General features: G+C 40.4%; 1 protein-coding gene, 1 non-coding gene and 1 pseudogene across 8 annotated transcripts; 1 reads left to right on the plus strand and 2 right to left on the minus strand.

Annotated features, from left to right (window-relative positions):
* Positions 1-3,213: 3,213 nt before the first annotated feature.
* Positions 3,214-70,525, minus strand: Cnot6 (CCR4-NOT transcription complex subunit 6). 7 transcript variants are annotated; one of them, XM_063230437.1, is made up of 13 exons: positions 70,392-70,525; positions 50,530-50,623; positions 49,672-49,785; positions 33,574-33,760; positions 31,677-31,762; positions 17,353-17,442; positions 17,186-17,254; positions 15,612-15,769; positions 14,637-14,791; positions 13,876-14,030; positions 12,792-13,022; positions 10,615-10,817; positions 3,214-7,994 (listed from the first exon to the last, which is right to left on the minus strand). In XM_063230437.1, exons 3-13 carry the CDS (start codon positions 49,781-49,783, stop codon positions 7,782-7,784), a joined length of 1,659 nt encoding a protein of 552 aa, XP_063086507.1. In that variant the 5' UTR covers positions 49,784-49,785; positions 50,530-50,623; positions 70,392-70,525; the 3' UTR covers positions 3,214-7,781. The 7 variants fall into 7 exon arrangements, with proteins under 7 accessions (XP_063086507.1, XP_063086505.1, XP_063086506.1 ...); XM_063230435.1 differs by having other exon boundaries at positions 17,338-17,442; XM_063230436.1 differs by lacking the exon at positions 50,530-50,623 and having other exon boundaries at positions 17,338-17,442; positions 70,392-70,517.
* On the plus strand, positions 40,656-41,302 carry LOC100714709 (large ribosomal subunit protein eL18-like; annotated as a pseudogene).
* A 47,592-nt stretch (positions 70,526-118,117) lies between the features above and the next one.
* LOC111755604 (small nucleolar RNA SNORA70) lies at positions 118,118-118,250 on the minus strand. Its single transcript, XR_002790164.1, has one exon. It is a non-coding gene; the product is annotated as a small nucleolar RNA SNORA70 (small nucleolar RNA).
* Positions 118,251-133,389: the final 15,139 nt, after the last annotated feature.

The following is a 133,389-nucleotide window of genomic DNA, read 5'->3' on the forward strand; positions in this document are numbered from 1 at the left end:
AGGGAAGAAATTGAAAATGCATCTGCCCAAGCAGCAGTCTGCTGTACTAATGAGTATCTGGAAGCCAATGGCCGCCACTGTGAGCACCTCTGAGAACTGTAGAGGCCAAAGGCGATGGGTATTAACCCCATCATATCTCAATAAATTCAGTATTGAAATATTGAAGCAAGTTTTTCTTTTCCTGAAGCATATTTTTTTGGTGGGCTCTGCATTTGTTAGAATTGACCGGTGAAACGATCTGAGCCTAGGCTTTTCCTTTGTGTTTTTCATTAGTTATTCAATCTTTTTACTTGCTATATATATACATCTACGCATATTTTATTGACTTAGTTTTGGTAGTTTCTCTTTCCAAGACATAATTTACATCATCTAATTCAATGGCATCCAGCTGTCCACAGTATTGTACATTTATAGAATTTATTCTATAAATTTGGTAGCAATATCCCTCTTTGTTCCTGACTTTAGGAATTGCCCTCCTTGGCCCCTTCAGCCTACTGAAGACTCACCTAACGTTGCTCATTTTTCCAAAAACCAATTTTTGGTTTTGATTTTCTATCTATTCCAGGATCTTCTGTTCTCAGTCTTATTTCCTATCCTTTACTTTGGGATTTGCTTTCCAGTATATGATGAAATGCTAGGTTAGTGAATTATTTTTTTCTTTTAGTAGTCTTTATTTTTCCTTTACTGTTTTCTAGACCCCATGTTGATATTTTTACTTCAAAGAATTTTCTAATTTCCTTTCTTTCTGTTTCACTATTTAGAAGTGTTAACTTCCATTATTTCTATGTTTTAAGAAATTTACCTCTTTGACTGGGGAGTATTTTAACTTCAGTTCTTTCAAACTTGTGGGAGTGGCACATTACCTAAACTGGAAAATAATGTCACTAGATTTTACTGGTCAAATCTATTCTGTTTAGGTGTCTTCCCCATTAACAGTAAGGTACTGCAGTGTCCAGTTTTTACGGACTTATTTCTCCCTTCCATTCTGCAGGGTTTGCTTCATGTGGTTTGGTGCTGGTGGTGGTGGTGTTGATAGCACACTTCCTATAAAATATGCCTCTAGATATCTAGTAGTTTTATTTTCCTTGGTCTACTTTGTCTATTAGCACAGCCACTTCAACTTAACTGTTCTGTCTTTTGATACAAGGTCTTGCTATGTAGTCCAAGCTGGCCCTGAACATCCTACATAGCCTAGGCTGCCTCCTGAATGCTAGGATTAACAGTACACCACCACCTCAGCTTCCAACTTCCTTACAATTTATTTCCACGACAGTTTTTTCCATCCTTTTGTTTCAAACTAATTGTGCCTTTGTACCTGACACACACCTCTGTAGACAACATATAGATAGCATTTTTTATGGTGTCTTTTGATAGGACTACTTAACTCATTTGTCATTAATACATACTATATGTGAGTATTTTGTTGCACTTATCAGACACTTTACCTTTTGTTTTCTTTGCACTTTGTGATGAGTGAGTTCTGGATTGCAGTTTGGGTTTGTCATCACAGGCCCTAGACATAGAAATGATGAAATCAAGTTTCCCCTAGTAAGAACAGTGACCAGACCAAACTCACTCGTCTTCTCTCACACTCTATACAGGAAATGAGGTTCTTGCTAATTCTACTCCCGAAACATCTCAAACTCCCTCTCCTCTCTACTCTTACTCTACCCATGTCCTTCTCAACTTATTTGTCAAACAAATCACACCCGAAGCCAGCTAACTAGTCTGATACCAATTGAGTTTTATTCTCCTCATCCACCCTCCATAGTGCTGATCTTTCTACTAAAAATCTGGTAATGTTACTTCCATTTAATAGTGTGTGTGGCTCTTTACACCACCTACAGGATGAAGTCCCAGCTTTAGCAAGCAGTTCAGCCTCTACCCACCATGTTCTACCACTCCACACCTCTAGAGCTACATGTTCTCCATCTGTCAGTTCACAGTTCTATTATTCATCTTGGAGACAAGTTCTTAACTCTTCAAAAAACAGCTCAAAGAGCATGTCTGAATTTCAGAAGACAGCTGTTCCCTACACACTCGTGTACCTCTAACACGGCACTGGACTGCAATGATCAACAAGGCACAGGGAACGTATCTATAAATCTCTAATTCCAATCTACAGGTAACATCTACAATTCTAAACATCTCAATTCTAAGTAAGTATTGATTGGTATATATCAAGAAAAGTGGTGTAATAACCACCTTTATTCACCAAAATGAACCTATTTCCAAGTCCTTTCCATCAATTTAGCCTGGCAGCTTAGACTCACTTTGATTACACTAAAAAGCATAGGCAAAGAAAGAGTCCTCAAAGGTCACATCAATTGAAGTAAAGCTGCTTACGAAAGAGCCAAAGTAATCTAATGGCTTTTGAGTATATTAGAATGATGTGAAGTTTGCAGTTTAAAGAAAATTAGAAAATGTGTACCTCCTTATCCTTTTGACTAGAAATACTTTATATACTAAATAAAGTATACAAATTGTTTGCATGCTACCCTGTAATCCAATTTTCCCAATTTCTATCTTTTCTCCAGTTGGTTAGACTCATCTGAAGAACTGACTTAAGAATATTATTCAAGGTAAATATACTTAAAGAAATATTTCACAAACCTTCCTAAAATTCTAGTAAAAGCTTCTCTTTACACAAGATTCTTCCACAATATGAACTTATTATCTTTGTAACATTTATGAAAGCTTATTTTAAAACCAGTTTACACCTGAATGCCTAGTTACAAAAAGGAATCCCTAGTATACATGACTTTGTTAACTAAAATCTGAAAACATTACACTAAATATATTTCAACTCTTGTTTCTTTAGGTGAGTATTTATTTCTCTAAAGAAAATTAATGAGAATTTACAAATTAACATAGTAAACATATTTGATGATCTTTTTATACTTCTTTTGGACAATTAAATGGAGGACCAAAACTCATGTTATATATAGGCAAAATCAGACACTAAGGATTATGTGACATGTCTAGCAAACTTTCTCTAATTTTTTTTCTGAATGATTTTTTCAGCACTTATATAAGTTATATTTATCTGTCACAGAAATAGCTTTTAAAAAGCAAGTCAGTCCCCCCTCCCTTTACCTATAAGCCCACATTTGAAGATTTGGGAAGTCATGTATTTTTAAAGCTTATATACATAACAGAACATACACATAACACATGAAACATTTAATAAATTAGTATAACCCCAACACAATGTTTGCTACTGTATTAAAAGTATTTATTTAAAATATGTCCACCTCCTTCCAAAAGATGGAAGACACAGGAGCCCATCTCTTATATTATGAGGTATATGGTAACAACAACAATAATCCTAAATGCAAAAGGACCATCAGGTGCTTAAATATAAAACTGAACTTTGGCAAAGATACGAGTGTTATACAAAATAACACAGCCAATAAGATAATACATATGTTTTTACACCATTTCCCCATATCATGGCCCTGTCCCCTTTCACCCTTCCCTTTGAAAGGGAGAGTTATAACCCTGTCCAGATGACTCAGAATTTGAAGTGTGGTCTGACATTTATTTTTCTCAAACTTCAGTATTACTGCTGTACAAACTACACTTTAAAATATTTGAAACAGATACTGAATTTATTGGTTGGCTATGAGTAGGAAAATACATTGGTAAAGAAAAGAGACCCTGTATATAAATATAATACTAGCAAGTTACAATTTGACTAAGAAAGTTCCACTGAAAAGAAAGAGTAAAAGCCCTTGTTACCACCAGTCCATATGGTGTGAATTCAGTTTTCCATTACCCTTATCAAAGAGCTGCCTAGACAAATGTGACATTCTTTGAGCATAGTGCAGATAATGTGCTGGGTTTTCTTATTACACGAATGGTAAACAAGAGTTAGTCCAGTGCACTACACAACATAATGTACTGTGAATAAAGACTAGATACTCTAAAATAAACACATCAACATACCAGTTTTTAAATTTTACATAACCAAAAGGAAGAAATGAACACCTTAAATACTGTATGTGTGTGTGGGACACAGCCTTACTTAAAGTGTTCTTCCAATTACCTGCAACAGCTATGCTGGATATTCCGATTTTGGCAGGACTGGGAATTAAACCCAAGTTCTTTCATGGTGAGCTTCACTTCCAACTCTTTTTATAAAATTTATTTTGAGACAGGGTTGCTAAGTATTAAATTGCCCAGGCAGCGCTCAAACCTGCGATCCTCCTGCCTCAGCCTCTAGAACAGTGGGATTATAAGCATGTACCACCACATTGGGCTCTGATTCATTAAAAGACCAAAGGGCTATAACTGTTTTGCCTAGGTTGGTTTTTGCAGGACATGACCCCAAGTTTAAAAGTCACAATGGAAACTAATTCTGTTGTTGTTTTTTTATCTGCTACCGGGGATCTAACTCATGCCCTCGCACTTGCCAGGTAGGCGTTTATGCCGCTGAGCTAAATCCCCGGCAATGGAAACTAATTCTATAAATTTGAGTAACAAAAAAAGTGTAACTTTAAAATTTGAATGTTATTATCAAAAACTTCAACCTTACGCTTTGAAACAAATTGGGGGGGGGGGACACCAAGGATCAATCTCACAACCTCGCACTTGCCAGGCAGGTGCTTGTGCCACTGAGCTATATTCCTAGCCCAGTTCTGAAACTATTAATTTCAACATTAAGAAGTGCATGCCATTCAATTTAATGATATCCTTAGGTTTCAAAGTGCTAACCCAAAATAAGTTCTCCTGATTGCCCCCAATCAAAAACACAAATGAAAACTCACTTCTTAGAGATGTTCTTGGCCTATCTTCTGGGACTATTAAAGTTGCAATCAAGAATTTACTTCTACAACTTTAGTTTAAATTATGCCATAAATTAATTTTGAACATTATTTAAATTCTCAAAGCATAAATAATTACCATTAATATGGTAAAAAGTATTCAAGAGATTTACAAAGAGGAATTGAGTGCCTTGAAATTTCTCATCTTTAAAACAGAAAACATAACCCAAATTTTCTGTATAACATTCCTAAGATGATTTTTCCAGCAAGAACACTGAAATTACATTATGGCAAACATGAAATACATCTGATACAGAACTTTTGTAAAATAATCTATACTGTGAAAACATACTAGTTTTTATTGCGTTTTAGGGAGTATGGATTATTGGAAATTATTCAGGACATCGAAAATATCTAAAACTTAAACCCCAGCTTAATGAAAGTATCATAGTCTGTCAAAATACTTCTTTGTATTTTGAGGATTCCAGCTATAAATCTGCACTCTAGTTCAGTGTCCACTCTCTACAGTGGGAAGCCATTTGAGCTGCTCAGCAATGCCATGTGCCTGGAACAGGCTAAAGGAGTCTTCCCCAGATACAACAGGCTGTTACAGCTCAGTGTGTGGGCCCCATACCTCAGACATACGCAGACAGTAACAAATACAGATGAAAACATTCTGTGTAAAGCTCCAACCTTTAGCATCTAACAAGTGCACTCTAGTTCCAGCATCTACAAAAAGAACGTATCTTCTATTAACAGATACAAAATAAGTAAGTGTTCCTCCCCTGCCCATCCACCAAAGCTCTCTGGACCTGACTCCCCTTGGAAAGTCGCTTCCTCCGTCAGTCCTCCCAGCTCCAGTCAGCCTTACTGGAGATTGTCATGATGCACATTACAACACAGTGTTTAGAAAAAATGAGTAAACACATTTTTATTCTCACTTTACAAAAAAACCTACAAAAATACCATAAAGTCATGAACTGGTTCTACACCAGTAATACCAGCTTTCCAATGTACTGATCATAAACTAAATGTGTTTGATGTCGGCACAGTTTTAAAAAGTGCCAAAAGGAAAAAACAAACCAAAACCAAAACAAACAAACCCCCCAAAACAAAAAAGCCAGAATACAATTCTTTGTTTAAAAAATAAAACCAAACTAAAACAAACCAAAAAAATAAAAACTCTTAAAGGAAAAATCAGGTCCAAGACAAAGATTCGAGATGAAAACCTTTTGGGAGAATTTCTTTAAAAGGAAACAAAGGAAGAAAGGGAAAAAAACATTTATTTAAAGAGTATTGTAACTTTATTTTCTCTTAAAAGAAGAATAAGCACATTTAGTGCTTAACATTTTTCATAAAATTTTAAGTCATCCAAAATGACTCATTCTCTATAAAAATTGTTAATAACAATCAACAATTTTTTTTCTTAATGCTCACATGGTGTCCTTTTGCTCCCCTGCCTGCAGTTGAAACAAAAGCAGACCAAACACCCTCTGAATTCATTTGATTTTTCAGAAGAATGAATGAAAACAAAATATATACAAATTAACTCTGCAAAGTTAAAGCTGGCTCTAATCTCTAATCTACCAATGCCACTATGGGCAAACACAGGGTACAATGCAACTTTTATCTTGGTTGACATCTGACAATGACTTGGTCACTTTAAAAATGATCTAAAGAAATGTCTTAGGGACCCGTTTTGAAAATGCATCTAATTTATACTGCTTCATAAACAGAAAATTATTTTTCTTTGAAAAGGAATGATTTTAAAAGAAAATCTAAGAGAACAGAGAATACATGAAAAAAAAAAAGAAAAAAGAATTCACATGATAGTATTTTGGGTGACAAACAGCACTGTGCAATGATACCACAAAGCAGTGCGTGGGTCAGGTGAGCAAAGACCCAAACTATAAACATTTTCCAAAACGTGATACTTTATGCTTCACAATGGGAAAAAAAGCCACAGCCCATACAAAAGCATTTTCATAAAATTCTCACAAATGTTAAATAATATTTAAAAAATATAAAAGAGGATGCACAGATTTTTCTCTGCGTGCACAGGCAGTGCTTGGTGAGAACAAATTCAGGCAGGCACAGTGGAGAGGACAGGATGTCTCAAACAGGAGTCAAGAAACTGCATTTAAGCAGCTGTAATTTTTTAACTTAAAAAAGTTAAAGATTTAAAAATATCAGAACATACATACACTAACCATCACATTCAGTTCATAAATGCCTATTAAACATTTACTGTTCAGCTTATCTGTCGTAGTAGATAGTTTCCATAAAAATTGAAGAATTCATGAATAAGTTGCCTCTGGTCCAAAAAAATGTCCTACAGTTTAAGCAGACTTAAAGAGCAATGTTCTCAATTTAAAAATAAAGTAGTACAAAAGGGCTAACAAAACCCTAACAGTGCAAATCACTGCAGAGAAAGTCTGTTGCAACTCTTTTACAAGCTGGCCTTCAGAACACAAGAAACAAGGTAAAAAATTTAGCCTTAGTTTACAATACAACTGTTTTCAAATTTGATTACTCTTAAGTATAAAATTTCATAAGTCAGACCATACAGAGTCATAAAGGCTAAATTGAAATTCTGTATTTTACAAATAAGTCTGAAAAAGGGTGTAAAGTCTGGAAGAATGGTCTCTGGATGTTACTACTGGCCTCAAAAAAAGTAGTGCTACAGATTCCTGTGCAAAGAGAATATGCTGTTTCAACATTTTCCTATTTCAAGGCATGAAAATAGTATACTGGCGAGAAGAAACAGGAAATTACTTGTAACGACTCAAAGGTAGGTGCAAACACACCACTCCCTGTCTAGCAGTATACAAAGCATATTGGGCTCAGAATGTGTCTGTTGCTAGCACCTGGCTTTCACACTATGTCCTTTTATTAAACCATCAAATTGAAAATTCAAATCACCATTAAGAAAACCTTCTAGCCATACCTCACCCTTATATTCAGATTTTCATGAGTTTACAAGTAAAACTGAGGTTCTCCTCTGAAGGTACTTGACTACCTCCTGCCAGAAAGGTGAATGCCATTGACTTGGGGCAGGAAAGGCAGTAAGAGCTCCAGTTGTGCAAAAAGTGAGAAGTGGTCAGAGGGGATGAGAGGGTGTGGGCAGCCGCTGATATTGTTCTCAACTAGCCAATGGTGGTCCAGAGGTCCCAGGATGCCTAAAGTGTTCAGCTGAGGTTTGGAATAGAAGATGTAGTCAATTATACCCTGAAAAACAAGAGTAAGAGAAAAACACAAGGCCCCACATTAAGATAACACCAAAATACAGAGTGGTTTTAAGATGTATGCTTACAGTTACATTTGGTAAACAAAAGAAATTACTAGCTTATAGGAAGCAGTACAATAGAAACCAAATGGTCTCACAAATGTCAAATTTACCCAAATTAGGCTCTTTTTCCTGCAAGCACCATTAACAAATCTTCAACTAGAATTAGAAGACCCCTCTTGGCCATCTTTGCTGTTCTTTACTAACATAATGTGCCATTTTCTCAAACGACTCACCACCCTGCCACTGTACAGCCTTTTGGGAGGTGGGGTGAGAAGAGCATCTATTTGCTAAATTCCTTCTAGCCCCAGGACCAGAACACAGGCTCTCCCTTCTACTGGCAATATTTTCTTAATATTTGCCATCTGGTTAGTTCAAAGTCAGATTCAATCACTTTCTTGTTCCCACTTATATAATATGTCCAACCACTGATTCGCTTCCCTTGCTAATGCTCTTCCCAAGGTATGATTACACACTCATTTGTGTGGGTGAGACCTGTTGTGACTTTGATGTGGAATGTCCTCAAAGACCCACGTGTTAAATGTGGCTTCATCTCTAGGCTGGCTCTGCTATGGATTTTTGGGAGGTACAGCACAGCACCTTATGTCACTAGGGGTAGAACGTGAAGGAGACTATGGAACCCTGGCCCCCTCTTTTCTTTTCTCTGGTTCTGTCTCTCAGTCAATGAGGTAATAAGTTTGCTCTGCTACTTGCTCCTACCCATTAGGCTCTGCCTTGCCAGAGGGACCAAGAGAAATCATATAATGGGACCTCCAAAACCACAAGCCAAAATAAAACCTTCTCCTTGTAAGTTAATTATCTTGTTACAGGAATCTGGCCAATATATAAAGCCTGTCACTCCCAGCAGACTGCAACTGACTGAGGCAGGGGAGGCTATTTCCACCTGCCCTTGCACATCCTTCCAGCAGCTCCTGAGAGTTGTAGCCAGCATGCAGTTAAGATCTGGTGGCTTTGCCTCTGTCTGTGATTCAGCCCCTCTTCCATATGCTCTTAGCCAGACACTGGAATGTATTCCAGTTAAGAGGAAAAACTCTATCCTCTCTCCAACCTTTGGTTACTATGTTCACCTCCTCATTAATCAGTCTGCCTAAAAAGCTGGGAGGAAACAGTACTTAAAGAGAAACACAGGTCATCATTTTTACGCTTTTTAAGTGGCAAGAGCTCCCAAGATAGCACCTAAGCTCTTACTTATACTCTAATAGACAATCTAACAGAACACTTATTTTTCTAGCAGGTTAGAAACAGGAACTGTAATTTAGTAGAACAGAAATACAAAAAGTTACTAAAAAAAAGACATTTGATCAAAATAAAGTGACACAGCCAAGTAATCACTGATATAAAAAAAAGTGAGTCATTGAGAAAAGGTTCCACATTGTAAGATATTAACTGTGTAAGGCAGCACATAAATATATTTTAGAAACATTCAAAAAAGGATAATATAAATCATATTTTAGCACTCAAAGGAATACACTTTCAGCTAAACTGAAGTACACATGAAAGAAGTTTCATTCTCACCTGACTACCAAATTAGGTATTACAGTACTGCATATCCAACTGAAAGCATATAAGAAATGGCCCCTAGAAGGTGAAAGCTAATTTAAGGATTAATTTACATTCGTTATTTCATCTGATTTCTCAGTGTGGAAAATATTCTAATAGATTAGTAAGTAAGGATGTGACATTAATCACAACTACAGAAGATCAATAAAAGCATACAGAATTTAAGGTTGTTTAATTACAGTCTGAGAAGAAAAAGAGACACTAAAGTACCCAGGGCCAATCCTGGAGTGTCATAATGTGAGACCCAGCAATAGTATTATTCTTTGTTCAGAGTGATATTAGCCGGCTTGGGTTTGTTCAATCCCAACATAATTGAAGATATGGATAACTGCATGTATGTTTAAGTGTAGAGGATTGATAACCATATTTCTAAGTTTTTGTTGGATAGTACAGAACTGGTTGCAGTCTCACTGTTTGAATCCCCACTTTATATGCTCCACTTTAGTATCCTGAATAACTATTTGTAAGAGGACAATCTGTAATCATCAACTAGTGATTTCTTATGTTTATTTTTTTTTTGAAAGTATGTATTATTTCTATCCATTTACTGTTTTGTTTAGTCTTTCTTTAAATAAAATTTTTTTAAAAAAGACACTGCAGTACCCAGTGCTGATCCTGGAGTGTCATGATGTGAAATCCAGCAATACTATTATTCTTTGTTCAGAATGACTTTAGCCTGCTTTAGTTTGTTTAATCTCAACATAAATGGAGATATGGATAACTGCATTATGTTTAAGTGTATAGGACTGACAACCATATTACTAAATTTTTGTTGGACAGTTGAACAGAACTGTTTGCAGCCTCGCTGTTTGAATTCCCACTTTACATGTTCCACTTGTGTATCTTGAACAACTATTTGTAAAAGGACAGTATGTGAACATTAACTAGTGATTTCCTACTGTTTATTTTTTTCTCTGAACATATGTTTTATAGTCTGAACACACACCACATTTAAAGCCAGGAGTCCATCATAAGACACACCTTGAAATCAAATGTGTAATTCGTGTAAGGCATCAGGCCACTCTCATAGGCACTCTTTAACTTGAAACCGTGGGTGATTCTTCCATTGGTCATTCCATTCTTTCCATTACAGCTGAAGTTCATAAGACTTTCATTGTATCTCAGTTCCTTAAAGTCTTTGTGATTTGTTTCTACCCCACCTGTGCTCAAATATTCTACAACACCTAAAACAAAGAGACATGTACTTTTACCATGTCAAGTGTATTATGTAGTAAACAAAGTATACTTCAAAAAGGTCATACAACAGTAATTAATTTTAAAAATATTCCCACTTTCTATCTAAAATGTTTTTAGAAAAATTTTTGCTAGAACTTGTCCAAATCTATTTCACAGTTGTAATCTTTCTGCATTAAAAAAATGCATCTCAAATAGATGTGCCTTAATTATCTTTATTTATGACTGCATAAAACAACTGAACCAAAGTGTATTTGTCAATAAACTAGTATCTTGTTTTTAAAAATTCAGGTTTCTATTTTTTAAAAAGAATTAAAGATAAATACCACATCAGCATCTTAAGTACACACATTTCAGCTTACTCTAAATTATTTACAAGACAATTATGATCTTTGGATTTTACATGTCACTTTGTAACACCGCAAACTATGGAAGAGAATCTCACTAGCTAGCTACAAAGCAGTTTCATCATCCCTGGACACTATTTTCTCAATTTCTTAAGTATAAAATAAGCTCTGCAAATATATCTTTAGTCAGCATGAATAAATATTATCCCATGTATTTTCTACTAACACACTGTACATTTTTTTCCTTGCTCCCTGTAGCTAAACAGAAAATGTAAAGTATGCAGAAAAATTGCCAGAAATTAATAAATTCCTACACTATTAGCAATGCCCATATAGCTGACGAGATGGATGGAAGAATAACAGGTCTTAGCAATATTTTTATTTCCCCCCAAACAACTCTTAAGATAAGACAGTTTTTCCTTACTGGCTTTTATTTTGTGATGGCAATAATGCCCCGCTAAACTATCTACTACAGAGGCAGGTGTGAGTGAGAATGCATGTGTCCGAGTCCAAGGGAAAGCATTCTTATGCACAGAAGAGTGTAGACAAAGAGCTGGAACACAAACAAGAACCATCTAGTTCACTATTACAAGGGCTACAGTTTATCTGCTATACCGTCTATGGAAAAGTATATGCTCAAGATCAGGTTTTCTGTATCTCTGACTTTGTGATTTAAAAAAAAAAAAAAACCAAAATTCTTCTTTTTATTAAAATGACTTGAACAATCTATGTAAACAAATGATCTCAATTCCTATCTGAGGTGCACTTTTTTGAACAAGTCACTTAAAAGAAACATTTTAAGAGTGTGGCCAGGTCTGGTGGTACACACTTGTACTCCCTGCTTTTGGGAGGCTGAAAAAGGAGGATCACTTAAGAGTATAAGACTAGCCTGGGTCACTGAGTGAGTTCAAGGCCAGTCTGAACTACATATACAGGGACATTGTCTCAGTCAAGCAATCCAACAAATAAACGTCATATAGTACAAGATCAGTCAAATTCTGAGTTTGTACTATCACATGCCAGAATTCTCAAGAAGTGGACTTAGTAACCTTTTGGGAATCTGGATAAGTTAGGATAATAGATGTTCGTTCACAAGTTATTTCAAGTTAATACACTGAATGTTCTTTTATTTATGATGCCTAGGTCCAGAAGTGTTGTGGATCTCAGGTTCTGAAGTATCTGCATATACCTAATGATCTTGCAGTTGGGATCCAATTTAAACAAGAAATTCAACTTATATCTCATATACCACTTACACACAGTAGGATAAAGGGAATTCTACACAGAGTTTTAAGTATGAAATGCAAGTTTCATGATGTGGAAACAGCCACTTGTGATATGATGTCAGTGCTTTAAGTTTGCTATTTCAGGTTTTGGATTAAGGAAGCTCAACCTGTACCACTTACATGTTTATCAAAGATGATTAATGACCATTCTCCTTAAGTTTCCATAATATCAGTTCTTTTTCAAAATGATGCCCCTACCTCACACATAAAAAATTTTAAAGTTTGCTCCTGACTGGCAACACAAACTGAATTTTCATTGGAATTATCAGAAACAACTGCAAAAACACTTTTAAGTCAAAAATATTTGCACTGTATAATACTTTTTTCTTACCAGAGTCTGGCAATGAATTAAGATCTGCACATAAAACAAGAGGAATAGATCCAAATTCATCCAATATACTGGATTTGAGGCTTCGAGAGGCTTTATCAATAATATTCTTCACTTCTGAGAGGAACATCATAGTTTGTACCAACTTCACATCAGAGTATTCAGGGTCCCAATGCATATGAGCATTAGCCACAAGAATAAGTTGTTTTTCTGTTCCAAGATGTGGCTTTCCAGCTACATTAGATAAGAAGAAAACAAACAAAACCCCACCCATCAGCCTAAAGATTCTTAGTCTGAAAGCAAGTTAAATGTATCAGTCTCAAAATAGAAAAGAACCTCAAATTTTCTAACAGTTCTCCCTCTCTTCCCTGACTACAACAAGCAACGCAGACACCTAAATGTTTGGGTGATACCTTCTACTACAGATTTCATCATTGTACTTTCTCCTTACATCCCATTCTATTTAGGGTAGTTTGATTTTTAAGTAGTTCTGCTCCCTTTAAACTTTCAGTCTCATATGTCCTAAAGACTGAAAGTTTAATCTAAACCCTCTTTCTTAGATATTAACCATTAAGTTCCACTGTCTACCTTTAACATCTTTAACATCCTCCCCATTCCGACTATTCAGAAGTTTTAGTTCTCAGCATGATGGCCACTTTATGCCTTGAAGATGGTCACTTTATGCTTTGAATTTGAAGTAAATGGACTATTTTCCAAAACTCAAGATTTCTAAATAATTATTACAAGCAGATCAGGAAAATGAGCTAGCTTACAGAATATTTTATCCACTGGTAGTTATTTTAATTTTTACTTTTTTTCTATGTGAAAAATTCCTCAAAGCAAAATATGTAAGTTTTTTTTAGTTATGTGTCTTTTTGACATTTGTAATATTTTTCTAAGCAATGTTTTATTATCTTAAGCTTTGTGGAAAAGATATTTTAGAAAAACAAATTCTCACTGAGTTTCTTCAGGTGTTTGACAAGATCATCAATATATGAGATGTCTGTTTTTTATTCTTTTTGTAAATGGTAATCAGAATTATTAAATTTTGGAGATCAATTTTACAAAAAGTGAAAAGGCCACTCACATGACATTTCAATCAATTCCTTTCGAAGTTCTAGCAGTACTGCAACTCCAATGTTATCTTTTGTCATGACTCTGTTCAGCATAGCTTCAGACCCTTCTGAATTTGCCATTGCTAGCTGATTAAATTCAACAGTGTGTTTCTGAACCAAAGTAAATCTAAAACAGAAACAAAAACACACACATAAACAAAGAATTGGAAATATCAAGATATGAGTATTGTGGGAAATACAGTTTTCCCAAACTTCCTTAACAGATATGGTGGCACTTAAGTCATATTATGGAAAATCTCTCACATTCAGCATCAACTTTCCCACATCCATTCAAAGTTGTTTTCAATCTGTTATTGATACAAATAACATCTTGAAATACCTTTACAAATTAATGTAATGCAGTAATCTTCCATTTAGATTTCATGCTGGAACAGTCCATCTTATAATTTATAAATAATTCTTTTTCAAAATACAGGTTTAAGAATCCCTCTATCATCCTAGAGGAAATGTTAAGGATGTAGTATTTCAAATAACAATTGGAGTTAAAGTCCTAGTAAACACCTGAAGAAACAGCAGCACTTTTAAGTATATCTACAAAACAAAGTTATTTCTGATGATTAAAAACAAACAAAAACACCTAAGTCAATAGTATTGTTTTCTTGATTAGTATTAATGCCTCATTCTCTTATATACCCAAGTAATTTCCATACCCTTGGCCCCCACCCTGCAAACACCAAGAATACTTCTCTTTTAAAAAAATGAAAGGACTTACTTTTCTGTCTTGAAGAATATTGCACAGCCATCAACATGTTTTCTTTCTTGTTCTGACATTGTCCTAGCTCGAGACTTAGGACTAAAGAATCCATTATAGCCACGTTCTTTCAGTTCTACCAGAAAAAAACTGTAATACTGTTCTGTTTCAACCTCCTGAAAAAATTGTAAATGGCAAAGTTACTTCAGAAAATTAGCCCTATACATTAACTCCGTGTGTATAGTCTTTTAAAGCTTGAAGTCATAAAAGACTGAGCTGCTGATTAAAGAATGTAATACTGTTCAATCTATCTGAAACCAATCACAACATATATTTGTTCTTTTACAGATACCAGTTACTGCCAAGGTCAATTCTTTTGTTGTTCAGGAGTAACAAATGGGAAGATGCACATTCATGAATGCGTGTCTTTATGTCTTAGGATTGATGAAATAAATCATAAAAGTAGAAAGAACTTCATAGATCATAATTTCAGACCCATGAGAAGACACTGACTTGCCCAAGGTTTTGTAAGTTATTATGACAGCTGCAATGAAAGCCAAAGTTACTGTGCATAAACTGTAATTCTTTTCCTATCATGCCCTAATTAACTCTTTTAACACTAATGGTAAAGTAAAATTATCTAGGTAATGCTACAATTTCCGTTACTTTGCCACCCAACTCAAAAATAGTGTGCAGAGACACCACAGGAGGCAGGAAAGTGAATACTTATCTGCTACTGTAAACGCTTAAAATGAGCTCAACACATTTGCTTATGTGGTAGTATAGTGTGGCAAAGCAAAGCCGATAAAGCTCTTAGGATTCACACACACACACACACACACACACAAAGAACAGCAAAGAAAAAAGCCAGTATTTTAAGAAATGCTGAAGCTACATTTTCAAATGCACCAGTGTAATGTATTCTACTGTATTCATCCCTAGCTTTACCAATGTTTTAAGATTCTTGCACTTTAAACACTCTTCTGTGTCACTTACCTGAAGACTTATTATATCAGCATTGCAGCTCAAGATTTCTTGAATAATGGCCTTTTTCCTGTAGTCCCAATTTAGTGCCCATGATGGACAGTAGCCATATAACTGCCGGGTCGCATATTTATCACAAAGAACATTATAGCACATGACAGAAAACAAGGCTGTAGAAAAGATAACTTTACTTATTCACACATAGGTGGGATAAAAGGTAATTTCAGTAACAGTTTTCATTTAAATGTTAAGTTTGTTTTTATTCAATATATATTACTAAAAAGCTACTATCTACCACAGAGAACATAAAGATAGCTCATGAAAAGACATACACGAACAAATTAGAATACCAGTGTTATCTGCTATAAAGGTAAGCACAGAAAGTAAGTCTGAAGTTAAAAGCGTAAGCTCTTGAGCCCTTTCAACATCTAAAACCAAGGCTCCTCATTTCTCTACTTCTTACACTAAGTCACTGATTTTTTTTTTTTTCTTTTGTACTGGGGATCAAACTCTCAACCTTGCACTTGTCAGGCAGGTGCTTATGCCAATGAGCTAAATCCCTGGCCCAATGATTCTTAATGTAGGGGGGGGAATACAGAAAAAAACTACAGGTATATCTAAGAGATAGCATGAGTTCAGTTCCACCCAATGCAATAAAGGTGAATACTTCAATGAAGCAAGTCACATGAATTTTGTAGCTTCCCTGTGCACATAAATGTTAACATTTATACTAAATTACTATCAGCATGTAAGAGCATGTCTAAAATAGGATATGTAAGATATACTTTATAGTTTAAAAATGTCAGGCATTATCCAAGCTTAGAAAAACGACGGCAGACTTGATCAACATAGCACTCTAGCAAATTTTCAATTTATAAAACAAAAAACATAGTTATCTGTGAAGCACAATAAAGCAAAAGTACAAAGAAACAAGGTCACACCCATAGTGTTAATTCATGCAGAAGGAAAGGAATATCACAGACCAAATAATGTTACATGCCATAGGCGCTTCCAAACTATTTTCATATAATTTAGGTTAAATACACTTGGAACATTTTAAGATTTGGCAACTTTCACTATAGAAAGATCTTACTTATTTAAAAATCACTTTGACTGATGCCTTATAGCAGGGCTTCTCAACAATGGTACTACTAACATTCTGGGTAGGTAAACTATGGGGACTGCTTAGCAGAATTGTTGGTCTCTATCTACTAGATGCCTGTAGCACTCCTCTTAGTTCTGATAATCAAAACTGCCTTTAGACAGTGCTAAATGTTCCCTGAGCATAATACTGCACCTATTTGAGAAGTTGACATTATAGGAGAACACGCACAGAGGACAGATAAGCTAGAGTGAAGTCTCTATTGTGCCCTCTTATAATCCAATCAGCCATAAGTATTCAGCCTTACTGTTTGTTGCCCATTACCTAAACAGTGACAATGAATCATTTAGAGCTTTCTATGAGAACAAATCGCATGATGCTGCACACATGCCATAAGTTTACCACTGCTGATCTTTAGCACGTGAAGAATACTATACGTCTTATTGAGATCAAGTAAAAGTAAATTACAAGTTAGGTGACTAACCAGTTGGCCTTGTTCTGTCTGGTTCTTGTAACATAATCCAAGACCTTGGAGGTGGCTGTTCTGTAGAAACTAGTTAAATATAGAAAACATAAAATTAAACAATATTCTTGTATATCTTCCTAATAAGAAGGTTTAAACAAATGACCACTTACTTCTTTTTGCAGTACCTGACAAATTATCAAGCAAATAGTTCAGTAGCCTTCTTGTTCCATCTGGTTCCAGAGAGAGGTTCAATATATCCTGGGTAAGTGGATTTCCTAAATTTTTAAAATACGTAAATGAAACCAAAATAAATACTAAAATATTTCAAACTTTAAAAAATACAATAAAACATCCAATTTTCTGTAACAATTAGCAGTTACTAATAACTTACCAAACTAGAGAAAATACTATTTTTCAGTTTTTTATTTGCAATCTAAAAAATTTATACCATGTTCAACTAAGATACTCAAAAGATTAATGAACTGATGTCAATACAGAAGTGCTCTAGCAGTGCTCTGACCCCTACACCTCACCAACACATGGTTGTGACGATTAAAAGAGAATATAACTAGATGGGGGTGGGGGTAGGAAACTGGAAAGAGGGACTGCAGAAAGGATGACAAATATAATGACTCAAAGAGAAGTAAAACTTTGAGAATGCCATAAAGCTAACAAGAAAACACCATAGTGATAAATATAAGTCTTGTGTTTAGATTTTTAAAACCTACCTTATTACATTCATTACATAACAAAACAAGGCAGGCTTGGTAAGAGTTAATTTACTAAGAAAACAAAACAAAACAAAAAAATCCTGGAGCCACAAGCCATTTATAAATTTAACAACAGTTTCCAGCCAAGAACTAAAGCAAATACAATAACTTACAAGTACCTTCAAGGTCTCAAATGCTCTCAGAAAGACTTCTGTTATATATAAACAAAGAATAACAGCACAGTGCAATATTTCAAGCAGCCAAGTTCCTGCCCATGCTACACAAGTAGCCAAAGCTCCACTTAAGAAAGACTATAGATAAACAGATTGAAAAAGGTAGACAAAATTGCGAAGGATCTTAGCCATAAAAAGTAAAGAAAACTGAAAGGATAAGGTGTTTAATAATGATCACAGTCTTGAAGAAAAAGTAACTGTTCCCTGCTCCTGAACTCGAGTCAAAAACTACAGTCAAAAGCAGAATCAGAACCAGAACAGAAAAGGCCAATTCAGAATAGAAGAGGTTGGTACACAGAAGTAGTATAGAAGGTAAACTGTCTCACCATGTAAAGTAGTAGAGCTTTGTAATCAAAGAAACTAGATTACATGGATGAGAGAAACAGCTAAGTTAATCTTTAAGATCTCTTTCAGTTTACGGTTCTAAGAATTACAAATAAAAAATGTGCTACAGTCTGCAAGAAGACAAGAAATCATCTTCTCATATATGTACAGTTCCTACAGTCTGCAAGAAGACAAGAAATCATCTTCTCATATATGTACAGTTCCTACAGTCTGCAAGAAGACAAGAAATCATCTTCTCATATATGTACAGTTCCTACAGTCTGCAAGACAAGAAATCATCTTCTCATATATGTACAGTTCCTACAGTCTGCAAGAAGACAAGAAATCATCTTCTCATATATGTACAGTTCTTTATTCTTGCATCAGTCCTTTTATATTTTCATTTAGTCACATTCTTGGGACATATGCAGTCATTATGTATAAATTACCAGGATTTTTGTTAAGTTTTGGGGTTTTTCTTCAGGGGGGCCTTTTGAGATGTGGCCTCACTATGCAGTTCAAGCTGGCCTTGAGCTCACTTTGTAACCCAGGCTGGTCTCAAACTGTCAATGATATTCTTGCCTCAGCCTCTCAAGTGCTGGGAATACATACATGCACCTAGCAAGCATATTTTAAGAACACTGTTTCAACCAGGACATCTCCATACCAGATAAGCAGTCCATTTTAACCAGACCTACATTGATGCTCTTTTTTACTACTTTGTAGTGAAAAAACATGTAGAGATGACTGAAATTGTGATTCTCCCTTCTGAGTTCTTTGTGAATTAAAAACTACTCCTAAACATAAAAAATTCAAAAATTACGACTCTCTCAACAGTGCAAATGAGGTCCAGTGGTATATTTTCGTCAATGTCTATTTGCTTTTTAGAAATTTCTTCAATTTACAATTACTCTTCACTGCCTGGAAGAACAAAATGTTTATAGGATGAAGGAAACAGTCACAACAAAAAGCTTTAGAATTAAAGCATGATATGGTATCCTCAGAAGAAACAAAGATAAGGGACAAATTTTCAGGACCAACAGCATAAACATTTTTCCCTATTCCTCTTGCTAAATAAAACTAAAAATCCTACACACTGCAGAACAAAAACACATAAAACACATACAGAAGTGAAACACATATAAGACTCTGAAACGTGAAAAGACAAAATAGGTACCCTCCTGAGCTGAGAAACGCCATAACAGTGGTTTGTGGGTTTACTTTTTACCTCATATCCCAAAACCTTTTTACCTATATCCCAAACATGGAGCTGAAAAAAGCACTAATATGGAACTACCAAGGGATGCAGACCAAAACAACAACAAAAGCCAGACATTTAGCAAAGGGTTGACCAGAAAGGCAAAACAAAATTTACGTAAGAATCACTCAAATCCAATAAACACCGAAGAAAAAACATGGTCCCATAGCTACCTACCAGTAAAGACCAAGTGAGAAGCCCTACGGTAATGTCCACACTGAGCATTCAATCCCACACACCCTCCTCTCTATCAGGAATGAAGCTTCTTTATAATTTCCTTCTGAGGGATGTACCAGAGGGACCCAAGTAGAGACATGAATTTCACTACTCCTGGCAGTAATGAGACCACACCAAAGTAGTGTCTGTGGAGTCCATGTGGGAAACATTACCACCTCTACTCAACAGCAGTGAGCATCTCTTATCCCAGATACACCAACAAAGCTAAGTGAATGTGAATTTTTATGTTTTCTGGCAATAGATCGTGTTCTTGCTTTTCTTGCCATGGCAATGTTAGAGAAGTCAGCTAAAAGAAAAGTTTAAGATCCGCAATCTCCTAATATATTGTAAGCCCAGTTTCAACTAAAACTCACTCATCACACCAAGAACCAGAAAGATTTTAATGGAGAGAAGATAAATAAGAGATTCCAACACCAAGATAACAAGATAACAACAAAGAGAACAGAAACATTAGAATTATCTAAGATAAAGCAATCATGAAAAAATGCTTCAAGAGAAATTACAAACATGCTTGAAATAAGTGAAAAAAAAAAGTTCAGCAAAGAAAAACTGGCAAGTAAAAGGAGACAAATGAACATACTAGAACTTAAAAACAGGATAAATGTAGGAAAAAGAAAACCTCAGTGGATGGACTCACAGCATAACTGAAAGAGGAAAGAAATCAGTGAACTGAAAGACAAAACAGAAATGACTCAATCTAACACAGAAAGAAAACACCCCAAAAGATTAACAGACTCTCATTGTAGGATTATACCAAAAAGTTTACAAAGCCTTGGAAATACAAGACAAAAGATACCATGCTGAAAAATGCATTCAAAGAGATAATGGCTGAACATTCCAAATTTGGCAAGAAAAATAAACCTACAAATTCATGGGAGCTGAGCAAATCCTCAAACAGGACAAACCCTAAAGAATCCACATCATACCTCATAAACTAACTTCTGAACACTAAAGGCAAGAACATCTTGAAAATAGCCAGCAACCCAGAATTCAATTCCCAGTAAAAATGTCCTTTAGGAATGAAGGAGAAAAACAGACACTTCTCATATAATGATAAGTGAAAAGAATCAGCTATTCGTAGACTCCCTCCCCTCAGTGCAACACTAAAGGAAGTTCTCTACAAAGAAAATGACAAAAGAAATCTTGAAAATACAATTTGAAGGAAAAAATACAGTAAAAAAAATATGAACAGACTTTAGCTTTTCTTAATCATTCCTGATAGCTTAAAATATATTCATAACCTTGCTGTAGTTGTATATATAGAAAGTATTTTCAACAACAATATTATAAATTAAAATTAAAAACATTGAGTTAAAATTTCTACTTTTAAATTGAGTTAAAATTTATTTTAACTGCTAAAACAGTATCAGTAGACTGTACATCACAAGCCTTGTAGCAGCCACAGTTATACAAATATATATACTCAAAATTACTGACAAATCAAATTAGATACAGTAGTACCTCAGTTCACAAATATAATTTGTTTCATGATTTTGGAAAAGATGGCCACATTGTGTCACCCAATATAGAGTTTGCAAACAAAAACAAAACTATGCCAAATGTTTCTGCCCGAGAATGTTTGCAAAGTGCTCATGAATCAGGATACCACTGATATCTAAAAATGCTTAATACAAAAGGCAGAAGAAAGAAAAAAGAATAATAAAAACAAGAAATCAAAAAATACAAATGAAAGAAATAAAAGGAATAAAGATAGGATAGAAAAGTTAAATTACCATTATTTGCAGATGACATCATATTCTACATGAAGATTCCCAAAACTCCACCCAAATATTTTCAGATCTAATAACCAAATTCAGTCCCATAGCTGGATACAAAGTCAACACTCAAAAAATTGATAGCATTCCTGTACATGAATAACAAACTCACTCAAAGAGAAATTAGGGAAACAACACCTTTCACAATAAGATAAAAAAAAAATGAATACCTAGGAATCAATCCAATGAAAGAAGTAAAAAACCTCCACACTGAAAACTATAGTACTCTGAAAAAGGAGATTGAAGAGGATATTCAAAAATGGAAAGATATTCCTTACTCTTTAGCAGAAAGAACCGATAGTGAAAATGGCTATACTTCCAAAATTGCTATTTAATGCGATCCCAATCAAAATTCCGACATCATATCTCACAGAATTAGAGAACACAATCCTAAAATTCATTTGGAATCAGAAGAGACCTAGAATGGCAAAGGCAATACTGGGCAACAAGGCAAGGCAAGGGGCATCACAATCTGACTAGAAATTATACTACAAAGCTATTGTGATAGAAACATGTGGTACTGTAAAACCAACAGTAACAACAACAAAAACACCAGACCTAGGATTAATGGAAGAGATTAGAATAGAAGATGCAGAAACAACTCCAGACATCTTCTGAACATTCTCCAGACATTCTAAGGTCAAAGATCTTATCTTTGACAAAGGTGCCAAACACTTTCACTGGATAGACTCTTAATAAATGGCGTTGGGAAAACTGGGTGTTTACATGCTAAGACTGTAAGTATACCCATTGTTTGTCATCATGCAATAAATCAAAATCAAAGTGGATCAAAAATCTAAATATTAAAACAGCAACACTACTGGGCCTGGGATTTAGCTCAGCGGCGTAAGTACATGCTTTGCAAGCACGCAGTCTTGAGTTCGATCCCCAGTTCCAAACAAAAAATAAAAAACAGCAATACTGAATCTGTTGGAAGATGGCACAGGCAGGACTCTTAGACACATTGGTGTAGGCAAAGACTTCATGAACAATACACCAGTTACACAGAATCCACCACAAATAATCAACAACTGGGATCTCATATTAAAAAGCTTTCACACATCAAAAGAAACCACCAACAAAGTGAATAAACAACCCACAGTGTGGGAAAAATCTGTCAGCTATTCCTCAGACAAAAGACTACTGTAGAATACATAAGGTACTAAAAAAGTCCCAATCCAAAGATGGGCATCTGAAATGAATAGACATTTCTCAGATGAAAAAGTAGAAATGGCAAATAAACACAAAAACCTCTGCTCAACATCACTGGTCATTCAACATACTAAAACAATACTGATATTCCATTTCACATACTAAAACAATACTGAGATTTCCATTCAGAAAGAATGGCTATTACTAAGAAACCAATAACAAATGCTGACAGAGCTGTGGGGAAAAAGGAACCTTTTTCCACTTTTGGTAGAAGTACAGACTGTGGCGACTACTATGGAAATCAGTATGGAGATTCCTCAAAAAACTAGGACTAGAAGTTCATTTGATCAAGCTACTCCACTTGTTGATATCTTGCCCAAAGAATTAAAAACATCATACCACAGTGTTATATACACACCCATGTTTACAGCAGCACTGTACACATTAGCTAAATCTTGGAAACAGCCCAAATGTGCATCAACTGTGAAAGGATAAAGAAGATGTGGGGATTTTTATACAATCAAGTACTACTCTGCCATAAAGAAGGATAAGCCTGCGACATTTCTAGCTAAAGGGATGCACTTTGAGACCATACTCAAGTGAAATTCTGGCACATGTATAAATATCACATTTTCTTCTGGTGTGAGAAACTGATAATAATAAGGACCAAAGTGTATAATATTGTGAAATAGGAAGAAAATGTTCAAATGGGAAGGAAAACTAGGGACAGAGGAAAAAGGAAGGGAGAAGAAAGAAAACATGGAAACAAAGCTCTTGTAAATAAGGAAGGGAAGAGGGGTTAAAGGGAGGGGAAGGTATTGAGAAAAAAAATTAAATTGTATCATGTAGCTGGGCATGATGGCACATGCCTGTAATTCTAGCATTTGGGAGGCTGAGGCAGGAGGATCCCTGCAACTTCAGGCCAGCCTGAACTGCAGAGTGAAACTCTGTCTCAAAAAGGAAAAGGAAACAAACAAACAAAAAAAAAAAAAAAAAAAAAAATATATATATATATATATATATATATATACATACACACATACAGCATCATGGTTTATGTCAGTCAGTTACCCTCAAGCCTCATACAATTATGGACTCCCCCAAATCTAGCTTTTGTGATTGGTTTGTTGTTTAATGCTCGAATTGGTGGTGTGAATGCTACACCTACCTAGGGGTGGAGCCAGCATACGATGTTAACAGCAGAAGAAAGTGTGTGTGTGTCTCTCTCTTGCCAGTTTGCACCTTGCTGTTTGCAGCCGGCCATTTATGACAGCCTGCCATACCACCCTGCCTTGCAGCCAGTTGAGTACCGATTGAAACCTCCAGCCTGTAAAAAATAAACCTTTCCTTCCCTAACTTTGGGCATCAGGTATTTTGTCTCAACCAGTAAAAAGGAACTAAGCCAACAAGTACAAATTCCCTATAATGAAAGTAATCATTATGCATAACTACAATAAACTTAATTTTTAAAGTTAGGAAATCAAGCTCTAATTTATCAGTAATATTAAACATAAATATACTAACTAAAATACAAACCGACAAGAGTGGACTAAAATACATGATCTAGCTATATGCTCATCCAAATATAAATAAGCAGGCCAAACTGAAATAGATGGAAAAGATAAAACTGAACATAGTTGAATTTTTTTTTTCCTTGGAGACAGGGTCTTGCTGTATAGTTTAGGCTATCCCTCTGTTCACTGTGTAGACGAGGTAGCCTTAAACTCCCAGTGATCCTCCTGCCTCAGCCAAGTGCTGGGATCTAGGCATGTTCTACCATGCCTGGAGACATAGCAATTCGCAAAGTTTCTACTGAACAAGAAAATTTCAGGTCGGTGCTGTGCCACTGAACTGTTATTTCCAGGCCCTAAACAAGACAATTTCAAAACATTTTTTTTATTTTTGGGTACTGGGAATTGAACTTAGGCCTCCCTACTGCCTATAACTTATCTCTTTCTGAGACAGGATCTCACTAAATTCCCTAAGCAAGTCTCAAAATTTCATCCTCTGACATCAGTCTAAGAAGCTGGAATTACAGCTATGTACCACCACACCTGGGTCAATAACAATTTATACAACTGAAAGAAAAGTGGATAAACCTACACATTACAGTTGGAGAAACCCTTCTCTCAACAATTGGTAAAACAAGACAAAAAAACTCCACGCCATTAATTTAACTGTATGTTACATTAATATATAGAATATAACCGACTTGTATAGAATATTCTACTTAGTAACAGTCAAATATACATTCCTTTTCTGCACCAAAAAAAGAGACTATATCATTGGCCATACAACAAAGTTTAACAAATTTAAAAAGACTAAAGTCATACAGAATGTATATGGCCAAAATGATAGCATATTAAAAATCAGTAACTGAAAGACAATGAGAAAATCTCAAATACTTGAAAATTCTAAGTAACCCATGTGTCAAAGTAGGAAGTCTAAAGGGAAATGTTAAAATTCAATGAGCCACTAAAAACAAAAATGTAACATACCAGGGGCTGGGGATTAAGCTCAGCGGCATAAGCACCTGCCCTGCAAGCAGGCAGTCGTGAGTTCGATCCCCGGTACCGATAAAAAAAGAAAAAGACAAATATATATATATATATATATATATATATATATATATATATATAACATACCAAATTTGTGGGTTGACACAAATGAAGCAGGGCTAAAAGAGGTATGTGTAACATTGCATACACACATTAGAAAAGAGGAAAAATATCAATTCAATAATATAATCACCCTCCTCAAGAACCTACAGAAAAAAACCAAAACAAACCCAAAGCAAGAAACAAGAAGGAAATATTAAGATCAAAAATCCAAGAGAATGAGGCTGCTGTGCTCTCTTTCATGTTAGTCTGTGCTCATACTTCAAGAGTGTACTTTTTAACCACTTTAACGTGGTCCAATCTTGCTCTGCACCACGTTTCTTTCCTTACCTCCAATAAACGCAAAATTTCACTTTAGGAAAAAAAAAAAAACAATGAAAATGAAAACAACTATTTTTTCTTGAGAAACTAAGGATCCAAATTCACCCATTAAGATGATCTGAACAGTCCTACAATTATTAAGAAAATAATTTTCTATTTAAGACCCACTAAAAACTGCGCAGGTGGTGCACACCTACAATCCCAGCACTTGGGAGGCTGAGACTGGAGGACCACTCTAAGTTTGATACCAGCATAGGCTACAAAGTGAGCGCAAGGTCAGCCTTAACTGCATGAGACCCTGACTCAAAAAGACAATAAAATAAGATAAAATAAAATAAAACCTACCAAAAAGACAATCTTCAGGCACAGATATTTTCACCAGAAAATTCTATCAAATTTAAAGAATTAACTTCAACTGTACAGAATCTCTTCCAGAAAAGAGAATGAGGAAACACTGTGAAATTCATTACATAAAGCTAACACTATCTTGACATTTAGAAGCAGCAAAGAGCATACAGAACAAACCAAAATAAAAAGAAACTACAACTATGCCTTATAAATACAGATATAAAAATCTTTAAGAAAATATTAGCAAACTAAATAAGCCAATAAGAAAAAAATTATACACCATGACCAAATTAGTGTTCATTCTAGGAACCAAAGGCTGGTTCAATATTCAAACAATGCAATTCACCACATTAACAGGTCAAAAATTCCTATGAACTGATGTGGAATAACCATCTGACAAAATTACACACCTATTCATGATAAAATTTTTTAAAAAGTTTTCTCAGAAAAAAAACAGAAGGGACTTTCTAAAATGATAATCAACATCTACTGCAAATATATAATAGTGAAAAACTATGTAGCTGGGTGTGGTGGTGCACATGTATAAGCCCAGCACTCAAGAATTGAGGCCAGACAATTGCTGAAGTTTGAGGCCAACCTGGGCTACACAGTGAGCTCAAAGCCAGCCCGAACTACATAGCAAGACTCTGTCAAAGAAAAGGCTACGTAATTTTTTAAAGGTCAGTAACAGGACGTCTGCTCTCTTACATCTTAACACAGTGCTCAAGTTCTAACAAATGTAGTAAGGTAAGAGAAGTAAAACCATCTTTATTTGCAGATGACATGTAATAATACAGTTAAGAAATCCAAGCAAAACAACCCCTCAAAACACCAACAAACCAAAAAGCCTCACCAAACAAAACAACAAACCAACAACTTAACTACAACTCTTAAGAAGTGAGTTTCACAAGACAATAGAAGCTAAACATAAATATTCTATCATAATACTTGAAATACACTCATAGCAAAATTTAAACAACAATATAATTTGCAGTTATGCAAAGCAAAAAGATGTACATGACCTGTATCCTCAAAATAATACAACACTGATGAAAAAAGTCAAAGGCAATGTAAATAAATAGAAACAGAGAATGTTCTTGACTGGACAGGAAGACAACCCAGTAAAGATGTTAAATTTGTCTGCCAGTTTAAAATAAAGTTAACACAACTGCAATAAAAATCTCACTACTATTCTTGTAACTAGGACAACACTATTCTAACATTTGTACAGAGAGGCAAAAAAACTAGAAGAGCTAAAAATTTTTTTTGAAAGACTGAAATAGAAGAATCAGCATAGGTTATTTCAAAGACTTGTCAAGCTACTGGAAACTCTGTGCTGTTGGCAGACAGACACACAGATCAGTGGAACAGAATAGAGAATTTAAGAACAGACCCACACAAACATGTCAAAATGATTTTTTGACAGGGTGTTAAAGCAATTAAATAGAGGTAAGGTGGTCTTTCAATACATTGTGCTGGAGCAATTGGAGATCCATGGGAGGTAGCAGTTGAACCAATCCTCACATCAATTTTTTAATTTTTTTTTTTAATCGGTACTGGGGATTGAACTCATGACCACCTGCTTGCAAGGCAGGTGCTTATGTCACTGAGCTAAATCCCCAGCCCCACATCAATTTTAAATCAAAAGAAATCACAGACTTCATTATAAAATATAAAACCTCAAAAAAAATTTTTTTTTAAATTTTTTTTTAATCTCAAAATTTTTAAGACAACTTTCAGAATCTAAAACTACTAAGGGTCCTTAGACTTGACATCATAAATAGAACCTGTGAAAAGAAACTGATAAGTTGGCCTTTCTCAAAATTAAACACTTTTTGGTTTGAAGAGACAGATCACTAGAAAATATGTACAAACTGCAATTTCAATAAAGGACTAGCATCTAGAATATTTAAAGCATCTCCAAAACTTAACAGTAAAAACAATCAAATTAGGAAATAAGCAAACACAGGAAGAGATATTTCACAAAGGACAAAATACAGATGAAAACAATTCAGCAAAAAAAGTTCCCCAGAACTAGGGATTGAATCCAGCAGCCCTTTTGTCATTGCGTTACATCCAATTTCCTTAAAAAACTAACCTATAATCCAAGGGCCCAATGCTTACAGTCCTGGGCATTTAGCATAGAAAATAAAGATTCATGTTCACCAGATAACCCATAGTAAGGAGGACATTCAACAGCTTAAATTATAACAGTTTCAAAATGTAAACTCAGATGTCTTTCAACCAGTATGGTTAAATCAACCATCTAACAAATTAACTTGAGTAAAAGAAGCCAATCTCACAAAGTTACTTACAGCAGGATTGCTTTTATGTAACACTCTTGACCCCTGTGGTTGTTACAAATTAAGGAGTAAATTGGAGTGGAAATAAAGTAGGCATGGGTATAAAACAGCAACATGGAAGAACTTCTGAGGATGTCTAGGTTCTGCATTTTTAAAAACGGATAAATGCATGTAGTTATGGGGCACAATGTCACATTTGAATTTAGGTATAGATTGCAGAATCATCAAATCAGACCAAATTACATATCTACCCCCTCAAATACTTATTTCTTTGTAGCCACAACATTTAAAATGCATTCTCTTAGCTATTTTGATATATTATTAACTCTAGTCACCTTCAGTGCCATAAATCAGCAGAACCTGCTTCTCCTATCACCACTCTGCCTTCTGAGTTCAGCTTTTTTTGTAGATTCATACACAAGACCACTGGTATGTGTCTCCACATGCCTGGATTAATTCACAAAATGTCCTGTACACCATTCTGTTTGTTACTGTACTACAGTTCTGAAAGTTGTTACCACTGGTAGAAACTTTGTAAATGGTACAAACACTATTTTGTATTACTTTTTACAAGTGTATGTCAATCTGCGTTTTAAAATACTGTATAAGATCTTAAAACGCAGGGGGAAGAGGTAAATACCTAAAGCCAAAGTCCTGGAGCCCTATGCCATCAATTTTACAGAAAACAGTAAGAACTGACTCATGAGGCAAAAGTACTTTTGGTCTGTAGGACTATATGTTGCAGCAAATGACAAGGCTACGTTATGGTGATATGTTTTATCTCTTCCAACTAACTAAAGCTGTGAGAAAGCAACGATATTTTCACAAAGAGCAAAGATAACAATTGTTTTAAGGAAGAGCTGCCACAATACTAGAATGTAAGATGCAAAAACTTTTAAAAAAAAATGTAACACGATTTAAAAAAAAAAAACCTGTAAAAAAATACTGCTACTACATACAAAAGTGTAACAAAAGGCTGAGATTTAAAAGTCAAAGTCTTTGTAAGATATTGTAATTACAAGCAATAAACATAAAAGCAGAATTAAGAGAGGAAAGTCCATCAAACATGATGGACAGCCATAGACTGCTATGCCCATCTCAAGAGTATTATCCTTTTCAGAGGATTTATGCACACTAAAGCATTCTGAAAATGTGTTTCTGATGACCAAAACTTCAAGTAAACTTTGCAACTTCTTAATGAATATGGATTACAGTTTGTAAACTATATACTGTGAGCTTTAAAAACTCTGAGGTGGAAATACACAGGATGGTAGTTTTCTTACTGTGTAATGACTTCTTTTGCATTAAAAGAATGAATGTGATAAAATACTTCATTCTGATGGTCAATACACGGATACATTAAGCCAGCACCTCCCCTCCCTGGTAAGCAGCGACAGTGTGGCCCACTGCAGCCCTTCCAAGGGGAGAACCAGCAGTGTCTCCTGAGATCCACGCCATGTTGGAGCTTAGGACTCTGGGAAGCCAAGCAAGCACCTCCCCTCCCTGGTAAATGGAGGCAGGGTGGCAGACTGCAGCCCTTCCAAGGGCAGAACCAGCAGTGTCTCCTGAGATCCATGCCATGTTGGAACTGAGGACGCTGTGAAAACAAATGACCATGCTGCCTCCCTGCTTAGCAATAGTGAACCTACTGCTACATGGCCTAGAGTCAAATATCCCACTTCCCCTATCCTCCTTCTCCTCCCCCCCCCGCCCCGCCCATTAGCAAATGGGAACCAGAAACCTGAGCATCTCCTGGGAGGCTGACCATAGCAAATAAGGGGGATTTCCTTCTACCATTTCTTTGAAGGCAAATATTTTTATTACTGTTTTGCTCTTTTCTGATTAATGGTACTGCTCTATTCAATATTCTGTTTTGATAAGTTCTATAGTGTTCTATATTTCATCTCATTTTGATATACATGATTGAAAGAACAACCATTATAAAGATAACAAAATATATTGTGATACCTATTACTGTTATCCCGTTAACTTGCTGTGAAGTTCTGTACCAATTTCACTGTATGATCTTAGCTGGCTTTATTCTGACTTGTTCTGTTGTATACTTTCAAAATAAAAATTAAAAAAAAATACACAGATATATTTTCTTGCACTTAGAAGTTTCCTGTTCTTCAAATTTAGAAGCAGAACATAACAGGCAATTTAAACAGAAAAAATCACCTTCAATTTACATCACAGGCCTTTAAAAAGTCTGTTTTAAGAATGCTTTAAACACATAAAAACTCCCTGAGGAAAACATTTACATAGCTGTTGAATATGATTTCATATACATTATAAATGTATGCTACTTTTCATTTATTTTTCTAAACTTTTTATAATATATAAAGTGGACTTAAAAGAATAAAACCTCGTCTTACTAACTACATTGTTAAGAAACAGGAGTACAATGTTTGAAGGAGTGGCAATTTATTTATTTGTTTATTTTTTGTGGTGCTGGGGATCAAAGCCAGAGCCTTATGTATGTAAGGCAAGAACTCTACCACTAAGCCCCATTCCCAGCTCCAGTAATTATTTTACAAAGTAGTTGTGTAATAATCTAGCCAACACCAGTGAAGAATTAACCTGATTTTTAAAAAATGACAAGCCTTTATGTATTGTTGAAATATGACTTTCAATCTTGCTGATGAGAAACAAGTATTCAAGCAAGGCCAGTGGCATACCGTTGTAGTAATCACAGCATTCGGGAGGCGAAAGCAGAACTGCAATTTCTAGGCCAGCATGGCCTACACAGTCTCAAAAAACCAAAAACAAACACATAAACTTGTTTTCATAGTAGTTCTTACTGAACCAAAGTTATGGCCCTGGTTTCCAACACATTAGTCAAGGGCTCATACATCAGGTTAAAAATACAGTCAGGCATTTTGGTGTGCACCTATACCTCAGCTACTACGGAGATTGAGGCAGGAAAACAGCAAATTCAAGGCCAGCATGGGTAATTCTGCTATACTCTTTTTGAAATGTAATAAACATATAAAAAAGCCAGGGATATAGCTCACTGTGAGGCCCTGAGTTCAATATGCAATATACCAAATTAAAAAATAAGACAATCTATAGCTACTAAATACCCAAGTGAGGAAGTCCCTGGGATATATCTAAGGAATTATGAAGTTTAGCAAAAAGTGAGTCCACAAAAATCTGGTAATTCTCTCATGGCTTCTTTAGCTTCAAAGATATACATAAAACTATAAGAAGCACAAATATGGAAACCGTACCTCTTAGGCATAAAGTCTGCAACTGAAATAGTTTTCCCAGCTCAAAAGGTAGAACTCGTAACAGGTTGTCATTTAAACGGAGCTCCCTGTTGATACAAAAATGCCAGGAAGTAAGAAGACATATTAACTGTCAACTAATAGATAAAAGCAACAATATAATTTTTAGGAATGTAAATACTTAGGAATGACAAAACTTTGCATTATATTTCAACGTCTACTGTTGGGTTTCTTAAAAAGTAACTGCTACAGATCAATCTTTCTGTAAAATACATGGAAACAAATGAATTTTCAGAAAAACACAAAAACACAATCTCCAAATTTTAAATCAGTCAATAGAAATGTAAAAATTACTCTCAATTGCAGTATTTCTCTCACTGTACACTGGAAATGTACAGCTTGAAAACTGGGACTATTTCAGAGCAGAGTAAGTAGGACTGGGTATCACAGATGCAGTCTATCATACATGTGTAAGTCAGGGCAAATAATTACACTTAGCGCATGAATCAAAAATTGATCAAGCAATGCCAACTCAAAAGGACTAATGATAGTTGCACAATTAAATTTATGGCTACTATTTCCCTAAATTTACTGAGATTTCAATTTTAAAATAATAGCAGCTGTATTAGCTACTAATAATTATTTTAATGATTTTTCTATGCAAACAACCATAATATAAATATTATAAGAATCAAGAGGGATAAAAGCAACAAACAGACATCCAACACTGAAATAATGGCAATTTCCCATACTAAGTTTTATTTACCAAATTTTAAGTGTGAAGGAGAATTATTTCTGTAATTCTTCTTTTGTGAAATTTAAATGAAACTTGACCACCTCTAAGCAAACCAGAGCCTTCATTTGAACAAGAAAAACTAGATTTGAATAAATGGTTTCTATTTTTTTCTAAATATATCACACAGCAACATAGGCCCTGTTAGTCAATTTGTTTGGAGATAAAAAATGGCCATAGTATATAGTCAATAACTGAGCCTAGAAAAATGTTAAAAAGCCAGACTGGAAGCAAGAGAGACCAAGAAACTCCCACAAAACCCTACTCCTTCCCATAAGGCAGTAAACAAGGAGTAAAACCATGGATAAAACATATGTCAATCCCTATTTACTGAAACATTCTAAGCCTGTCCAAAGTCCCACATTAAGTTTGGCTCACAGCAGTAAACTGGGATTGACATAATAGCTAGAATTTGGCTTTATATTTAACTTGACTAGATCTTATCTACCTTAATTAAAAAATAATTTTTAAAAAGAAGTATCATTTTTTAAAATACAGTATGTACAATGCAGGACACTAGCAGCTTTTAAGTTACTATCTCAGTATCCCTATCATCAGATTGAGAAATCTAAGATCACATAAAATGCAAATAGCGAAGTCCAGATTCTAACCCAAACTATGTGTGCACTCAAATCATATATACTGAACTACAATATACCAAATTTAATAAACACTGTAATCCTAGCTTCTTTCATGTCTAAGTTTCAATACTAACACACACAGAAGCCCCATGGGATAGCAAAAAAGTCTTCAGCAACTGACAATGGTTTCATGCACGAGTGTTATGGGTGCACAGTACATTCCTCTATCCATCACACAGGGGATAATACAAACACCTTATAGGTATTTATCTTTACTTTGGCTAGAACTTTTGGTCCACAAAGAAAAATATGTTGTGCAAAGCATAACAATAAAAATTTCAATCATACTATTTATTACCTATTAGTTGACATTTGATCTTTCAAAAAAAAAAAACCTTCAAGAAAAGAATATAGCTTATTTTTCTTTAAATCTGACCAAATGGATTGTCTTTTTCCCTAACAAAATAAATGCTTTCAATGTTTCATCAATTATATACTTGATATGTACTAAGTTGAATCTACATACCTGAGTGAAACCATGTTTCCGAGTTCTGCTGGTAAACTACGGATTTTATTACAGGATAGGTCCAGATATACCAGATTGTGGAGCTTGGCAATGTCTGAAGGAATGCGGGACAAAAAATTGTCACTCAGATGCAAAGCTGTCAAGTGAGTTAATGACCACAGAGATGAGCTTAAGCTTCTTACTTTGCCTGTAAGAGAGGAGAAAAAAACCAAAAAAACAGGAAGAATTATATAGTGGTCCCCACAATTTGGTCTATGGCTTGAAAATGACTTAGAAGCTTTGATCAGTTAACTTAAATCATTGTCCAAAACTGGAAAGGGTTAGCAGGAAATCTTACCTATTCTAAAACAATTCACTGCTAATCATTAAGTTACAAACTTTCTTCTTTGTAGATTAAAACAAAAACTAAAGCAATATATCAATACTTTGACCATACCTTTAAGAGCATAATGAAAAAGAAGTTATCCTTTAAAATGAACTCAGATACCATGAATAAAAAATATACCATGGGGGTGCTGTGCTCAACCATGGACTAATTCAATGATGTATTCTTAAGTGAGTGTGCTACTAGGAGGTGGGTCTGGTCAGAAGAGGCAGGGCAGTAGTGGTGGGACTTGAGGGATCTATCTCCTTCCCAGGCTCCTCTCTTACCTCTTTGCTACCTGGCTGCCAAGATGTAAGCAGCTTTCTTCTGCAGCAGGCTCTTCCATTATGCTGTTTTTCCATTTCAGCCTGCCAATAATGAACTGAAATTTTTATAATGGTGAGCCAAAATAAACTGCTCTTCCTTCGTGGGTGTTGGGTATTTTGTCCCCTGAAAAATGACTAAGTCAGATGCTGATAACAGGAGGAGTAGGGTCACTGCTGTGACAACCTGACCATATGGTTTAGAACCTTTCAGAACTGGTTGGTGGGGTAAGCTTGGAAAGGTTTGAAGATGCTGGCTAGAAAAGGCCTAGAATGCTAAGAGCCAAACTTAATGCAGGACTCTGGACAGGCTTAGGATATTTCAGTTAAGCATAAGGACTCCAATGGCAGCTAGACCAGACAACATGTGCTGTATGTCTTGGCAGAAAACCTGTTGACATTTTGCTTCTGTCCTGAGACCTTGTGGGAGACTGCAATTAAAGGTGGTGGATTGAATTACAGGTGGGTTTATCTGGCAGAGGAAATTTCAAAGTAGTCCAATGTTCAGACTGTGGCATGAGTACTACTGGTGGCTTTTAACCATGTTTATACTGAAAATCAGGAGCAAAAAGCACATTCAAGTGTTCACATAGAGTAACATCCTCAGTTACTTGGTGTGTCTTTTCTCTATCTCTCTCTCTCATCAATACATTAAAAGGATAAGTACAAATTGTGTTGGAAATTAAAGGTTTGCTGACTATTCCAAAATCAATGTAAACTCATTGTTAACAAACAAAAAAAGAAAATTATTATAACCATTCAACAGTAATTTGACAAAATGCTACATCCATGCCTGTTTTTTTTTTAAACTTCTCAGTTATCAAACTTCTTTACTTGACAAGGGCCAACCATAAAAAGCTTAGGGATAAAGAATTGAAGGTTTCTTCCAAAGAGGATAAAAACGGCAAGAATGCCCACTTTCACCACTCCCATTCAGTGTTATACTGGAGGTCAAGCTAGTGCAGTAAAGAAAGAAAACGAAATGACTTGGGAGGTATAAGTAAAACTGTATCTGTTAATAGCATAACAATCCATATAAAAATTCTACTATAGGTAAAAAATAAAAATAAAGACACCAATAAGCTAGCACAGGGTATCACAGCAATATAAAAAAAAGTACAACGTTTTCTAACTACAAGCAATGAACAACCAGAAACTAAAATTTAATGATACTATTTACACAATCAAAATTATGAAATATTTGTTAGGTAAACCTGACCAAAAAATGTACAGGACCTACCCATACACTGAAAACTATAAAGCAATGCTGAGAGAAATTCAAGTACTAAATAAGTGAAGAGATGTATAAGCCTCAGAGATCAGAAAATGCTTTAGTCCTATGAGGTTAGATCTCCAGAAATTGTGTACAAATGACAACACAATCCCAATGGAAATGCTAGCAGACTTGAAATAGAGAAGCAGCTTTGGGGCAGAATGTGAGCATAGCATGAGTGACAGTCTGAGTTGAATCTCAAATACGAGGAAGAGGCAGTAAGTCATATAGAATTCAAAATGACTTTAAAAATACCAAGACTACTTGGGAAAACAACAAAACTATAGGGGCTTATACTATCTGACTTGAGGATCTGTAAAATATGCATGTGACCTTCCGAATTCTTACACTAAAAACTTAACTTCCAAGGCAACGATGTTGAGAAGTGCCACAGTACTGGGAGGTTTCAGATCATGAGGATTAATGTTAACTTAGGAACGGATTTACGCATGGGAGTCTAGTCTCCGCTTGTCCTCTCTCAATATGATTTTTTTACCATGTGATGCCTTCTACCATGCTATGCTACAGCAAGACAATCCTTCCCAGAGGACTGTCTCTCTTGATCTTAGACTTTTTAGCCTCCAGAGTCATGACCACATGTACTTCTATTACTTATAAATTACCTACTGTGTGTTTGTCACTAACACAGAACTCTCAAAATTCTGTAAGAAAATACTACAATTTTCAAAAAGATCTGAACAACCAATTCACTAAGCAAGACATTCAGAAGGCACTCAGTATTGGCGGTATTGGCAGATATTCAGTATTGGCAGTCATCAGAAAAATGCATATTAAAATTGTAGTAATACAGCATTATATACCCACAAGAATCAATCAATTTAAAAGAATCAACATGTCAACAAGACTCGTAAGGCTGTGTGTCAAAGACATTTAGCAGGACTATAGAACAGAACCTTTGTAACACAGTTTCAACATTTTAAAAAAGTTAAACATATACTTATTGTATATGTAATTCTACTCTTAAAAGACATTTACTAAAGAGAAATAAAAGCCATGCCCACACAAAAAATACTCATAGCAGTTTTCTTTACAATAACCACATACCACAAACAACCCCCATACATCTAAAAGGTAAATGAATAAAATAAAATGCTGGCACATTCATACAGTAGAACACTACTCAGAAATAAAAGGAACTAATTACTGAAAAATCAACAACACAGACTACAACAACAAAAGGCACACAATATAAAAATGTTACTTATATACAAATTCTACAAAATGCACACGAGGCCAGGGGTTTAGCTCAGCAGCATAAGTGCCTACTTGGCAAACGCTAGGTGGTGAGTTCGACCCCCAGCACCAAAAAAAAAGCACATGAATCTGTTATACGAAGTAAAACAATGTCTTTCTAAGAATAAGAGACAGAGGGAAAAACAGGGGAGAAGTGAAGGGTCAGAAACTTTCAGATATGATAGATACATTCACTCCTGATTGTTATGACGGTGTCACCGGTGTACATAGAACAAAACATATCACATTACTCATTTATAAATTAACAGAAAATATTTAAGAATAACTCACTTTTTCCCACATTAACTACTGCATACTCTCTATCTTGGTCCAAAAAGGGACTTTTCCCCAGTTTTCTAGTATGTAATAATTAGAGTAGAAACTATACCATACATTATTTACAACAGAAATTTTACTCACTTAATTTTCAATACATAAGATTGAAAACACATGTTGATATTCAATATGAACAGAGCATTTAACATAACAACAAACTATTTGTCTATCATGTTTTGTAGAGCCCTCTACATTCCAGCAAAAAACAAACAAAAAACCCCAGCAAATACAGCTTTTGAATGGGCACAGTTTCTATCAATATATGAAACACTGTAAATTTGTACATCTAGTTTTCCTACACAAGGTAATCGTAATTCTATCTTGCCAGACAATTACATCCCCATACGAAGATAATTCCTTTCCCCGAGGTGGAAAGGAAACTAAAAAAGGGAAACCCATGTACTACACAAACTCATGTACAAATAAACCATACATGGTGAAGAGGAAGGAAGCAAGGGAGTGTTCATCCCTACCATATACCAGGAAGATGGGTGTGATACATATTTGTAAACACACACACACACACACACACACACACACACTCTCTCTCTCCAGAAAAGTTAACAGAAAATATTTAAGAATAACTTAAATCTTAACATCCAAAAATGAAAATATTTGCCAGCTTGAGTTTATTAAAATCTTAAACTAGATAGCAACATGTATGAAAGTCAGGATTGACATACATCAACTGAATCAAATTTTCAGAATCTCTTCTATGATGTGATAGGATAATAAATAACACAATGTCCTCACTCTCTTAACTTTTTACCCTATACAAAGGATAAAAGAAAATAAAGGATAAGATAATCAACAACAGGAAAATGAACAACAAATAAGAACAAGTAAGTCACTCAAGGAAAAACAAGGTGTTCGCCGGGATGCTGCAAGGGGCGGGGGATTAGCAGAGCACCTGCCTCAAATGCATGAAGGTCGCCCTGGGTCTGATCCCATGCAGCCTATGAACATCCTACCCCTAAATAATCTTATAACATTTATAATACTTAATGCAACATAAATAACTGTTACACTGTATTAGAAGAAAAGCTCAGTATGTCCAGTACAAACACAGTTTCTCCCAACATTTCACCCTCAGTTTGGTTGAATCAATGGATGCAAAAACCAAAAGGCAGTGGGCTGACTAAATTCATTTCTCCCTACACAATAGCAAAATAAAGATTACAATATAATAATAACATGGTAAGGTAGAAACACAAATTCACTATGGGAAGGGTATAATTATATTTTGAAGCCATTCTTACAACATCGTATCTAGTAAAATTTTAAATCTGAGTATCCTTTGCCTATTGCAATTCCACACTTAAGGATTTACCAATAAAAATACTTGCTAAGTATGCCAACACATATACTGCTGGTAGAGGCAGAAATTACTACAAATAATCATTAAAAGTACACAATTATCATTCATATAATATTCTGTAGTAATTCTCTTTTAGAATATAGTTATATACGATGTACACACTGATGCTGAAAGATACAATAAGTGAACTGAAAAATAAAATCATCTCTGTTTTTGTTAAAGAAAATTATAATTAAAGATCAGCAGGGACAGTGTACATGCCTATAATTCTACCAGTGAGGGGGCTGAGGCAGGAGGATGGCAAGTTCAAGGCCAGGTTGGGCTACAGAGAAAACTAAAGCCAGTCCTGGATCATTACAACAGGACCCTGTCTCAAAAGACATAGTAAAGCAAAACAAAACGATTGTTAAAAGGGGAAAGAATCAACATCAGAGAAAGAGAAATCTCTCCATGTGGAACCAAGAAATTGAGGTTCCTAGTCTCCTGGGAAAGAGCAATGAGCAAAAGTCTTTTGACAGGACATATGACATTTTGCACCGACTTCTTCCCTATGAACTGTACATACAATCACAAGTCCTGGCATGAGGGATCAGACCCAGGGCAATCCTCACACATGTGAGGCAGATGCTGCAGTATCCCCAGCCCCACCTACCCAACATCCCCAGGCTATACTTTTTTTTCTTAAGTGACTTACCTGTTCTTATCTGTTGCTCATTTTCCTGTTGCTGATTATCTTATCTTTTATTTTCTTTTATCCAAACATGGGGACACATTCTGAAAAATTCATCATTAGGTGATTTATGTCCTTGTGTGAACATCATAGAGTAGTCTTACATAAACTAAGAGGGCTACAGCATCACCAAGTATTACGTTCTTCTAGAATCACGATCTTACACACAGTCTGCCGTTGGCCAAAACACCATGGTGTGACTATCCTCCTACGTACCCAAGAACCTGCATTCACTTTTAAGCAGCTTAGTTACTTGAGAAAGACTGGAATTATTCTGGTCTAAGTTAAGAACCCTATTTTAATGCATGATTTTTCTTTCTAAATTTCTCAGAAATTTTATATTACATTATATTATATAATTTTTGCCAAATACCAGGAGATAAGAAGAAGCTAAACAGTGTTCCCTGAAATCAGAGGAATCCGTAAGGGGTATACCTACCAAGAAATCAAATTAACTGCCTATCCATTTGCATTAGAAAAATAAAAAACTGAGGCTGGGGATTTAGCTCAGCGGCATAAGTGCCTGCCTTGCAAGCAGGCAGTCGTGAGTTCGATCCCCGATACCAATAAAAAACAAAAAGACCAAAAAAAGAAAAATAAAAAACTATCTAAACACCTAAAATGTGGACATGTTGGAAGAAACACAAAATTACAATTGATCTTCATTATCTGACAATCATGTACTTGAAAATTTGACTACTCTCTCAAATTTATTTGTGGCCCCCAAATCACATCTCATGGTGAAAAATGGCAAAAAAAAAAAAATAGTTGTTCAAGCTCACATTTCTAGTGAGATCTGACAAGGTAACAGTACTTTCCTTTTCCAGCTTGCTATACTGTAAACACATATCCTTTTTGCTACATGATACTCTTTTTTTCATATGTTATACTTTTGTTGATTTTTCTACTTAAAATGGCCCCCAAATAGTGCTGAAAGTGCTAAGTCTCTTAACAAAAAGGGAAGGATGTACCTTTCTAAGAAAACACATGCTAGGTACTTGATTCAGACAAAGATTACTGTGATATTAGTCATAAATTCAATGCTAATAAATGAATCAATTTAAAGATATCAAATGGGGGACAGAAACAGACATTTGACAACCACATTACTAATCAGTTAATAAAAACAAACATATGAACTTAATACCACATTTCTCCTCACAGCGATGGTCCACATTTTGCTAATGCCATGTTTGTGGTAATCTTACAGACCATAACTACTTGACATTTACAACAACCAACTATAAGTGGAAAAGGTGGTAATTTAAATTTTTCTTAAATCACAGTTTCTGATGAAATCTGGACTAGAGTTTCAAGTTACAAGGAAGCAACTGCAACCTCAAGAAAGAAAGACTGTATCACATGATTTGCAAACTGCATCAAGATGAACAGAACAGATAAAATTATAAGCAGGGCACTAACGAAAACTTTTGGCAGACTCAACACCACAGTAATATTTAACTTAAAATCTCAAATTAGCTCTTTCCGGGTTTGACTAAGGAGGAGTCGCCATCATGGGAGTCGACATCCGCCACAACAAGGACCGAAAGGTCTGGCGCAAGGAGCCCAAGAGCCAGGACATCTACCTGAGGCTGTTGGTCAAGCTGTACAGGTTTCTGGCCCGACGGACAAACTCCACCTTCAACCAGGTGGTGCTGAAGAGGTTGTTCATGAGTCGCACCAACCAGCCACCTCTCTCCCTCTCCCGGATGATCCGGAAGATGAAGCTTCCTGGCCGGGAAAACAAGACAGCAGTGGTTGTGGGGACAGTCACAGATGATATGCGGGTTCTGGAGGTGCCCAAGCTGAAGGTTTGTGCCCTGCGTGTGACCAGCCGCGCCCGAAGCCGCATCCTTAAGGCTGGGGGGAAGATCCTCACGTTTGACCAGCTGCCCTGGACTCCCCCAAGGGCCGAGGCACAGTCCCGCTCTCTGGTCCACGCAAGGGCCGAGAGGTGTACCGGCATTTCTGGAAGGCCCCTGGACCCCACACAGCCACACCAAACCCTATGTCCGCTCCAAGGGCCGGAAGTTCAAGCGCGCCAGAGGCAGACGGGCCAGCAGAGGCTACAAGAACTAGTGCTGGACCCTACTCTGTTAATAAAAAGATTTGGATTCCGACAAAAAAAAAATCTCAAATTAGCCAGGTGTGGTAGCACACTTCTATAATCCCAGCACCCTGGAGATTGAGGCAGAAACTTCAAAAGACTAAACCTAGTCTGAGAAACTTAGTGACTTAAGTCAGATGATATCTCAAAAGAAAAAATAAAACAAGGACTCAGTATATAGTTCAGTGTGAAGACCTGGAGTTCAATCTGCAGTACTGTGGGGAAAAGGGGGAGGAAAGCTGATGAGGAAGGAAAACATTTTTCATGCACCAAAAGTTTAAATCCCTAAAGGCAATCACAGTGACAAATGTATACAACACTTAACTCAGGTGGGAAGGAATTGTCCTAAGAGTAAAGGAAGAACTAGTAAGACAAAGTTAAAATAAAGCCTAAAATTTCACAATGGAAAGAGTACAATAAATGCAATGTTTTCAATGTGTTTCCCACATTCTCTGGGTAGAAAGCTTAAATATCAAATTCATACACTGATGGTATTTGGGAATGGTGTCTACAGGAGGCAGTCAGGATTAAAATTCTCCAGGGTATGGCCCCCATGAGAGGACCGATGCCTTTATGAAAGAGACCTGAGCTGACAGTTTTGCTCTCTCCTCCCATGCCATGGCCTCTTTCAAGATCTGATGTGGTACCCAAGCAGATGCCAACAGCACCAGATGATAACTAGAAGTGGTACCATGTGCTTTTGGATTTCCCAGCCTCCAGGATAATGAGCCAAATCAGCACCAAATGATAATTAGATGTGGTGCCATGTTCTCTGGATTTCCCAGCCTCCAGAATAATAGCCAAATCAATTTCTATTTTTACTTTTTCTTTCTTTTTTGGGGGGTGGGGGTACTGGGGTTGAACTCACGACCTCATGCTTGCCAGGTAGGCGCTTATGCCACTGAGCTAAATCCTCGGCCCCTCAATTTCTATCCTTTATAAATAACCCAGCAATCAGGCACTTTGTTGAAACAACAGAAAAACAAAGACAGTATTAGTACTGGAAAAAAGATATATTTCAACATGTGTGGTTAGAAAAGGATATTTGCTAGAGCATCTCAGAAGAGAGATAACAGATCAAAAAGGTATTCGGAAACAGGAGAGAAAGTATACCCAAATAATAATCTCAAAGATGAATTCTCCAGATAAAACCAAGTATCTGGGCTGTTGAAAAAGGAAGTGGGGCCATCATGGGTCCCCAGCACCCTCTATACTCTTCACCCAATGAACACGCCCTGCTTCTTAGGAATAGGTCTAATAGCCTGAGGAAAGAAAAAAGGGCTGCAGAGGCCAAACTCCTGCGAGAGCTTCCTGTATACTCTTCCTTCCACTTGGGAAGAGGAAACTCAGCAAGGGGGTCACTGCAGTTAGGGCCCCCAAGAAGCCATGGGTGCAACTATAGAAAGGGACAGCCAGCTATACAAAAACAGGAACCCACCCCCATTCTCCCAAACACCAGGGAACAGTGTCTCTGCAGTGCCCTTCGTGCAACATCAACAAAAGAAGCCCTCCAGCTACGGAGAAAAAAGGCTGAACACGGTGAACAGTGGGGCAGCACTTCTAGAGTAGGGATCTCTGGAGACACAGAAGAAAAGGGAAAACTCAGCGGAGCTGGACCAGAGTGGGAACACTGGAAAGATCTGAGACAGTATGAAATCCTACGAACTGTCCACTCTCCCACGCAGGCAAAGGAGGTCCTCGGCCAAGCCTGGGGACTGTGCCAAGTTCTCTGGGTGGTAAGTGGAGCTCTTTGAGACGGGGACCAGAGAATAGATGAAGGTCTGAAAGTGAAGGAACAAAAACAGTTGCCTAGGTCAAAGGGCTCTGGTAATATACTGGGCAAAAGAACTTTAGAAGGAAACCACACAGAGGACCACCAGCTCTGCCTTCACAGAGGGAAACAGAAATGGGAAGTTACCGGCACAGTCAACACAGAGCTGGCCACAACATCCTCTTTTTCCCAGAGAGAGATACCCAGATCTTGGCCACACTCAGGAAGTGAGTTTAGGGAGACTGACAAGCCTCACTGCTCCCAAGAAGACATCAGATAACAGTCCACAGGAGGGAAACCAGCTTGTTTGCAGTCCAATTACAACTATAGCACGAAAGGACTGGAACTCTATGGAAGTTTAGGCTGTTACTTGAGTGGGAGGCTAAAGTGATAGACAATTCTTGAAAGATAAACCAAGGATCACATTAATGGAAAACAGAACCTAACTACAGAGATCTTTATAGAATAACAAAGTCTTTTTATTTGACCTCAACCCTTAGCAGTGCTCCCTCCATCCATATGAAAATGGCAAAAGCAAGGTAACAAAATGACTTCAGACTTCCAACTCCCCCAAAGCAGATCAAGGGGTACCAGTGGACAAGAAATCAAACATCAGGCAGCTGAACCATGCAAAGTGATCAAACAGAAAGCAAAGAAACTTGGCAAGCTCAAAGATGATATAATCAAACATGGACAGAGCATGGAGTGAAGGTTTGAAGTCCTAAAAGATAACAGTTTCCAACCCAGACTTCTATATCCTGCAAAACACTTTCAAAATTGATGGACAAATACAGACATTCTAATACTACAAAAAAATCAGCATTCCAAAAAAATCTCAAGAAAATCGTACATGAATAATAAAGTCCAAAATACCAAAAAGTCTGATCAAATGACTACATCAGCAGAGTAAATGGTTTAAAAAGGAACAGGAAAATTAACAGAAAAATAATGCAACAACAAGAATAAGTCAATCTTTCAGTAATAACTCTCAATGTAAATGGCCTCAATTCTCCAATTAAAAGATACAGACTGGCAGACTGGATTTAAAAAAAAAAAAATCCTGTGGTTTGCTGTATACAAGAGACACCAAAAAGATAATCACAGACTAAAAACATCGAACAATAGAAAACAATGTTCTGTTCACCAAGATCCTGAAAGCAGGCAATAGTCTTTTTCTTTTTTTTTTTTTTTTTTTTGTTACCAGGGATCAAACTCATGACCTTGCACTTTCCAGGCAGATGCTTATGCCTCTGAGCTAAACCCCCAGCCCTCAGCAGGCAATAGTCTTAAAGTGGACTTCCAGCTAAATGGGGGACCAGAAAAGGCAAAGGTCACTACACAGTGGTTAAGGAAACAATTCAGGAAAGATTCAACATACTCACTAGAGAAACTACATTGGAGCTACTCAGAGAAAAACAACCGTAAGCATAGGTAATAGAAGGAAAGGGAGGGACATACGTACTGATGCCAAAATCAATCTGAAATTAGAGACTTGTAGATGAAACACAGACTTTACAAAATGGCAATCCAGCCCATAGGGCTGCTGTTGGCATTGCCAGCTGCATGCACAGCAAGATTTGTCATACTGGAAGTCTCCAAGAAACAGATGGGTTGCACAAGTGCTGCTAACCCAAGCCTAACAGGACAGATTTAGGGATACAAGGCCCCTTGTCTCTTGTGCTTTCCTCTACAAAGGACCCACAGCCTGGCAGCAAATTTCACTGGCACTGCTCCCTCCCTAACAAACTGTCAATCTTTTTATTTGGAGGGGAGGAGGTCACACATCCTAAAACAACTGCAAAGGGAAAAGAAAAAAATGATAAAAGAAGGGCAAAAAGGGCTGGAGGGGCAAGGAACAGGGGGAAAAAAGGGAATCAAGGTATAGCATATATAGGTACAATTCCCCTGTGATAAATGTGATCATTATGTATGTCTAAATGGTATCAATAAAATTACTAAGAAGAAACAATTCAAAGAAACAAATAACAATTGTAAATATATATATGCACTGAATATCAATGCACCCAACTTCATAAAACAAACACTACAAAACATGAAATATCAAATAAACATCCACACCACCATAGTGAGACATCTCAGTGCCACACCTTCACAAACAGAACAAGACAAATCAACAAAGATAAATCAAAGTTGAACTATATACCATCAAACAAATGGATCTAAACATTGCTTACATAATACTAAGGAACCAAAATTACCTATATGATCAGCTCACAGTGCACTGAAACTAGAAATCAATGGCAAAACAACATAAATTTTGCAAACACATGGACATTACATAACACACTCCTTACTAGTTCATGGTATACAGAGGAAATCAAAAGAGGAATTCCTAGAATCATCTGACGCCATTACAGCACAGCAGAAACTATGCAATTCAATGAAAGAGGGACCTTTACTGCTGTGAATGCTCCCATGTTAAAAATACAGAGTGATCTCAAATAAATAACTCAATGATACACCTCAAGATCAATGTGGGAATTAGTGATTAAGACAACCTCCCCAATGAATCAATGCAACAGAGAGCTGGTTCTATGAAAGAATAAAATAGACAAAGCCTTGGCCAATCATAGCAAAAGAGGAAAAGATGCATATCAATGCAATAAAAAATAAAAAAGGTGAAATCATAACACTGCTGTAATACAAAACATTATTGGTAAATAGGACAAAAATTTGTTTCAAAAAATGGAAAAATCTAGAATAGACAGATTCTTAGACATGAAGGGCTACCAAAGCTGAATCAAGAAGTATAAAAAATCTGAACAGTACAATGATAGGCAAATGAAAGAATGGCAGTAACAAAAACTCCACTAATAAAAATCCAGGATCCAAAGGATTCAATGCAGAGTTCTTCAAGACCTTCAGCGAAGATCTAATGTCAATATTCCTTGAACTCCTCAATGAAACTGAAAGAGAAGGAGTATTGCAAAACTTACTCACGGAAGCTAATATGACCCTCATACAAAGACAGAGTAGAGAGTAGCAAAGCTGGCTGGGGAAGCAGGTAGGACCTATTGATTACAAGATCCCAACACAGGTGCAGGATAGTTCCCAGAGCCTTGCAGGTGGACTTCTCAAAAGAACTGGGGCAGTTTTTCAATAGGATGGCCTACAGCTGACATCAACCTGAGACCATGCTCTCAGGCATCCATATGTAGACGTCCTCTCAGGATTCCTCAAGATTTGGGCAAAGTAAAAATGAAGAGGCGGGCAATGTGACTCTTCACAGCATGGTAGGAACACAAAAACAGGTGTGAGGATTAATGGAACAGGGGATGCAGAAACAACTCCAGGCACATGCAGTCATCTCATCTGTTTTTGTGCTGATACTATGCTGCTGTTTTTATCATTGGTGCTTTGTAGTATAAGGTGAAGTTTGAGATTATGTAGCCGCCTGCTTTGCTCTTGTTGCCCAGCAGTGCTTTTGCTATTGTTGGTCTCTTGTGGTTCCACATAAAATTTTAGGGTACTTTTGTTCTAGTTCTGTGAAGAATTTTAATTTAGTTTTAGTTTTATCAATAATCATACTGGTAATGGTATTATTAGCACCATTATTCTGCGATTGTTCTGTGTTTACTACAGGATAAGTAATTATGGGATATTTGAATTCTATCATCCTATATCCCTGACAACCAAGACTGCATATTAAAGAGCAATTACTTCAAAGATTAACTGAAACTTGTGTTATCCTAAATTTGAATTCAAAGCATCAATACGTTTTCAGGTTTTAACTTTAAATATACAAATATATTTTAATCTCTAAAAATATTGTCATATATAAATATGTATATAATACTTACACAAATATATTTCAACTTTATTCATAAACTTAAAAAATATATATATGTACAAAGAGAGAGAGATTCTAACTTTCTAGCTTATGGTCTTGAAATAATATTTTCAACTTAGGGACAATTTAAGTATCAATTTAATTAGAATTGCATTTTACCAAATGTTTAAAACCCAAAAGTTTAAATATGTTAGGTTAGTACTGTTTAAACATCCCAGTTATCAGTTAGGGACCACACAAAAGTGAATAGAGGAATCAAATGATGGTAAGGGGCCTGCTTTGTGGTTTCACAGCAAAGCCAAACAAGGTCATAAGTGGGGAGCCTTGGTTTACACACAGACTCAGTTAAAAACATAAAAGCTACAAATACATTCTACTAACAGATATAGGTAACAGTTAGCCTACTGAAAAACTTTTCTTACCCTACTAGTGAAAGCTGACCAATAAGCTGCCTGTAACAGAGTTCAGACAGGGACCAGTCAGAATCCGTTATTTGCAAGGAGGACCTGGATGAAAACTTTTAAAGGGAACTTTTTCTGTATTACTCGTTTCCTTTTTTCTAAAAGTTACTGGCCTGACATGCTCTTAGTCATTGGTGTCTTTAGTCCTAATTAATACAAGCCTTGCTTGTGTTTATATTCCTCTGGGTTCACTCTTGTTTCTTCTGTTTCTACACCTAAGAACACAGCTCTGATATCAAAACTAACACTTAAAAAAAGAACTGGTTACCTCAAGGAACGGTAGTTTGTCTTGAAAACTGGAAATCAAAAGGAAAAACACAAACATTTTTTCCTTATCTTTCCTATAGAAATTAGGTAACAAAATAGTAAATGAGAAGGAAAGCACATATATATCTCAATTAATGAACTGGTAGAATATCACTTTTTTCCAACCTTCAAAGACTTAATGGCAACAAAAAAGAACAGAAAAGAGAGCATTTAGATACTGTACAATTACAGAAAAAAAAGCACAGTACCATGTGTAGGATATCACTTTACAATATTACTCTAAATCTTAGCAAATATTTTATATCTGGGTCTGACCAGGCCTCTGGATCCAGCTGATCATCTGTAGGAAATGTTGGACTATAGTAAGAATATGCAACCTGCCAAATACAAACTGTAGAGAAACTACATGTCAAACTACTCAGGTTCTTCACCAGATGAATTGCAAGGAAAAAAGAAAGACAAAAGGGAAAATCTGGAAAAAGAGATACATTAGATAAAAAAGGAGTGAAGTAGAGCTAAAGTGTAATGCTCAGGTAAACATAATTTGCTAGTAACACCACAAGGAAGTGATTACTACAAGCCAGGACAACAGTTACTCCTGAGAACAGAGTAACATTGACAATATATGATTGATTACAATATATGAAGCAGGTTCTGGGCTAAGCCAAAAATGCTCAACCAGGGCAGGTGTTAAAAGGCCTTGCAACAGTTCATTAGTACACTGTTGTATAGTGTTATCTATTCTGTTTAATAACAAAGGTTTTCTTTAAATAGTAAATTATTAGTAGAGAGCCACTCAACTCATCTGGTTATTTCCAAATGGCACAAGGAACTCACTACCCATTCCCACTAAAATCACAACAGCACAGCAACTAACTGTGAATTCAAGGATTTCAGATCCCTACAGGATCTAAAGAAACTGATGCTAAGTGTTCTACCTAAATAACTATCTTAACATGAAGCCTAGACCATTTCTCCACTTAGAAATATATGTTAAAAACTGAATGAAACAATAAAGTGACTATTAGTGACTTTATAATTACTAGACTTACCCAACAGTTTACCCACCATTAGGAAGAGTTGGTAAAGGTTTGACTGTTAAGAATGCTACTTTAGAGGAATCTCCCCTTTTCCTTCCTATGAGGTACACAGAATTTCTTTCCCAAAGTTCAGAGTAAGCAGAGTAGAGTGATTCAAAATTGACAAAAAATAACAAACAAACAAACAACAGAAAACCAAAATTGCCACCAAGTTCTCAACATAAAATAGAGAGGAAAGAGTAAAGGAGAACCGCCTTAGCCTCCAAGACATAATCCCTGTGCCCTCTAGGTCACTAAGTACACTGTAGATTAATCTGACGTCATAAAACAAGGGAAATTTCACCATAAGCAAAGGAACTGTAATCCAAAAACTTTCACTACAGAACTACAAATTTACCAAATGTTTAAAAACCAAATTTCGCTGAACACATTTAGACTGCATTAATGATAAAAGGTGCCTTTAACATCTGCTTCATTTAAAAATTTTGTTTCTGAATAAAACTGTCCTCAGAGATTCATACAGAAAAGCAAATATGAAAAAACAGATCTATCCCAAAAACTTACATAGAATAGCCTCTTCACCCTATTAGAAATGTATTATTTGAAAGCAATTTTTTTTTTTTGGTATTGGGGATTGAACTTGCGACCTCGCGCTTGCCAGGCAGGCGTTTCTGCCTCTGGGCTATATCCCCAGCCCAGAAATGTATTTTTTGAATATGCAAAAGCTTAATCCTACACTTTATCAGAAAAATATCTACTACAACAAACCTCTAGGCACTAGGCATTTCACAAATGTCCCATTTTCATTTCATTTTTTGGAACTAACCCTATTTTATAAAGAAAATCTGAAAACAACAGCATAACCCACAATGGTTTTGAACTTTACTCAAATCATATTCTTTTCAATGACTCTTTCTGCTTCCAAGAAAAACTGGCCATTTGTAAATTATAATCGCTTCTTCTTTTGTGTACTGGCTTTAGAAAATTGAACTTTCTATCATATCTTTATTTCCATACCATAAATTCATGCTTCCATGTCTTACCACTTATTTCAAGCTCTGCCCAATGTGACTTCTTTCCATTGGCTGCTTCCTCAGAGGACATAATTGTGTACATCCTCCGAGGGTCAGGGGGCTCGTATTTTTCTTTGGGCATGCCTATTAAATGAAGAAAAGAAACTAATCAAAATTGTGGAGAATCAAATATATAAAAGTAATAAAACTCTTTTAAAAGCAGACAACCATATTATGACCTCTAAATACCATATCCCACACTTCAAGGCACTATGGATTTCTTAGAGAAATCAGGTCCAGGCTAATGCAAATACAAACAAGCCTTGAAGCCACCAAGGGCATGGTAGTTGTGAAGAAGACAGGTGCCAGTGTGAACTAGGTAAGTGTAAGACAATCTGAGTACCACAGTAATGACTATAATTGAATCACTAGAAACTGCATGAATACTTTCTTTCTACACTACTGGGGATTAAATCCAAAACTTTATACTAAGCTCCATGTCCAGTTCTTTTTATATTTTTGAAATTTGAAATAAGGTCTCACTAGGTTGACCAGGCTGAGTTCAAACTTGTGATCTTCCTTCCAGAGCACCAGGACTATATGCATGCACCAACAGCCCTGTTTCAATTCAAACTTTTAACTACAATGAAAATCAGCTAAGTCACCTGAATATTGGAAAACAAAAACATCAAGCATTTATCATGCATTTCTGCCAGAAACTAGAGGAATGTTCTTTATAGAATTACAGCTAATAAATGAAGTTACATAATTAGGTCATTATTTTATAACCATTTATGAAATAATAAATTCAGGCAATGATCATTAATAGATGATAAGACCACTGAAGGGAGTAAAGGAAACCATGCAAAAAGGAAACAACTGCAAGACCTGAAGGCAAGGCTCAATCTCATCTGGACAAGCAGCCACTCTGTACCTCCTTGATGAGATGATAGGAAGCAGTAGGGTCCTTGCCCCTTCTTCCCTAAAACATAAACAATGAACCTGAAGCCAATAAAGTCTCTAGATCTGGGACCAGTTTACAAAAAAGGAAACAGAGGAACATATTTATTAAAATAACATGAGTACACTTAATACTACATACCAAAGAACTGCACACTTGGTTATGATGCTAATTTTAAATGTGTTTTATAAATTAAAACTTTTAAAAAATTTTTCTAGCCCACAAGAACATAGCTGGCAAGATTAGGAATACAGAGCTCTATATGGTGAAAGACCCAGTTTCTTCAAATTAACGGCATAAAAAAGAGGGATGAGAGAAATAGATGGAATAAATGTTGTAATAGGCACAGCAATCAAATGCAATATAAATCTGAACAAATCAAATGTAAAGACATTTTTAAATTCAGAGAAATTTGAGGATGAACTAAGTATCAGCTAATATTAAAAACATATTGCTCATTTTAAAATGGTATTTTAAAATATCATTCCTATTCGTGTTCCCTGAAATCCATGTTCCCTGTCCCACGTCATGTAATTCTTACAGATGAAATCTTGTGTACGAAATTCTTTACCTACTTCCTACCTACTCCTAGCTAAATATAACTAGGAAAAACTCATGACTCTGGCAAGTGCCAAAAATGCTGCCCACAAATTAGACTAGAAATTGCAAGTCTGTCCTAGTGGCTGGTCTCTTCAAACCTGTTAGGTTAATAGTAACTTATACTCCTCTAGCTTTCTTCTCAGCTGATGTCCCTACTTCTATTTTCTCACTGAAAAAGGGTAAGTCAGAAGAGTCCTTTCTGTAAACTCCCAACTATATTCTTGTTTACTGTGAACAAACTGCCTACACTCTTCGAATTGAGTCTGCCGAAGCATCCCATCATTCTGCTTCTTCAAGGTCAGTACTCGCAATGTTCACCTTTCATCACTTTATTCCTGCCTGCTGCATCTTTATCAGCAGCACACACATAGGACATTATTCCTCTCCAGCTGCTACGCTTCATTCACTGATTCTAAGGCAAGAAAAATTCTCAAGAGTTACCTCTGCCTTCTCCCAGCTAAACCCACTCAACTTAGTAAATGTTAATATTCTACCAAAAAAGTCATGAAACCCACTGACCTTACTTCCTGGACCTTTTTTTAGTTGTTTTATGATCAACTTCTGATGCAGTTGATCACTCCATTCTTAAAAAACACTTATTTCACTTGACTTCTAGGACAATGTTTCTCTTAGTTTCACACCTACTTCTGCAGTTAGTGGTTTACCAGCTAATCCTGCGGAGTTCAAATTATCTCCATTATACCAACAGAAAACTAAACCTCAAAAGGCTTGAGCAATTTTCCATACTTACAAGGGTGTAATTTGGCAAGTCAAGCTTTGAAGGTGTTTGATTATAAATTAAAGCTACTCAAGTTATGCTGCACTGCTTCCCTACTAGTGCAAAGTGGAAGTGTATTTCCAACACAGAAACAAGTTTTGACCACTTAAAGCATAGGAGCTAAGAAATCCTCATACACTGTTTGAAATAACAATACAAATGGTAAGATTATTGTGCACAAGGCTTAACAGCACATCACAAACATGGCTTGTTATATACTGATTAAAAAATATTTCTTTATATGCAAGTTTATTCAGCATATAATACAGTAATTGATATTTACTAGACTGAGAGAATTCACCCACTATTAAAAGGTGTACAGTACAGAACCATTTGGCTGGTCCTCTCTAGAGGATAATTTGCTGAAGTTAAGTGCCCTTTCTGAACAACATGAATACACTGGTAATATCCCAGGAAATACAGAATGTTATATTAGGGTACCAGAACTAAGAAAACACTCAACTGCCACAACAAATGCTTTAAAAAATGGGTGGGGCTAGGGATTTAGCTCAGCGGCATGATTGCCTGCCTTGCAAGCAGGCAGTCGTGAGTTCGATCCCAGGTACTGATAAAAAAGAAAAAAAGACAAAAAAAAAAAAAAATGGGTGCACTAAACTAAATACAATAACTACAAATAAAGAAGCACAGACAAGACATACTGAGAAAAAGGGAAAGGCTAGACCTAATAGGAGAAAAAAGTATCTAAATATTTCATTTTCTAGAACAATGTTGGGACAAAAAGCAAATAACAAAAGAATCCAGAAACATGTTCCAAGCGATATTCAAAAAGCAAATGAAGTGTATTCTCACAGTTTTATCTGAATCTTTTTTTTTTTTTTTTTGTACCCGGGATTGAACTCATGACTTTGCGCTTCGCAGGCAGGCACTTATGCCACGGAGTTAAAGCCCCAGCCTTATTTTCACATTAAAAAAAAGTGAGAGAAAGCAAAGAAATTAATAACACCCAAGAGACAATTACTCTGCTTTTCAGCATATCTACCTTTCAGGTATTAATCCTAAAGAAATGAAAATGTATGTCCCCAAAAACATGTATGTAAATGTTTTTTTATGCATGTAAATGTTAACAATTACAATTAAAGTTGCCCATAACTGAAAACTGAAATGTTCATCAACAGTGAACCAACAATCAAATTTTAATGTAACCTAACAACTACTAATTTTTTTAAAAAAGGAATTGTTAATATGACTAAATCTCAAACATTAACTGAGTCAAGGAGACCTCAAAGGGATTCCATTTATATGAATGATAAAAATGACAACCACAAGAGCCAGGCATGGTTACCTGTACATACACCTGTAATCCCAGCACTCAGAAGGCTGAGGCAGGAGGACTGTTGTGAGTTCAAGATCAGCCTGGGCTACAAAGTGAGCTCAAGGCCAGCCTGAACTGCATAGTGACACCCTGTTTCAAAAAGACAAAACAAAACAATAACCACCATGGTTCTACCTAGATATTGGACATCTTAACTGGGGTATGATTATGCATGTGTACATATTGGTAAAAACTCAAATTCTTGTTTAAAGTTTATTATTTAAAGTATAAATTATCAAAATGGAGTGATTAATGTCAAACCCTAACAAAATTGAGCTAGAAGGCCATATGCCTCTGACAGGAGCTACATAAGAAATTCCTCAAAATCACAATATCCAGTGTGTGATACTTAGCCAGTTTCAGTTATCCACCAACTATGGCTTGAAATTAACTGGAATAATAATTATAAAAAAGAAATAAACAATGAAAATATTAAATAAGGTAAAAGTAACAATTCACAAATTTGAAATTGTGCACTGTTCAGAGCACTGTGATCAAATCTTACTGAACCCTCATGAGTCATGTCTATATCCAGCATATCCATGTATATATACCATTAGTCACTCGGTGACCATCTGGATACACCAAGAAATGTTACAGGTACATCCCTTAAATGAAAAGGTAAAAGTTCTCAATAAGAAAGAAAAAAAATTCCAACTAGTTTTGCAGTTAGTTTGCTGTTAATCTTCTACTATGCCTAATTTATAAATTGTACTTCACCACAGATATGTACATACTATACAGGGGAAACTAGAATATATAGAACTTGGTAAAATCTCAAGTTTCTGGCATCCATTGGGAGTCGTGGCACATATAGTTTAAGGAGACTACCATATTCCAGGTAAGCTGCTACACACCACACAGCCATCTCCACCAATGAGCTATCACCAACTACTGCAACATAACCAAGGGTCCTCAAGACTTCTTGTCACGGAAGCTGAGTGGACTTCTCATTAAAAGCATCCCCCAAGGGGCTGGGGATTTAGCACAGCAGCATAAGCGCCTGCCTTGCAAGCAGGCAGTTGTGAGTTCGATCCCTGGTACCGATAAAAACAAAAAAGACAAAAAAAAAAAAAAAAAAAAAAGCATCCCCCAAACCTTGGATATGTCAACAATCCACCACGGCATGCAATCCCAGAATGCAACCATTTTTGATACCGAGAGGATTCTCTATTGTTAATTTTACTTTGACAGTATATTTACCAGAATGCAACCACTTTTGGTATGGAGAGGATTCTCTATTGTTAATTTTACTTTGACAATATATTTAATTTTATACGACTCTTACTTCAAAAGTATTCTATACTCAAACACCCAGTCCCATGAGTGGACAGATGTAAAGAACGTTCTTTAAAAACAATTACTAAACAAAACATACAACCCATGTACCTTTTCTAAAGCACTTATTACAACAGCATTGTGACAGACAGAAAAAAGTGAACAACCTAAATGGCTCCCAATAGGAATATATAGTTAAGTAAGTTATCATAGGCCTAGGCAGCTGTGAAAAGTAGGCTGCTAGTATTACACTGAACTATTTATTTCAAATTGTATGATTAAGCAAGTGCTTGTGTCAATGTTAGGAACCAAGAAACTGAGTAAGAGAACTTCCATTATTCAAGGAAATTAAATGAAAATATTAACATTAAAGTTATTTGAGAATATCAACATAAACTCATGGTTTTTAATTTAGTTTTGACTACTCACTGAAGAGTTTCAGAAAGCAGTGTTACCTCTGAAGAAATAGCACTTTATAATAAGACGTTCCCTTTTTATCTGTATTTATTTATACATTCCAAAAACCCCAGTGTACACTTGAAATTGTGGCTACTACCAACCCTATCATTTAAGCCCTTTTCCATCTTAACTAAGCACTATCACACATCCCGTGGCTGGAACTTGCAGTTTGAGCAACAGCATAAATTTCTTTTTCCTTCTTCACAATTCCTTTTTCACCTCCCAAGTACTGTATAGAAGATTCACTTTTAGACCTTATCAACCAATCATCTTCTTCCCTAATTGTTAATAACTTCCACCTTTCACTTAATGAAGTACTTTATAATCTCTCTTTGACACCATTCAAGTCAAAAGCATCATTACTCTCGCTTTCTAAGGACAATAAACAAATAAAGTGTTATATTTGAACACCTGCTCTGTGATACTAAGACAGCAGATGTGATACCTCAGACAGCCACTGATTAATGGGTGGGTAGTGTATTCAGAGCACACAGTGGATTCACTCCTTAGCATGGAATGCCACAAGATTTCATCACACATAACCCAGGGCAGTGTGCAACTTACAACATAGGAAGGGTTTATTTCTGCAAATTTCCTTTATTATTTTGAATCACAACTGAGCAAGGATAACAAACCTCAGGGGAGGAAAAAAAAACCATGAACAAGAGCTGGGGAGACCTACTATATCAAGACAGCAAAGTTCACTGAAGCAAAGTTCTTTGCAAAATAGCCAACTATAAGTGTGGGGCAGGAAATGTATAAAATGAGCCTGTATCTCAGCACTATAGGAGGTTGATGTGGGACAATCTCAAATTCTAGTCCAGCCTGAAGCTGGTACCTTAGTAAGATCCTGTCTCCAAAAACATAGCATTAATATATCATGAAATAAATGAGGCCTTGGGGCATAAATCAGTCTGAAAGCCTTGGGTTCAATCCCAGTTCCACAAGGACAGCTAGTATGTGTGTGTGTCTCAGTGCAAAGGCTCTGGTTCAAACCCCTTATTGCAGCAAGACACACGAAGTCAGAGACAGAGACAGAGTGAACAAGCACAAAACAAAGAGAGAGAATGGAACATGTTTCAGCGCCAAAAAGCTAAACCTAATGGGGTCATCATGACAGCATAATGTAGGGACCAGCTAGAGTCTTCCTCACTGGCCAAAGCTGTGATAATCTGAGTAAAACAATGATTATAATAAGCTGAAACATCCTTAATAAAAATCTGAGCACATTTTTCAAAAGCTAAAATAAAGGCAGGATAACATGATCCTATCTATGCTGCAAGAACTGGCAATAATTGAAAAGATGACTTAGCAGCAGAGGAAACTAGTAATAAAGGCAAAGTGAAAGTGAAGGGGTAAGGGGGAATTTACACACAACATACAAACATTTAAAACAGCAATTACACTGATAGGATTTAGAAAAGATGTAAGCAAGCTATCCCTTCAGAAGGGGACTATGTTCAAACAGCCTCACTACTGTAAGTATAAAAGATTAAAAAACAAAAGGAACATTACATGCACAAATTACAATCATTTTGTAATTCCTAGTGACCTCAGGCAAAGAATATAAACTGTATTAAAACCACTAAATGAATCACTGGCACTAAATGCTAAGATAACACACAGCCACTTTCTCATCTTAAATGTCAGTCTTTCAAAAATAAGCTAATTTCTTTACCAAAGACAACTTTAATCCTAAAGTCCTACTCAACCATCACAGGAACTCAAAAACACATATTCTATCCCTTATAAGGACTCCCAATGAAATACACAATTCGGTACTCCCTCTAGGCACACCAATGTTTACTAGAACTCACTTTTTTAGGCAGCTTGTACAATATTTCCAGTGCCTTGTGTACTACCTAGTATATTAATGAAGTGATCCACTGTTTCCTGCATGACCCACAGCCAGGTTTTCATAGATGAAAAACTCAAAAGCAATTCAAGAATCATTACTGCACCATGTATTTAGCATAAAGAGTAAGAAGTCATAAAGTTTAACCCTTGGAAAGCAAACATCTTGCAGTAAGGTAGCCATACTATAACCCTTATTTTTACTGCCACCACTCTAGTTTTCTTCTAACTGGTGCTTATACTTTTAAAGTACAACTAATCTACATACCATCCTTCTTGAAGTTGAGTTATAATTAACTGCAAACTTCAGCAAAAAGAGACATCTTCGTAGACTTCTGACTACAACAATTTCTAAGTTTATAAGGACCCAGGAGCCACACTTTTGAAATGTAATCATCAAGCAAACCACTTCTCCCTTTCCCATCTTTGAGTGGGGGGAGCTAGGAGCTGAACTCCAGTGAGTGCCGTGCTCCAAATTGTGAAACTACTTTGTCATGAGAGTAACAGAAGGTTACTTTTCTCTGCAGTAAATTCAGTGAGCAAACAAAATACAGATGAACTGCCTGCACCCAGCTCTTAAAAACTCTCCTGTTGATTTCCAGTTCTGTACAGGTTTTTTTTTTTTTTTTTTTTTTTTGTCTTTTTCGTTTTTATCGGTACCAGGGATCGAACTCACGACTACCTGCTTGCAAGCAGGCGCTTATGCCTTGAGCTAAATCCCCAGCCCCAGTTCTGTACAGTTTTAAAACAGTGATTCTAGCATCCCTCTACTCCCCTTTGAGATACCTACTGCTTAGAAAACAAACTCATGCTTCACAATTTAAATTTTAAAATGTCCTCTCTTTACAAACTTTTTTTCCAACCAATACTTCTCTCTGTAACTTACCTACCCGTCCTTCCCTCCCTGACCCAATAATGGAACTTGAACCCAGGAGCTACACACCGAGTTACACCCCCTTTCCTTTCTATACATCTTACAGTATTCTGAAACAGGGTCTTGATAAATTAAATTACTAAATTGCTCGAGCTGGGTTCAAACTTCTGAAGCTCCTGCCTTGACTCCCAGCGTGCTGGGTTCACAGCTGTGCGCCACCATGCCTGGCTCATCTCTGTAACTGTCAATGCCACCAGCAGATAAACTGCCATCCTTTAGATATGCTCTACACTTCCCTATCTCCAAACCATTAGTCGTACTATTTGCACACTGAAATTTCATCTCATACTTCACCGTTAGGCTACTTATTACCCTTCTTACCCACTGCAGCCTCCCTGTGGATCATAAGCTGCTCACACACAGTTTCCTCCACACTACAACCATGAATGCTCTCCATAAAGCAAGTTTAGACAAAAAAAAAAAGCTTTGCTGAATGTTCTCCAAAAATCATTCTGAAATCCACTTTGAGATGTAGACCAAAATACAATGTAATTCATGTTTGCATGATGTTCCAATAATTCCATGCCAAACTTACCTCAGCCCATTATTTTCATACCTTACTGTGAGAAGAGAGCTCAATAAAAATCTACACATTTTAAAAGTCAGCCACAAAAATGTAAACACACTTCAGGAAAACAAAAACTTGTATAAATATTTTAATACTAAATTTATGGAGACATGAGATTAAAACAAGTGATCCTTGGTCTCTACAATTACAAGAGGTGCTCAAAGTGTTGTCAGCTTCCACTCATTAGTACAGCAAAATGCTGCTTGGGCAACCTTGGTCACTGAGACGCTACACATGCACTTTCAATTTCTTCTCTAAGAGCCAGCAGATCAGCAGTTTTTCTGTGACATACGACATCCTCTAGAGCCCCCAATATGTAGTAACACCATTTGCAGCAAACACATCATACTATTCCTGAAAGGGGGGGGGGGGCTGTAGAGTAACAGAAATGCATCCCAAGTCATGCTTTTAGAGGAGCGAGTAGGAAAGTAGTGACATCTTAAAATAGACAAAGTGCATTAATGTAGACATCAAGAAAAAAAAGCAGAATGTTCATTTAACTTTTTATCTGTTTCTGGACACGCTGAACATACTTTTCTGTGTAAAGAGTGCAGTGTTTTTTGTTTTTTTGGGTTTTTTTTGAAATTGAACTCACATCCTCGTACTTGCCAGGCAGGAGCTGTGCTGCCCAAGTAATTTTTTACTCGTGTTATCATAAAACTTTTCTAAGTGATGAGAATTAAATGCTATATGTGAAGTGAACAGGTAAATTAATTTGCTTACAGTGATTACTTCATAAAATGTATGAAGTACCATGTTGTACATCTTAAATGATTTTATGTATTACACTCAAAAATAAAACAGAAGGAAATTAAACTACGTATATTAAAAAATTACATATACAAAAAAAAAAAGCAAAGCACTACCCTAAAGGCATACCTGTTCCCCCAAATAACTCTTTTTTAAAATACAGTTTCTTCACAGGTACAATGAAATTTTTAGATAACAATGAACACTAATTTATTATATTCTGTTTCTATCAAGACACAAGGCATCTGGAATGTGATATAAATACAATTTGATAAACTCTTGTTTTAAATGGAAACATTCTGAAATCTTATATTAAAATTATGTCTGGTAGTTAAATGATTGTGTCAAACTGAGTTAAAAATGACTAACTAAATTAGATCAACACAATTCTGGGTGTGTCTGAGAGGACTTACTGAAGATTTGCTGGCTTTACCAAACATGAGAGAGAGCAACCAATGGGCTTGCCACTTGTATGATATAAAAAGGAAACAATGAAGGCTCTTTCCATTTCTTGGGAGAAGCTCAGGCTTCCCCTTCACCTTGGACATCTCCTGGCTTCCAGCACAGACACTTCAGCTTTCCATGGCAGACCCTCTGGCCTCCTGAAGCAGACTTGCATGGGACACTGTGGTGAGCTCCAGGCCTTTGACTGGATCCTTCAAATCTCCAGCATGCAGACAGACCTCTGTACCTCTTCCACTCCTGGCTTTGTGGGCGGCCACTACAGGATCAGGTGATCTTGTGAATTCTTATGTATTTGTGTATCTTGCATTAAATCTGTTTCTGTAGTAAGCACTGACACATCTACCATACTCAGTAAATTATTCACATTCTGTTTTAACAAGATACTAACTGAATCCTACAAATTAAAAACATGACATGAGTCTAATGTTGGGCCTTTTTTAGACTGTAATCCTAACCCTTTTTTATAATCTCAATTTAGTTAAGAGTACTTCTACTCTCACTGCATCCTTTCCTCAAACTTACCACATTTGCTTTCTTCTCTTTCCACCTATGTTTCCACTACATAGCGGCCTATTAAAGGTTTAAACAAATGATAACTCTGATTCAGGAGCTGCCCTTAGTGTTAAAACATCCACATTAACATTCTGATGGAAAACAAAAACAATGAACCACAAAATAACACCCTGATCACTTCTGCAAAAAATGACTGCTCTTGCCTCAAAAACAAAGCTTAAATTCTAACTCTATTTTGGAACTATTATAAACAGCTGTTAACTGTGTAACAGGTGACGACTGTATGGGAAGTACAACGCACTACAACTGTCTCAAAACAAAGTATGTATTTAAACTACATAGAAGGAATAGAAAAAAGATGCTAGTGAAAGAAATAAAGTATCTAAGCAGTTTATTAAAAGATGAAATTAGGGTACAAGTCTTCAAACCCACCAGGTCTCTTAAAATTCTAACCCACTTTTACAAGCTAAGACAAGTATTTCAGCCTCTATTTCTAGCGCATTTTAATTCCCAATCTCACTTTCTGCCTTAATTCCTCCAGCTCTTATTTCAAATATATGTTCTTTCTTCTACTCTCCTCCACCTTAACACTGTTATTACTGATTTTCCTAAAAGTACACTTCATGATCCTAAAACTGTATCTTGTTCCTCTTAATTACTTTGAAATCTGGCACTGCATATCACAAAAAGCAATTCAAATAGAATCTCGGCCCAATATCTGCAAAGGACTGGTTCCAGGACAACTGGTTCCTAAACCCCCAGTGTATATCAAAGTTGAGGGTGTTCAAGCTCCTCCCATGAGAAGAAAAAACAAACAAAACTGGATTTGCATGGAACATATGCATATCCTCCCATATATTGTGAATCATAGATGACTCATAACACCTAATACAATGTAAACAGCTGTTTTACTATAATGCTTAGACATAAGGACAAGAAAATAGTCTGTACAAATGCAATTTATTTTCAAATATTTTCAGTCTGCAGCTAGTTGAATCTCTACATATGGAGCACTAACTGTATGCCTTAAGATAATTAAACAGAGGAAACAAGCTTATCAAATAAATAAGGTATGGTTATGTGCTATCCCGTATGCCTCACTAGCCTCATCCTCCCCAATACCTACGTACCCCTCACAAGCCTCCTGGTCCTAGCATATGCTACTGCTTCTTACTGAAATGCCCCTACTCATCCTTCCAATATCAACTCAGATACCTTTCAAAAAGATCATTACACCCTCCTTTCCTACCTGTCTCAAACTCAGGAGTTTACTGTTCCCTGCTCTGAGCTCTGCTAGCCCTTAAAAAAAAAAGTCTAGTTGTGTTCACTAACCTCCTCTTAATTTTTCTTAATATGCCTAATTCATTTTCCACAGTATAAGGCTAAGCAATTATATTTCAAATATTTTTGTATCTCCAGAGCCCAGCAAAGAGTACTCAGTGAATGTTTATATAAATTTAAGGCAATGAGCTGTGACAATAAAAAAGCAACCATTTCCTAAGGGTGCCAAAAGAAGCAACAGAAGCAGTGCTCATCTTACCAAGAATATGAAACACTAACAGTTGGGCCTCTAATACTGAAGGCAAAATTCATAGAAACCAGACATTAAAAAAAAACCTTTTAGTATACAAGGGAATGGAAAACGCTGGTTGTAGGATACCCTGAGTTAAGCAGCAGGAGGATAAACTATAAACTTCATCTTACTAACACGTTATGGCAAAATAAGAGCAAACAAACAGGGTAGTGGCAAAAACATATTAAGCACCTATCTGCATGCACTGCACTAGGTAGGCATACTTATCAAGGCTATCAAGCACTTTACACACATTACTTCACTTAATCCTCAACACTCTTACAAGTAGATATATTATTCTCCTTATATAAAGAAAGAAATACCAGACAGTAACTTACCTGAGGTCAAAGAAATAACAGTGTTACAAATATTTTAACCCAAGTCTGATTCAAGTCTTTGCTTTCAACTACTGTATAGTAACAGTTTTATGGTCTCAATTCAATTCTCATAGCAACACAGGAGGTAGAAGATAACTCCATTTAATAAAAGAGGAAACTGACGCCTAAAATTTAAACAATTTGCCCAAGGTCACACATACTAACAGCTGGAATCTGAACCGGGTACAAACTAGCTCCAAAACTGTAGCACTCTAGTCCATCACTGTCTCAAACTACTGGGTATCAAAATCCACCAACTGAGAAGATCAGTATTTCATGTTCATTCTCCAAATATTATGTTGCTGGGACCTAGTTGACGTCCCAGGTGCAATAACTTCCCCTAAAAACCTCCTCACTGTAGTCTCTACTTACAAATCTTCAACAGGGAGATCTCAAGTTCTACTATCTCTGAGCCCTTTTACATTTAAAAAGCAACCAGTACCTCAAAGAGTTTTCCTTAATGTGGATGACAGCTACCAGTAACCAATCAAATCAGAACTAGTACATTTTACAATATTTATGAATAAATAATAACAAATCTATGTTAAGAAATAACATTTTAATGAAAACTATTCTTAAAAGCCAAGTAAAATAAAGTGAAACAAGTGATAGTCTAACATTTTTGCAAATCTCTTTAATGTCCACCTTCTAACACTTAGGATACTAAGTTAAAACCGTGATTTGTGTGACAAAAATCTCACCAAAAGGCTAAGAACTACGAGACCATGCATACAAAATTGCCTTTGGCACAAGATAAGCCTGAGGCGTTTACAGGCTCAGCACTACATGATGACTGTCACTCTCTCACCTTCTGCCAGGTTTGCTAACTCTATCCAGTTACCCTTGTTTTGTAATGAATAATATTCCAGCTACCACCACCTAGTGGAAATTTTGGCTTTTACAATGCTAAACCATGTATAAAATCATCTGAGAAGTTCTTAATGTATTAATAATCAGTTTTGTTCCATTAGTCCTTTTGTTCCCCTAAAACTAAGGACAAATCTCCGTGAAACACAGACTTTACAAAGCATCAACAACACTAGAATCTTACTCCAAAGCCACTGATACTGTTTCGAAAAATGAGTAGGGTGAGGGAGGGGCGCTGTGTTCAAGGGAGTTGTTACACACTACTTTTTGACTACCATGTATGACTGCCACTTCCAAAGCAGCAAAATACTTTCAATGAATTTTTGACCAACACAAAAAAATATTCTTACATGGACTCTAGTGAGGTTTTTGTTTCGTAACCAAAAATAGTCACAAATACCAAGAAACTGCCAATAAATATATCAACATGACTGGCCACTAGTGTAACTGGTTATAAATGTGGGCCCACAAGCGAGTCCCCCCACCCCATGTTATGGTTTGTGTCTAGAGGTCCTCCCAAAGCCTCATATGGTCACAGGTGGGGCTTTCTCAGAGGGTGCTGAATCTAGGGTGTGTGATGCTGGGATTGAGGGTGTGGGATTACTGCATTAGTCCACTAACTGTTTTGGCACTAATCCTGATAGCCTAGACAGTATAAAAGAAACAGAAAAAAACTGTAAAGGTCCCTTGCTTGCTTTGGTGCCTTCTACCCACAGTTTCTCCTGTGCGACGTTTGTCTGCCATGCCACTCAGCTGGAGCCAGCTGACTAAGGACTGAAACTTCTACAAACTGAAACACATCAAGCTTTCATCACTTAATTTTAGGCACCAGGTATTTTTTCTTAGCAATGAGACAAGTAACCACAACACCACATAACCAAATCTATACCAGATCTTTATATATAAGGATCCATTCAAAGCTGCAGCATAAGGAAGTGTGAAAGAGGGAGAAATGGAACACTATCAGTAAGAATACAAACTAGATCTGCATAAAGTCCTGACCCTGCGATGATCTGTTTATCCTTCACCATAAAGGCTCAGCTTTTCCCATGTATAAATGGTGATATCTACCCTCACAACTTTGGTGTGAGGATTACATCAGAAATCATACGTCAAGCACACTACTCATCACATCCTTAGTAATCAATAAACTTTTTTCTTTCTATAAGTACCAACTGCTAATCTTTGAGTTTCTATAGTTTGCCTGAAACTAGGGACCAAGTGACAAATCTTCAGATGTCCTACATAATTTTCATTCCCAAAATAATTTAATTCTAATAAATAAAAGAAATCATCAGACATCATTTTATGATGCAAGAGAGTTTACTTACAACTATGCACAAGTTTATGGGGAAAAAAATTTTGCCTTCCAGTAGTAAGCTGACATCAAATAAACATTTTAATTTAATTTTCAAAAGGTGTATTTTCTTTTGTTCGCTCTTTCATTAGCAGAAAATCCTAATATATCAATCATGCCATACTTAAAATCTACCTAATAAAAATGTAGATTGTACTGACAGTAATGCTTCTTGGGTACCAACAGCCATTTCCCAATTTGTTAAGTCTCCTTATGATTGTAACAAACAATTTCAGGAAAAAAAATTACTATATTTAATGATTCCTTTGCTTCTATTTTACACATAAAATTCACCAAATATTCAAATGAACTTTGGGCTATTGACCACAGCATAAGTACAAAGCTAGCGAAGGGTATATGAAAAATAAAGCTTGATCTTCTAGTAACTAAAGACTGAAAGTCACAGTACTATGATTTCACAGATAAATTCTCCAATGAGAAAGAATATTCCTTTTTGAAATCAATTCCACAAGCAAAACAATTCCATGTGACCGAATAAAAAGGAATTTTAGCCAATAAGTCGGGGAAATGCTTGAAAAATATGTATGTAACTTACTTTAGAAATTTCCTAAGTTTTGAACTTAAAGAAGGAAAAAAACATAACAGGTGCCTACCTTCTTTTTATTCCAGTCATCTCCTCAAACTACTCTCTTTCCTTTTCTTCTAAATTTTTTCCAAACAGCAGTTCATAGCCCTCATCTTAACCTCTACTCTGCTCCCCAGCCCAATCTACAATCTGACTTCTACTTCCCTGCACCATAAAAATGTGTTCTGCTTATAGTCACCTCGCTGCCGAATTCCATCGACTCCCGTTCAGACCTCACTCATACCACCTAACCCTGTGGGTCACTTATCACCCCTGAAAACTCCTTTCTTGGCATCCTTACCTCTCTTAGCAGATGTAGCATATTCTACACTTCCTGCTCCCTTTTACTTTTCTAACAACCGCTCCTATTCCCATCTTATATAACAGTTCTGCATGTGCATACTTTCATTTTCTTCTACATATCTATAACTCTAAACTAACTTTCCAGTGGAGATCCAATTTTCTCCAAAAATCAAGATTTTTGTTTAAATGTGCTTCCTTAGTAACATCTAACTTCCAATGACTACACTGACTAGCAGTGAGGAGTCCTCACCATTCTCCCATCCAAATACTAGACTTACTGATCTAAATATCCAAGTCTCAAACTCTACCAGTTGCTTGCCCAAATTTGCTCTTATTCCTCTATTTTACAAGTTCAATCATACTGACAGTTAACACAGCATCATTTCACATTAACTTTCACACAACTTCTGAATCATATCCAATTCTTCGCTATTTGTATAGCTCACTACTAGTCTGTTTCTAATTGTAGTGTCTTTGAAAGTTACTGTATGGGCTGTAATGTCTTTGCATGAGATCAAGGTTCTTGATCTCACACAAAGACCTAGATGGATTCTCACACTAGGTCCCCACCTCTATCTACCTACACACTTAATGGATTCTCAGAGGCAAGTTGAAGTCCCAACATTTGTAGAGAAAACCCCAAACTGCTTCTAACCATCTGTTCTGTTCCTCTCATCCTTGCATCGTATGCTTCCAGTCTAAGCAGCATATAATTTGACTTTTGATATGCTAGGTTTTTCCCTTGACAAAGCCCTATTTCAGCTTGACAAAGCCCTATTTGTCCTTCAAAACTCAATTCACCAACAACTCTGAGAAGACTTAAATTTCCAAAACAGAATTCATTTCTCCTTTCTAAACATGCCCAACATGCTTTATACATTCCTAATTACTACATAATCTCATGAGAGCTTCATTTTTTGTCTTTTTCTCTACACCACTATCATCAACCCCACATAGGAAAAAAAGACCAGAAGTCCCACAAGATAATCACTATTTCTATACCAGTGCCTGAGGCACGGGTTGCTCAACAATATCTTGGGATCTGAGTTATGGTACTATTTTAAGAGACTGTATTCAAGCATAATCAGTTCTGCTATATAATTCTTGTTTTGAAAATGCAAACTTGTTCTAACATGATTGATATATTAGGAAATAATATAATACAAATTCCCAATTTGTTTACGCACTATTTTGTCTACCAAAAAAACATTAGATGAAAGCAGAAAACTTACACCCAGCTAACTGAGCTGTAGAGAAATACAGAAAACAGACACACTTAAAACACCTACCAGCCGGGGCTGGGGTCAGTGGCATAAGCACCTGCCTTGCAAGTGTGTGGTCGTTAGTTCGATCCCCAGTACCGATAAAAAAGAAAAAGACAAAAAAAAAAAAAAAAAAAAAAAAAAAAACACCTACCAGCCAAATCAATTTCCCTGTGTCATGAACCAGTCAATTTATTTCTAGTATTATAACTTTCCATCTGACTTCCTGTGAATGCTCTCCAGGATTTCATAGTAACTTACAACAGCAACCCTTCTGACAGCAATCTACATAAACAAAACAGGTCTTTACTGTCAATTTATATAAAACATAAACAAACTAAGTCTTTACTGTCAACTTATATAAAACCAGGTATATACTGTCAATTCACATAAAAATGTCTTATTTTAACACACATAAAAATATGCTACCATTTTTATCAGGTTTCTCACTTTAATAATGTGTCACTGACAAATTTTATGAGTGTTGCACCCCAATTCTACTTTTTGCTAAGACCTACAGTTGCTATGAAACAATTATGCATAGCACAGGGATTTCTAGGAAACTATGACCTGCTCTACAGTCAGCAAAGCTGACTGTAACGGCTTCATACAGTTTGACTATTCCAATTCTAGTAATATACTGTAGAGAAAACAATGTCTTCACCCAAAATTTCATGTTTAAAGGCCATATCCCAACAAGCCATCAAAATAGTCATAACCTTAGCTCAGTGACTAACTTTTGGTAAACATGTTTTTCCAGCTCAGTTCTTTAGGTTGCCTAAGCTTAAATGAGAAGACAAGTTCTCAAACCTGAACTTGCAAGTGTACCACTTCAGAACTTGCTTTAACTGCTTTTAACCTCTTCTAAAATATACTCACTTTTTAATTTTAAATGGCTCAGTATTATGGGACAGTTGGGTAGAGCACTCTACAAAAGAGACCACAGACCCAAGAGATACCATATCCAAGATAAAACAGTCACTAACTCATTATTATCTAAATGTACATATGCAGTCTCTAGGTATTCTCTTCTCCACTTTGATGCCAAAGTGCTCACTAAATCACTTTGCTCCCCTGCCAAGAATATTTTGGCCCCTTCCTTCACTAGCAGAATGATATGAACTTCACACTTTCGAAGTCCTTCTGCTCCAGCTGCACCGTATCACTGGCCTTCCCCCAACACTGACACCTCAGTTCAACTCTAGTTGTGGTTCCTTTTGAAACGTTCTCTCCCCAGTTTGGCAAGCTCTTCTTCAGTGTTACTTTTTATAAACTTATTCCACACCTTCCTTAAGTTTGGGCATTCTTTTTTCTGTTCTTCCATAACTAGTACGCCTGCAAGGAAACAGAAACTTGAGTAGATTCATCTTTGAATTCTCAGGGTCCATCACAGTGGTTGCATACGCCACATATAACTAACTAAATGTAAATGGATAAAAGAAAGGTGAGAGAGATGAAGCCCAGAGATGGATTAAGATAGCCTACATAAGCATCCATCTTAGATGGATAACCCTAACCCTCTTACTTGTTCAAATCAAAAAGTACGGTACATTCCACTGTACTCTATAGCATATAGGCCATGTAGACAGTACTATATCTTACTTAGCATTTCTTAAGTTCACCTAGTATTTTATTAAGCACATTTTGTTGCAAGATGGCTACTTCCTTGAAATGAGAAGCAGGTAAAGTTCAAGAAAAAAGTAAATTAGTAAAAGTTTTGTAAAAGCTAGGAGATTTGAAACTTTCTTTTCCAGATACATAAAGTGCCAATCACAACACAAGTGTATACAGCATTTTACACACACAAATTCAAGTCTTATCTCTAGGAAAACACACATTCTTAGATAACATGTCTTAACCACAGCTTTCCAAACAGTGAACACTGCATGTAAGAGCAGGTTACAACTGTGACCACTCTGATCCCTCACCTCCCAAGACTCAGAGAATATGCAGTGAGCTGCCTTAATCAATTTACTCTGTGGTGCCTTAGGTAAAGTATTATCCTTTTCTCTTTCACTAAAAGGAAAAATTGTATGCTTTAAATAAGACTAAAATAAAACAGATACAGTGCAAGTCTAAATATTAGCCAAAATGTACACTTACAAATTTTAAGTACAGTGGGCAAAATCCTACAATGTCTTCATTTGTAATGAGGCCAGAGTTCTACAATCAAAACTCATCTTTGTTCATAAGATATAGTCAGAAATTTCCCAACAATTGTAGTTTTATGTTGTCAACAAAACTGAAGAAACACAAAAGCACCTACAAATTGAACAGGCATTCAAACAGAGCTTCTCTAGCTATTATCTTCGTTAAACAAGACATATCTGAAATTATCTTAAGAATGACTTTCAGAATCTTCAGCCTCACAAGAAAATCTTCCATCTTTTGTCAAATATTTGATTTTTTTGTCACTTCATTAAATATACTATTCACCTGAGAAGTGACCAGACAGGACTACCTTAAGTAACTTCTATCCATTAAAACATATACTATATTAATGTTTTTGGATCATTGAACACAGCTGTTTGTAGTCTCTCTGTTTGAATGTCTACTTTGTATTCTTTGATACTGTGATTTGAGCAACTATTTCCAAGATGATAATATGTAATCTATTAACAGGTGATTTCTTACTGTTATGCTTTTTTTGTAGTTCTGTATTATATGTAACCTTACACTGCTTTGTTTTGTTTTGTGTTTTTCTCTTTTTCCTCTTAAATTAAAAAAAAAAAAAAAAAAAAAAACATATCCTGCCATCCCCGGAGAGCACTTCTCCAGCAATTTCATAACAATCTCACTGCTCTCATTTGCACACAAAAACCCTGATCCTTTCCCTCGTAACTGTAGTACCTTGGGCAAGGAACTTTTTGCTTTTTGAATGTTTCCTTTTGAGCAGCTGTTCTCCGATCTGGTCTAAAAATGTTAACTTTAAAATTTATTCTAAGTCATCTCATTTTGAAGTCTGACAACTGTCTTCACAGCAATTATCAAAAAAGTCTTCAAAACTGTTTGATGCTAATGGCCACAACAGTTTCTACAGCCTACAAAACTTGTCTCGGCATGGTAGTAAATAAAATTACCGTACTGTGAAACTACACACTATTTTATTTTTCACCGATTCACTCTCTTCCTCTCCAAAGTTAAATTCACAGACACATGTAGGCAAACATTCAGCAGTAGTAATAATGAAGCAATCCACCTGGAAAACAGTCAGTACAGAAACTCAAACTCAGGGAGAATACACCAACAATGTCAGCCGAACATTGTAACAGCAAATCCAAGAAGGTCAGAGACGGTGACTATTCACAATGTGGTCATCCGCCGGAACAGTTAAAGAAGGCTGGTCAGAGGTGTAGATTAGCAGGGTCTCTCGACAAAGTAAACGAGGAAAGGAGGAAAGGAAAATTTAAGTTCCCGAAGAAAGCAGTAACGTGCTGAAAAACCGAAAGGCAAGATGTGATTCGGGTTACTGTACAAAACTAGCTCAAGTAAACAGCACCATCCCCGAGTCCTCAGCGCGTAACCCTGAACTCAATCTCCTCCTCGGGTGCTACGCGACCTCTACATCTGCAGCCCACCGCGTCCTGTGCCCCCACACACCGGCCCTGAACGGAACCCCACCTATATCTTGGGGGAGGTCTGCCCTGCGCCCGGCCGGAGCCACACTCCGCGCGCCGCCGCACCACCACTTCTCCGAAGTTGCCGCGGTCCCGCCCCGCCCCGCCCCGCCCGCCGTCAATCAGCGCGCCCCGCGGGCTCGGGCGGGGGCGCGAGCGGGAGAGCGAGCGGCAGCGGCGCGCGTGGGGGCGGGGAGCAGCCGACCACCGCCCACCGAACTGAACTAAAGTTGCCGCGACCGGCGGGCGCGAGCGGAGTCCGGGGCACCGCCGCCTCGGGGCCCACGGCACTGCGGCCCCGGCCGCCTGGCTCACCTCGCTCACCGTGCCGCCTTCCTCCTCCTCCGCCGCCGCCGCCGCTGCCGCCGCCTCCTCCCTGTGAGCGCAGCGGGGCCAGACCTGTGGAACCACCATACCAGTCCGCCTCAGCCGCTGCTCTTTGTTCCCGCTCCCTGCGCCACCGCCTCCGCGGCCCGGGCGGCCGCCGCTCCGCCCTCACGCCCTCTCTGCCCCCGGCCTAGCCCTCGGCGCTGCGCCCGCCGCCGCTTCGCCCCCGCGCCGCCGACGCCGCAGCCACCGACGCCGACGCCTCCTCCGCGCCCCCCTCGTTTTCATTGAAAGCAAACAAGCATCATGGCGGCGGCCGTCCCCAGCCAGCGAGCGCCTCGGCCGCCGCCGCTGCTCCAACATCCCAGCCGCCAATTGGTCGGCGCCGCCGGGTGCGACCATCAGCTTCCTTCGGGAGGGACGCTCCGTAAGCCTCGACCCCCGGCTGGAGAGCAGTGGGCCAGCCCGGCGCTGGCGTCGCGCCGGACGCGGGATCTTCCCGCTCTTCTCACGCTTCGGCTCAGTCGCCGGCGTTTTCTTTTTCTCCTGGAGCTCGGTGTTTGATCCAGCTCAGGTTTCAACTCTGGCTGTTCACGTTTATCTGCTTTCCTCCGTGTTTTTCCTGGCTGTTACTCCCCGGATGACTCTCCTTTCCCTCGGGCCTTCTCGTGCCCATCACCTGGGAACTCATATCTATTGGCAGACTTTGAATCTCGGCTAGTATCCTCATGTGCCAAAAGATGAATGAGCAGATGAATTTTTCTTCCTGCCTCAGTTATACAGAAAAAAATAAATGAATGGTCCTTTTAGGTCTACTAAACGTCAATCAGTGAAGTAAATTAAAGACAGCTTTTAGTGATGGAGTTCCCCAGTCTTAAGAACGGATCACAGACTCCTTCGAAAATCCAGATGTCCCGTTCAGGGCAAATCGGTGATTGCCGGTGTGCAGGGGAAGGACTGATTGGAGCCATGATGTTCGCAACAGGAAACAGTTGACTGGGAGTTTGGGCAGAGATGAATTAGCCCCTGGCCCCTCCCTAAGTAACCTCACCATCTAGGGGCCAGAGTAACACCAGACTATTCAAATCATTAGAAATGTGCACACAAGGGTATGGTGCGAAGAAAAAGAAGCAGCTGCCCACCCATCTAGCTGGTGAACTGTTATGCACTACAGGCTCCTTCCTGGAAAATCAACTCTGAAGAAATGAGAGTGAATCTGGGCCATGTACTAACAACAGCAAACAAGGAGGACACCTCTCGCTGAATTCTGTCTTACGCTAGACGTGGGAAATGGAGTGGGAACAGGAGAATTATCAATGTAATAAAAGAATTGAGGGGTATATTAGTCGCTGTTATGGTTTGTATTTGGATCCCCCCCCAAGCTTCATGGTCATGGGAGTGGGTTTCTGGAGTTCCTGACTGATTCATGATCCCAGTGCTGGGATAACGGGTATGAATGCGATGCTCAAGTTGGTGTGGCCTACATGCAATATAAGGGACAGAAAGAGTCTTTTCTGCTTGTTCCTCCCTTTTTGCTGTTTTCTGCCACCATGAACTATTGCCCCTCTGCCACACCATCCTGCCTTGGAGCCAGTTGACTGTGGACTGAAACCTTCACAAACTGAGCTAAATGAACATTTCCTTTCTTAATTTTGGGTGTTAGGTTTGTCTCAGCAACAAGACAAAATTAACTGCAACAATTACTTTCACATTACTGGAACAAAAATATCTGATACCTGTAACTCAGAAGGAGAGGTTTGTTTTGGTTCAGTTTCAGTGGACTCTGTCCATGGCTGGTTTTTAGGGAGGAGGGGCAAGGCTGAGGAAAGCTATTTTGATGGCAATCATGAAGCAGAGAGAGGGGAAGAGTCAGGGACAAGAATACAGCCTTCCAATTTAAATCCCAGTGACCTGCCCCATCCAGGTAGGCCTCACCTTCAAACATGAGACTTTTGGGAGACATTTTACACCTAAATCATAACAAGGGCTGGAAGCTGCTCAAAGATGAGAATGTTCTATTCAAGGCAAGAGTTAAGTAAATGGCCCTGGTAAGAACCACCACACTATGTTAAGGGCTTATATCTATGAATTCATTTAATCCTCATCACAAAATTACATGTTCATAGTATAGGTAGCACAGGGGGAGCTGGGAGACCATTTCCTTCTACCCACTTGAGCTTGGTCAGCATTTCAAGGCCAATCCTTTTGTTGTTTTGGCAGAAACAGAAAATAAAAGTAAAGACCCAGAAAATCTGTGAGGCTTCAGGTCAGAGCACATGCATGTTAGATCTCATAGCCTGTCGGTAACCTTTTCTCCCTTCTGTGTTAAAGGTTCATAAACATGGACTGCATCTCTTGTTATTTCATCAGAGTGAGCTCATCGAAAGCCCTTGAGGTGACTTAGTACCCTATGAACCATTCTTGTCAATTTTACCTAGAGACCCACTGAGAGGCACCCAGGCTGGAGTCCACTTCTTTTAAAATCTGAAAGCTTGATTTATCTGTGTGCTGTGCTGTGATTTTTACTTTCTTCTTGTCCCAGAACCACATTTCTGTTGGTGCCACGTTTTTGTCAGCAGGGATGCCTTGAGCAGTTTTCTATCAATAAATACCGTTGGTTTTTCATTTCCATTGGATGTATTCTTGGAATTCTTTGTTTACACTCAAGAGCCTTAAGTTTACCTGTTGGAGCCACCGTAGTATCAGTGGGTTCTACCATCATCTTCATTTTACTAAAAAATATCTATAAGCAGAGTGTAAACAGAAACCTAGTGAAGTTAGAAGTAACTTTTTTTTTTTTTTTTTTTTATTTAAGAGGAAAAAGAGAAAAACACAAAACAAACCAAAGCGGCGTAAGGGTACACGCAATACAGAACTACAAAACAAAACAAAACAAAACAAAACAAAACAAAAAACCATAACAGTAAAAAATTACCTGCTAGTAGATTACACACTATTTTCTTGAAAATAGTTCCTCAAATCACAGTATCAAAGAACACAAGGTGGACATTCAAACAGGGAGACTGCAAACAGCTGTGTTCAATGTTCCAAAAACATTGATAAAGTCAGCTATTTAACACCCCCAAACACACTTGCTGTTATATCCGTTAGAGCTCCTTTTCTTTTTTTTTTTTCCCTCTCTTTTTTACAACAAAATTTACACATCTTGGATTTTATTACTCCTTAGTGCTTATTACTTTCTTTGGGGGGGGGGGAAGAATACAGTCAAATATGGCAAAACAAAGCTGTCAGTCAATACCAAGGATAGACGTAGCACATGGTGTAGAACAGAGTACAAGTTTATCAACAATGGTTATCAACGTTGTCCCTTGTTTCCTTAAAAAGAATTGTCTATCTTATTAGATATTATAAAGTTGGACAAAACAGTAGAGAACAAGACCAATAAAACTTAGGCGTTGTAAACATTACAGGACTTCCAAAGAAGACAATAGTCAAACCAGAATGGGTATCTTAGTGAATCTTATTGTCTTCAAAGTAGTTGCCTATGTCTTCAAACTTGATACTATCATATAGAATGGAACAGAGTCTAATCAGTCAAAACAAGATCGTGGGAGTACTACAGGACTTCAAAACAAGTTAATAGGAAATCGAAAAGAGTTACTATTTATATATCCTAATTTTTTTGAATTTTTTCTTTAATTAAGACAAACATAAGAAATGACTAAATAATTTTTTTTGAAACAATAAGGGGGAGATTGAGATAAAACAGGACATAACAATATAACAATAGAGGTCACAGCATGACTGTTTCAATAACCTAGTACTTCACCACCTTATAACCTGACTTAATAGTAGTTACCATAGTGTCTTTTTCCTTGAAATATTTGGGTAAAACTTCATATACTCTAGCTTCAAATATTTTCATATCAAGAAGCCCAGAATAAAGCCTTTCTAATTAATGAGTGAAAACTTTATAAGGCTTCAAGGCCACCTAATGGGGAATCATGATTACCACATATTTTTATATATTTGAATCATTACTTACATTAGGGAAACTATTCGGTATTCACACATGCGAGATTGATTTATTTCACTTATGAGTATGGTCTCAAGCTGTGCCCATTTATTGATAAATATCTCAATGTGATCCTTCTTTATAGCTGAATAATACTCCATTGTATAGAAATACCACAACTTTTTTATCCATTCCTCAGTTGATGGGCACTTGGGTTGTTTCCAAGATCTGGCGATTACAAATTGTGCTGCTATAAACATAGGTGCACATATATCACTGTGGTATGATGCTTTCAGTTCTTCTGGGAATATGCCTAGAAGTGGAATAGCTGGAATAAATGGGATTTCCAGTCCCAACTTTTTGAGAAATCTCCAGACAGATCTCCACAAAGGCTGTACCAGTCTACACTCCCACCAGCAGTGCAGGAGAGTTCCTTTTTCCCCACAGCCTCTCCAGCATTTGTTGTCGGTTTTCTTGATCCTGGCCATTCTTTCAGGAGTGAGATGGTATCTCAGTGTGGTTTTAATTTGCATTTCTCTAATGACCAATGATGATGAGCATTTTTTCATGTATTTATTTGCCATTTGCATTTCTTCATCTGAGAATTGCATATTCATCTCAGATGCCCATTTTTGGATTGGATCTTTGAATTTCGGAGGTCTGAGTTTCTTTAATTCTTTATATGTTTTAGACAAGAGGCCCTTGTCTGAGAGAGAGTTCACTAAAATCTTTTCCCAGTTTGTGGGTTTTCTTTTCACTATGCTGGAGATTTCTTTTGACATGCAGAAACTTTTTAATAAGAAGTGGTCCCAGTTATTGATTCTGGGAAGTATTTCCCGTGCGGTTTGAGTCCTGTTCATGAATTCTTTACCTACTCCTATGTCTCCAAGGTTTCTACCTATTTTGTCTTCCAATAGATTTAGTGTTTCTGTTTTAATATTCAGATCTTTGACCCATTTACATTTTAATTTAGTACATGGTGATAGACATGGGTCTAGCTTTAGTTTTCGGCAAATGGAGAGCCAGTTTTTCCAGCACCATTTATTAAAGAGACTGTCGTTCTTCCAGTGAACCTGCTTGGCTCCTTTATCAAAAATAAGGTGGTTGAGTGTGTTTGTAGTTGTGGTTGTATCTTCTAATCTATTCCACTGATCTTCAGCTCTGTTTTGATTCCAATACCATGTTGATTTTACTACTGTTGCTTTGTAGTATAACTTCAAGTCAGGGATTGTGATGCCTCCTGCTTTGTCTTTGCTGCTTAGAATTGCCTTTGCGATTCTAGGTCTCTTCTGGTTCCAGATGAAATTTAGGAGTGATTTCTCTAGATCTATAAGGTATGTTGATGGTATTTCTATTGGGATTGCATTGAATCTGTATAACAGTTTTGGGAGAATGGCCATTTTCACAATGTTTGTTCTTCCTATCCATGAGCAAGGGATGTCTTTCCATTTTCTGAGATCATCTTCAATTTCCTTTTTCAGTGTATTATAATTTTCACTGTATAAGTCTTTCACTTCTTTCGTAAGAGTAATTCCTAAATATTTCATTTTTTTGCTTGCTAATGTGAATAGTCCAGTTTCTCTTATTTCCCTCTCTGTAATTTTGTTGTTCGTGTATAGGAATGCTATTGATTTCTGAGTATTGATTTTGTATCCAGCCACATTACTGAATTTATTTATTGTATCTAAGAGTATTTCAATGGAGTTTAGGGGGTCTTCTATGTAGAGTATCATGTCATCTGCAAACAATGATAATTTAACTTCTTCTTTTCCTATCTTTACCCCTTTTATTTCTCTTTCTTGCCTAATTGCTCTGGCTAGTACTTCCAGTACTATATTAAATAGGAGTGGTGATAAAGGACATCCTTGTCTTGTACCCGATTTTAAAGTAAAGGCTTTCAATTTTTGGCCATTTAGTATGATGCTGGCTGTTGGTTTGTCATAAATGGCCTTTATTATATTGAGGTAAAGACCATTTATTCCAATTTTCTGTAAAGTTCTTATCATGAATAAGTGTTGGACCTTATCGAAGGCTTTTTCTGCATCTATAGAGATGATCATGTGATTCTTATTTTTGGCTTTATTGATATGGTGGATTACATTTATTGATTTGCGTATGTTGAACCATCCTTGCATTCCTGGGATGAATCCCACCTGGTCATGGTGTATAATCTTCTTGATGATTTGCTGGATCCTATTTGCCAATATTTTATTGAGGATTTTTGCATCTGTGTTCATTAGGGAGATCGGTCTATAGTTCTCTTTTATAGTTGGGTCTTTCTCAGGTTTTGGTACTAGAGTAATATTTGCTTCCAGGAATGACTTAGGAAGGATTGCTTCCCTTTCAATTTCATTGAATAGTTTGAGGAGTGTCGGCATTAGGTCTTCTTTATATTTCTTGTAGAATTCTGCAGTGAATCCATCTGGGCCTGGGCTCTTCTTGGTGGGCAAGGACCCAATTACATTCTCAATTTCATTAGCAGAGATTGGGTTATTCAACAGTTTTATATCCTCTTGATCTAGCTTTGGTACTTCATATGCTTCTAAGAATCTGTCTATTTCTTCTGTGTTATCAAACTTTTGAGAGTAGAGGTTTTCGAAATAGGTGTTGATGATCCTCTGTATTTCTATTGGGTCTGTAGTGATTTCTCCTTTTTCATTTCTTATTGCATGAATTTGAGCTTTTTCTTTCCTTTTTTTAATAAGGTTGGCTAGGGGCTTATCGATTTTATTTATTCTTTCAAAGAACCAACTCTTTGATTCGTTGATTCTTTGGATTGTTTTCTTAGTCTCTATTGCATTGATTTCTGCTCTGATTCTTATAATTTCCTCTCTTCTTTTGGCTTTGGGCTTGACTTGCTCTTCTTTTTCTAGCTGTTTGAGGTGTAGCATCAAGTTATTTACTTGTATTCGTTCTGTTTTCCTGATGTGGGAACTCAGTGCAATAAATTTTCCTCTCAGAACGGCTTTCATTGCATCCCACAGATTCCGGTAAGTTGTATCTGCATTTTCATTTTCTTTTAGGTATTGTTTAATTTCTTCTTTAATTTCTTCTGTGACCCACTGATTACTCAAGAGTGTGTTATTTAGTTTCCATGTGTTTGCGGAATTTTTGCAGTATCCTTTGTCATTAATTTCTAATTTCAGAGCGCTATGATCCGATAATATGCAAGGGATGATTTCAACTCTTTTGCATTTGCTTAAATATGTTCTGTGAGCTAATATATGGTCTATTTTAGAAAATGATCCATGTACTGCTGAGAAGAATGTGTATTCTGATGTTGTTGGGTGGAACATTCTGTATATGTCTATCAAACCCATTTGTTCACAGGTGTGATTCAGTTCTGTTATTTCTTTGCTCATTTTCTGTCTGGTTGATCTGTCCCTTGGTGTCAGTGGTGTATTAAGGTCTCCTGTTACAATTGTGTTACTGATAATTTGAGTTTTCATTTCTGTTAATAATTGTTTTATATAACTGGGTGCTCTGGAATTTGGTGCGTATATATTTAAGATAGTTATCTCTTCCTCTTGGAGTTTTCCCCTTACGAGTATGTAGTGACCTTCTTTGTCCTTTATGGTCATTGTTGGTTTAAAGTTCACGTTGTCTGCAAACAGAATGGCTACTCCTGCCTTTTTTTGGATTCCTGCTGCATGAAGAATTGTTTTCCATCCTTTGACTTTCAGTCTGTGAGTATCTTTCTGGGTTAGATGGGTTTCCTGTAAACAGCATATGGTTGGATTTTGTTTCTTGATCCATTCTGCTAGTCTGTTTCTTTTGATTGGTGCATTGAGACCATTTACATTAATGGTTATTACTGTTAAATGCTGGTTAATTGTAGGAATGTTATCTCTCTGCTGTTGCATCTTTATCTTTCGGTTCTGTTTAATTATTTGCTTTGCTTAGTGGTTTTTTCCTTTGTGTATCTAAACTGTCTTTCAATATTTTTTGCAGGGTTGGTTTGGTGTTCATGAAGTTCTTCAGCTGTTCTTTGTCATGGAAGTATCGTATTGCACCATCTATTTTGAATGATAGTTTTGCAGGATATATCAGTCTTGGTTGGAAATCATTTTGCTTTAGGATCTGGAATACTTCACTCCATGCTCTTCTTGACTTTATCGTTTGTGCTGAGAAGTCTGCTGTGATTCTGATAGGTTTTCCTTTATAAGTGATTTGTCTTTTCTCTCTGACAGCTTTTAATAATCTATTCTTGTGTTGGATTTCTGGGATGGTGACTATTATATGTCTGGGTGTAGTTTTATTTTGGTTATGACTGTTTGGAGTTCTATATGCTTCACTGATCCTGATGTCAGTTTCTGATCTCATGCTTGGGAAATTTTCAGCTATTACTTCTCTAAATATCCTCCTGACATCCTTCATGTTGTCTCCCTCTCTTTCATTAATCCCTATCATTCTTATGTTATTCTTCTTTGCATCGTCTTGCAGTTGTTGAATTGTTGTTTCCTGGTTCCTTGTTATTTTCAAAAGATCTTTCCTTTCCTGTTCACTAGCTGCAATCCTGTCTTCAAGGTCTGAAATTCTATCTTCACTTTCATTAAGGCGGTTTTTACAACTTTCAGTGGAGTTTTTTATTTCCTGTATATCTCTGTGCATCTGCATTATGTATTCTGTTTGTTTCTTATATTGCTCGTCTAGGGATTCTATCTTTTTGTTTAGTTCCTCCAATTTTTTATCTGTGTTTTCTTTAGATATATTTAGAATCTCTTTCATTTCTTTTATCATTTCTTCTTTTATCTGGGAGATTATTTCGAGTTTGAATTTCTTTAAAGCTTCCTGGAGTTGCTTGTCAATTTCAGTGGCTATTGTGTCCGATATATGAGGTGGATGGGATATATTTTCTTCTATATACATTGCTCCTAGGGTTTCTTGAGATGGGCTGGAGGTTTGAGGTTGTAATTTGGTCTTTCGTTTTGTCATTTTCCTATATTTCTGTGTTTCAAGTGTTACTTGAAAGCTTCCTCAGGATCTGTTGAAAATCCCCTTCTATGTTTGGAGCTACTGGGACTCTGGCGCCGTGCTACTCCAAGCCATTAGGCCTACAGAACCAGTGGCCCTCCTCTGCCTGCTCAGAACTCCGCAGTTCCAGACAAGCTGGGCCTCAGGGACACTGTGCGCCCACCTGCCCCTTGGAAGCTCCACAGTTCTTCAATCGCAGCCGGGTTAGGGTACTCACCACAGGCCGCAGTGCTTCAGGAACCTGTGGACCCTCCCTGGTTGCAGAGATATCCACAGTCCTCCAGACACGCAGAGAGGCCAGTGAGGGCACCCCAGATCTGCCCAGCTCCTCCTCTGCAGACCTGTGGCCAGGCGCGGCAGCTAAACAGGCTGGGCTAGGCTGGTAGTGTGGGCCAGCCCACCTATTGGGAGCTCAGCAGGTCTCCAAATGAAGCCGGGAATGGGGAGGCTGATGTGGAAGCCTTAAACCCACCTCTCTCCTTCACTGCACCTGGAAGCCTGAGGGAACTCCAGCAGTCTGGGCGCAGAAATCCAGAGTCCTCCAGACACGCAGAGAGGCCAGTGAGGGCACCCCAGATCTGCCCAGCTCCTCCTCTGCAGACCTGTGGCCAGGCGCGGCAGCTAAACAGGCTGGGCTAGGCTGGTAGTGTGGGCCAGCCCACCTATCGGGAGCTCAGCAGGTCTCCAAATGAAGCCGGGAATGGGGAGGCTGATGTGGAAGCCTTAAACCCACCTCTCTCCTTCACTGCACCTGGAAGCCTGAGGGAACTCCAGCAGTCTGGGCGCAGAAATCCAGAGTCCTCCAGACACGCAGAGAGGCCAGTGAGGGCACCCCAGATCTGCCCAGCTCCTCCTCTGCAGACCTATGGCCAGGCGCGGCTGCTAAACAGGCTGGGCTAGGCTGGTTGTGTGGGCCAGCCCACCTATCGGGAGCTCAGCAGGTCTCCAAATGAAGCCTGGAATGGGGAGGCTAATGTGGAAGCCTCAAACCCACCTCTCGCCTTCACTGCACCTGGAAGCCTGAGGGAACTCCAGCAGTCTGGGCGCAGAAATCCAAAGCTAGAAGTAACTTTCTAAGGTCACAAGCCTGGTAAATATCATTAATAATTGCAAACAAAACTAAAAACTAGAACCCAGCATCAATGTTATTTAATAGTCATGGAACATACATGCAAAGGAATGTGGAACAAATTAACTGCTTGGTTTATTTATAATGAGTAAGTCTCAAAAACATTATTGAGAGGAAAAAAAGCAAGTAGCAGACATCTTTAGTTGAGGATAAAATATGCAACAGCACCTGTAATCTCTGAGGATTCTGAGTTTTCTTTTCCATTTCCAGAATTGCCCTGTGTCTGTGGTGCTTCTTTCTTCTTCCCTTCCTAGGGAGTTGGCTTTCCCTGAATGTCAGATGATTTTTGTCTTTGTCTTAGTTACTTTTTACTGGTTGCTGAGACAAAATACCTGATGTCCAAAGTTGGGAAAGGAAAGATTTATTTCTCACAGTTTTTTGAGGTTTCAGCCCATACTCAGTTGGCTCCAAGGCAGGGTGGCAGGGCAGGGCCACAGTTCATGCAGGCTGCAAACAGCAAGGCAGAAAGGGCAAGAGAGAGAGACACGCCTTCTTCCAGCCATTACATTGTATGCTGACTCCACCCCTAGGCGGGTGCAGCACTGACACCATCAATCCAAGCGCTAGACAATGAACCAATCACAAATGCACAATGCTATGGCACGAGACCTGGGGGCCACTGACATAAACCATGACAGTCTTGTTCCCATTTCTGTGAAAGGAACAACTGGGATATCAGGGTAGAGCTTGTTGACTGACAGCTACCCCCACAGAGCTGACTTTGTCCCTGAGACCAGGGTTGCAGCTGGTAGACATCTTCTCCCAACCTGCTGCTGTTTGGCCTTGCCAGGAAGTTGGAAAGGTACCCTGGCTCCCCTTGGTTGGGTCTTAAGGATCCCTGTGCAAGGGTGCTTGCACAGTCTGACTCCCCTGTCCCTGTTCCTTGGTGGAAAACTTTAATTGCAAACCTCCTTGTGTTAGGGAATCATGCCTTTTCTTTCATTTTCACAGGGTCTTGGGAGAATAGCAGACCCACTCAGTGGCTAAGTCAGTGGCCACTGAAGCATCTGTTGATACTGTTCTCTTTCTCCATTCCCCATGTCTCAGTTTATGTGTGTTTGTGAGTGTGCATTCCTGTCTATGCATAGTGGTTTGTCTCCGGGCTCACCTCGGATATCAAATTCCAAGGATATTCAAGTCCTTTTAGAGAAAAACAGCTTTTGCATGTAACCTGTGCATATCCCCCCACACACACTTGAAACCATCCCTAGATTCCTATACAAATCTTGATACCTAATACAACATAAGTGAAATGTAAGTAGCAGTCATGCTACATGATTTAAGGAAAAATCTATTCTGTACATATTGAGTACCTTTGGAATTCTTTCCTAACATTTCCAGTCTGCAATAGGTTGAATCCATGCCTGTGAAACCCATAAATCTTGAAACCCAGCTGTGTATGTATCTGTGTGCATCACGTGTCTGTCTGTGCCTGCATGCCTCAGTAAAACATATCTCCACTGTCAAATGCTGGAATATATAGTTGATGAGTATAAGCCACCCTGAGCCCAAGCATCTCTACAGCCATAGCAGCTGCCTCTCACTTCCACTGCCCATGGTCCACCAGGAAGGGGCCAGAAGGGCGTCTTGGGTCCCAGGCAAGTCCACGCAGTGCATGCAACAAGGAGCCACCTTCCTTTGGCTGTTGTACTGTGCCCTTCCTCATCAAGGCAAGGGCCACACGAGTGCAGGCCATGCTCAGGCTCTCCTCTCCCGCGGAGAAAGACCCTGGATGATTTTAACTGCAGCCATTGACAAGCAGTTAAGCCACAGTTTAAATTCTCCTCTCCTCCCAGATGTGTGACTTTGGAAATATCTCCTCCACTCTTTGAGGCTTATTTTCCGCATCAACTTTTCCTTACATTGCTGGGAAAATTAGATGACATAATGTCACACAGTGGCCTCCAGGTGGAGCCATAGGCACCTGTAATGATGAACAGGCACTGGAACTGGGGTATCTCCGGTTTCTGCATCACTGTTCCTTTTTTTTGTTCTAAAATAGTGGCTGCTTTAGGAAGACAGAATCAGAATCTTCAGTGTTGGAACAAGATTATGTGCACTTTTAAATTGTAGAATAATTATTGTATATATTTATGAGGTATTATGTGACACTAATATGTTTATAATGTAGAGTGATTAAATCAAGATAATTTACAAATCTATCACTCTACATACATATCTTTTTTTTTTTTTACTGGACACATTTAAAATATTCTTTAGCAATTTAAAAATATACAATGCATTATTTTTTGTCATGGACACCATGTTGCACAGTAGAGTGTATGAAGAAATGATTTTCAAGAAATGATTTTCGTTCACACTGTGATGACTCAAGATCCACAGATTTAGAGAATCACATAAAGGGGTATGAGCTTTCTTCCTCCCTCTTCAGAGAGTGATGGGGTCTCACTGCAGGCTCTTCTGCAGTTTGGTCCGGGACCTTCAGGCCATGGTTGCATGAGCTCCCAGGACTGATAGAATGGCCCTGTTCAACACCACTCTCTGGCCTTGACTTTGGCTGTCCCTCGAGGGCACACTTTTTATGCATCTTCCAGCCCCATTTACCACATCTGTGGGTGAGGTTTGATATTGGACTGGGAAGCTGCCTTCTTGCCATGAGGTGGAAGACTGGATTCACCCTCTCCATGTTAAAAAGGTAAGTGAACAAGCACCACTGATCAGAGAGCATTTGATTTGTCCTGGGAGCAGCTGTCAATACTGTGAACCAAAGGAAGACACATCTAGGAGCTGGCAGGTTAGAGATCATGGAAACTGAACCTGGGCTTGTAGAAGGAGAGAAGATAGGAAACTTTCTTGATGTGGAAAGGGTGATAAAGGAGAGGGAACGTTCTAGAAAAGCCTCACTCTTCACAGTGCTTCTAAGACCACCAGCAGTAACAACAGCCCCTGGGACTTTGTCAGAAGTGCCTGAAATCCTGTCAAGTGCAGCAATTTGGATGGTACTAGAGGACGTTATGTCAAATAAGCCACGCACAAAATGATGAATACAGTATCATGGTATTAGCCAGTTTCCCATCACTCACAAAAGACCAAAAACCGGAAATTTATGAGATAAAGAACAGTTTATTTAGCTCACAGTTTTGGAGGGCCAAGGTCAAGCATCCGAGTGCAGACTCAAGAGCCACTTCTTGACTGTGGCCCATCATGGTGCATAGTAGATGGCAAGGGTAGGCATATGTGTTGGAAGCAAGAGAGAGTAAAAAGAGCCCAGGTTTCCATAATTCTTCTCAAGGGCACACCTCTAGTGAGCCAAGAACCTCCTGCCAGGCTCCACCTCTAAAAGGCCCACAGCACTTTCCAACACTGCCACCCTGGGGACTAAGCCTGCCTCAACACTGACCATTGGGGACACTCAACATCCATACCAGAGCATCGTTCACACACAGAAGCTAAAAAGGTTGATCTCACAGAAGTGGAGATGGTGTTACTCTAAAACGGGGAGGGCAGAGAGGGACCATCATCAAGAAATCAAACAATAACAAACGCTGGAGAGGCTGGAGTGGGGGGAGAACCCTTCTATGCTGCTGGTGGGAATTGAAACTAATAAAGCCACTATGGAAACCTGAATGGAGATTACTCAGAAAACTAAAACATACAATTCCACAGGAGTTAGCTATTTCCCTTCTAGGTATTTCCCTGAAAGACTTCAAGACACCGTATTACAGTGATCCATGCACACTCATGTTCACAGCAGTGCAGTTCATAGTAGCTAACTCTTGGAAGCAGTGTGTATATCTATCAACAGGTGAATGGATAAAGAAAATGTGGTGCCACTGGGCGTGGTGGCGCATGCCTGCAATCCCAGCATTAGGGAGGATGATATAAATAAAGAGCAAAAATAAAAGATAATAGGAAGAAGAGAGATTGGTCTTTCTCACAGTGGGAAGGGATCAAGAGATGAACAAAGGGAGGAGGGAGAGGAAGGAAATGGGGTGAAGAAAGGAATCAAGATGTATTACGTCCAGGCAGCAACTTCCCATGAAAAATGTACCATTATGCACTGCAAACATGCACTAATAAAATTATCTTCTGGTACAAAGTTATGATTAGGAAAAACAATAGCTCTGTCTGGTATTCGGTAGCACAATAGGGTGAATATAGGCAATAATTTATTGCATATTTCAGATAGCTGGAAAAAGAGAAGTTTGAATGTTCCCTACACAAGAAGTTTGAATGTTCCCTACACATCTATTTGATGTGATTTGGTGTGCTAATTATCCTGATTGGATCACTACATATGGTCTAAGTGTGTCTAAATATCACATTGTGTCTTATAAATATGCCTGGTGGTTGTGTGTTACACTGTATTGTCTAGGGCATGAGCATGTTCAGAGCAGACAGCTTTCTTTCTAACTTTTTTTACCTGGTGCATGAAAGAGTTTTCGGTGCAATTAGAAGACAGAAAAATAAAGTAAAATGGCCTTTATTTTAAGACTGCGGAGAGAGACTCCATGACCTCCAGGGTCTGGCTTTCTCTCTGCAGGACACATGGTGTGGGGCCATAGATATAGCTTAGGTTTGGAGTGGAGCCTAAGGGGCATTACTGATGCACAGGTAACCCATTGGAATTCATTTTGCTCCACAGGTAAATTGCCTAGGGGTGGGGAAGGTGACCTGCCACCTCCTAGCACTGCAGTGTCCCCTTTAACGCAAAATCTGTTCAGTGCACAGGCGGTCCAGTGATGTTGCTGCTGTGGATTTGAGCCTAGCTCTCTGACCCTGTGGTGCGAGTCAGCACTTGCTTTGGTTCAGCCAAGTGTCCTCAGTGCCACAGGGACTGTCAGTCTAGATCATGTATCCAGGCTCGTCCATAGAGTTGCCCTGTGACATCTCCCATTACTCCTCCACTGACAGCCCATGTTTACTGTCTCCAAAGAGACTCAAAACCTTTATCCACCAGCACAAGTCTTGTTGCCAAAGTAATCTGCGTCCTGTACCTGGCTGCTTCTGTGAAACTCCTAGGTGTTCCCTTTTACTTATCCCTCAAGACTTGTTGCATCTGCTCCCCCAGGGCAGCCACTGCTCCCCATCCCCACAGCTACAACCTTGTCCAAGAATGTCACCTTTAATCAGACAGTTGTCACGATTTCAAAGTTGTGTATAAAGATCCAGGCTTGGCCTCACCAACCCACCCCCACTGGGGTCGGGGGTTCTTTCTCCAAGATGTCTTACTATTGGCTTCTCCCTGAGAGTCCAGGAGTAGCTTTCCGCTGCGAGTACAACAAAGCCCAGACCTGTCACCAGTTCCTTGGCACCTGAAAGCAGCCCAGCAGCTATCTCACTCCTCGGGGCTACCCTGTTCCCAGCAGCCCTCTCCCCACCTCCCTCCACCTCCAGTCAGACCCCTCCCTCCGCAAAATTCCCTCAAGTCCCCAGCTCCACCTCTGACCTCCTTTTCCTGGAAAGGCTCATTTTTCCTCAGCGTGGAGTGCAACAGGTGCTGTGGATCCACCTCACAGGTTTAACCAGTCCTGAACTAAAAATATTCAGAAAAGCTGTCTGTTGAACACATGCAGAGTTTTTTCTTGTCATCACTCCCTAGGCATTGTATTATAAACACTGTTCACATAGCATTTATGTTGTGTTACTTTAAATCATGCACAGATAATTTAAAGTATTAAGGAGGGGGCATATAATATGCAAGGTCTGTGCAAATACTACACCTCTTCCAGAAGGGATTGTAAGATGTAGATTTCGCAGATTTTGGTATCCATGGCAGGGAAGTCCTGGACCCAATCCTACCAGACACCAAGGGTGAAAGGCTTTTGGCCTAGGCCCGACACTGTAGCTGGAAAAGCCTCAACGGGAACCAGGGAGCTCCTATCTCCCCGCCCCTAGGGATTTACCTGTGACTCTGTCTCCCCCCACCCTTAGGAATCTGCCCCTGGCGCCAAACATGTGCCAATGAGATACCTGTACATCTCTAATGGCCCTAGGGCACTACCCTAAGCTTAGGCTACTTATATATCCCCGCCCCATGCCACGTGTCCGCCAGAAAGCCGGACTCCAGTGGTAGGGGGTGTCGGTTCTTTCTCTCCATGTTCTCAGAATAAAGGCCTCTTTTGTTTTATATTTCTCATCTTTTGGAAATAATCCTATATCAAAGGGGTAGTGCTATTTCCTCCACAACGGGTGTCAGCCTTGCGATGCTCATTCCCCAGCTGCTGTCTGTTCCTAATCCATGGCCATCAGTTCGGGGTGGCCAGGATAGCAGATGATGCTTTCTCCAGGATGGCCGGTGCCATAACCCTTGCATTCTTTCCAGTGCTGAGTGCCCAACATGTTCCAGGACCCAGAGACATTCCAGGTGCTTCTGCTGGAGTGGTCAGGAAAAGCTTCCCAGGTCAAGCCAGAAGAAGAGGCAGGCTTCATGTGAGCACAGAAGTGTTGCAGGCAGCCTCCAGTGTAAGAGGTGAGACCAAAGTGTGCTTATAGAGATGGAGCAGAGATCTCTGAAAGGGATCGTGGGAGTGGATACAAGGTAAGGGATGGAAACACAGAGAGGCATTAAGTGGCCTGAGAGTGGGGCTGGGCCCAGAAAACCCCAGATTTCTCAGAGCAGGGTCTGATGCCTCGACCTCTCTCCTGACCCCTGCACCCTGAGCCAGTCCAGTCTGGCTCATTCCAGGTCCCACCCTGATCTGAGCTCACCATAGCTTCCGTGGTGGGCTGTGTTTTACTAGTCTAATGGGACACTGCAGCCTAAGTAATTTAAGATGAACAGGACTCTATTTATCTTATAGTTTTGGGCACTGGGAGGGCCAAGAGAGAGGACACACGTCTGCTGAGGACCTTCTTGTGGTGTCATCCCACAATAACAACATCCATCCACTTAGGAAGGTTTTGCACTCATGACTTAATCACCTCTTAATGACACTGTTGCAATGATGACTAAGCTTCCAACACAGGGACTTTGGAGGACATTCAATCATGGCAGCTCCTCTGCCCTGACTCCTGTGGCCTTGCAGATCCCCCCACCTCACACCTCTATCAGTAACTGTAACTATCTCTGTCCCAGCACGGAGTGGTCAGCACCCTTCTTCCAGTCACCAGTTAGCTGTCAGCAGTCCTGGGCGCTGGTTTCCATCTGCCTGGCCCCTGCTGTGTGTTGCTACCTCTAAATCCCAGTTTGTCTGAAAACTGGGATGAGAACATTTCCTCACTGACCATGTGAAATACTTTCCCCACTTTGTCCTCTTCAGATCTTCTGGACTAACAGGGGAGGGGAACTGTCAGGGGCCACTCTGTGACCCCAAAACAGACTGCTGCAGCCCTGCATCTGACCTGAGACCTGCTTTCCCTTTGCACCACCACTGGATGGGGTGGCTTCCTCAGTCACCCTCTCCCCGGAGCTCAGATCTTATAGGCCTCACCCTGTAGCCCCCCCATCAGTCCTCCCAGCCCAGCCCAGTTCCCTAAGGGCAGGGTGCGACAGCCATCCAAGGCACCACCCAGGGTTTCCCAACTGTGATTGAGCAGAAGGACTACACAGGAGGGACAACCTACTCCACCCAGCTCTCTGGCCGCTGGAAAGCTCTGGGGAATTCCAAACCCATCGCTGGTTAGAGCCTAAGCCAACACACCCTGCCGCCACAGCACCACCATAGGCACCCAGCCCAGCCTCGGTCCCCACCCCAGCTTCCTCCTGGGGAATCTCTGCATGACTCCAAATTCCAGGAATGTGTAACTTCATTCATTGATTCAGCTCTGTGGGAGTAGGGCGCATTGCCACGTGCTGAGTGCTTGGGTCTGCTCTGATATCCTCCTGTCCCTCATGCCCAGCAGATCTCTAATCAGCACCCTGGAGCCCTCCAGCTCCCTGGACAGGACAGGCACATGTTCGAGCACCTGCACTGACCTCAGTGTGGCTCAGAAAGAGTTTGGGAATCCTCCAGCATGCAGCCTGGCTCCTTGAGGGATGTTTGTCAACCAAAGAAGCTGCTGCAGATGCTTCTCCTTGGAAGAGTTAGAGAAGGAAAGTGGAGAGGACCCTGTAGACTGAGTCCTTGGTGATAAGATTATATCCAAAAGATGAGAGGTATAAAACAAAAGAAGAGGCCTTTATTCTGAGAACACGGAGAGAGAAAACCAAACCCCTCCACCACCACCCCACCCCCCCACACCCGACAGCTGGAGTCTGGCTTTCTCTCTGGCAGACACGTGGCGTGGGGGTATATAAGTAGCCTCGGTTTGGGGTGGAACCTATGTGGGCATCAGGGACGTACAGGTAGCCCATTGGTCTAGGTTTGGCGCCATAGGTAAATTCGGGGGGGGGGGGATGGAGTCACAGGTAAATTCCTAGGAGTGGGGGAAATAGGAGTTCCTTGGTTCCACCTTTAAGGCTTTTCTGGCTACAGTGTCCAGCCTGGGCCAAAACCCTTTCACTTGGCTCTTTGGGGTTGTTAGGTGTTGACTGGGACACAAGTGTGAGAAGGTCACTGAGGGTGTCTACCACTACTGAGCTGAGTCACTGCTGGATTTATCTCCTCTCCCCTTGGCTGCAGAGCATCCTCTGCCGGAGGCGTCTTATGCATGAGTGTATCTTGCTGAAAATCAATAGATAGCACAGGTCTGCATGGAGGAATCCACCATGTAGCAGCTCACCTGGGGACCTTGGTTGAAGGCACACAGTTCACCTTCGGTGGCACTTAGTGAGAACTTCCTAGAGATCCATAGGTTAGCTCACATTTGAATAGTGCCTGTTATCTTGCAAAGAAACCTGCCCAGCAGATTGGCAGGAATTACCAACCCCCATTTTGCAAGTGAGGAAGTTGAGGTTCATTATTTGTACTTAGTATTTTTAAACTTCACCATGGAGAGAAAGTGACACATACTCAGAAGAAACCATACATTTAGTTTTGAAAACAGATCTTTTCCAGGGTTAGTGATATGCACATGCAACATGCTTGCAAAGCTGGGTGGCAGCAGCAGTGAAGGGCAGCACTCTGGCAAGCCACACAATCACAGGGCAAACAGCTGACACTGCACTGTTAAACTGGTGTTCAGCAGATTACGTATAGGTAACACATTCTTAAAATTTATGGCATTGGCAACTCATGGTAGGTTGTTCAGGAAATAACCTCCACTTAGTTGAGGTGCATGATTTCTTAACTCCCCAGCATTAAGTGACAGACACATCCCACTACCCTGCCCTCCTGATCCCTCTCTGGCTAGGGAAGACGAGAAGGATTTTATGGCAGGACTCCACTGGCTTGGCCTGGTTCCTACAAAGGCTGAAGCTGCGGCTGAAGCTGAGGTAGGTACTAGCAAAGGGGAAGGGGGCCAGAACAGAGAGGCCTGGAGCCCAAATGGCATCCTTGGTGCCTAGGCTATGCACTGGTCAGTCAAGGAAGCCTGGCGCTGGCGGGGAAGACATGGGGTAGCTGCACAGAGGGCAGCAGCTGTGAGGTTGCACGTGACCATTACACGTCTTCGGGGATGCTTTACACACTTGCTGCTCACCCAGCATGCTCTGTCCAAAGGTGGGTTCCCTTAAGGATCAGTCCTGCTCTGCTTTCCATGAATAGGGTCCCACAAGACTGCCTGCCCCAGCACCCCACACCAGACTCAGGGCCAAGACACAAGGTCCGACTCAGAGCATCCCCTGAGGTGGGCAGGAGCTCAACCCAACATGACAGGACACTATTCAGTGACTTCTCTAGGGACTTTTCAGTATATTTAATTCTAAATATACAGGGAAGCCAGGGCAGAGTACAGCAAAACCCAGAAACAAGTGGGCTGACAGGAAGACGCACAGGCCTGGGGATGGCAGTGAACCCCAGGCTAACATCTGCAGTCTACACAGCTTCAGGAACCAGAACAACTCAAGACTTTTGTCTGGACAGTTTTCCCTGTATTTCTACCCTGCCAAGGGGTGTCAAGTGAGGCTTACAACCTAGTGATGTAAGGCCGGAGCATTATATCCTAATAGGCAACAAGTGTGGGAGGGCCCAGAGGAGGAGATTTCTGGAGGCCAGATGGACAGAGGTGACAGTGCATGGTGAAAATGGCAGGAAATCGAGTCAAGGAAATGAAGAACGTTACAAAGGGACCAGGAACCCTAAGGAGAGGCTCTTGGCCAAGATCAATATACCTAGGTCTCCTGCCTCGCTTAATGCCCAAATTTGAAGCTGGCAGTGGGCAGTAGAGGGATACAGCAGAGTGGCAGGTAAGATGAGGGAGAGATTGGGAGTGTGGCACTGACGCATTCCTTATCAAGCCAGCTTTCTGTAGGACTGCAGAGCTGTCCATTCAACAGACATGTAGGCTTTCTGGGGGAAGAACCTTCCAGGCAGAAGAAAGGCAAGTTCAGAGGGTTCCATGCTCAGCTACGCCCTCAACTGTCATCATCCAGGGCCAGGGATATAGCTCAGTGGAGCAGCGCCTGCCTGGCAAGTGAGAGGTCCTGAATTTGATTTCCAGTACCCCCAAAAAAGAGTCATCAATCTTCAGTCATAAAAATAGGCCGTTGGGCTGAGGATTTGGCTCAGTGGCCTAAGTGCCTGCCTGGCAAGTGCGAGGTCATGAGTTCAATTCCTAGTACCACTAAAAAAGGAAAGAAAGCAATAGACCCTTGGAGCTTGCTGGTTCCACCAGAAGGACTGATCTACAGGGGCAGAAGACTTCCACCGTGAGCCAGGAACTCGGTGTGTTTTTCAACCCAAGTGGAGAGAAGCTGTGCTGCCTTTTCTTTACAAGAGGAGAGCTGATAGGCGTGTGAATAAAGCCAACAGGCACTTAATTGGAAAGGGAGCGGGGAGGATTGTGGGCAAGCTCAACACTGGTTCCAACTCTCCCTAAGGCTGCCTCCTTCCTCCCTTCCTGTCTGTCCTCCAGCTAATGAGAATTGACTTTTGAATTATTTATAATTTTTTATCTTCTGTATGTTACGATGTTTTGATATTTTAAAGATTGTTTCTGGCTGGGGAGAGACTTGTGCTTTTGGTTCTAGCCAGTTTTTGGTGAGAGCAGAGTCCTAGCCAGCAGCATGCCTTTGATCTGCAAACAAACCAGCTGGAGCCAGGCCTCTTCTCTCTGGCCTTCCACCCTGTGGAGTAAGTTTCTCCTCTGCTTTAACCATCCCAGGGCCAGGTACCAGGCAGCAAGGGAGTGCTCCTATAGTTTGGAGGCAGAGTAGACTGTCCCGCCCATTCGCCCTGCCCTGCCTTGCCTACCCCACGGAAGCCTTAATGCAGGCTCTGACAGGCATTTTCCCCTCATCGCTGCCTTCTGTCACCCGAGCTCCACGTGGCACCCCTTGCCTGCTCCTGTGCAATGTGCCATGCCTCCCACATCCAGGGTGTGTGAGTGAATAAGGCTCACTCTCCTGTACCTCTCCTGTGTTCCCTTTCGTGGCCACATCTGACATCGCATTAAGACAACACATAGTAGCTTGCTCTCACTGCCTACCAGAAGGCTGTCCCCTGCTCGCCCCTTGTCTGTTAAGATGCGGTTAAGTGTCACCTTCTCTGGTCTCTGAGAGAGCTCCTTCTCAGTTCTGGGAGCCTGAAAGGCTTTGGGACAGAGATGCTCGATACTTAGTGTCACCCACAGCACCATGCAACGTTCTGGAAGTGCTGGATAGTTCATGGAATGCAGCTGGTGCAACCTTCTAGAATAGGGTGATTCAAAACGTGGTAAAATCTTTCAAAAGGGCGTACCATTCACCCACCCACCATTCTCACTTTTCCTAACTTACTCCTTGAAAATCATGCTTAAAATTTTTTTTTAAAGACCTGGAGTTTAAGGGAATTTGTCTAGCATATGCACAGTCCAGATTAATCCTGAGCACCAAAAAATAAAAATTAAAACAACCAAAAACTTTGAAGTTCTCATCAGACTATTACTTGCTTTAAATTTGGTTTTGATTGTCAAGTTCAGAAACTGTAAGAATCATACCAATGACAGTGTGATACCATCGTTACTTTTCCTGTCTAGAATAGCTTTTTGCTAGTGCTGCAAGCAATGATTGTCATCTATTTTCATATATTTATCACTAATTTTATCCTCAAATTTTACCCCAATTTGGCAAGTCTATTTGTGATTGTGTAAAAATACGTTAGACATCTTTGCAGCTTAAACTTCTTGAAGAGCTCTCCGCCAAATTCCTCCATCTGCTCAGACTGGAGGGATAGCCCTCGTGCCCAGTACCTGGCTTTCCCCCAGGGACCTTCATTCATCCTGAGTTCTCGGCCTCATTCTTGAACTAGAATCTCTCTCTTTCCTGGACTCTGTGTGGTCCCCTTTCCTGATGTCTTCTTAATTTTAAGCAACATAGAAACCAGAACTATGGGAGATAATTACCTTGAGAATTGAATTGCACGTCTGAAAATATCAACCCTCATTCGAGGTTGGTAGCTTACTTGGATATAAAGTTAAAGTATATATTTTTTTAAGTTCTCTTACTCTGAAGATGTTTGCTTTCTTCTTGAGACATTTAAGCATTCTCATTGATGATCTAGTTTTTTTGTTTGAGAAATAGCCTTCTTTATAACTGAACTGTACTCCATTGTATAAAAATTCACATCTCTATCTATCTGTCAGTTGATGGGCATTTGGGATGTTTCTAGTATTTGGCTGTTACACATCTTGTTGCTATAAACATGGGTGTGCATACAACACTGTAGTATGATGTCTTTAATTCTTTGGGGAAAACACGAAGAAGGGAAGTAGCTCAGTTGAATGAACAGCTTGTCCTAGGGTTTTGAGGAATCTTCACAGTGATTTCCAGAGTAGTTGCAACAGCCCACACTCCCACAAACAGAGGAGAAGGCCTCCTTTTTCCCCACAGCCACACTAGCGTTTGTTATTGGTTAATTTCTTGATAACAGTGATTCTTTCTGTGGTAAGATGAAATCTCATTATTACTTTAATTTGCGTCTCTTGAATGACCAGTAATATTAAACATTTTTCATACATTTATTTACCATTTCTACTTCTTCATCTGAGAAGTGATTCATTTCAGAAGTCCATTTTTGGATTGGGTCTTTTAATTTGGGGGCTAGGGTTCTTTTAAGTCCTTTATATATAGAATATGCACTTTTCAAGCGAACACATAATAGTCACCAAGAGTGACCACATCGTGGTCCATAAAATGAATCTTATTAAATGTGAAATGCTCAAAATCATAGAGCATGTTCTTTGACACAATAGGGTTGTTAAATATTTTTTAATTATGAAAAATTTCTAAATAATTTAATCAGTACAACTTGAAATAATGAATGAGTCAAAGAAAAAATTGTGGAAAATAACATTTTGAAGTAAATTCTAGTGAAAATCAAACGTATCAATATTTGTGAGGTAAAGCTAAAGCCAGGCTTAGAGGAAAACTCATTTTAAATATTTATATTATACAAGAAAGAACTTTAAATCGTTGTTGAAGTTACTCTCTGCATAAACGAGAAAAAATGAGTTAAACTAGAAGGAAAAGGAACTTATTTATGGCTGCAGAAACCAATAGAATGGGAAACACGTAAAAAGCAGAGGAAGCTTAGAAATTAAAAGATGATTCTTTGACAAGATTTAATGTGAAGGACTTCCAAATGGCCAAAGGTAGAGACATTTGAGAAACAAAAGAATTAACAGATTCTCTCCATGTGATAAAATAAGTACGCATGGGCCCACGCTGATGTGCCTGTGCATTTAAACATAGAATTAAATATAGGAGACAGAGCAGCTCTTACTGTAGGTTTTAAATTCATAAGTATTGGAGAAATGATGCAAGGAGAAAGTCAGTGCTTGGAAAGGACCACTTCAATGAGCACTGTAGGAAAAACAATTAACAAACACTAAAACATAATAACTTCAAGGCAGCTCCCACAAGGTGCCTACTCATTACGGAGAGAAAGCAAAGCTTTCAGATGGAGAAACTGGCAGACAGCACGTAGCCACGCGTTGAAGTAAACAGCGGCTCTGTGAGGACACAGAAGATCACAGCACCCAGAGGCTGAGAATGACACATTCCTGAGGAGAAGCCTAACAAACAGAAAGTCCACCTTGGGTGGGGGGGATAGAAGGCTTTGATATTGTTGAGATGTTGGTTTTCCCCAAGTTGATCAATTTAATCAGATCTTGCCCTACAGAAGACAAATAAGCAAGTGAGCCTCAGAGAGATTCCGCTTCCAACCCACTAGGACGGTGACACTAACAACAGCAGCAGTGGCAGGAGCAGAAGAGCAGAAGTGGCACTGAAGTGTGGAGTAATGGCGAGGTCACGTGGAAAGCAGTTTGGCAGCTGTGACCCCGTGACCCCCTCCTCGGTCACATCCAAAGAACTGAAAACAGGCAAATACTTGTACACCAAAGTTCACAGAAGCTTTAGTCATAATACCTCAGATGTGTAAATAACCCAAACATTTATCAGAAAATAAACAAAAGGTAGTATATGAATACTGGGGAATATTATTCAGCCACCCCGGGAAGAGAACCAAGAAGAAACCAGCCCCTTCCTGTGAGCCAGCAGCAGTAACAGGCTGGACCAGCCCTTCGTGGGAGCCAGCCGGTGTGCAGGCTGGGAGACAAGCAGGGCTGAGCCACTCCCGAGCCCTCTCAGCCCTGTGGTCCAGAGAAACGAGGCTGAGGCGACGGCCACTGCAGTGGAAAACAGCTCAGTTCTTGTGTTGTTTGATTGATTTTGCAGGCCTAAAGCCGATAGTCTGAGCATCTATTTAGAAGACAACAATATACAATATAGCAACTATGGGGAGTTTGCTTCTGAAGGTGGCAGCCACTGTTAATCCCCTATTATCTTGTTGTAGAACCCTGTATCATTTTCATTGTTTCATTTGATTGGTTTTATTCTGTTTTGTTTTGTTTGATTTTATTATATCTGATGGCATGGGCAGCTATTTCAAAGATAACAAGATATATTATGGTAGTCATTATCTTGTTTTGAAGTCCTGTATTGCTTTCATTGTTTTGTTTTGTTGACTCTATTCTGTTTTGTTCTGTTTGATTTTATGGGCAGCTATTTTGAAGATAACAAGAGACATTATGGTAGCAATTGTTGATTTCCTATGACCTTGTTTTGAAGTCCTATATCACTTTCACTGTTTCATTGTGATTGGCCTTATTGTTTTTTTTTGTTTGTTTGTTTTAGCTTTAAAATTAAAAAAATACTATTCAGCCATAAAAAGGAATTAAGTTGTGATACATGCTACAATTTGGAGTGAATCTGGAAATGTATTAACTATACACAAAAGGCAACACATTGTATGATTCCATTTGTATGCAATATCCAGAGCAGGCAAACAGAAAGCAGACTAGCAGTCATCAGGGGCTGGGAGGAGAGAGGAATTGGAGGAGACTGCTTAAGGTGTGAGGATTTCACGCAAGCTTTGGAAAACTTCTAAAACTAGTGAGTGGTGGTGACTGAGTAACATCACAAATGTACTTAATGCCACACAGCTTTATGCTTTAAACAGTAAATTGCATTGTATGCATTTTACACCCAAAAAAGCATACATCATAACCAGCCATTCTACACTCAATGGCTTGGGTTCTACTTCTGATTTCTCCACTTCCTAGTGGAGACCCTGGGCACATCCATCTCTCATGGTCTTGATTCTGCAAGCTCCCTCTGGAGGTCTGTTGGGGTGGGCCAGGCACCTGTCTGAGAAGAGAGAGCTGTCAGCCTTCTTAGGGCCCTAGAAGAATGCAGCATGGAAACCCAGCACCCTCACAGCGGGGTCTGAAATCAAATGCCGGAGTCGGCAGTGCAATCATCTGTACAAACCACAAGCGTTCCATGCCAGCTTCCTGTTCTCCCTAGAGAGAGAACGTGGTGAAGGGCTGCTTCCTTGTGTCCCTGTTTGGCTTCATTACCTATTCCCAGAGGATCTGGCCTGGAAACCCAAATCCAGGTTAGTATTTCAGTTTTCTAGCTAAAAGCCGAGGAAGTCTTCATGAAATTACCAATCCTTTCCAGCTTCAGTTTCCCCATCTGTAAAATGGAGCTAATAATTCTTACCATTGATGATGGTAAAGTGACATTTTGTTCCGTGCCTCATTCCAGAAAGATGTTGAAGGTTTGGGGATAACGTATGTGAAGGACCTGGCTCTGATAAATCTCTTCCCTCTCCCCCACACCATTCTTTCCCCTGGGTCATTGAAATTTCACCACTGTAAGCTCAGGAAAAACACGGGGGAAAGAATGACAGTTCCATCCTATTGAGGGAAGTCTCTGTGTGTGAACACAGGGCCCTAAACCTGGGAAAGAAGATGGGATGAGGTCAAGGCTGCCCCAGGCCCTCTGAAAGCCCAGCTGGGCAAAAGATCAGCCATTCCAGGCTGACACTATATTCCAGTGAATTGATGGCGGTGCGTTGTGGTGCCAGCTCAACATTTTGCGAAAGGCCTGAAAACATATCTTGACCTCTGTCCTGTACTTCCCAGGGAGAAAGCCTTCTCCCATATCCCACGGCCCTCACTCTCCACGCTCGCCACAGGTGGGTAGGTCCCAGGCACACGTGACTTCTAGTGGCTCTGAGCCCTCCGTACTTCCCAGCTCAACCTCTCGAGTTGCAACACAGTCCTCAGAATTTCACTTTCTACACCGTAAGCCAGAACACGTGACATACAGAGCTGCACCCTCGCAACAAGAGATTTCCCCCTGCTTTCAAATAATTTCATCAGAGCTAATTCCCAGAAGTCAAATTCTTGAGATAGAGGCTATGAATATTTTTATGGTGTTGGCTGCTTATTGCCAAATCATTTCCCCACATGTTTATAGCGTTTTGTCATCAGTAAATGAATGTATGTTTTACTATACCATTACTGGCATTAATCCTTATCATTTACTTTTGAAAAATTTCACAAATAGCTCTATTCTATGAATTCTAGAAATAAAAATTGCTTGTTAATCTACTCATATCATAGACTAATAGAAAGGTCACTGATAGAAAGACATCACACACTTAATCACTGAAAATTTTTGGTCTGCCATCGTAGCTATTTCCAAAAGAACAAATCCTACTTTACCCCTCTGTGTTTCCTAGAATATTTTTCCACATCTTTGTAATGACACTAAGTAGTCAGGAAGCTTTTGGAGTCATCTGATGCATAATTCATAGTCACGTCACCCACTGCCTCAAGAATAAAGTCTCTTTTTGGTATTTTGCTCAGGTAGGACCCAAGCAAAAAACCACACACAATAACTGGGTGTGGTAGTAACTCCTTTTTCTGCGCTTTTTCCCCTGACTTGTTGCATGAACCAAATCAGCTGTCTTCCACGGTTCCTTTTTCCGATTCACCTGGGCTGCTCTGAGGTGTCTTTTAACTGGGTTCTCCTTCATCTGCTTTGAAACTGGAAACCAATTTTAAAGCTAGTTCATTGGATTCAGGCTCAAATTTCTTTTGGCATAAAACCTCAGAGGCAGGGCTGGGAGCTTCCACTGGGAAGCACAGAACATTTCAGTACCTTCTCACTGATGTCAGCATCAGTCTCTCCAAGGTAAACTTTCTCATCACCATTTTAGACATCCTTCAGTCCTGGTGTTCAGTAGCCAGGAAGGATCCGTTCATTAGGTTGGTGCCAGGAGGAGCGGTGATTTAGTTGCTTATCAAGGCTATTACGCATGGTACGTCAACGTGAAGGATTAAGCAATACGCAGCAGATTAGTAAAGCTCAGTTCTGAATGGCCTGTGAACGGCTGACACATAGGCCAGCAAACTGAGGTGCCACGACGCTGGATAAGGGTGGCACCCACCAAAAGGCTCATAGCCTGGACAGAGTGAACAAAAGGAAGAAGAAGGACGTGTGCCCATTTCTGAAGAGCTCCAGGCTTAAACATCCTTTGCCTTTACATACAGGTCTTCAGCTTTTTCAGCCCACTAATATGGACTTGCTAATCTTATGTTTTTATTGGTATTCTACAGTATAGTCCTATCTATAAAAAATAAAGTTCACTGTAAAACAGTATGCATTCAGGCTGGAAGTGCCCTCACACATCTCAGGCTTACTGCCTACCTTGATCGTATAATTTTCTCCTGTGCTTGACTTAAGCTCATACTGTTTTGTTCACTGTGGCCCTAAGAGAAAGCGTCTGTACCATGTATACATCGTATAGTCTGTGTGTGAAGCCATCTAGGCCCTCTGGTTTCTATGAGTAAAACTCTGTGATGTTCACACAATAATAAAATTGCTTACTAAATATTTCTCAGAACTTATCCTTATCATTAAGCAGTATGTGACTAATCTTCACAACATGGAAACTGATATGACCATAACAGAAATAACAGTCAGTTACATTTCCAGGACCTCATCATATTTAATCCTGCCCTTTCCATAAGCTCTGCATTTGTCCTTCTCTTAACAGTGAGGAAATCAAGGCTCAGGTATGACCAGCGTCAGACCACGAGCCAGAGGCAGAGCAGGATGTGAACACAGGTGTCCTGCTCAACACAGTGCTCTTACCGTGCTTGACCACAGAGTCCTCGTGATGGCTGCTCTCAGGAGTGGTGGCAAAGAGTCAGGCTGCCCATGGATGTTTTTTATAGAAGGACACTAACAACCAACAGGGTCTTCAATAGCCACTGTCCCTGCTCCGGTGACACACAGAAGCCAGTCTCTAGAGGCCCCGGGTCATCCAGCAGAGGTGACAGATGAAGGCCACACTGGAGAAAGAGCTGTAGGGTTCCTGGAACAAAGATAAGAGCTGAGACTGGAATGGGAAAGGCCAGGCTCTGTGGGGAGCAGAGGATGATGGGGCTTTGAGACAGACCCGGAAGTGGAGGAGAAAGCCCTGGCCCAGAAGAAGGTGTCTTAGACCTTTCAGGCTGCCATTGTAGGACAGCATAGACTTGGCGACTTCAAGACAATGGAAATTTCTCTCCTCTCTCCGAGTGGTCCAGGTGAAGGCCCAGGCAGCGCTGCTCCCTGCAAGGGCCCTCTCTCTGGTTCTTACACTGCAGTCTCTTACCGGGTTCTCACACGGCAGGAGGCGGGCAGACACTCTCTGAGGCCTCTTTTATAAGGGCATTAGTTCTAATCTTAAGCACCCCACCTGAGACAAATACATCCAGAAGTCCATGTAATTCTCAGTACAAGTTGATTTTTGGTTGTAGCTTTCTGTCACATGGATAAACAACACTTTATTTGAGCACTACAATCAGTAATTTACACTGAACATATGAGTCTCCAAACTTTCCAGTTAATAAATGACTTTGCACTAGTGTGAAATTATCCATCAAAGCCGTAAAGCAGTCTTCCTTATTAATGCTCAGTGTTTCACTGTGGCCTGGGAAGCAAAGGGACACATGCTTTTCCTTCAGCCTCATGTCATGCTGTTCCCTCCCGTATCACATATGCAATAGCCCTTCTGAAGGAGTTTTAATCCCTAAACATGACATGATTTTTCACACCTAGAATATCTTTATGTATTCTAAAATTTTCCTCCTCTTCAGTTATTTTTAATAACAAACAGTTTGTGTATACCTCCTCCTCCAAAAAGCATTCTCTGTTCCACACAAACAAATAGGACTTTCTCTGTGGCCCTGTAGCATCCTAAATATATCTATCACATTGTTCATTAATGCAGTTATGTAGCTGTATTCCCAGTGAAAAGACTTCTCACTGGAAGCTCCTCAAAGAGAGAAAATATGTTCCATTCATCTCCATATTTCTAGTGCCTTACTCTTCTGTCAAGTACACCTAGTCCGAGAGGCAGGCGGACGGTGCATGTCTGTGATTCCGGCGCTCTGGAAGACGGAGGCAGGAGCCTCTTCAGTTCACGTTCCACCTGGGGTCTAAATGAGAACTCGGTTCAAAACAAAGAAAGGGCTGGAAATAATGACTCAGTTCAAAGATGCTAGATTCAGTTACTAGAGCAGAAAATAAAAGTACAGTCAGGCACAAAGTAGAGATCAAAGCCGGACATACGTAAAGGAAGTCTTGGTTGACTACTATAGACATGGAGGAAGTCGGCGGTCTCCCTTTCTTTAAGTGATATTAGTCTTCTGAATAGGTGATTAACCTAGCTTGAAGGGTACCACCCCTCACCATGTTTTCTCTTTCAGAAAACCAGGCCAGCTTTCCTAAGTTTGCCTGATGGAAGCCTTGGATATACTATGAATTACAAAACAAAAGTGAAGTTACGTGAACTTCTGCTTAGATCTATGGAGTTAGCTAGCATAAACATTAATGATATTAACATATCTACCATCTAGTTTTCCTGATCAGGCTGAGCTGGTATGGCATCTGGGGGTAAAAGAATTTGGAGCACTTTATAGGCATATATATATATATATATATATATATATATATATACCCATATATATATGTGTGTGTGTGTGTGTGTGTAAATGGACTAACCACTTTCAATATAGTTTTCTACGTCATTTGGCTAATGATGTTGGTCAGTGGGAGGTGACAAGTAGATATGAATCTATTCAGTACTGAATATGCTCTCAAAACATATGATATGAACCTATAACTATGATTAGTGTACATTAAATATCAAAGTAACTTGTGGAGGCCAGGCATGGCGGTACACATCTATAATCCCAGCACTTGGGAGACTGAAGCAGGAGGATTATCATAATTATAAGGCTAGCCTGGACATAGTGAGTTCAAGGCCAGCCTGGACTACACAGCAGGACTCTATCTCAAAAAACCAAACTAAACCAAACCCAAACAAACAAAAGAACAAAGAAGAGAAACCAAAGAAATGTTATAACAGGAGGGTTGGTGGAGCAAAGCTGCACAGTCTGTGACAGGTAAGAAGCATGCAGGGAACAGTGCTGGAGAGGACCGAGTGACAGGCCACACATCCAGAACACAGCAGGCACACCTCGGAGTGTGCGTTAGTAATCTGCTAACCACTTATTACCCCAGTGCAGCTGACACCTCGGGACTAATGGTCACAGCATACATCTAGTAAAAATGGCTCGTATGGAGAACACAGGTTAAACCCCAGAGGCCACAGCTCTTCACACTGCCTCGTAGGGAATCACATTACGACGTGTGGAGGAGACACGAATGTCCAACCCATAGCAGAAGGGCTCGTCACTGTTCTACCCAGAACCCAAATGTCTATCAGTAGGAAGGAGACTACACCAGCTCGATGCTCATACTGGGAAACAGCAGTTGTTAAAGCAATGGCAGAAGGCCACACCGTGATGCAGGCTTCATTCAGCAGACAGGTACACAGTGAGAAGAACCAGTCTGCAGAACAGCATGACAGACCATGTTATTTGTGACACACAAGGAAAACCACCATATATGTGCCCGTGGGTGTAAACACACAGGACATCTCTGCAAAGACAGAGAGCAAATCACCACTGCCACCAGGGCCCAGGGCTGGGGGAGTGAAGGAAGAGGGGCCAGTGAGTCCTCAGTGTACTGAAATAAATTCATTTGTATAAGAAAAACATACTCATGTGTTAACTTGAGTATTTAAAATTAAAAATTACAGAGCCATCCCTCTGTATTCATGGGTTCCTCATCTGCAGACTCAGCCAACTGCGGACAGAAAGTGTTTGAAGAACAGGGAAAAGTATCACCACAATAATAATAGTAACACAAATAGAAACAATACGGTATACCAACTCTACACGGCATCTACGTTATATTTGGCATTGTAAGTGGTCTAGTGATATTTAAAGTACTGGGAGGGTGTGCAAGTCTCTATCTGAATACAGACCAAGACTCCCTGGCCAACCCTGCAGCAGGCCACTGCCTTAGGAGCTCTTTCTTTGGCCTTCTTTCAGGGACAGGGGTGTCAGCGGGGAGGCCTGGATTTGCTCTGAGCCTCCAAACGCGTCCTACCCAAGTCATCGCTATGGTTTGGATATGGATTGAGTACGGCCTCCAAAGACTCGTGCACTGAAGCCTGGATTCCAGTGTGGCAGTGTTGAGGTGGGCGGACCTTTAGGAAGAGGGACCTACTACAAGTTGATTAGATCATGAGACTCCGCCTCAGAAAGGGTCAATGTCGATCTCTTGGAGTGAATTAGCTCTCAGGAGAATGGGTAGCTATGCAGCAAGTCTGGCTATCTCATCGCTTTTGTTGGCTTTTCTCTGTCTTGCCATGTGATCGCTCCTTCTCTCACATGCCCTACCATGTTGTCATTCACTACTTCTGATGTAGACAGAGGCCCTCACCAAAGACCAAGTAGAAACCAGTGCCATGCTCTTGGACCACCAAAAATGTGAGTTAAATAAGTCTCTTTTTTGTATAAAGTTCTCAGAGTCAGTTGATTTGTTATAGCAACAGAAAACAGACTAAGACAACCATGGAGAAGTCTTGATCTGAGCCTGGTGCTGCTGGTACACCCGCTGCTCCTGGCCATCTGCAGTCAGCTGGGCCTGGCTTCCTGTCATGCCCTAAGCTCCTCTGCCCCTCAAGATGCTATGGTCCCAGGCCAGTACCATCATGTTGGTCAGAACACATTCAAGTCTGGCCACAGGAATGGCAGAGACGCTTGGGGACATAGCCTCGGAAAGACTTTCCTTCCTCAAAAGGAGATGCTGTTGAGGGGCCTCTTTCTTTTCATATCATGGCCTGGACCCTAAACTTTAGAGTAGGGCTTTACAGTTAGGCCAACTGCAAAGAAAACAAGTTGTGGAAGCTTAGGCCCCTGGAGCTGGTGCTGAGGTTCTGTTTGCATTCACTGCTGCTGTTTAAGTTGTGCCAGGTGGCCATCCCGTTCCTCACAGCCGAAGCAGCCTACTGCCAAACCACCCTGCAGAGAAAGGGTGCCAGCTCAAATCCTGCCAACCGCACATGGACCTGAGTCCTCACAGCTTCCCCTGGGAGTAGCTCTATCTAAGGTGCCCGATGACAGGGTTAACAGGAGGTGATAAAGGAACGGGGTCAAATGACCTGGCGGGGGTCCCCTGGGCTGTGGGACTGTACACACGTGAGGGTGTGTACCCTCCCAGAACTGAGGCCCAACTTCAGGTCACAGGACATTCCTGCATCTCTCTGCCTAAGAGCTGGCCCAACGTGCTGGGGAACTGATGTCCCAGGAAGGAAGTGAAGGCTTTCTTGTTCCATATTTTGTTGTTATAACAAAACACCAGACTCCAGGTTTTTCTAAGAAATATGTTCTGTTTAATTCACAGTATTGGAGGCTAAAGTACAAAATCTAGCGACCCATCTGTTTGGTCCCTTGTGAGGGTCTTCTGGCTCTATCCCAGTCTGGTGGAAGGCATCACACAAGAGAGCATTGTAAAAGCAGTGACTAGCACATGTGAAAGAGATCACGCGGTAGAGAGGAAGCACAAGAGTGCGTGATCACTCTTATAACAACTCGCTCTCTTAGGAACTGCATGCTCCAGACCTGTAAGACCCTGCCTCGGTCCTGGAGACGGGCATTAATCCTTCTCTGGGGGACACTCCATGACCTAATTGTCTCCCTATATGCTCCACCACTCCACCCTTCTATGCTGCTTCACTGGGGCATTAAGACTCAGCATAAGATCAAGGCTAGTCACAACACTAGGTAAAAACCCAGCCTCCCTGCCCCTCAGTGGATCCTCCAAAGAAGGTGCCTCCAGGTCTCTTAGAGGCTCCAAGGTAACCAAGTCAGAGTTGCCCTGAGGCGGGCTGCTCACAGGCTTTCCTCCCTTCTCTCACTCTTCCCCACCTTACTGTGTTCCTAAGAACTTCTACTGAAACAGCACACTCATCCTTATCTCAGAGTATGCTTTTGGGAGACCAATAAAGATATGTAGAAGACAACCCGGGACCTCTCCTTGAATGCAGAGCAATTGCTACAACATTAGTTAAATCAAGTCTTATTTCTATATATTGACATGCACAGAGCAGACTACACTATTCCCTCTAAGTGATACAAATAAGGCTGGCTGAAGTACTGATGTGTGAGCCTTGAAGCCAACCTGACAGTGCCCTGTTTCCTCGATGGTACTGTCTGTGAAAGATGGAGCACAGGATGGCAGAGCTCCAGCAGGGTCAGCTGAGTGAACCTCAAAGTAAGAGGCTGTGACCCCCCAGGGCACAAAAGTTTACATACCAGAAACTGAAGCAGCAGCCTCCTAAAACCGTTCTAATGCCACCCCAATTGAGTTATGTAGACCGATTCTTCTGCATCTCATTCTCCCCACATACTGCAAAGCTGCTTTTCTTCCCGCCTGGCCAGCCAGCTCAGGTACTCACCGAGTTCCTGTCGCCCTCACTGTCACTCATTCTTGAACCACTCCTTTCTTCATAAGATAAATTCTGGGAGAGGCCTTGGATCAGAGCCTTTGTCCATGTATCTTCACTGGGATGGGATTAGGACCGCTTTAGCTGCCCATAACTTTGAATATGTCTTAGCGTCTTTACTCTAGCTGTGGGTTACTTCAGAGGTGGTTGGAATTAACTTGCTGGAATTTTAATAACGCTTCTGTGGGATTATAAATATAGCTTTCCAGATTATGAGATGAATTAGAAAAAATTACAAAAAAGCAAAATAAATTATAAGAAAGAAAGAAAGAAAGAAAGAAAGAAAGAAAGAAAGAAAGAAAAAGAGAAAGAAAGAGAAATACAGGCTTATGTGGGCATCTCATATGCCAGAAGCACTCATTAAGAATAGGCCCATATTAAAAAAAAAAAAAGCATTAGAAGCAGTCTTCCAGACAGAAGAAAAAATTATTTCAGATAGGAAAACAAATATTGCCAAGCATGAAGAAGATAATGTTTACAATAATAAAGAGATCAGCTAATCAAGAGGCCATTGTCCTAAATATTTATGGACTGATAAAGCAATTTCAAAATTCATACAGCTTTTCTTATGTTTGATACTATTATGTATGAAGGTATACTCAACTATTTCAAGGAAAGAGATATTATGGTAGCTACTGTTATATCAGGTTGTCTTGTGGTAAAATACTATGTTGCTTAAACTGTTCTGATCTTAGGGGCTGGGGATTTAGCTCAGTGGCATAAACGCCTGTCTTACAAGCAGGCAGTCGTGAGTTCGATCCTTGGTACCGATAAAAAAAACAAAAAGACAAAAAAAAACCTGTTCTGATCTGCTTTGTTATGTCCTCTTTTATGTTAATCTCTTTAAAATAAAAAAATTTTTAAAAACCAAAGTTTATAAAGCAAAATCTAGTAGATAAGCAAGAAAAATAGCAAATAAAACATTATATGCAGATTTCAGTAACCCCTCTTGCAATGATTGACAGAATAAACAGAAAATTGGTGGAGATAAATAATAGTTTAAGAACCCTGGTAGCAAGTATGAAATAATGAATATTTATGGAATACTTTACCCAACAAAAAAATAAACATAATTTTCAAATGCACAGGAAACATCCAGATAGATCATATTTGATGCCATAAGATAAGTTTAAATAAAATTAACAGGATTTAAGTGATACAAACCTGAACACAAGGAAACAAATTAGAACTCAACAGCAGAAAGGTAGATATGAAATCTCCAAACACTTTAAAAATGAATGGTAAAATTCTAAATAGCCCATGAGTGAAAGAATAAATCAAATTTAAAATTATAAAGTATTCTGAACCTAATGAAATTGACCACACAACATATCAGAGCTTGTGGGATGCGGGCAAAGCAGGAAATTTATGACCCTACATGTCCTAAAATAGGAAGAAAAAATATCTCAAAGCGATGCCTTAGAGTACACCTTAAGAAACAAAGGGGCACAAACCAACTCAAATTAAAACAAAAGAAAGGAAATAATCCCAGTCACAGAGAAAACTGTGAAGCAGAAAACCAGAGAGAGAGACAGAGACAGAGACAGAGAGAGAATAAAGTTGATGTAATTTTAGTCGAGTTGATTTTGAGAGAAGACACTGATAACTAAAAACTGGAATAAAAAAATGGGAATGAGAGGACATATCACCACAGTCTACAGATATCTGAAAGATAATAAAGTAAAATGATTAAAGGTTTTGCCTACTGCTATGGCTTGAATATGTCACACCCCTCAATGCATAGAGAACCGTTTAAAGGTAATTGGGGCAAAGAGGGTTCCACTTCATTAACGATTGCCATTGTAGTGGGTGCGAGGCTACCCGTTTTCTCTTGTTAACTCTTGCTCTCTGCTCTTCCACCAGGGGGAGAATTCACCCAGACGCCCTTGCCAGATGTAGGACTCTATCTTGGACATCTCCTCTAGAACCATGAGCTGGCAAGGTATTGTGTGTTATTAGTAATTCAGTCTGTGATACTGTGGTGTAGAACACAAAATAAGCTAAGACATCTATTAATTTGATAACCTAAAAAAATGCACAAGTTCCTTGAAATGCAGTATTACCAAAGTTGACTCAAAGAGAAATAGGTAAATTAAATAACACTGCATTCATCAAAGAAACTAGACATTTTAGTGATAACCCTCTCCACAAAGAAAATGTCAGACAAGATAGCTGCACTGAGGAATCATACCAAATATTTAAGGAAAGACCAATAACAATTCTACACAGCTATCACCAAAAATTAAAGTGGCAAGACTATTTTATTACTATTTCTGTGAGGCCAGTGTGCCAAAACCAATGAAATTACAAGAAAAGAAAATCATTGACTAAAATCTGTAATGAATACAGACGTGATTTTTTAATCAAAAGTTCAGCAAATCAAATTCAACAATATATAAGATTAATACATTCCAAAAAGATAAGACTGGCTTAATATGCAAAATTCAAATAATGAAATTCACCGTGTTTAGTGTTTTGAATAGTGTTCTCCCGTCCTGAAGATCAGATTGTAAATTTGTTTAGAAATAGGGTCTTTGCAGGTATAGTTAGGCAGAGATCTCAGATGAAACCGTCCAGGTTTAAACTGAGTCTTCAACTCAATGTCTGATGTCAGTATAAAAGGATGAAGAGACAGGTCACAGAGGCAGACATAGAGAAGGCCATGTAGAGATGGAGGTGGGCAGAGGCTGGCATCATTGCCACCCACAGGATGCCTGAGTTCGCTGGGCACTGGGAAGCACAGAGGGTTTTCCTCAGAGGTTTTAGAGCAAACATTGGTCTACTGACACTTTGGCTTCAGCTTTCTATCCTCCATAACTATGTAAGGAAATGTATTTCTGTGTTTTTAAGTCACCAGGTTCATGGTAATTTGTTACAGCAACCCTAGGAAGCGTGTGCATCATGTTTAGAAATTTAATAAGGAAAACCATGTGATCATTTCAATAAATGACGAGAAAATATAACTGATCTGGAGATGTTTGACAGCTGAGACTTACAGACCAAAGCTAACAAGGTAACTGGATACAAGGACAGTGCGATGGTGGTCACCAGAGACCTGGGAGACTGGGGAGCTGGGAAGTTGCTCAGTGGGTACCACATCGCAGCTAGATAGAAGCTCCGGTGTGCTGTGGCCATGGGGCAACTGTAGATGCGTATAATGTGCCTAATCATAACAAAAAAGCTAGAAGAAAGCATTTGGAATACTTTCAACATGAATAAATGAGAGATAATTGAAGAGATAGATACGTTTAATCTGATTTAAATATTACACAATATATAGATATGTCAAAACATTAGATGCCATTGTTAACTATAAACTTTGTGTTTTTATGCATCTATTAAGAAATTTTGAAACATAAATTTCCTAGTTCCTTATATGCTGAACAATCAGGTCGTTAGTGTTATGCTAACATTGTTAAGTATTACACTCTAGAACTCTAAGTTTTGCTTAAATCCTTTGGAGAGTGTTGAGCTTTTCCTTTGCATATTTAAGCAGATGAACTCCTGCCTGTTTTCTGAGGGATGCTGCTCTATTATAGGGTCAGCTTTCAAAGTCTTGCAGTGGTGTCTGTTTGTCCCTGTGGCATACCACTCACAGGCTAACCTGGAACGTGAACTGCAGTTACCGTATAGATCAAATTTCAAAGCCGTTGATTTGATCCTGTGGTCAGATCCAGGCATGTGCGTGCACAGCTAAGGGGTGAGTCTCAGAGTTCCTACACAATTTACGGGAGTCTGATGAATCTTTTGAGCTCCGTCTTCTCTGATCTCGCCAATGCTTTTGTCCTTTGGTGTCCGCCAACTGTCATCACCTTCCTGGGTCTCTAACTACAGTACTGGGACCTTAGTTTTCCTCTTGGTCATATACTTCCTGGAGCCGTATTGGCTCTGGGGCCAACCAGTGAACAGAACAGGGGCACAGAAGCCATAGGAATTCCCCTACATTTTTGAGTTTACAGTTTCTTTGCTCTGAAGGAGTTTCTCCTCTTCAGACTTTTAGGTGTCTTCCCGGCTGGCACACTTGCCATAGCTCTGTGGCACTGCCTGGAGAGTGGGTGGGCGGGTGACGGGAACCAGTCTTTCCCCCACACTCTCTTACACATTCCCATTCTCTGCATTAGGATTTCTTTAACAGCTATTTCTGTTAGCAGTCAGTGTCACATCTGAGTTTCAGGCTCTGTTTTAGTCTAGGCCAGGCAATGCCAAAGGGAAATAAAACAGGATGGGGGAATCACACTGGTATTTAACAATCTGTTTTCTTCCCCAATACATTTGTGACCATGGACTATTTTTAGAGGAGTTTTCAGCTCACAGAAAAATTGCATAGAAAGTATAGTGAGCTCCCATATACCTCTGTGCCATTGCCCAGCCCCATTCACAGTGTCCCCTGTCCCCAGAATCCTGTACCAGAGGGGTGTGGTATTATTGTCCCTCAAGGTCCCTTGTTCACATGAGGGTACAGAGTCCCTGTTACATAGTTACTTTTAGGGTTCTATGTTCTACGGGGTCTGATAGATGGGTAATGACCTCTGTTCATCATTATAATACCATGCACAGTAGTGTTCGCGTCCTAAAGTCCTCTCTGCCCTGCAATACATGCTTTCTACCTCAACCCTGAGCAAAAACTGATTTTTTCCACTGTCTTAATAGATTTCCTTTCCCAGAATTTCATGTAATGAGTCACACAGGCTCTAGCCGTATCAGATCAGCTTCTTCCATTTATCACTATGAATTAAGGCTCCTGCTTTTCACGCCTTTAGCTCTTCTCTGTGGCATGGAACATCATTCCACTGCCTGGGTGGACCAGAGCCTGCGCATGCACTTACGTACTGAAGGGTATCTTGGCTGCTTCTAAGTTTGGGTCATATTTTCACATGGAAAAAACCATGTAAAAGTATTTGTTTTCATGTGGACAAAAGACTTTCATTCATTTGGATAAAGACCAAGAAGTATGATTGTTTGAGTGGACGGTGAGAACATTTTAGTTTTTTAAAACGATGTCAAACTACCTTTCAAAGGGCAGGACTTTCTGCACGCTCACCAGGTTTCAAGGGGAACTCCTGGCCTTTTTAGTGATACGTGATGGTAAGTGTTTTCATCTGCTTATTTGTCATGGTTTATGTTGTGTCCCCCAGGCCTCATGAGTTTGCATTGTTCATTTGTGATGGTTCATTGTATAGTGCTTGGATTGATGGTGTCAGTGCTCCACCCACATAGGGGTGGAGCCAGGATGTGATGTAATGGCAGGAAGAAGGCGTGTCTCTCTCTTTGCTAGTTCCTGTTTGCTAGTTGCTGTTTGCCGCCGCCATGAACTGCAGCCCAGCCATGCCCGCCTGTCTTGGAGCCAACTGAGTGTGGACTGAAACCTCCAAAAGCTGTAAGAAATAAACCATTCCTTTCCCAACTTGGGCATCAGGTATTTTGTCTCAGCGATGAGCATAAAGTAACTAAGACAAGTATTTTGTATCGTGAAGTTCTGTTTAGGTCCTCTGACCATTTTTTAAAATGGATTGTTAATATACATCAGCAGAGGAATACATAAGGAAAATGTGGTATTTACACAAGTGGAGCACTACTCTGTCACAAAGAAAAATAGACTTCAGGCATTCATAGGTGAATGGATGAAAGCTCAGAGTATTCTGAACCTAATGAAATTGACAACACAACATATCAGAGCTTGTGGGATGCAGGCAAAGCAGGAAATTTATGACCCTACATGTCCTAAAATAGGAAGAAAAAATATCTCAAAGCGATGCCTTAGAGTACACCTTAAGAAACAAAGGAGCACAAACTAACTATTAAGTGAAATAAGCAAAACATACAACTTAAATATCTTATGGTTCCTCTTATATGACAATCTATATAAAAACTATATATATGTATACATAAATATATACACATATTTATATATGTATATACAAATATATACATGATTGATAAGTATGAAGTAGAAAAAAGTTCAAAAAATTGACAAATTATGTATTCACTATATAAAAATATATTAATATATTTACTAATTTTTCATTTCTACTACTCTGCCTTGAACTAGTTCATTGAAAAGAAAGTCTTGTGCTATCACCTTTTCATTTTGTTGTGAAACTTTTTTTATTTTTTGTAAAATAAAAAATGAGTAGTTGTCATTAGGGTTGAATTTAGGAGGGTTTGGATGTTTTGGATAACAACTTCTTGCCACTTTTTAAATAGCTTTCCTCAGTGTATGTTTGCAGTCTGTGACGTTCCATGGATGGGGCTGGTGCCCAAGCACTATGCAACTTAATTCCTTTCCTCATCTCCTTTCCTCCTGTCTATCCCTTCTGACACCACTGCTGGATCGCCTTTATTTTTGGGAAAAGATCTGTCATTTATTTTGCTCTTTGCACTTTGGAGGTAAAAACTCACAAAACCTAGGGTTCCCCTATGTCTGGTTTCCCCTGGAGTGTTTAACATTCAGACTTGTCCATACTGGGCCTCCAGCAGTTTGTCAATTACAATTCAGTTTTACCTACCTCAATACTACTTCCTAGGGAGATTTCTGCTCATGAATTTTTCTTCTGGTAACTTATGATTCACCTCTCTAATTCTGGGGATAGTAGTTTATTCCACGTATTAGTCATCTTCTATTACTGTGACAAAGTACCTGAGGGAATCAACTTACAGGGAAGGGAGTTTCGATCTGGGGTCACTTATGCTGAGGTTTGGGGCTTGTAGTGGCCCAGTACATCATAGCAGCAGGGGAAGTCATTCATCTCATGGAGGCCTGGAAACAGAAAGTGAGAGGGAGGAAGAGGCTGAGTGCCAGTGTCTTCTCCAGGGTACAAACACGCTCTTTCCATCCCTAGACATCTCGTCTGCTCGGGTAGAAGAAAGAGGACCAGCTCAGATGCTGCCTGCCTTACTTTTCTCTTTGATGAGACAAAGTGCCCTACATGCATAAATTAAAGGAGAAAATGTTTATTTAGCTCACAGTTTGAAAAGGTTTCAGCTCATAGTTGGCTGGTTCTAAGCAAACACAGCCCGGCAAAAGGGCATCAGGAAGCAGGCGGGCCGAAGGCAGCAAGCGAGACCCGCGGCCCTCTTGCTGTCTCTTACTCCGTCCAGGCTGCCCCTCCTTAGGGCCGTGTGCGGTGGAATCACACCTGCGACCCCAGCGTCACACCCGAGTCAGTCCCAGCACCACAGCCTTGATAAACCCGACATGGGGGCGCACACCTGTAACCCCACACTTGGGAGGCTGAGGTAGGAGGATCGCTGTAAGTTCAAGAATAGCTTGGGCTACAGAGTAAGCTCAAGGCTACTGAGATCTGTCTCAAAAAGACTAGAAAAAAAGGAAGGAAGGAAGGAAGGAAAGAAAGAAAGAAAGAGCACATGGTCTAGAGCTAGACACCCCTTACAAGCCCCACCTGTGACTGAGTGAGGCCTTAGGGTGATATCCAGACACAAGCCATAACACTGCTACTGCTCCTGGTCTTTCAAACAATGGCTCCCGGGGGCTTTGTTCATTTTACTTTTCCTTGTATATTTTATATTACCTAAATATCCCATTAAATTAAAAATATAAAACCTAAACAAAGAAGTAATTTTCATGGAATACATCAAGAAGCCCCATACCCCATCCCATTAATTGACTGAATGGTGGGTATCCAGAAAGATGCATCCATACCCCGATCCCTGGAATCTGTGACTGCTGCCTTACATGGAAAAGGGTTCTTTGGGCATTTATTTAAACTAAGGGTTATGAGAGGTGCACGTAATGAGGAGGAGGTCATCCTGAATTGTCCATGTGAACCCTAAATCCAGTCATAAATGCCCTTATGTGAAACACATGGGAGAAGACACATACCGAAGGGTAGGTGATGCGAAGCCCAGGCAGATGTTGGAGTGATGTGGCCACCAGTAAAGGAGGCCGCCAAAAGTTAGAAGAAGCTAAGTTTAAAGATTTTCCCTAAGACTCTGAGATAGAGACAGCCCAACTAACACCTTGATTTTGGACTTCTGAGCTCCATAGCTATGACAGAATAAATTTCTGTTGTTTTCAGGCATGAGGTGGTGGCAATTTATTATGGCAGCACCAGAAACTAAAAAGCTTCAGAGAGGCAAGACTTTGCCAGGCCTGCCTGTCCTGGAAGCCAACCCTAAGCAGACCGATGAACATCTTGTTCCAGTCTGGTGTGGGAGAAGAAAGCTGTCTGGACAAATGGCCCTGGAAGGAAAGCCCCATAACCAGGAAAGTGCTGTGTCCTCCAAGCAGGGGTTCCTGGCAGAGCTGTGACTTTGTTGTGAATCCCTGCACTTACTGTTGTGTCCTTTGGCAAACTTGCGCATCAGCCAGCATAGGCCAAGCTGTGGTCCTATAACAGAAAACCCTAAATCTTTAGTAGACTGTGACAACAAAGGTTTATTTCTTCTTAATGGTGTGTGTTTATAATAGATTAGCTGTGGCTTCTGATACATGTATTCTTTTACAGAATCCCAGTTAAAGAAACAACTGTCATTTCAATACATCATTTCAACAGTCACCGCGGCAGAAAGAGAACTCTGGCAGACCTCACACTAGTAGTTCAGCGCTCCAGCTCGCTTGTCTGATCTCTTAGTCACGCAGCCCCACCCAAACAAGGGTCTGGTCGTGTGCTCAGAAGTTGCAGAGTTAAAGATTGCCATGAACAATATAGTGCTAGCACAATTTCTATGAGATGAAAGCCCCTGTGTCTCACCGACCTCTGTGTGAACATTGCCTGGCACAGGGTCTTGCTGAGATTAGGCTCAGTTATTGCTGAATGGCTACAGGAAGAGAGAGGAGAAGGAACAAACAGGGAGGGGCAGCAAGCTCCTGACATGCAGAAAATATCTGAGACCATTTTCCCGCCGAGCACTGAAAATGGTGCACAGTAAGAGCACTACAAACATGTGCTGGCTGCAGTTGCAGTGACTTTCATTTGTGACTTCCGTTCTTGACGTGTTGCTTTTTGTCCATGCTACAAAATCTGGGGTCACAAGCAAGGTCTGTGCTTGTGAAGCTGAGCTGGGACACAGGCTTGACTCTGGTCACAGAGGAGGCTGAGCACAAAGGTGAACCTCAGTGCCAAGGTCCATGCCAGGCCTGCTCTCCCTTCCCTCCTCGGTGAAGGCCCAGAAGACTGGGGCTGTGTGCCAAGCCCCAGAGCCTGCCCGGGGCTACACAAGCATGACTGCTCTGTCCCAACCTGGCCCTGCAGCCTGCTGGTCATCAGCCCGTCTGGCCAGGAGCATGGACCTCGCTTTTGAGTTGATCTAATCCTTGGATTACTTATGAAATGTTGCTTGCAAGCGTCAGAAACCTGTTCAAAATGTTTTTTAAAAGAGTACAAGTGGGTGGTTTGTCCATGGCTCTGCACGGTGCTGTTTCCGGCTTCAGTTCCCCCTGTGCTAGCCTCATCCTCACACCGCCTCTTGTCACTATGTGAGCCCAGGAGCATAGTAAGGGCTCAATAAACACTCGCATGACGAAGGAGATTGTTAGTGCTCTGCACTGCATCCTATGCACTGAGCAATTCCAGGGATAAAGAGGAACTCTTTCCACACCAGCATCCTTAAGGCTGACTTAAAGTCTGACTTGGGTTTGGGTCATACATTTGTCAGAGCTGGCGAGACTTTCCCATGGTAACACATAAATCCTACAACACCAGTGACTTAATATAATAATACTTTGCTGCTTACATCATCCAGTGAGTTTGGAGGAAGAGAGCTGTGCTTCAGGCCATCACGAAGATATCAGGCTCCTCTCATACTGTGACCATACCATCCTTAATGTAACACTCAAGGATACTAAGGCAAGGCACAAGATAGATGACAGAATCAGAGGATTTTTTAGTGAATATGTCTATAGTAGCATCCTCTCTGCCCGTTTTCCATTTGCTAGAGCAGGCTCCAGAAGAGAATGACCTGGTTTGGTAACGGCATCATACTGTGTCTTGCTGTAAATTATGACCCTCCTGGACTCAGTCTGGCTGGGCCTGGCTGGGCCTGGGTTTCATGCCTCATCTGGGAATGGATCTGCGCATCGAACTGCATAGGCTGGTTGTGTGGAAAAAGAAGGCACCTGCTGTGGTGTGGACAGTGTTTGTCCCTCAAGGATTCATTCGTTAGAAACTCAGTTCCCAGGGGCTGGTGCCAAAAGCAGGTGGGGCATGACGGGAGGCCTTCAGGTCATTTCATGCAAGGCCCTCCAAAGTCATGAAACGCTGATCTCTCTGTTCTGGTTTGAGAGCCACTGCCTTCCGCCTCTTGCACCAAATTCCAAATAAATGAAGCTGCCCGATCTTGGAGCTAAATGAATCCCTTCTCCTTGCAAGCTGGTGCCTCGGGTATTTCACTGAAGTAATGCAGTGCAGATTAGCACAATGTCTTTTCCACACGGGAGCACTAACAGGGCAGGTGGCAATATTGGCCACTAATCCCCACACTTTTTCCTTTTTGGCCCCACACAGGGCTACAGGCACTTCCTGACCGCCCTCAGCAACGTCAACCAGCTAAGGGCCTGGAGAAACCCAAGCTCTGTTTAAATTATTTCCAAACAACTTTTAGATCCCTGTGGTTTATTAAAATCTAATTTAATAAGAATCTTCAAAGCTTGTTTTCTAAACACAGATAAGAGATTTATAATTTTATATCAGATATCATTATAGTAATCTGAAAATTGAGCATCCCTAATCCAAAAATCTGAAGTCTAAAATGCTCCAAAATCTGAAACTTTTAGAGGTCTGATAATGATGCCACATGGGGAAAATTCTCCCAACCCTGTGGGATGGGTTAATGAGTTGTAATCAAAAGATAGGCACTCTAATGCTTTGTATAAAATTATCTTCATCCTTCACATATAAGGGACACAAGAAACATACATAAATTTCATGTTCAGACTTGGGTCTCAGCCCCCTAATCTCATTATGCAAACACAGATTTCCAGCATCTAAAACACTCATGGTCCTAAGTATTTCAGATAAAGGACACTCAGCTTGCATTTTAGTAACTTACCAAACCTAAGTATGCAGCTTATATGTATCATTGTTAGAAAACTTGGAAAGTAGAGATAGGTCACCTCTTACTTAGATAGATGCAGTAACAAACAGCCACAAACTGCAACATATTTCAGCAATAAAAGTGTGTTTTTCATTTGTGTCTCAGCGTGAGCCCATGGGACACGTTCCAGCCACGGGGAAACGGAACTCGCTGAGGAGCGCGATGGCTTCTCCTCCTCTCTTCTCCTCGCCTCTCCTGTTCTCTTCTTTTATCCTCTCTACTCTCTTCTCTTCCTTCCTTCCTTCCTTCCTTCCTTCCTTCCTTCCTTCCTCCCTTCTTTTCCTTCTCTCTCTTTCTGTTGCTCTTTCTCTCTCTCTCTTTGGTACCGGGGATTGTACCCAGAGCCTTTACCCTGAGCCACATCCCCAGTCTCTTGTCTTCATTCTAACTATCTAAGTGTCCAGGACGGGCCTGGCCTTGGGATCACCCTGCCTCGGCCTCCCACAGTGTGGGATGCAAGCGTGAGTCACCACGCTCAGCTGCAGCATGGCTTTCAGTGCTTCTATCCCAGCACTACACAAGTCAGTGCCGCTCACATTCCTTTGACTATATCAAGCCACATAGCCAAGTCCAGGGTCAGAGGAGAGAGCAAATATACTCCTTCCAGAGGGAACACTGAGAGGGGAGCACTTCTCCAGGTCAGGCAATGTTTAACGAAGGTTTTTGAACCATAGTTGGCCGAATCTGTGGATGCGGAACCTGCAGATATGGAGAGTCCTCCATAGTTTTTAGCCATGTGTAAGCAAAAGTATCTGTTTAATCATGCTTTGCATGAGTCATTCAAACCATTCAAACTCATATAACTGATCAACCGAGCATAGTTACACCTATCAACTTGATGAACCTATCAACCACCCCATCCAAACTTAGCCAAAATGATTGCCCAGAACACTCCATTAATTTGATTAGGAAAATAGATTAGTTGGCTTGACCTTGTTAAATACCTCCTATAATTCAGGAATTGATATTTCGTTGACTTAATTGTATTGATTTACTACATAAATTGCATGCAACATCCGACTTCATTTGTAAGTCATTTGTTATTTCCTAAATATTATCTAATTTCTTTTTTTTTGGATTTTTTAAAATTTTATTTAAGGAGAAAAAGAAAAAAAAAACAGAAAAAAGGTACAAGTTATACAGAATTTCAAAAAAAATAAACAGGAAATCACTGGTTAATAGATTACATATTGTCATTTTAGAAATAGTTGTTTAAGTTACATAATTAAAGCATATAAAGTGGACATTCAAACGGTGAGACTGCAAACAGTTCTGTTCAATGATCCAACAAAACTCAGTAATGTGGTTATCTATCTTATACACTTATATATACATGCAGTTATATCCTTTAGAGCACTTTCTTTTCCTCTTTTTTACAATAACAATTACACATTTTGGGTTTTATTACTCCCACAATTCTTATTACTTTGTTTTGAAGAGAATAAAACCAAATGTGACATAACAAAACAGAGTCAGTCAAATCAAAAGGATGGACATAATACATAATGTTCTAATTTCTATAGTAAATTTTTTTTTGTCTGAGACAGGGTTTCATTGTGCAATTCAGGCTGGCCTTGAGCTCACTTTGTACTCCAGATTGGTCTCAAAGTTGCAATGATCCTCCTGCTTCAGCCTCCTGTTGGAATTACAGGTGTTCACTACTACTCTTGGCCTTCTACAGTAAACTTATAAGGATGATTTTTCTGTTTTGCTAAAAGCTCGATAAGCATGTCTGAGTAACCACATAAGTTTATTACATAGATTTATAATCATCATGTAACCCAAGTGTCTAGCACTGAGCTTTACTATTGAGTATGTGAATGGGAAGGACGGTTTATCAGTGAGTATGACATGCAGGGGAGGACAGTGAAGCCTTCACAAGTGCAGAGGTGGCCCTTCATTGAAGACTGGGAATTATTTAACCCATAGCCGTCTGTAAGGAACTGCTTCTTGGCCCCTGGGACTCTTGAACCATCAGTGTTAAACCTAGTAAAGGCACTCTTCTTTTATATATGGATCTTCTGGTGACCAGTGAACTTGAACTTGCCTTGTAAGTTCAAGGTTGGAGGAAAGAGTTTTGGGAACAACAATGATTGTTGCACAACATTCGGAGTGTAATTATCATCACTGAATTGTACACTAAAAGGTAGAATACACTCAAAGGGTTTGTTGTCACTTTGGAAATTAGACTGTAAGTGGCCATGGCTCTTCTCGCTCACTGACAAAGAACAAGGTCACACAAGGTTCTTGTTCTGCACCTTACACAGATGCACAAGATGACTTGGCCAATGTGAGCCATGGCCACAGTGCCCTGTGGTTCCCCATCGCACCTGTCCAGAGCCTACACTGGGAACACTCAGTGATCAGAAACATGAGCATCCATTGGGAAGGGCTAACTTCAGGATTTCCAGGCCAGTGAAGCCCATAAAAGCAACAGACTCTGCCATACATTGCCAAAGAGGCTGCTGTTTGTAGCCACACACATGGAGTTCCTAAGAGGAAAAAAACACAGTCAGCTTAATGGTCTGCAAAGGATTTTCTAAGGCCTCTAGTTTGCCACAATTGGCATGTGCTTATAAGAGAATTACTTTCTCCTTATGCAAGTAGCTCATAGACAAAGAGAGGTTTATTAGGATGATTTGGTCACATATTGTAGAAAATGCAGATAAGGGGGAAAAAGAGCATTATGTGTGCCTGTTGTCCATCTTCAAGAAAGAACCATATGGCTATCCAAAAAATTTGTATGTTTACTTTTTTAAAAATTGGTTATTTAAAAGTAAAAATTGTATGGCTCTCTTTTTCCTTAAGCTTGAGACTCACAAGAGAACTAATAAGGTGAAGGTTATGACCATGTTGAAGGCTGTCTGTTGGGGACATCTGATTGTCCCCAAATGTTACAGCAATGTAGACTTCTCCAGCTGTGCAAGAGTAGGTGCCCCCAACTCACCCACTAATGCCACTGACTGTTGTGATGGTCACTTGCCTGAAACCTGCCAGCAGAGACTGTGACTTGAGTGCTGGTGACGTCCCAGTGGGCGCTGTATCTCAGTGGCAGACCGAACCCTGAGAGACAAGGAGCCCTTAGGCTACATCAGTTCAGCTCCACTATGTGATATGCAATGCTGCACCAAGATGCAGCTCTGACTCAGGCCCCCATTCTGATGTGCCGGCGCTGCTGAAGGCTGCCCCCCAATCCTCAGCTCTGCTGGTGGACTTGGATGTAAGGAGAGTCTTGCACTCACTTGATAGGAGAGCTGGGTAGAGTGATTTTCCAATCCTATATCTGGGAAAGGTTTCATATCAAGGGTATATAGGGCAACAGACACCTGATTTATAAAATGACTGAAGAACTTGAAAACACATTTCTGCCAAGATGTACAAATGGCCAAACAGTAATCCTTAGGGAAATGCAAATTAAATCCCCAATGAGATGCTGTCTCACACCCATTAGAATGTCTAATATCAGTAAGAAAGAAAAATTGCAAGTATTGAACAGAGTGTGGAAAAATTGGAGGCCTTGTGCCCTGTTGGTAGGAAGAAAAAACTGAGTCCGTCCTTATGGAAAACAGTGTGAGGTTTCCTGAAGACACTAAACACAGAACTGCGGCACGATTCAGCAGTTCCACCTCTAAATGTGCACCCCATGTGCTCAAAGGCAGGATCTGGAGGAGATATTTTTACATCTGTGTTCAAAGCACCGTTAGTCATAACGGTTAAAAGGCGGCAGCAACTCAAGTCCATCCAGGCACGGATGGATAAGCAAAATGAGGCCTGCACGTGTTGTGGAGGCTTCCTGGACCCAGTCTCACAGGAGCTGTTTGGCACGCGCTCCAGCACGGACAAAGTGGGCGAATCCTAGGGCCGTTATGTAAGCAGAGTAAGCCAGTCACTGAAAGACAAATGTGATATGATTGCACTTGGGTGAGGTGTCTGGAGCAGTCAGACACGCAGAATGGTAGGGGCTGGGGGACAGGAAATCCCTTTCTAACGCTTGTTGAATTCCAGTTTTGCAAGATGAAAAGAGTTCTGGAGATGAATAGTAGCAATAGTTGCACGACAGTATGAATGTAAGTACTTAACACAGCTGAACCTACCCTGGAGATGTGTTAAGATGGTGTGTTTTGATCTGTACGCTTTACCACAATAAAGAAAAAGCTGCAGCTGGGAATAGTGTCACACTCCAGGAATCCCAGCTACTCAGAGTTGGGGGCTGCGTATTGGAGCAAGAGGATTACAAGGTTAAGACCCGTCTGGGCAATTTAACAAGATCTTGTCTCAAAAATTTTAAAAAAGTGATGTGGGATGCAGCCGAGTGTTGGAGTGCTTGCCTAGCTGCTGTGCAACACCCCTGGGTTCAGTCTCCTATACTGGGTGAAAAGGTTGGAGGAAAGAGTTTTGGGAACAACAATGATTGTTGCACAACATTCGGAGTGTAATTATCATCACTGAATTGTACACTAAAAGGTAGAATACACTCAAAGGGTTTGTTGTCACTTTGGAAATTAGACTGTAAGTGGCCATGGCTCTTCTCACTCACTGACAAAGCCAGGGCCCTGGGGTGAGCGGCCTTCAGAGAGGCCCTGGGACGGAGCTGCAGTCCTTGGGTTAACAGCCAACAAGTTCTATTAACACAACTGGGCACATTCGGAAGCTCCCGTCCCTCAGGGAATAAGAAATACCCTTTTATTAAAAAATGCTATTGGAGAACATTGTTCCTATATTTTAGCTCATCTTCTGCTGCTTCCACGGCTGCCATTATAATGGAATGCCTGACACGAGGCAGTTTGTATATTTTCAGAAAGAAGTTTATTCTGGCACACACTCTGAGAGGTTGGGTGGCGGCCTCTGGCTAAAGTCCCGTACTGCGGAACGAAGCGGTGTGGCAGGCAGGCAGGTATGGAAGAAAAGTGGAGGGCAGAGCCAGGGGAGGGCAGGGAGGTGGTGGGCTACATCGGCCTGACTAGACTGAGAAACATCGAGCTGGCACATTTCTCAGGGGGCTTCCGGAGATGACTGGCATGGGGGCAGCACACTGAGGGGAAGGTCTTCTCTGAATGGAGGTGGCACTGCCCAACAGGAAGGGGACCCAGACAGAGCTAAAGCAGAAGACAGGTGCTCTAGCTTTTCTCTCTCTGCTCCTGCTGCCATCGGCCGGGAAGCTCTCCCCACCTTACCCTGGAATGTTTCTGCCTTGCCTCAGTCATAAAAGCCGTGGAGCCAGCTGACGTGGACTGAAGCCTCTAAGACCATGAGCCAAAAAAGTCTTTCCTCCTATAGGCTGACTTTCTCAGCTATTTTGTCATGGCAACAAGAAGCTAACTAACACAGGAAGCGCCAGGGTAGCTTTACAGCAACGCACTCTTGTGATAACCAGTCCAGCCCTCTACAGGACCTAATCCCTCTTAATGACTCAGTCACTTCTAAAAAGCCCCAACGTCTCTCAACAGTGCTGTCTTGGGGACTGAGCCTCCATGTGAGTTCTGATAAGGACAAAGTATATGTAAACCATTTATCTAGATTAGAGGTGACAAAGTCAATGTGTACGTGGGTTTGCCTTATTTTTGCTTTGTTTTGTTTTTACAGTAGAGCAGGTCACATGGTATTTAATGTGGCTTTTCGCACAGGAAAGCTGCCATCGTCCGCATTCCCTCCTGGCACCAGACCGCTGAGGGAGGGGAACACAGTGCAGTGCAGTGTTGGTTATGGAGGACACTGCTCTTTACTGCGCTCACTTCTGAGGGCCAGTGTTAGCTGAAATGTAGGCAGTGTGATAAAATGCAGTGAATATTTAAAGTTTTAAAATCTTACTACATTTACTACATTGCCAGTCGCTCTCCTCAAAGTCCTGGCCATTTTGGTAAGCAGCTCTGGAGCCCTCTTTTGTGTCTTTTGTGGCACTATTAAGGCTGCCTCAATGCCCTGAATCCATTAAAAAAGTTTACCTTTCATCTTAGCCACTTTCTTACTGCTGGAACAAAATACACACCTGACAGGAAGAGGTGTTTATTTTTGCTCACGTTTCAGAAGTTTCGGTCCTTGAATGGCTGGACATGTTGGAAGAGTCTGCTGCAGCGGCCAACTGCTCCTGTCATGGTGGTCAGGAAGCTTCCAGGCCTCTGGGCCCCAGGGCCGCGCCTCCTCAGCTGAGCCCCACCTTCCGAGAGCTCTGCCTGGGACCACTTGGGCTCTTGGGGGGCTTCCCAGGTCCCCATAATACCTCTCATTACCATTTCGACTTGGGGGGAGTGCCAAAGTGTGAGGCGCCAGACCCAGTGAATGGTGTGGGTGAGGACACACCACAGTGTTTTTATTTGACAGAAGTTGCCATAAACATTTACTTCTGACATGACAGCTCTCAAGAACACAAAATGCAAATTGTCAGGCTTTCTTAAGGCTCAGATTTGGAGCTGACCCAGTGTTCACTATCTTTGCATTACTGCAGCAGGAGACCTGAGATAATCAGCTTCCTTCCTTCCTTCCTTCCTTCCTTCCTTCCTTCCTTCCTTCCTTCTTTTCGTCAGTGATGGAGATGGAATCCAAGGCCTCACATGTGCTAGGTGAGTGCTCTGTCACCAACCCACTTCCCCAGCCTGCATCCGTTCATCCTGTTCAGCCATATTGACCTCTTTCGTCCTTCTTTTTCAAGGTGTCAGGACTTTCCCATCCTTCCAAGGTCTGATCCGTTTCTGCACCCGGGCTTGGTTACACTGACCTCTCCTGGATGAAGAAGCACCCTTTTTTGCACTGTCCAGAGGGGCAGCTTCCAAAGGCTCCACCTCATAACCCTCCTGCTTCTGCCTCCTTTGAGGCTGAGAGCAGAGGCATCCTATGCTCTCACCCTGCCAACATTTTAACACCAGAAAGTGTTCACCAAAAATCAGAATGGCCAGCTTCACTTAAAAAAAAATACTGTGTGATCTACAGAATCCCAGGTGCCGGAGGACAGCACCATCCCTCAGATAATGGGCATTGCTCACTGGATCGCCCACTGGTCTTTTTCCTGTCAGACACAGCAAAGGCTGGGGGCGGCGGTGACCCAACCCTCTGCTGCCAGACAAGCCAGGTCAGACACAAGCCTTGCACATGTGGATGCGCCCTGCTGTGTACCAGCAGTTCCCCACAGGAGCTGTCTCCAGGCCTGTGAAGGCACTTTACCTGCCCCCATCATGACCATGAGCTGGGAGGGCAGGTAGTGAGAGGAGCAGGCAAGAGCCCAGAGTGGGCCGCTCTGCTCAGTCGCACCCTCCAGTATGCCCGGGTCCAAGACCTCACTCCGAGGGATGTCAGCAGCCACCGCCCTGTCTGGGTTTTGTACCCAGGCTGGGAGCCTTGGGGAATACACAGGAGGGTGGATGGCAAGGGCAGCAGCAGGGGCTCGGGAGCACAGCCAGCCTTCATCCCTGTTGGGAGGGACCCCACAGCCTCAGCCCGCTTGGGCTGAGGGCTGCAGACGGCTCTGTGCCACAGGAGCCTTGGTGGGGGCTTCACCTGTGTCCGTGTTCTCCGGAGCCATGTGGCCACCTGGGTCCCTTTGAGAGAACAGGGCTGAGGGGCAGCCCTGTGGTAGAGAGCTTGCTTAGCATGCACAAGGCACTGAGTTCAATCCCCAGTGTCCCAGTACTGAGGAAGGGAGGCAGGGAGGGAGGCTTTAAGAGAGAAATGAAAGAAACCAGAGACAGCCAGACACCAATGACAGATAAGAGACTTTGAGAAGAGAAAGGGAAGAAACCAGAGGTAGATGGGTCGGCACTGCCTGCTTCCTGGTGCTCTGCTCCTCTGCACTTGGCCTTCTGGCACATTTCCCTTCCGGCCTCCCCGACTGGAGGCTTCCCATTGTCTACGGCAGGACACATAAGAAAGTCTCTTTCTTTCTGAAGCTCAGGACCCCTGCCAGCAGAAGTCCCCCTTCACTGGGCACCCTGGGGAGCCTGGGTGTTCCCCCAATACCCTCCAGTGGGATCTGTATCAAGATGGAATATTCGCAGAACCATGTCCCCGCCAAGTTCTGAGATCCAGCACCCAGGCCAAGGCCCGGCCAGAGAGGGCCTAGTGCTGCTTGGCCGTGGCTCACGGGGCAGAACCTCCATGTCCTCCCTGAGCAGCCCACGTGCCTGCTGGACTTGCGCAAGCTGCGAGCCCAGCCTCAGAAACACACAGCCCCATGGCGTCAGGGCTGTGCACCGTGGGCCCAGGGGACGGGAGGGCCTGCTGACTTCAGAGGGTGTAGACAGGGCTCAGCATGAAGTCATGCTTGTTTATGACGCCACTCGTTTCCTCCCTGCTGGGCGACACGGCCAGCCTCTGACTTATTCCCTGGCATCACTCGCAGTCACTCTTGCCGCTCATTTCAGTAGGGTTGACGTGGTCAGAGCTATTTGTCTGCAGTTTGGGGTAATGAACCTCAGGGGCACACACGACCTCAGGGATCAGGGACCTCCCGGCAGCTGTCCAGCTTGGCGTGGCCTAGCTGGGCTCCATGGTGCCTCTGTGCCAAGCTACTCAGCCTCTCTGCAGGAACAGGTTCGGAGCCCCCACCATGAAGATTCTGGAAAGGTGTAACTGGAGAGATGGAGGAGGGGATGGCCAGCCCCGCTGTGACCCCCTTTTTGGACTTGTCAGTGTCCTTCTCCCTGTTTAGTCCACAGAGGGGTTGGCAGGAAGAGTGATGCTCCCATACAAGCCTGGGGATGACACAGCCTGGGCCACACTTGGCTCATGGCAGGGCAGCCTGGACTCGAGGAGGCCTCTGCTTAACTAGGCCTGCCCGGTCCTTACAACTCACAGCCTCTAAAGCAGAGGGTCGCGGGTACTTGCGGTCAGAGGGTCCTTAGAGGAGGAGAAGGCTGGAATCTCAGATGCAAAGGGCCAAAGGGGTGCTGGCGAGTCGTCCTTGGTCTGCACAGGGCAGCGGGCTGCTGGCAAAGTAAGCCCCGGGGAGTGGGGAGGAGGTGGGAGAGGAAGGCCTTGGGTTTCCCTGTTGATAACCGGAGGGAGCTTCAGCCGGGACCACTTTGTAGTCTTTGTCAAAAAGTCTACTTCACAGAGCAGAACCTATGTGTCCTCCCTGAGCAGCCCACATGCACATTGGCCTTGCACAAGTTGCAGGCATAGCCTCAGAAATGCACAGCTCTGTGGTGTCAGGGCCACGCGCCGTGGGCCTAGAGGACAGGAGGGCCTGCTGACCTCATCCCTCAGAGCAGGCTCTTCTGTCTGCAAGGCTCAGAGACTAAGTCCTACTAAAAAAAACAAGAAACTTATTGTACAGATGGTAGGCAGCGGTCCAGCTATTCTGTGGCTTTGGTTTTTGTTTTTTAAGATATGGTTTAATTACAGTACAATGCACAAATCTTTTTTTCTTTTTTGCCATTCTGGGAATCAAAGCCACACAAATGGTAAGCAAGCACTCCCCCACTGTTCCCAACCCAAAAATACAAACATGCACAGGTGGTGACTCTGATCTGTGCCCACCCATGTAACCTTCGCCCAGATTAATATACTGTTTCCATCACCCCAGAAATGCTCCCTCAGACCCCGACACTCATCCGTAGTCACGTCCTTGTGAAACAGGTACTGCTCTGATTTCTATTCTAAGTCAGGTGCGACTCTGAACTGAGTTATACGTTGGTATGCAGCGCACACGCTCGGATGGGGTCCTTTCCCTCGGGTCAATGCCTGGTGAGACTGCCAGAGCACATGGTGACGTCGCGCTGAACTGCGTAAGAAACTGCAGAACAGTTTCCCAAAGTGACCGCACCACTTCCCTCTCACAGAGCCGCGCTGCCAGTTCCAAGCACTCAAGGTCTGCGTCAGCACTGGGTACTGACCTCCGTGCACCAGCTGCAGCAAGCACGAGGATTTGAATTCGTGTTCTCCTGGTGGTGAATGAAGCTTTCCTTTGTCGGCAGCAGCGGGGTTGTCGTTTTCCTTTTGATGAGTTCTTGTTAGTCTAGTTGTTAGTCCCTTGTCAGATGCAGGTTCTACGAATGTTTTCTCTGTCTGTGCTTTGTCTGTTTACTTTCTCAACTGTGTTGATAAGCAAAAGTCTTCAGTTTTATTGGAATCACACTTACCTTTTTTTTCTGTGACCATTAGTGCTTTTTATATTCAGATTTGAAATCTTTGCTCTGAGATAATAAAGGTATTTTCTTGTTTTATTCTACAAATTCTATTGTTTTGTCTTCGTATTTAAATTAATGGTCCATTTCAAAATGCTTTCTTCTATATAGTATAAGGGATCAAGTTTTACTGCATTATGTGAATATCTAGTTGCTCTTGCTCCATTGATTAAGTTCTTTCTTTCTTGTTAAATTTCACAGGAATCTTTGTTGAAACCCAAGTGACCACACATGTGTAGAAGTCTGTTTCTGGGTTCTGTTCTCTCCATTTGTCTATGTGTTTGTCCTTACCAACACCACTGTCTTGGCTACTGTAGCTTTGCAATAACCCTGATGATCACAGTATAAACATTCCAAATTTGTCGTCCTTTAAGTTTGTCTGGGCTCTTTATATTTTCATATGAGGCAGGAGAATAGCAAGTTTGAGATCAGACTGAGTGACCTAAAGAAACCTTATTTCAACATGCAAAAAAAATTTTAAACTGTGGTCAAAGCCTCAGGGTTCAATGCTCTGCAAAACGAACAGAATTGCTTTGTAAGTTTCTACTCAGAAAAAGTCTGCTGGATTTTTCATATGAAAAGCGTTAGACCTAGAGCAACTTGGAGAGAAATGGCATCTTAACAAAATGTTTAACAACTCTTGAATTTAAGATACTGCTGTATTGTTTAGATCTTTATTAATTACCTTCAGCAATGTTTTACAATTTCCAGTGTAGAGACTGTGTACATCTCTCATTAAACTTTGTGTGTAGCCATGTGGGGTGGCACATGTTGGCACTCCTGGTTATTTGGGAGGCTGAGGTAAAATGGTTTGCACTCACGAGTTTGAATCCAGCCAGAGCACCAGTGAGACTGTGTGTACCCCCTGTTACTGTGTGAAATACTTTGTATAGCATTTTGGTCATTTTCTAAGGCATCTCTCATCTGGTATTTTATTCTCAACTGTGGTGTTTATTTTCTTAATCTAAATTTTGAAAGGGAGCCCATCAAGGGCAGACAAGCCAGAGTGTTACCACACAATGGTCAGGTGCAGAGCAGGCTCTGCGTGCAGCGAGCAAAGAACCGCCAAGTGCAGACACGGCAGCGAGCAGAGAGCAGCTGCGTCTACTGACGGTCAGGGCTGTGGTGCCTAGGGCAAGTCTGCGGCAGCAAAAGCTAACACACAAACGGAAAAATGGTGCCGGGTGACAGAAAAGCACAAGCACTGCACAAGGGTCATAACATACATAGCAATGGCCTGGAGTAAAGCAGGCTTCAGAGCTTAAAGAGTGGGCATCTCAGCCCAGGTGCCTGCCCCAGATCTCTGGGTGTGATTGACAAGCGTGACTGTGCCATCTCAGGGCTCTAACATGCATGCTTACCCCAGAATTCTCTCTGACTTTAGTCACACGTAAGACATGCAGTGTATAATTATGAGTCCTTATCCAGGTGAAGGTGACTGAAGGTGAAGGTAGTGGGTCCAACACCCTTGTGCTCTCACCCACAGCATCAGAGATCTTCAGGGATTTGGGGAGATGTTGTTGTTGTTTGTTTTGTTTTGTACTGGGGATTGAACTCACGACCTTGCACCTGCCAGGTAGGCGCTGTGCCACTGAGCTAAATCCCTGGTGATCTAGGACTTTATTATTTCGTTTTCTACCTGTATTAGGACAACAGAAGGAGGAGTGACCACAAGGTGCTATTTAGAGTTAAATGGACAGAAGGGAATGAGTCCCTCGGCTCCCCTGGTCCTAACTGTACTAAGGGGACCAACCTGACTCCACTGCCAAATGCAACACACTCCTTCCCTGAACAGTGAACACTAGGAGTGACAAACTGCCAGGGGAAAGAAAGTGTGTGTGGCAGTCACTCTGACTAACACACCCATGACAGTTCTATGTGCCCCAAAGCCAGGTCTACCCAGAATCTCAGAATGTGATGTTAATTGATTATGGTGACTATGCTCAAGATAAAGATCTTGAAATGAGAGCACCCTGGATTAGGGTAGGCTCCCAATTCAGTAATGGATATACTGATAAGAGAGAAAGAAAGACACACAAAGAGGGTGTGTGAGGATGTGAGAATGGAGGCAGGAAGGTGTCCATGAGCCAAGGAAAGTCAAGAATTGCCCACAACTACCAGATGCAAAGAGAGAGGCAGCTGATGAAAAGAACCCTCCTCTGACACCTGGATTTCAGACTTCTGGCCTCCAGAACTAAAGAGAATCAGTGGTTTAAACTATCGAGATAGTGGGAATACATTACGGCAGCCACCTCATCCCACCCCACCCCACCCCACCCCCAGTTACTAATACAGCCACAGGCTAGTCAAACCCACAATGCGCTCTGATGCGGACCTGTGGATGTGAAAGAACTCCATTTCAAGGGTGCAGGCAGTGAGCGCTCCTTCCTGACAGCACACTTCTCCTCCATGCTGTGGGGACGGCCTCTGTGGCCTAGTGACGAGTCCCTGATCTGGGATTCCTGAAGAAAAGAATCCTGCCTTGTCAGGTCTTGGGCTGCAGTGTTCTTCCCAGCCCTCCAAGGTTGGAAAAAGAGGTCAGCTGTGCACCTGGTCTGTTGTTGGTGTCTCCTGGGTACAGCTAACGTCCAGATGTCAGTTCTTTCCCTGGCTGAGTGCTTCTGGGGTTCTTCTGCCAACCTCTGATGAAGAACTGTGGGTTGCGAATTTTAACACCCCTCGGCTGGCTGCAGAAGACCCCGCGCTCCACCTGCAGTCTGGAAAGCACTACCAGACCTCGGGTGGCAGCTCCAGGCAGCTTTCCCCCGGAGGCAGTGGCCCAAGGGAAGAGTCTTGGCCTCTCAGCGCCAGATGGAACCGGCCATCCCAGCATACTGTTCTCATTAAAGTGACTTCAAAATAACACATCTGGAAGCTCAATTCCCCCTGAACATTTTACTTTAATGACTTCCTGGTGTACTTACTCTTTGCCATAAGCTTTTAAATTGTGTTGTCTTGTTTTCCTTCCTCCTCCTCGTCTCTCTGTGCCCTCCCCACAATTTCAAGCTGAGCTCTAGCTGGGGGGCGTGATAGCTTTAGGAGACTACGTTTCATCCTCCAAGAGCGTGATTCTTCTTCATGTGTCCAACTTTTGGTCTGAATCTTTCTATTCAATTTTAGTTTTCTCATGTAAGTGTGTATGTTTTTAAAATACTAATGCCAGGATTTTATAGCTCTTATGAATGCATTTTTTTGTTTTTATTTCTATCTGTTTTAGAGAAGAATATTTATTTTTTTTTTAAATATTTCATAGCATGCACCAGACTCTGGAAGAAAAGGACAAATATATAAATCAATAAATTTAAAATTCCATATATCCAACCACCTAAAATTATTTTATCAGCCCTAGAAATCTATTTCCAAAGTGTCTTGAATTTTCTAGATGTATAATAATTTCATTTGAAAAAAATTGTTTTTTCTTCAATATAGTTGGCTGACATATTGTTTTTGCATTGTTTCTTTAGGTAGCACCTTTTAAATAGTCTTGATTTAGTGGTAAAAGCAAATATCCACTTTTTAAAAAATTAGTATGTGCTGTGTCAGGAATGGCTTTCCTGTGGCATTTTGATATAGATGTGGCATCTGTTGGTCGTCTCATTTGGGGACCTTCCCTCCCCACCTGCTGCTTCTTCCTCACAGTTTCCTTCCTCCTTTCAGGCATCACATTTTGCTAATAATTTTAATAAAAATAATGCAGCGTATGGTTAGAATGATATTTGTCATTGGTTTTGATACATTGCCTTGGTCAACATTGTTCCTCTATTTTATTTTGCATTTTTATTAGAAATGCCTGCTAAATTGTATTTAATGCCTGGGTGTATTTCTTGATATAGCTACACGATTTTCCCTTCATAAATGTTCTCCAATTTTGAATGACTTCTCATGTTTGGAGCAAGCCGTAGGTGCTCATGGCGTGTGTGTGTGTGTGTGTGTGTGTGTGTGTGTGTGTGTCTTTATTTTTGGTACACTGCTGGTTTCAATTTTCTAACAATTTGCCATAAGCCAAATATAATCATAAAAATAAAGTAAAACAAAATGAAAGTATTAAACTCTAATTATATATCATTGCCTTGGAAAAGCAGCATTGAAGACAAAGTCACCTGTCCAAGGTCATAAGCCGGGAGCTGCAACCACAGAGGTCCTTCAGGCTCATCTCACATCCCAGAGGGAATATGGAGGGAGAGGAAGAGGCCTCAGTATGTTTGCTTGCTGGGATTCAGGGTGGGCATCCAGGTCCTGACAGGAAGGCCCCCTGGCCCTGACAGTTTGCTAGAGTCTGGCAGCATCTGGTTTTTCCCAGTGCCTCGATGTCCAGGTGCAGGGGCTGCGGCACAAACTCGCTGCTGAAAGGGCCCAGCAGAGCAAGGGCTGGATGCGGGGCTTCCCGCCAGGGCGGGAGGGGTTTGGCCCCTGCCGAACAGTCAACCAGAAAAGGCACGGGCTTCTCGGAGGAGCGCCTTCTCCACGTCAGAGTCAAGTTTCAAGTTCTAAACTAGATTTTGTGTCCATCTTTGAACTTTCGGCCAAGACTGGCTTTGGGTTTCTGGGGCGGCTACCTCCCTGGCTCCCAGACCCTGCCCTGGGGACAGAGGCAAGGCAGCAGTGCCCAGCCCAGCTTCCCTCTGAAAAAGACCTTTCTAGCACGTTTGGTGAATTTCTTTCTCTTTTTCTTTTTGTAGTGTTTCAGTTGGTTGCAATAAATCATGATTTCATTAAAAACTATACATCAAAAAAAAGTACATCACTGGCTGGAAGATTACTTGGATTTTTACCTAGAGAGGAGAGCAAGGACGTGATTCAGAAACATCTCAATATTTAAGTAGGCCAGAGAGCCCCTTCTTACTGTTTGTTACAGTTTGTTCCCCCAGGTGCCTGTGTAGCAAGTGCGGCTGGCTGTGAGGTACCCAGGGACGCTTGCAGATCCTAAAGCACGCGCGTGCGTCTGGGTGCGTGGGTGACTGTGAGCCAGCAGGCTGACTTGCTGTCCCTCTGGCTTCCTGTCTGCTCTGCCCTGACCTCACCCTTTCCTGCAGGCCTCACCACTGCAGTGCTCCTCTACCAGGCACGCTACGGCCGACGCCAGGCCCTCAGACCTCCAAAGCTCCAAGCAGCATAAACCGTTTTTTCTTGTAATGTAACCAGGCTCATGTAATACTAACAGAAAACTGGACTAAAACACATTCTAAAATTTTTTAAAAGCAAGACTTGATTTTCAAGAATGGACAAAAAAGCTGCTTCAAACAAAGATAGGGACTAGAATCAGAACTGGCAGCTGAGCAGATTCTTCAGGTCTGGGCTCACCTCCCGGTTCTCAGGGGTTTCAGTGAGTGCAGCATCCCTAGAAAGAAATAATCTGACAACCAGCTGATAAGGAGAACAGGTTTGTCCCCCAGCTCACAGTTTCGGAGGGTCCAGTCCTTGTGAGAGACACAGAGAAGAAGCAGAAAGCACCAGGTAAAGGTAGAGCGGAACCTAAAGCTTTCAGGAGAAGGACTGCCTGGAGCCACCAGAAGTGGGAAGGAGATTTAAAAGGTTCTCTTCTAAAGCTTTCAGAGGAAGTGAGACCTGCTGATGTGCTGATTTTGGACGTCTGGCTTCCAGAACCACGTAAGGATAAATGCATGTTGAGTTTGTTACAACAGCCACAGCAAACTAATGCACCACTGCGAGGGGCCGGAGGACAAACAGGAGGACAGCAAGGCCACTCCAAGACAGCTCCCCAGTGAGCTTGTGCCCTTCAGGCTCATCCACCTTCAGCATCTGCTGCAGGAACTCACCACCTGGATTGTTTAAAAGTGTCTTTGTTTTCCTTTAAATAGCCTTAATCTAAAATGCAATATCCCATCTCCAAGTTAAATACAATACTAGATTCTTTTTCCATAAACAGAAAGTGGCCAGAAACTAAGCTCAAAGACGATGCCCCGCCCCAGCCCCACCCCGTCTCTGAGTCTGTGTGCACTGTGTGTCTGGAGGAGAACTGGGCTGGTGTACTGGAAGAGTCAAAGGTAAATGAGTACTAGAAGGAGCTGCCCTCACTCTGTGAGCCCCTGGCCCTGCAGCACACATGGCACAGCCCCGTCTGAATGAGCATGGCCCCCACAGTGTGGCCAGCCCAGCCAGAACAATCGCACAGGATGCTGTGCAGGATGGCACTGGCAGCCAGTGGGTGGGGAAGACAGTGGGACAGCATGAGTAGCAGGGTTTCCCGTCTGAGGGAGACTGGAAGATGAAGGCCTTGTGGTGGGAATGTTGAGGAAGACAGCACAGAACTGGGTGAGGTCCCAGACCTGCCCCACAGGGGATTTCTGCAGTCAAAGGCTAGAACTGGTGTGATAATCTCCCGGGCTCTGGAGAGGCCCTGGGATGAGCCAGTCTTCCTGGCATTCTGAAACGTTAAGGGATAGGGCGAAGGGCACAAATTCTTACAGGCTGGTTTTGCTTGCACGGCTTTAAAACCTGTTCATGTATGATTGTGAATTGAAATTTTCAACCCACAGAGCCACAAAGGTACAGTCAGCCCTCTGTCTCCGTGGTTCTGCACGCATGGCTTCAAACAACCTTGGCAAAAATGAATTCTGTCCCCACAGATTTTGTCCTGGTCATTACTTCTTAAACAATACAGTGTAGATGCTGGGGATTTAGCTCAGCGGCATAAGCGCCTGCCTTGCAAGCAGTCAGTCGTGAGTTCGATCCCTGGTACGGATAAAAACAAAAAAGCCAAAAAAAAAAAAAAAAAACCAATGCAGTGTAACGACTGTATACATAGTGCTTGCACTGCCTATGAGATCATAAGTCATCTAGAGATGGTTTAACGCACAAGGAAGGCATGCAGAAGTTATGGACAAATATTATACTACTTCACAGAAAGGACTTGAGCATCCCCATAGGCTGTCTCCATAGGTGGGGTCCTGGAGCCAGGCTCCCAGACACTGACGACTGCCCGCCCTGTGCCTGAGCAGGAGACATCACGAGAGAACTCGGTGGCACTGTTTAAATACTTGCCTGGCTTGGAAACAAGTTTCCTTACATTAAACAGAATGAAGTTGTAGGAGACCCAAATTTCAAGGCAGGGACTCATTCAGACATGCAAGAAATGGGCGCCAAGTGCTTTTGGTTTCCTTGCGGGCTCACTCTGCACCCCACCCCAGGACCCAGGCCGCGAGGGCAGACCAACAGGCCTTCCCGAGAGGACACTGGGAAGTCGGGTTCCGTGCATGTCAATGTGGCGGGTCGTGTTCCTTTGCCAAAAGCCACTGCACCCTCGCTGGCTACCCCTTCCCAAAGCCCTCCCCCTTGGATTTCCGGTAGCGCTCAATGCTCCCGCCCATGCAGGCAGCAGAGGTTGACAGCCTTGCTGTGACGGCTCTGGGAGTCTTTCCTCTACTCTCTGCAGACTGTGGTACAGTGTCCTAATAAACCTGCTTCAAAAGAAGGAAATCCTGCCATTTGCAACAGAACACTTTGCTAAGAGAAATAGGCCAGACGTAGAGGATGAATGCTCTACTTACTGAGGTACCTAACAGAGCCAATCTCAGAGTCAGAGAACAGAACAGTG

Source organism: Cavia porcellus, unplaced genomic scaffold (genome assembly GCF_034190915.1).
Source record: "Cavia porcellus strain 051 isolate PalLab524CR breed Dunkin Hartley unplaced genomic scaffold, mCavPor4.1 scaffold_19, whole genome shotgun sequence".
NCBI classification, from domain to species: domain Eukaryota; kingdom Metazoa; phylum Chordata; class Mammalia; order Rodentia; family Caviidae; genus Cavia; species Cavia porcellus.

What these genes read in the sequence shown, in the direction of transcription:
- Cnot6 (XM_063230435.1), bottom strand. Translation starts at nt 49,783, where the DNA reads ATGCCCAAAGAAAAATACGAGCCCCCTGACCCTCGGAGGATGTACACA. An exon ending in GCAGACTTTATGCCTAAGAG is followed by an intron (nt 17,443 to 31,676) that starts GTACGGTTTCCA and finishes TTAAAAATTTAG; the next exon opens with GAAATCCACTTACCCAGGAT. An exon ending in AGACAGAACAAGGCCAACTG is followed by an intron (nt 15,770 to 17,185) that starts GTTAGTCACCTA and finishes TCTTTTCTACAG; the next exon opens with CCTTGTTTTCTGTCATGTGC.